Source organism: Patagioenas fasciata, chromosome 29 (genome assembly GCF_037038585.1).
Source record: "Patagioenas fasciata isolate bPatFas1 chromosome 29, bPatFas1.hap1, whole genome shotgun sequence".
NCBI classification, from domain to species: domain Eukaryota; kingdom Metazoa; phylum Chordata; class Aves; order Columbiformes; family Columbidae; genus Patagioenas; species Patagioenas fasciata.
Window position 1 is genome coordinate 1711326 of NC_092548.1, and position 141765 is coordinate 1853090.

Below are 141765 nucleotides of genomic sequence, written 5' to 3' on the forward strand. Positions count from 1 at the left end.
TAACCCTTATCACTAACCACATCCCTACCCATAAACCCTAAACCTAATCCTGATCAAACCCTAATAATAACCCTAACCCTAACCCTAACACCTATCCCTTCATCTAAACTTCTAATATTAGTCCAATCACTTACTGTAATCCTAAAGCAAGGCAGGAGACCTCTCACACACACAAAAGGAAACCCACACTAACGTGGGAGCATGGAGCACCAGGGCAAAAAATGATCATCCATGTTTCTCCTAAATCAGAGCCTAAGCCTAAGCCCAACCCAGACGCCTAAGCCCAACCCAGACGCCTAAGCCAAACTCCTAACACTAAGCCTAACCCTAACGGAAACTCCTAACCCTAACCCAAACTCCTAGCCTTAAGACTAACCCTAAATCCTAACTCAAACTCCTAACCCTAAGTCTAAGCCTAAACCAAACTCCTAAGCTTAAGACTAAGCCTAACCCAAACTCCTAAGCCTAACCCTAACCCAAACTCCAAAACCTAAGCCTAACCCTAACCCAAACCCAAACTCAGTGGCCACTAAGCAGGCCTGGAGCTGTCAGGAGAAAGGACTCCCTGGAGCTCACCCAGCTCTAAACTCAGCCCCAACCTGCTGCTGCCTCGGCAGCCGGCACTGCGAGCGGCGCAGAGACGGAGCAGTTGGCAAAGAGCTTTGCAAGGCAGAGCCCTCTGGGGCACAGCACTGAGCTGGACCCACTTCCCCTCTGCGTGACCGAGCGTCAGCCAAGAAAGCAGCAAGCTAAATTTCACAGGAACGGAAAATTAACATGGAAACGCTCATTTGTTCCCAGGTCGTACCTGTGGGATGGCCCCGAGGCTCACGGACACACTCAGGTGAAGCAGTCAAGGAGCCGCTGCCTACAGGGACGGCTGGAATCGAGCAGAAAGGAAAAGCGTTTCCATTTCACGTTGTGAAATGACCTGCAGCGCCTGGACGGGGGTCAGGCAACAACACGGGACCCAGACGCATGCTGAAATTGCCAAAGCTGCAGAGGGGCTGCAGACCCCTTGTCTGGGACCTGGCAGCTTCCAAACTACTGTGTCCAGGCCACATGCAACACCCCTCAAGGACCAGATGGACCAACACGGGGCCTCTCAGGGCCTTCTGACCAGGAGACCTCTCACACACACAAAAGGAAACCCACACTAACGTGGGAGCATGGAGCACCAGGGCAAAAAATGATCATCCATGTTTCTCCTAAATCAGAGCCTGCTGGCTACTGCAAGGCTCAACTATTGCAAGAAAACGTTCACAAATAATAAACCAAATACTAACAAACGCAAAAGGCCAGTAACCAATGAACACTGAACACTTACCCCTGGGATTCCCCTCAGGCTCAGGAACAGGATTACACCAAGAGGCTTGATCAGCATGGACTGCAGGAACCAAACAGGGAGTCAAACACGGGTGGGAGCTTCCATGGCACGTTGTGATCTCCTGCTTCCTCAGTCACCTGCTGTGATGGGAGAGGGTGAGATAATGACACGAGACACATACAGAGGTGTGTGTTCCCACAGCTAGAAACAGAGCACGGGTGACCTTTTTGCTGAGACCTAGCAGGTTTTCAGGCAAATTGAACATTCATGACTGGTCTGTGTAATACCACCAAGGCACAAAAAGCTTTTGGAAAGCCTCTGAGAGGATCTTGGGTACAATCACACACGAATAACCTATTAAAACACGAGTGTTTATTCGCTCAAGCAGACAGACAGTGACAACTCACCTCTGGGACAGCCCAAGGCTCCTAACCAGGACCCAGCTGAGAAGCTCGATCAACTCTGCCAATGCCATGTCCTGGAGTCAAGCACAGATCAGAGAGGTTTCCAGGCTCACCGAGCAACACTCCTGCATTCCAGGTAAAAGAGGACATAGACAAGAGAGAAAAAACAAAACACAACACAACATATTTAGGACAACAGTGCCCATATCTTGCAGAAAAATAGCCGTATTTGGGGAAAAAACTGGCAAAACGACAAAATATTCCAAATATTTGGGGGCTAAATTGGTCAACACAGGCAAAACAATCTGAGTATTTGGGCAAAAAGTGGCCCAAAGAGGCAAAAACATCCACACTTGGGTGCAAAGCTGTCGGCAAACATGAAAACATCCCATATTTGGGATCACAGTGCCCATATCAGGGGAAAAAATGGGCAAAAGCACCTGAGTATATCGGGTCAAGAGAGGCAGAAAAACCAAAGCACCACTAGATTTGAGCAAAACTGGCCAAAAAGGGGTATAACATCCCCAGATTCAGGGTGAAACTGGACCAAAGAGTCGAAGTATGCCCAGATTTGGGTAAAAAAATGGCCAAAAATGGCCCAAACACCCCCAGATTTGGGTATAAACAAAACTGGAAAACCAAAGAACTCCCAGATATAGGCAGAAACGATCCCAAAGGGCACAAATGTGCCCAGGTTTAGCTCTAAAGTGGCCCAAAGTGCCAAAGCAATCCCAGCTTTGATTTGCAACGGGCCCAAAGGCTCAAAGCGCGCCCTGGGATGGGGCCGTGTGGCACGAGGCTGGGGGGCAGGGAGGGCCCCACAGGGACTCAGTGCTGGTTTCTGCCCTGTGCCAGCACTCCCAGCCCCTGCTTGCCCAGAACCTGCCCCTGAAGCAGCCGCAGCCCCTCTCCCCTCCCTGCGGGTGTCTGCCCCCTGCCCACACCCTGGTGCTGCCTGGCTCGCCCTGCCCGGCCCAGCCCGGCTGCTCTCCCGGCCCCAGCCCCAGCCCTGGCCCCACTGCTGCCCTGCTGAGCTGCTCGGGGCTGGGTGCTGCCCCTGCCCGCCCACCTGCTCCCTGCGCTCGGCTGGAGCAGCCTGGGCGTCCCGGGCTGGCAGGGACACCAGGAGGAGGAACAGGGTGAGGACCATGGCCCCCACGCTCGCCCCATGATGCTGCTGCTGCCAAGACACAGCACAGCACGTCACCGAGGGGCTCTGACCTCACAGTCACATTGGAATCACCACATCTGCACACTGCTGCATGGCCTTGTGCTACACCAGCATGGAAGGAACAGAAGTGGAGAAGGGGGCACCTATTTTGGGAGGCAGCTCTGCCTGTGGGAGTGCACAGGCTCTCACTTCTTGCTTCCCAGAAATCAATCAATCAATCAATCCCAAAAGCTACATATTAATAGTAAATTTAAATAAAAAAAGCCAACTTCAAGGGTCTTTACTTGTAGCTATATTTGTCAGGCAGCTCTCTGGGAAGAAACCAGCTTTTCCTGCTAGTTTGACCACAGCTTCAATGCCTTTAAAGCCACCACTTCTGAGCTCTGCTGCTCCAACACAGCCTCACAGCCCAGCAAAATCATAGTGCAGGCAGAAAGCTTCACCATACAGAGATGGAGACAGTCAGGAATACGTTCCTCTCAAAAGCAGACACTGCAAGCCACTCTTCCTCTTGCTTACCAAATTCAGACAGCGTTAGAAAACAACAACAACAAGGAAGCGAGATTCTTCTTTTATGCACCCCATTGTATGGACCATTCAACATCAAGTCCAACCGAAGTCTGAACCTCCGAATGAGAAATGCCATCTTCAAATTTCTAGGAAAATGAAGGGCTTTGAAGTGGCAAGACCATAAAATGTTCATTAAAGCACTGCCATGCAAGTCCGCACCCCTGATCACAGACCACCTGCCCTGGTACCAAAGGCAGTGATGTTCTCAGCTGACATCTGGAAAGCAGCACAAAGTCTCATGTTCTCCAGTGCCAAACATGTAGTTTGGAACTGAAACAGGGCAGTAAACCATCTCCAGTCAGTCTGTTTTCATTCGAGGACATCAGGACAAGTTCAGTTCACGTTCACCAGGAATCACAGCAGGTCCCACCCGTCCCTGCAGACCCCAACACCGCTCCTGTGCAGGGTCCCCAGGAGCAGTAAGCACAGAACAAGAAACCTCCCTTCCAAAGAAGGCCCACAGCTGCTCTTCCAACGAGCTGCATAAGCAGCAGCTGAGAACAACCTCTGCTGTAGCTGCACCAGGCTCTGCTGTCTGCAGAAGGAGAGCAGCTCCTAAATGATCCCCAGCCCTACAGACACAGCCCAGGGCAGTGATGAGGAACCACCAGAGTGCAGGGACACCTGGCCATTCAGTTGAAGCTGCTGGGGAGAAGGACAGAGGACTGGCAAGAGACAAATCAGACAAGAGAGAAGACAGAGGAGCTGAGAGAGAAACAAACACACAGGGAAAAGGACGGAGAGATGAAGGCAAAAAGGCACAATGAGCTGGGATGAGACAGGGAGGAAGAACCAGCAGGGCTGATGAGCAGGACAGAGGGATGGGGAGGGGGGAGGAGGAGAAGCAGGAAGGGGCTGGAGAAAGACAGGGAGGGGGATGCACAGATGGAGAGACAAAAAGAAAGACAGGGAACAGAACAAAGGGAGTGAGAAATAAAGCAAAGTTGGGATCCAAATGAAGAGACTGGAAAGGGGAAACATGCAGCAAGGAGCTGGAGAAAGAGGAAAAGAGGGCTGAGCAGCAGGAAAGAGGAAGAGAAGACAACGAAAAGGCAGAGCCAGCTGGACAGGGGTGATATAGTGAGAAGGGATGGCACTGGGAACAGGGATGGGAGACAGAAAGAAAACCAGGACAGAAAGACATCAAAAGGAAGAGGGGCAGTAATCTGGACAGAGCTGGAGAAAGAAGCAGCCGGGAAAGGGAAGACAGGCAGAAAGACAGAAGGGGAGCAGGAGAGAGAAAGAACAACAAGGGTTGGGGGCAGGACAGAGATTGGGGAAAAAATCCTGGGGCGGGCAGCAAGATGGAGAGGGAGTAAAAAAGAAGAGGGGCAGGAATAGGTGCAGGGAGCAGGACAGAGGGATACAGTGAGAAATGATGGGGCAGGGAGCAGGACACAGCAACAGAGCAGAATGTGACAAAGAGAAACGAGGGATGATGAGAAGCACAGAGCAGCGGAGACAGAGAGGGAGATACGAGAAACCCTGCACAGAGGTGGAGACGGGTGGAGGAAACGGTGAGGAAGAAGCAGAGAGGGGCAGAGAGAGAAGAGATGAAGAGGGAGAAGGACACGGTAGGAAAGAGGAGGGAGCAGGGAGGGAGGGAGGGGAGCACAAAACAGGACGAAATGAGCCCAAGGGCCCAGGACTCACCACAGTTCCTGCTCTCTGCACTGCCAGGCAAGCTGTGCAGTTCAGGCCCTTCTGTCTGCCTGTCTTTCCCTCCCCTCCTATTCTGTAGCTCCAGCCGTTTGTCCATCCCGCACCTAAGAGAACACATGGGTGTCTGACAGCTCTCACAGCACGAGGCTCCCCAGACGCACCCCACACACACACACACTATACGGCCGGACAGTGATTTTCCCCACTTACACAGACCCTGCGGTGCACGTTTGTGATCTGCTCTGCTGAGGCTGCTCACAGGGACTCTTCCTCACCCAGAGGGGCAGCTGTCTCTGGTGCAGCTGCAGCAGCAGCTGTGGGGATCCCCTGCACTTCACCCTCCAGCTGCTTCCCCTTCTCCTGCTCTCTCCAGCTCCAGCCCCAGCAGCTCCTCTCCAGAAAGTGCCCCCTGCCCCCTCCCCCGCCCAGGAGAACAAGGCCAGAGCAGCCCACACACACCTGGGCCAGAGGCAGCAAGACATCTCCAGGGCCCCAGAGGGAGGATAAAGGGCCCCAGGGCTGGGCCGGGCGCTGCTTGGCCTCCGGCAGCTCCACGGGCGCCATGGCAAAGCTCACGCTGGCCGCCTGCAGAGCAACCGCCTGCTCAGCCTGGGCTGCGCCACCATTGGTCGGGAGGGCTGTCAGTCTCCTCCCCTGAGCTGATCCTGCAGCTGATTGGCTGCCTGGGCAGTGATTCTGTCCTGCTTTGGGGCTCGCCCTGCCCTGAGGTGATACTCTCTCTGATTGGCGGCCTGAGGGGTTACTCCCCCCACAGTGTCCGCCTTCCCTGAGCCGCTCTTTTCTCTGATTGGCTGTCTGGGATTTCCCACTGGCTCCCCCCACCAAATAATTGGTCAGGTTATTTGTCAATCATCCCTCTGCTGCACTCCCACCAGGTGTGATTGGTGCAGCCAGCACAGCCCGCCCCTGAGCGCTGCCCAGTTTGTCCAACTGTCGCCAACTGTCCTGCAGGTCTCAAAGCTCGATTGGCTGCTTACATTTCAATCACATGACTTGCCCCGCCTCCTCAAATGTGATTGGCTGCATTTCATCCCCTGGCTGTCCACAGACTTCCGGGCGGTTGTTGCCAGGCAGCGGCTCCACCTGAAAATGAAGCTGCGGGCCCTGACCAAAGGCCGTGGGTGATGAAAGACGCGTTGGGACCCTAAACATGAGGATTTGGCCCCAAGAGGGAGGCTCTGGGCGCTCAGAAGGACGGGCAGATGCCACAGATGGCGCATTGGGCCCTGCACACGAGGGGACCCTCTTGGCTCCCACCCGAGCTGGGTTTGGTGCCCGTGACCCCACGTTCCAGCTCTGCTGTGCTTTCTGACCTCATGGGCCCTCTTGTCCTGCCCAACTTCTGCTGCCAAACCCTGCTGTGGGAAACAATCCCCTTGCCAAGAGAACAGCCCCGGGCAGGATCTCTCAGCAAAGCGTATTTTATAAACGATTTGGCAAGACCAGGTGTTCTACCCAAAGACAGCACAGGGAATGGGACAAAAAGCCCCCGCTTACACATCCACCAACCCCAGCTGCACATTCCCTGCCCTGCTCCCCAGCGCTTGGCACTGCAGGGGTTACAGACTCCCCAGGGCTGGCCTCAGTTTACCTGTCTCATTCATCTAATTAACAACCCTCTCACCTTATTGATTTATTTGAAATATGGATTCCTGGCTCTTTGGTTGCCCTTCCCCCTCGATTATCTTTTTAAACACAGTGATCAGTTTGGACTGTGAGCACCTCGGTGCCACCCTCGCCACCCTTGGCCACCGCCACCGCCACCCCAGTGACCCCCACGGCTCCACCAGTGAACTGGAATGATGGCACGGGGCGTGCGTGTGTCTCTGGGGTCCCTGTGGCCAGCTGTGTGTCCCACGGGTGTGTGTCTGTGCTGGGGCACGTATCCCATGGCTGGCATGGCCAGGACAAGCACGTCTGCAGGATGGAGCTGCCCCAGCCTCCCTGCTCCTGTGCTGGCTCTGACTCGTGCCCATGACCCAGCCCGTCTGCACATCCCAGCAGTCTCTGTGACCCAGGCCATCCATGTCCCAGCCTATCTCTATGTCCCAGCCCACCCCCGTGTCCCAGTCCATCTCCATGTCTCAGCAGCCTCTGCGCCCCCACCTGTCCTGGTTTTGGTAAAAACAAGTTTCTCTTTTAGTGAATTTTGCCTGTCAGCCAAAGCCTTCATGTCAGCTGCATTTTCCTGGAGAACCAGACACATGTTTTGGCAAACCCAGCAATGGAATGGAAACTTATTGACAAGCACAGATGGACATCTCGCGAGAGGGGCAACGAGAAACCGGTGACCAACTGTGTATAACATTCCGTTCACGTGAATACTTCATATAAAAGTGGGAGATCACGAGGATCTTGTCCCTTTTTCCCTTCCCTTTTGCCTTTTTCCTTCCCTTCTGCTCATGGCCGACATCAGGAGAGGACCTTGCTGGTCGTCCCTGCGAACGGAGGCCAGTGAGAGACTGAATCCAGCTCCGGTTGGCTGCAGAGTCTGATCCAGGACTTTGGGTGCTGGCTCTGCCGTTGCTCAGACTTACAAGATGGGTTTTGTATATTTGTATTATTTTCTCTGTTCTCATCAGTAGCATCAGTAAAACATCTTGAACTTTTCCAGCTCTCTTCCCTCTGTGCTTCTTCCCCTCCCGATCGCCTGTGCTGAGTGGGAAGGGGGGAGAGGGAGGGGCAAAAGGGGGAAGTGGGGGGAGAGGAGGTTGACAACACATCTGCCAGGGTTTGAGTGTCACCCCGCAATCCTAACCCTCGACAGGGACAAAGGGGGACCCAGGATGTCACAATGGGCCCTGGGGACACCGGGGGGTCCTGGGATGTCACAATGGCCCCTGGGGACAACGGGGGGTCCTGGGATGTCACAATGAGCCCCAGTGACAAAGGGGTTCACCATGGTGCCACAATGGGCCCTGGGGACAAAGGGGGTCCCCATGGTACAACAATGGGCCCTGGGGACAAACGAGGTCCCAAGGATGTCACAATCGGCCCTGGAGACAAAGAGAGGGTCCCCTGAATGTCACAATGGGCTCTGGGGACAAGGGGGGTCCCCAGGATGTCACAATGGCCCCTGGGGACAAAGGGGGTCCCCAGGATGTCACAATGGGCCCTGGGGACAAACGGGATCCCCAGGATGTCACAATGGGCCCTGGGGACAAAGGGGGGTCCCCATGATGTCACAATGGGCCTTGGAGACAAGGGGTGTCCCACCCTGTCACAATGGTCCCTGGGGACAAAGGGGTCCCCAGGATGTCACAATGGGCCCTGGGGACAAGGGGGGGTCATGGGATGTCACAATGGGTCCTGGGGACAAAGGGGTCCCCACGGTGTCACAATGGGCCCTGGGGACAAAGTGGAGTCCTGGTATGCCACAATGGGCCCCAGTGACAAAGGGGGTCCCCACGGTGTCACAATGGGCCCTTGTGACAACAGGGTCCCCAGGATGTCACAATGGGGTCTGGAGACAAGGGGGGTCCTTGAATGTCACAATGGGCCCTGGGGACAAAGGGGGCTGCCCAGGATGTCACAATGGACTCTGGGGACAATGGGGGTCCCCAGGATGTCACAAAGGGCCCTGGGGACAAGGGTGGGTCCTGGTACGTCACAATGGCCCCTGGGGACAAAGGGGGTCCCCAGGATGTCACAATGCGCCCTGGGGAAATTGGGGGGTCCTGGGACGTCACAATGGGCCCTGGGGACAAAGGGGGCTCCCCAGGATGTCACAATGGGCTCTGAGGACAAGAGGGGTCCCAAGGATGTCACAATTGGCACTGGAGAAAAAGGGGAGGGGCCCCACGGTGCCACGACGGGCCCTGGGGACAAGGGGGTTCCCAGGATGTCACAATGGGCCCTGGGGACAATGGGGAGTCCTGGGATGTCACAATGGGCCCTGGGGACAAAGGGAGTCCCCAGGATGTCACAATGGGCCCTGCGGACAAAGGGGGTTCCCCACGGTGTCACAATGAGCCCTGGGGACAATGGGGGATTCTGGGATGTCACAATATGCCCTGGGGACAAAGGGGGTCCCCAGGATGTCACAATGGGTCCTGGGGACAACGGGGGTCCCCACAGTGTCAGAATGGGGCCGGGGGATAAAGGGGGACCGCAGGATGTGCATAATGGGGCCTGGGGACAATGGGGGGTCCTGGGATGTCACAATGGGCCTTGGGGAAAAAGAGGGGGTCCCCAGGATTTCACAATGGGCCCGGGGAACAATAGGGGGTCCTGGGACGTCACAATGGGCCCTGGAGAAAAGGGGGGTCCCCAGGATGTCACAATAGGCCCTGAGAACAAAGAGGAGTCCCCTGAATGTCATAATGGGCCCTGAGGACAAGGAGGGTCTCCACGGTGTCACAATGGGCCCTGGGGACAAAGGGAGTCCCCAGGATATCACAATGGGCCCTGGGGACAATGGGGGGTCCTGGGATGTCACAATGGGCCCTGGGGACAATGGGGGGTCCTGGGATGTCACAACAGGCCCTGGGGATAAAGGGGCTCCCCATGATTTGACAATGGGCCCAGGGGACAATGGGGCATCCTGGGACGTCACAATGGGCCCTGGGGACAAAGTGGGTCCCCATGGTGTCACAATGGCCCTGGGGATAAAGGGGGACCCCAGGATGTGTATAATGGGGCCTGGGGACAATGGGGGGTCCTGGGATGTCACAATGGGCTCTGGGGACAATAGGGGGTCCTGGGACATCACAATGGGCCCTGGAGAAAAGGGGGGGTCCTGGGATGTCACAATAGGCCCTGGGGACAAAGGGGATCTTCAGGATGTCACAATGAGCCCGGGGGACAAAGGGGGTCCCCAGGATGTCACAATAGGCCCTGGGGAAAAAGAGGGGTCCACAGGATGTGCACAATGGGCCCTGGGGACAAAGGGGGCTCCCCAGGATATCACAATGGGCTCTGGTGACATAGGGGTCCCTAAGATGTCACAACGGGTCCTGGGGACAAGGGGGTCCCCAGGATGTAACAATGTGCCCTTGGGACAATGGGGGCTCCTGCGATGTCACAATGGGCCCTGGGGACAAAGGGAGGCCCCATGAAGTCACAATGGACCCTGGGGACAAAAGGGGTCCCCAGGATGTCACAATGGGCCCAGGGGACAACGAAGCATCCTGGGACGCCACAATGGGCCCGGGGAAAAAGGGGGGTCCCCAGGTTGTTCACAATGGGCCCTGGGGACAATGGGGGTCCTGGGATGTCACAATGAACCCTAGGGACAAAGGGGGTCCCCAGGATGTAACAATGGGCCCTGGGGATAAAGGGGACTCCCCAGGATGTCACAATAGGCCCTGGGGACAAAGGGGGTCCCCAGGATGTCACAATGGGCCCTGGGTACAAGGGGGGTCCCACCCTGTCACAATGAGCACTGGGTACAAAGGGGGTCCCCAGGATGTCACAATGGGCACTGGAGACAAAGGGGGGGTCTCCACGGTGCCACGATGGGCCCTGGGGACAAGAGGGTCCCCACGGTTTCACAATGGGCCCTGGGGACAACGGGGATCCCCAGGATGTCACAATGGACCCTGGGGACTGCGGGGGGTACTAGGATGTCACAATGGGTCTTGGGGACAAAGGGGGTACCCAGGATGTCACAATGGGCCCTGGGGACAATGGGGGGTCCCTTGAAGGTCACAATGGGCGCATGGGACAAAGACGGTGCCCACGGTGTCACAGTGGGCCCTGGCGACAAAGGGGGATCCCCAGGATGTCACAATGGGCCCTGGGGACAATGGGGGGTCCTGGGATGTCACAATAGGCCCTGGGGACAAAGGGGGTCCCCATGATTTCACAATGGGCCCAGGGGACAATGGGGCATCCTGGGACGTCACAATGGGCCCTGGGGACAAAGGGGGTCCCCATGGTGTCACAATGGCCCTGGGGATAAAGGGGGACCCCAGGATGTGTATAATGGGGCCTGGGGACAATGGGCGGTCCTGGGATGTCACAATGGGCTCTGGGGACCATAGGGGGTCCTGGGACGTCACAATGGGCCCTGGAGAAAAGGGGGGGTCCTGGCATGTCACAATAGGCCCTGGGGACAAAGGGGGTCTTCAGGATGTCACAATGGGCCCGGGGGACAAAGGGGGTCCCCAGGATGTCACAATAGGCCCTGGGGAAAAAGAGGGCTCCCCAGGATATCACAATGGGCCCTGGGGACAAAGAGGGGTCCACAGGATGTGCACAATGGGCCCTGGGGACAAAGGGGGCTCCCCAGGATATCACAATGGGCTCTGGTGACATAGGGGTCCCCAAGATGTCACAACGGGTCCTGGGGACAAGGGGGGTCCCAAGGATGTCACAATGGGCACTGGAGACAAAGGGGGGGTCCCCACGGTGCCACGATGGGCCCTGGGGACAAGGGGGTCCCCAGGATGTAACAATGTGCCCTTGGGACAATGGGGGCTCCTGCGATGTCACAATGGGCCCTGGGGACAAAGGGAGGCCCCAGGATGTCACAATGGACCCTGGGGACAAAAGGGGTCCCCGGGATGTCACAATGGGCCCAGGGGACAACGAAGCATCCTGGGACGCCACAATGGGCCCGGGGAAAAAGGGGGGTCCCCAGGTTGTTCACAATGGGCCCTGGGGACAATGGGGGTCCTGGGATGTCACAATGAACCCTAGGGACAAAGGGGGTCCCCAGGATGTCACAATGGGCCCTGGGGATAAAGGGGACTCCCCAGGATGTCACAATAGGCCCTGGGGACAAAGGGGGTACCCATGGTGTCACAATGGGCCCTGGGGACAACTTGGGGTCCTGGGATGTCACAATGGGCCCCAGTGACAAAGGGGGTCCCCGTGGTGCCACAATGTGCCCCTGGGACAAAGGGGGTCCCCAGAATGTCATAATGGGCACTGGGGACAAGGGGGGTCCCCAGGATGTCACAAGTGGCCCTGGGGATAAAGGGGGTCCCCATGGTGCCACAATGTGCCCCTGGGACAAAGGGGTCCCCAGGATGTCACAATAAGCCCTGGGGACAAGGGGGTTCCCCACGGTGTCACAATGGGCCCTGGGGACAAGGGGGTCCCCAGGATGTCACAATGGGCTCATGGGATAAAGGGGGTACCCACGGTGTGACTATAGGCCCTGGGGACAACGGGGGGTCCCCACGGTGCCACGATGGGTCGTGTGGACAAGGGGGTCCCCAGGATGTTCAGAACGGGCCCTGAGGACAAAGGGGGTCCCCACGGTGTCACAATGGTCCCTGGGGACAACTTGGGGTCCTGGGATGTCACAATGGGCCCTGGGGACAAAGGCGGTCCCCAGGATGTCACAATAAGCCCTGGGGACAAGGGGGGTCCCCAGGATGTCACAATGGGCACTGGGGACAAAGGGCGTACCCACGGTGTCACTATAGGCCCTGGGGACAACGGGGGGTCCCCACGGTGCCACGATGGGCCCTGGGGACAAGGGGGTCCCCAGGATGTTCACAATGGGCCCTGGAGACAATGGGGTGTCCCCAGGATGTCACAATGGGCCCTGGGGACAAAGAGGGTCCCCAGGATGTCACAATCGGCCCTGGGCACAAAGGGGGGTGCACATGGTGTCAAAATGGGCCCTGGGGACAAAGGGCGTCCCCAGGATGTCACAGTGGGCCCTGGGGACAAAGTGGTCCCCATGGTATCAGAATGGGCCCTGGGGACAAAGAGGGGTGCCCTGAATGTCACAATGGGCCCTGAGGACAAAGGGGGGTCCCCAGGATGTCGCAATGGGCCTTGGGGACAATGGGGGGTCCTAGGATGTCACAATGGGCCCGAGTGACAAATGGGGTCTCCATGGTGTCACAATGGGCCCTGAAGACAAAGGGGGTCCCCTGAATGTCACAATGGGCCCTGAGGACAATGGGGGTTCCTGGAACGTCACAATGGGCCCTGGGGAGAAAGGGAGGTCCCCAGGATGTCACAATGGGCCCTGGAGACAATTGGGGGTTTTGGGATGTCACGATGGGCTCTGACGACAAGGGGAGGTGCCCATGGTGTCACAATGGGTCCTCAGTGACAAGGGGGGTCCCTATAGTGTCACAATGGGCTCTGCAGACAATGGGGGGTCCTGGGATGTCACAATGGGCACCAGTGACAAAGGGGGTCCTCATGGTGCCACAATGGGCCCTGGGGAGTAAGTGGGGTCCTGGGATGTCACAATGGGTCCTGGGGACAAAGGGTGATCCTTTGATGTCACAAGGGGCCCTGGAGGCAAGGGGGTCCCCAGGATGTTACAATGGGCCCTGGGCACAAAGGGGGGTCCCCATAGTGTCACAATGGGTCCCCAGTGACAAGGGGGTCCCCACGGTGCCACGATGGGCCCTGGGGACAAGAGGGGGTCCCCATGGTGCCACAATGGACCCTGGGGTCAAAGGGGGTTCCCAGGACATCACAATGGGCTCTGGGGACAATGGGGATCCTGGGACATCACAATGAGCCCTGGGGACAATGGGGGTCCTGGGACGTCACAATGGGTCCTGGGGACAAAGGGATTCCCCAGGATGTCACAATGGGCCCTGGGGACAAAGGGGGTCCCCACAGTGTCACAATGGTCCCTGGGGACAAAGGAGATCCCCACAGTGTCACAATGGGCCCAGGGGACAAAAGGGGGACCCCAGGATGTCACAATGGGCCCAGGGGACAATGGGGGGTCCTGGGACGTTATAATGGGCCCTCGGGAAAAAGGGGGTCCACATGGTGCCACAATGGGCCCTGGGGACAACGGGGGTCCCAGGATGCCACAATGGACACTGGGGACAAGGGGGTCCCCAGGATGTCACAATGGGCCCTGGGGACAACGGTGGCTCCTGGGATGTCACAATGGGCCCTGCCGACACAGGTGGTCCCCAGGATGTCACAATGGGCCCTGGGGACAAAGTGGGGTCCTAAGATGTCACAATGGGCACTGGGGACAAAGGGGGTCCCCATGGTGCCACAATGGGCCTTGGGGACAATGGGGTCTCCCCAGGATGTCACAATGGGCCTTGGGGACAAAGGGGTGTCCCCTGAATGTGCATAATGGGCCCTGGGGACAAAGGGTGGTCGCCGGGATGTCTCAGTGGGCCCTGGGGACAATGGGGTGTCCTGGGATGTCACAATGGGCCCCAGTGACAAATGGGGTCTCCACGGTGTCACAATGGGCCCTGGAGTAAAGGGGGGTCCCCAGGATGTCACAATAGTCCCTGGGGACAAAGAGGAGTCCCCTGAATGTCATAATGGGCCCTGAGGACAAGGAGGGTCTCCACGGTGTCACAATGGGCCCTGGGGACAATGGGGGGTCCTGGGATGTCACAATAGGCCCTGGGGACAAAGGGGGTCCCCACGATATCACAATGGGCCCAGGGGACAATGGGGCATCCTGGGACGTCACAATGGGCCCTGGGGACAAAGGGGGTCCCCATGGTGTCACAATGGCCCTGGGGATAAAGGGGGACCCCAGGATGTGTATAATGGGGCCTGGGGACAATGGGGGGTCCTGGGATGTCACAATGGGCTCTGGGGACAATAGGGGGTCCTGGGACGTCACAATGGGCCCTGGAGAAAAGGGGGGGTCCTGGGATGTCACAATAGGCCCTGGGGACAAAGGGGGTCTTCAGGATGTCACAATGGGCCCGGGGGACAAAGGGGGTCCCAGGGTGTCACAATAAGCCATGGGGACAAGGGGGGTCCCCAGGATGTCACAATGGGCACTGGGGACAAAGGGGGGTCCCCACGGTGCCATGATGGGCCCTGGCGACAAGGGGGTCCCCAGGATGTCACAATGGGCCCATGGGACAAAGGGGGTACCCATGGTGTCACAATGGGCCCTGGGGACAACTTGGGGTCCTGGGATGTCACAATGGGCCCCGGTGACAAAGGGGGTCCCCGTGGTGCCACAATGTGCCCCTGGGACAAAGGGGGTCCCCAGAATGTTATAATGGGCACTGGGGACAAGGGGGGTCCCCAGGATGTCACAAGTGGCCCTGGGGATAAAGGGGGTCCCCATGGTGCCACAATGTGCCCCTGGGACAAAGGGGTCCCCAGGATGTCACAATAAGCCCTGGGGACAAAGGGGGTCCCCAGGATGTCAGAATGGGCCCTGGGGACAACGCGGGGTCCTGGGATGTCACAATGGGCCACGGGGACAAAGGCGATCCCCATGGTGTCACAATGGGCCCTGGGGACAAGGGGGTCCCCAGGATGTCACAATGGGCTCATGGGATAAAGGGGGTACCCACGGTGTCACTATAGGCCCTGGGGACAACGGGGGGTCCCCACGGTGCCACAATGGGTCGTGTGGACAAGGGGGTCCCCAGGATGTTCACAACGGGCCCTGAGGACAAAGGGGGTCCCCACGGTGTCACAATGGTCCCTGGGGACAACTTGGGGTCCTGGGATGTCACAATGGGCCCTGGGGACAAAGGCGGTCCCCAGGATGTCACAATAAGCCCTGGGGACAAGGGGGGTCCCCAGGATGTCACAATGGGCACTGGGGACAAAGGGGGTACCCACGGTGTCACTATAGGCCCTGGGGACAACGGGGGGTCCCCACGGTGCCACGATGGGCCCTGGGGACAAGGGGGTCCCCAGGATGTTCACAATGGGCCCTGGAGACAATGGGGTGTCCCCAGGATGTCACAATGGGCCCTGGGGACAAAGAGGGTCCCCAGGATGTCACAATCGGCCCTGGGCACAAAGGGGGGTGCACATGGTGTCAAAATGGGCCCTGGGGACAAAGGGCGTCCCCAGGATGTCACAGTGGGCCCTGGGGACAAAGTGGTCCCCATGGTATCAGAATGGGCCCTGGGGACAAAGAGGGGTGCCCTGAATGTCACAATGGGCCCTGAGGACAAAGGGGGGTCCCCAGGATGTCGCAATGGGCCTTGGGGACAATGGGGGGTCCTAGGATGTCACAATGGGCCCGAGTGACAAATGGGGTCTCCATGGTGTCACAATGGGCCCTGAAGACAAAGGGGGTCCCCTGAATGTCACAATGGGCCCTGAGGACAATGGGGGTTCCTGGAACGTCACAATGGGCCCTGGGGAGAAAGGGAGGTCCCCAGGATGTCACAATGGGCCCTGGAGACAATTGGGGGTTTTGGGATGTCACGATGGGCTCTGACGACAAGGGGAGGTGCCCATGGTGTCACAATGGGTCCTCAGTGACAAGGGGGGTCCCTATAGTGTCACAATGGGCTCTGCAGACAATGGGGGGTCCTGGGATGTCACAATGGGTCCTGGGGACAAAGGGTGATCCTTTGATGTCACAAGGGGCCCTGGAGGCAAGGGGGTCCCCAGGATGTTACAATGGGCCCTGGGCACAAAGGGGGGTCCCCATAGTGTCACAATGGGTCCCCAGTGACAAGGGGGTCCCCACGGTGCCACGATGGGCCCTGGGGACAAGAGGGGGTCCCCATGGTGTCACAATGGACCCTGGGGTCAAAGGGGGTTCCCAGGACATCACAATGGGCTCTGGGGACAATGGGGATCCTGGGACATCACAATGAGCCCTGGGGACAAGGGGGGGTCCTGGGACGTCACAATGGGTCCTGGGGACAAAGCGGTTCCCCAGGATGTCACAATGGGCCCCGGGGACAAAGCAGGGTCCTGGGACGTCACAATGGGCCCTGGAGACAAAGGGATTCCCCAGGATGTCACAATGGGCCCTGGGGACAAAGGGGGTCCCCACAGTGTCACAATGGTCCCTGGGGACAAAGGAGATCCCCACAGTGTCACAATGGGCCCAGGGGACAAAAGGGGGACCCCAGGATGTCACAATGGGCCCAGGGGACAATGGGGGGTCCTGGGACGTTATAATGGGCCCTCGGGAAAAAGGGGGTCCACATGGTGCCACAATGGGCCCTGGGGACAACGGGGGTCCCAGGATGCCACAATGGACACTGGGGACAAGGGGGTCCCCAGGATGTCACAATGGGCCCTGGGGACAAAGTGGGGTCCTAAGATGTCACAATGGGCACTGGGGACAAAGGGGGTCCCCATGGTGCCACAATGGGCCTTGGGGACAATGGGGTCTCCCCAGGATGTCACAATGGGCCTTGGGGACAAAGGGGTGTCCCCTGAATGTGCATAATGGGCCCTGGGGACAAAGGGTGGTCGCCGGGATGTCTCAGTGGGCCCTGGGGACAATGGGGTGTCCTGGGATGTCACAATGGGCCCCAGTGACAAATGGGGTCTCCACGGTGTCACAATGGGCCCTGGAGTAAAGGGGGGTCCCCAGGATGTCACAATAGTCCCTGGGGACAAAGAGGAGTCCCCTGAATGTCATAATGGGCCCTGAGGACAAGGAGGGTCTCCACGGTGTCACAATGGGCCCTGGGGACAATGGGGGGTCCTGGGATGTCACAATAGGCCCTGGGGACAAAGGGGGTCCCCATGATTTCACAATGGGCCCAGGGGACAATGGGGCATCCTGGGACGTCACAACGGACCCTGGGGACAAAGGGGGTCCCCATGGTGTCACAATGGCCCTGGGGATAAAGGGGGACCCCAGGATGTGTATAATGGGGCCTGGGGACAATGGGGGGTCCTGGGATGTCACAATGGGCTCTGGGGACAATAGGGGGTCCTGGGACGTCGCAATGGGCCCTGGAGAAAAGGGGGGGGTCCTGGGATGTCACAATAGGCCCTGGGGACAAAGGGGGTCTTCAGGATGTCACAATGGGCCCGGGGGACAAAGGGGGTCCCCAGGATGTCACAATAGGCCCTGGGGAAAAAGAGGGCTCCCCAGGATATCACAATGGGCCCTGGGGACAAAGAGGGGTCCACAGGATGTGCACAATGGGCCCTGGGGACAAAGGGGGCTCCCCAGGATATCACAATGGGCTCTGGTGACATAGGGGTCCCCAAGATGTCACAACGGGTCCTGGGGACAAGGGGGGTCCCAAGGATGTCACAATGGGCACTGGAGACAAAGGGGGGGTCCCCACGGTGCCACGATGGGCCCTGGGGACAAGGGGGTCCCCAGGATGTAACAATGTGCCCTTGGGACAATGGGGGCTCCTGCGATGTCACAATGGGCCCTGGGGACAAAGGGAGGCCCCAGGATGTCACAATGGACCCTGGGGACAAAAGGGGTCCCCGGGATGTCACAATGGGCCCAGGGGACAACGAAGCATCCTGGGACGCCACAATGGGCCCGGGGAAAAAGGGGGGTCCCCAGGTTGTTCACAATGGGCCCTGGGGACAATGGGGGTCCTGGGATGTCACAATGAACCCTAGGGACAAAGGGGGTCCCCATGGTGTCACAATGGGCCCTGGGGATAAAGGGGACTCCCCAGGATGTCACAATAGGCCCTGGGGACAAAGGGGGTCCCCAGGATGTCACAACGGGCCCTGGGTACAAGGGGGGTCCCACCCTGTCACAATGAGCACTGGGGACAAAGGGGGTCCCCAGGATGTCACAATGGGCACTGGAGACAAAGGGGGGGTCTCCACGGTGCCACAATGGGCCCTGGGGACAAGAGGGTCCCCACGGTTTCACAATGGGCCCTGGGGACAAGGGGGATCCCCGCCCTGTCACAATGGGCCCTGGGGACAAGAGGGTCCCCACGGTTTCACAATGGGCCCTGGGGACAAGGGGGATCCCCGCCCTGTCACAATGGGCCCTGGGGCCAAAGGGATCCCCAGGATGTCACAATGGGCCCTGGGGACTGCGGGGGGTACTAGGATGTCACAATGGGTCTTGGGGACAAAGGGGGTACCCAGGATGTCACAATGGGCCCTGGGGACAATGGGGGGTCCCTTGAAGGTCACAATGGGCCCATGGGACAAAGAGGGTGCCCACGGTGTCACAGTGGGCCCTGGCGACAAAGGGGGATCCCCAGGATGTCACAATGGGCCCCGGGGACAAAGTAAAATCCTGGAATGTCACAATGGTCCCCAGTGACAAAGGCGCTCCCCATGGTGCCACAATGGGCCCTGGGGACAAAGTGGGTCCCCAGGATTTCACAATGAGCACTGGGGATAAAGGGGGGTCCCAGGATGTCACAATGGGCCCTGGGGACAAGGGGGGGTTCCCATGGAGTCACAATGGGTCCTGGGGACAACGAGGCGTCCTGGGACGTCACAATGGGACTTGGGGACAAAGGGGGTCTTCCACAGTCTCACAATGGGCCCTAGAGACAAGGGGAGATCCCCAGGATGACACAATAGGCCCTGGGGACAAAGAGGAGTCCCCCTGAATGTCACAATGGGCCCTGGGGACAAGGGGGGTCCCCATGGTATCACAATAAGCCCTGGGGACAACAATGGGGGGTCCTGGGATGTCACAATGGGCCCTGGGGACAAAGGCGGTCCCCAGGATGTCACAATGGGCACTGGGGACAAAGGGGGTACCCACGGTGTCACTATAGGCCCTGGGGACAACGGGGGGTCCCCACGGTGCCACGATGGGCCCTGGGGACAAGGGGGTCCCCAGGATGTTCACAATGGGCCCTGGAGACAATGGGGTGTCCCCAGGATGTCACAATGGGCCCTGGGGACAAGGGGGTCCCCAGGATGTTCACAATGGGCCCTGGAGACAATGGGGTGTCCCCAGGATATCACAATGGGCCCTGGGGACAAAGAGGGTCCCCAGGATGTCACAATCGGCCCTGGGCACAAAGGGGGGTGCACATGGTGTCAAAATGGGCCCTGGGGACAAAGGGCGTCCCCAGGATGTCACAGTGGGCCCTGGGGACAAAGTGGTCCCCATGGTATCAGAATGGGCCCTGGGGACAAAGAGGGGTGCCCTGAATGTCACAATGGGCCCTGAGGACAAAGGGGGGTCCCCAGGATGTCGCAATGGGCCTTGGGGACAATGGGGGGTCCTAGGATGTCACAATGGGCCCGAGTGACAAATGGGGTCTCCATGGTGTCACAATGGGCCCTGAAGACAAAGGGGGTCCCCTGAATGTCACAATGGGCCCTGAGGACAATGGGGGTTCCTGGAACGTCACAATGGGCCCTGGGGAGAAAGGGAGGTCCCCAGGATGTCACAATGGGCCCTGGAGACAATTGGGGGTTTTGGGATGTCACGATGGGCTCTGACGACAAGGGGAGGTGCCCATGGTGTCACAATGGGTCCTCAGTGACAAGGGGGGTCCCTATAGTGTCACAATGGGCTCTGCAGACAATGGGGGGTCCTGGGATGTCACAATGGGCACCAGTGACAAAGGGGGTCCTCATGGTGCCACAATGGGCCCTGGGGAGTAAGTGGGGTCCTGGGATGTCACAATGGGTCCTGGGGACAAAGGGTGATCCTTTGATGTCACAAGGGGCCCTGGAGGCAAGGGGGTCCCCAGGATGTTACAATGGGCCCTGGGCACAAAGGGGGGTCCCCATAGTGTCACAATGGGTCCCCAGTGACAAGGGGGTCCCCACGGTACCACGATGGGCCCTGGGGACAAGAGGGGGTCCCCATGGTGTCACAATGGACCCTGGGGTCAAAGGGGGTTCCCAGGACATCACAATGGGCTCTGGGGACAATGGGGATCCTGGGACATCACAATGAGCCCTGGGGACAAGGGGGGGTCCTGGGACGTCACAATGGGTCCTGGGGACAAAGAGGTTCCCCAGGATGTCACAATGGGCCCCGGGGACAAAGCAGGGTCCTGGGACGTCACAATGGGCCCTGGAGACAAAGGGATTCCCCAGGATGTCACAATGGGCCCTGGGGACAAAGGGGGTCCCCACAGTGTCACAATGGTCCCTGGGGACAAAGGAGATCCCCACAGTGTCACAATGGGCCCAGGGGACAAAAGGGGGACCCCAGGATGTCACAATGGGCCCAGGGGACAATGGGGGGTCCTGGGACGTTATAATGGGCCCTCAGGAAAAAGGGGGTCCACATGGTGCCACAATGGGCCCTGGGGACAACGGGGGTCCCAGGATGCCACAATGGACACTGGGGACAAGGGGGTCCCCAGGATGTCACAATGGGCCCTGGGGACAACGGTGGCTCCTGGGATGTCACAATGGGCCCTGGGGACACAGGTGGTCCCCAGGATGTCACAATGGGCCCTGGGGACAAAGTGGGGTCCTAAGATGTCACAATGGGCACTGGGGACAAAGGGGGTCCCCATGGTGCCACAATGGGCCTTGGGGACAATGGGGTCTCCCCAGGATGTCACAATGGGCCTTGGGGACAAAGGGGTGTCCCCTGAATGTGCATAATGGGCCCTGGGGACAAAGGGTGGTCGCCGGGATGTCTCAGTGGGCCCTGGGGACAATGGGGTGTCCTGGGATGTCACAATGGGCCCCAGTGACAAATGGGGTCTCCACGGTGTCACAATGGGCCCTGGAGTAAAGGGGGGTCTCCAGGATGTCACAATAGTCCCTGGGGACAAAGAGGAGTCCCCTGAATGTCATAATGGGCCCTGAGGACAAGGAGGGTCTCCACGGTGTCACAATGGGCCCTGGGGACAAAGGGGGGTCCTGGGACGTCACAATAGGCCCTGGGGACAAAGGGGGTCCCCATGATTTCACAATGGGCCCAGGGGACAATGGGGCATCCTGGGACGTCACAATGGGCCCTGGGGACAAAGGGGGTCCCCATGGTGTCACAATGGCCCTGGGGATAAAGGGGGACCCCAGGATGTGTATAATGGGGCCTGGGGACAATGGGGGGTCCTGGGATGTCACAATGGGCTCTGGGGACAATAGGGGGTCCTGGGACGTCACAATGGGCCCTGGAGAAAAGGGGGGGTCCTGGGATGTCACAATAGGCCCTGGGGACAAAGGGGATCTTCAGGATGTCACAATGGGCCCTGGGGACAAAGGGGGTCCCCAGGATGTCACAATGGACCCTGGGGACAAAAGGGGTCCCCGGGATGTCACAATGGGCCCAGGGGACAACGAAGCATCCTGGGACGCCACAATGGGCCCGGGGAAAAAGGGGGGTCCCCAGGTTGTTCACAATGGGCCCTGGGGACAATGGGGGTCCTGGGATGTCACAATGAACCCTAGGGACAAAGGGGGTCCCCAGGATGTCACAATGGGCCCTTGAGACAACAGGGTCCCCAGGATGTCACAATGGGCCTGGGGACAAAGGGGGCTGCCCAGGATGTCACAATGGACTCTGGGGACAAGGGTGGGTCCTGGTATGTCACAATGGCCCCTGGGGACAAAAGGGGTCCCCAGGATGTCACAATGCGCCCTGGGGAAAATGGGGGGTCCTGGGATGTCACAATGGGCCCTGGGGACTAAGGGGGCTCCCCAGGATGTCACAATGGGCTCTGAAGACAAGAGGGGTCCCAAGGATGTCACAATTGGCACTGGAGAAAAAGGGGAGGGTCCCCACGGTGCCACGATGGGCCCTGGGGACAAGGGGGTTCCCAGGATGTCACAATGGGCCCTGGGTACAATGGGGGGTCCTGGGATGTCACAATGGGCCCTGGGGACAAAGTGAGTCCCCAGGATGTCACAATGGGCCCTGGGGACAAAGGGGGTTCCCCTGAACGTCACAATGGGCCCTGGAGACAAAGGGGGGTCCCCAGGATGTCACAATAGGCAATGGAGAAAAAGGGGGGGTCCCCACGGTGTCACAATGAGCCCTGGGGACAATGTGGGATTCTGGGATGTCACAATAGGCCCTGGGGACAAAGGGGGTCCCCAGGATGTCACAATGGGCCCTGGGGACAAAGGGGGTTCCCCACGGTGTCACAATGAGCCCTGGGGACAACGGGGATTCTGGGATGTCACAATAGGCCCTGGGGACAAAGGGGGTCCCCAGGATGTCACAATGGGTCCTGGGGACAACGGGGGTCCCCACAGTGTCAGAATGGGGCCGGGGCATAAAGGGGGACCGCAGGAAGTGCATAATGGGGCCTGGGGACAATGGGGGGTCGTGGGATGTCACAATGGGCCTTGGGGAAAAAGAGGGGGTCTCCAGGATTTCACAATGGGCCGGGGGAACAACAGGGGGTCCTGGGACGTCACAATGGGCCCTGGAGAAAAGGGGGGTGCCCAGGATGTCACAATAGGCCCTGGGGACAAAGAGGAGTCCCCTGAATGTCAGAATGGGCCCTGAGGACAAAGGGGGTCCCCATGGTGTCAGAATGGGCCTCTGGGGACAAAGGGGGGTCCCCAGGATGTCACAATGGGCCCTGGGGACAATGGGGGGTCCTGGGATGTCACAATGGGCCCTGGGGACAAAGGGGGTCCCCATGGTGTGACAATGGTCCCTGGGGACAAAGGAGATCCCCACAGTGTCACAATGGGCCCAGGGGACAAAAGGGGGACCCCAGGATGTCACAATGGGCCCAGGGGACAATGGGGGGTCCTGGGACGTTATAATGGGCCCTCAGGAAAAAGGGGGTCCACATGGTGCCACAATGGGCCCTGGGGACAACGGGGGTCCCAGGATGCCACAATGGACACTGGGGACAAGGGGGTCCCCAGGATGTCACAATGGGCCCTGGGGACAACGGTGGCTCCTGGGATGTCACAATGGGCCCTGGGGACACAGGTGGTCCCCAGGATGTCACAATGGGCCCTGGGGACAAAGTGGGGTCCTAAGATGTCACAATGGGCACTGGGGACAAAGGGGGTCCCCATGGTGCCACAATGGGCCTTGGGGACAATGGGGTCTCCCCAGGATGTCACAATGGGCCTTGGGGACAAAGGGGTGTCCCCTGAATGTGCATAATGGGCCCTGGGGACAAAGGGTGGTCGCCGGGATGTCTCAGTGGGCCCTGGGGACAATGGGGTGTCCTGGGATGTCACAATGGGCCCCAGTGACAAATGGGGTCTCCACGGTGTCACAATGGGCCCTGGAGTAAAGGGGGGTCCCCAGGATGTCACAATAGTCCCTGGGGACAAAGAGGAGTCCCCTGAATGTCATAATGGGCCCTGAGGACAAGGAGGGTCTCCACGGTGTCACAATGGGCCCTGGGGACAATGGGGGGTCCTGGGATGTCACAATAGGCCCTGGGGACAAAGGGGGTCCCCATGATTTCACAATGGGCCCAGGGGACAATGGGGCATCCTGGGACGTCACAATGGGCCCTGGGGACAAAGGGGGTCCCCATGGTGTCACAATGGCCCTGGGGATAAAGGGGGACCCCAGGATGTGTATAATGGGGCCTGGGGACAATGGGGGGTCCTGGGATGTCACAATAGGCCCTGGGGACAAAGGGGGTCTTCAGGATGTCACAATGGGCCCGGGAGACAAAGGGGGTCCCCAGGATGTCACAATAGGCCCTGGGGAAAAAGAGGGCTCCCCAGGATATCACAATGGGCCCTGGGGACAAAGAGGGGTCCACAGGATGTGCACAATGGGCCCTGGGGATAAAGGGGGCTCCCCAGGATATCACAATGGGCTCTGGTGACATAGGGGTCCCCAAGATGTCACAACGGGTCCTGGGGACAAGGGGGGTCCCAAGGATGTCACAATGGGCACTGGAGACAAAGGGGGGGTCCCCACGGTGCCACGATGGGCCCTGGGGACAAGGGGGTCCCGAGGATGTAACAATGTGCCCTTGGGACAATGGGGGCTCCTGCGATGTCACAATGGGCCCTGGGGACAAAGGGAGGCCCCAGGATGTCACAATGGACCCTGGGGACAAAAGGGGTCCCCGGGATGTCACAATGGGCCCAGGGGACAACGAAGCATCCTGGGACGCCACAATGGGCCCGGGGAAAAAGGGGGGTCCCCAGGTTGTTCACAATGGGCCCTGGGGACAATGGGGGTCCTGGGATGTCACAATGAACCCTAGGGACAAAGGGGGTCCCCAGGATGTCACAATGGGCCCTGGGCACAAACGGGATCCCCATGATGTCACAATGGGCCTTGGAGACAAGGGGTGTCCCACCCTGTCACAATGGTGCCTGGGGACAAAGGGGTCCCCAGGATGTCACAATGGGCCCTGGGGACAAGGGGGGTCATGGGATGTCACAATGGGTCCTGGGGAGAAAGGGGTCCCCACCCTGTCACAATGGGCCCTGGGGACAAAGTGGAGTCCTGGTATGCCACAATGGGCCCCAGTGACAAAGGGGGTCCCCACGGTGTCACAATGGGCCCTTGAGACAACAGGGTCCCCAGGATGTCACAATGGACTCTGGGGACAAGGGTGGGTCCTGGTATGTCACAATGGCCCCTGGGGACAAAGGGGGTCCCCAGGATGTTACAATGCGCCCTGGGGAAAATGGGGGGTCCTGGGATGTCACAATGGGCCCTGGGGACTAAGGGGGCTCCCCAGGATGTCACAATGGGCTCTGAGGACAAGAGGGGTCCCAAGGATGTCACAATTGGCACTGGAGAAAAAGGGGAGGGGCCCCACGGTGCCACGATGGGCCCTGGGGACAAGGGGGTTCCCAGGATGTCACAATGGGCCCTGGGTACAATGGGGGGTCCTGGGATGTCACAATGGGCCCTGGGGACAAAGTGAGTCCCCAGGATGTCACAATGAGCCCTGGGGACAAAGGGGGTTCCCCTGAACGTCACAATGGGCCCTGGAGACAAAGGGGGGTCCCCAGGATGTCACAATGGGCACTGGAGAAAAAGGGGGGGTCTCCACGGTGTCACAATGAGCCCTGGGGACAATGGGGGATTCTGGGATGTCACAATAGGCCCTGGGGACAAAGGGGGTCCCCAGGATGTCACAATGGGTCCTGGGGACAACGGGGGTCCCCACAGTGTCAGAATGGGGCCGGGGGATAAAGGGGGACCGCAGGATGTGCATAATGGGGCCTGGGGACAATGGGGGGTCGTGGGATGTCACAATGGGCCTTGGGGAAAAAGAGGGTGTCTCCAGGATTTCACAATGGGCCGGGGGAACAACAGGGGGTCCTGGAACGTCACAATGGGCCCTGGAGAAAAGGGGGGTCCCCAGGATGTCACAATAGGCCCTGGGGACAAAGAGGAGTCCCCTGAATGTCATAATGGGCCCTGAGGACAAGGAGGGTCTCCACGGTGTCACAATGGGCTCTGGGGACAATAGGGGGTCCTGGGACGTCACAATGGGCCCTGGAGAAAAGGGGGGGTCCTGGGATGTCACAATAGGCCCTGGGGACAAAGGGGGTCTTCAGGATGTCACAATGGGCCCGGGGGACAAAGGGGGTCCCCAGGATGTCACAATAGGCCCTGGGGAAAAAGAGGGCTCCCCAGGATATCACAATGGGCCCTGGGGACAAAGAGGGGTCCACAGGATGTGCATTGGGGAGATATCAGGGGGTTTTGAAGAGATATCGAGGGGTTTTGGGGAGATATCAGGGGGTTTTGGGGTGATATCAAGGTGTTTTGGGGAGATATCGGGGGGTTTTGGGGAGATATCGAGGGGTTTTGGGGAGATATCAGGGGGGTTTGGGGAGATATCGGGGGTTTTGGGGAGATATCGGGGGCATGGGGGTGATATTGGGGCTTTTGGGGGTGATATCGGGTGGCTTGGGGGTGATATGGGGGGGTTCTGGGGTGATAACAAGGGGTTTTGGGGTGATATCGGGGGCTTTGGGGTGATATCAGGGGGTTTGGGGAGATATCGGGAGGTTTTGGGGTGATATCGGGGGGTTTGGGGTGATATCGGGAGATTTTGAGGTGATATCGGGGGGTTTTGGGGAGATATCATAGGGTTTTGGGGTGATATCAAGGGGTTCTGGGGTGATGTCAAGGGGATTTGGGCAGATACCAGGGTGTTTTGGGGAGATATCGGGTGTTTTGGGGAGATATCAGCGGGATTTGGGGTGATATCGGGGGGTTTTGGGGTAATATCGGGGGGCTTTGGGGAGATATCGGGGGGTTTTGGGGTGATATCAATGGGATTTGGGGAGATATCAGGGGGTTTTGGGGTGATATCTGGGGGTTCTGGGGAGATATCAGGGGGTTTTGGGGTGATATCGGGGGGTTTGGGGTGATATCGGGGGCATGGGGGTGATACTGGGGCTTTTGGGGATGATATCGGTGGGTTTGGGGGTGATATTAGGGGGTTCTGGGCTGGTATCAAGGGGTTTTGGGGAGATATCAGGAGGTTTTGGGGTGATATCAGGGGGGTTTGGGGAGATATCGGGGGTTTTGGGGAGATATCAGGGGATTTTGGGGTGATATCAGGGGGTTTTGGGGTGACATCGGGGGGTTTGGGGAGATACCGGGGGGTTTTGGGGTGATATCAGGGGGTTCTGGAGAGTTATCAAGGGGTTTTGGGGAGATATCAAGGGGGTTTGGGGTGATATCGGGGGAGTTTTGGGTGATATCGGGAGATTTTGAGGTGATATCGGGGGGTTTGGGGAGATATCGGGGGCATGGGGGTGATATTGGGGCTTTTGGGGTGATATCGGGGGGTTCTGGGGTGATATCAGGGGGTTTTGGGGAGATATCAGGGGGTTTTAGGGTGATATCGGGGGGCTTGGGGGAGATATTGGGGGGTTTGGGGTGATATCGGGGGTTTTGGAGTGATATCGAGGGCATGGGGGTGATACTGTGGCTTTTGGGGGTGATATCAGGGGGCTTTGGGGTGATATCGGGGGGTTTTGGGGTGGTATCATGGGGATTTGGGGTCATATCGGGGGGTTTGGGGTGATATCGGGAGGGTTTGGGGTGATATAGGGGGGTTTTGGGGAGATATCGGGGGGTTTTGGGGTAATATCAGGGGGTTCTGGGGAGATATCAAGGGGTTTTGGGGAGATATCAAGGGGGTTTGGGGTGATATCGGGAGATTTTGAGGTGATATCGGGGGGTTTTGGGGAGATATCGGGGCTTTTGGGGAGATATCGGGGGTTTGGGGGAGATATCGGGGGGTTTTGGAGTGATATCGGGGGCATGGGGGTGATATCAGGGGGTTTTGGGGAGATATCGGGGGGTTTGGGGAGATATCAGGGGGTTTTGGGGAGATACCGGGGTGGTTTGGGATGATATCAGCGGGTTCTGGGGAGATATCAAGGGGTTCTGGGGAGGTATCAAGGGGGTTTGGGGTGATATCAGGGGGTTTTGGGGTGATATCGGGGGGTTTGGGGAGATACCGGAGGGGTTTGGGGTGATATCAGCGGGTTCTGGGGAGATATCAAGGGGGTTTGGGGTGATATCAGGGGGGTTTTGAGGTGATATTGGGGGGTTTTGGGGAGATATCGGGGCTTTTGGGGAGATATCGGGGGTTTGGGGGAGATATCGGGGGGTTTTGGAGTGATATCGGGGGCATGGGGGTGATATCAGGGGGTTTTGGGGAGATATCGGGGGGTTTGGGGAGATATCAGGGGGTTTTGGGGAGATACCGGGGTGGTTTGGGATGATATCAGCGGGTTCTGGGGAGATATCAAGGGGTTCTGGGGAGGTATCAAGGGGGTTTGGGGTGATATCAGGGGGTTTTGGGGTGATATCGGGGGGTTTGGGGAGATACCGGAGGGGTTTGGGGTGATATCAGCGGGTTCTGGGGAGATATCAAGGGGGTTTGGGGTGATATCAGGGGGGTTTTGAGGTGATATTGGGGGGTTTTGGGGAGATATCGGGGATTTTGGGGTGATATCGGGGGGTTCTGGGGTGATATCAAGGGGTTTTGGGGAGATATCAGGGGGGTTTGGGGTGATATCGGGGGGGTTGGGGTGATATCGGGGGCTTTTGGGGTGATATCAAGGGGTTTTGGGAGATATCGGGGGTTTTGGGGAGATACCAGGGGCTTTTGGGGGTGATATCGGGGTGTTTTGGGGAGATATCGGGGTTTTGGGGTGATATCGGGGGGTTTTGGGGAGATATCAGGGGTTTTGGGGTGATACCGAGAGGTTTTGGGGTGATATCGAGAGGTTTTGGGGTGATATCGGGGGGTTTGGGGAGATATCGGGGATTTGGGGAAATACCAGGGTGTTTTGGGGAAATATCAGCGGTTTTGGGGTGATATCGGGGCTTTTGGAGTGATATCGGGGGCATGGGGGTGATATTGGGGCTTTTGGGGGTGATATCAGGGGGTTTTGGGGTGATATCGGGGGGTCTGGGGTGATATCGGGGGGTTTGGGGTGATATCGGGGGGGTTGGGGTGATATTGGGGGTTTTGGGGTCACTCACCATCAGGTCGCCGCGCGCTGCGTGCAGGCAGTGCAGGGCCAGCTCCAGGTTAAGGACGGCGCCGGGGACAGCGCTGGAGCTCCCAGGGACGGCACTGGAGCTCCCAGGGATGGCGCTGGAGTTTCCAGGGATGGCACTGGAGCTCCCAGGGATGGCACTGGAGCTCCCAGGGATGGCACTGGAGCTCCCGGGGACAGCACTGGAGCTCCCGGGGACAGCACTGGAGCTCCCAGGGATGGCGCTGGAGCTCCTGGGGATGGCACTGGAGCTCCCAGGGATGGCACTGGAGCTCCCAGGGATGGCACTGGAGCTCCCGGGGACAGCACTGGAGCTCCCGGGGACAGCACTGGAGCTCCCGGGGACAGCACTGGAGCTCCCAGGGATGGCGCTGGAGCTCCTGGGGACGGCACTGGAGCTCCCGGGGACGGCACTGGAGCTCCCGGGGATGGTGCTGGAGCTCCCGGGGATGGTGCTGGAGTTCCCGGGGACGGCGCTGGAGCTCCCGGGGACGGCGCTGGAGCTTCCGGGGACGGTGCTGGAGCTCCCGGGGATGGTGCTGGAGCTCGCCATGGACAGCAGGGTCAACACTGCAACCGACACGGGGTGGGGGAAACGGGCTGATGGGACATGGGGATGTTGGGGTTCGGGGGGGAAATGGGGTGATATGAGGTGGGGATGTTGGGGTTTGGGGGGGAAAGGGGGATGTGACATGGGGGTGTTGGGGGAAAGGGGGATGTGACATGGGGGTGTTGGGGTTTGGGGAAAGGGGGATGTGACATGGGGGTGTTGGGGGAAAGGGGGATGTGACATGGGGGTGTTGGGGTTTGGGGAAAGGGGGATGTGACATGGGGGTGTTGGGGGAAAGGGGGATGTGACATGGGGGTGTTGGGGTTTGGGGGTGGAAATATGGGATCCAACAAGGAAAAGCTGGGGTTTTTCAAGGAAAAGTGTGATACGACAATGGGTACGATTCAAGGAAAAGTTGGAGTTGGTCAAGAAAAGATGCGATATGATAAAGGAAATGTTGGGGTTTGTCAAGAAAAGGTGCAATAGGACAAGGAAAAGTTGGGTTTTGTTGAGAAAAGACGTGATAGGACAATGGAAACGTTGGGTTTTGTCAAGAAAAGACACGATAGGACAAGGAAAAGTTGGGTTTATGTCAAGAAAAGACACGATAGGACAAGGAAAAGTTGGGTTTGTCAAGAAAAGGTGCAATAGGACAAGGAAAAGTTGGGTTTTGTTGAGAAAAGACGTGATAGGACAATGGAAACGTTGGGTTTATGTCAAGAAAAGACAATAGGACAAGGAAAAGTTGGGTTTTGTCAAGAAAAGACGCGATAGGACAAGGAAAAGTTGGGTTTATGTCAAGAAAAGACAATAGGACAAGGAAAAGTTGGCTTTTATCAAGAAAAGACACGATAGGTCAAGGAAAAGTTGGAGTTGGTCAAGATAAGACGCAATAGGACAAGGAAAAGTTGGGTGTATGTCAAGAAAAGATGCAATAGGACAACAGAAACGTTGGGTTCTGTCAAGAAAAGATGTGAGAAGACAAGGAAAAGTTGGGTTTTGTTGAGAAAAGATGCGATAGGACAATGGAAACGTCAGGTTTCGTCAAGAAAAGGTGCGATACAACAATGGGTACGATACGAGAAGGAAAAGTTGGGTTTATGTCAAGAAAAGACGCGCTACAACAAGGAAAAGTTGGGTTTTGTCAAGAAAAGGTGCGATAGGACAATGGAAACGTCGGGGTTGGTCAAGAAAAGGTGCGACATGATAATGGGTACGATACGAGAAGGAAAAGTTGGGTTTTGGGGACAAAAGGCGCGATACGGGACAGCGGAAAACGAGCCAACCAGGTGGAGCGGAGAGCAAGAAAGACACGGAGAAACGTCACTATTTCTACCCAAAAGGCAGCGTTGGGAGCCCCAAGAGCAGCGACAACCCCCCCGGGGCCCAGGTGGGGTGGGCCAGGCACCCAATGCGTGCGATACCTGGGTCGGGCGCCTGCGGGTCGGTGTCCATGTCCCCCCAGGGCTTCCAGACCAGCTCCGCGCGCTCCTCGTCCTGCTGCGCCTGCGCTGGGTCGCGCAGGGCCGGCAGCTCCGCCTGGAAGCCGCTCCCCACGTTGATCTGCCTGGAGAGGGGACGGGAGGCGGTGATGGGGACCGCGGCGGCGCGGCGGGGGGGACGGGGGCGTTCTGAGCGCTCACGGCATCATCGTGCTCCGATCGGCACCGAAACCGCGCGGTTCGGCCGAAAACCACAGGGATTCGCTCCGAGACGCGGCAGAGTGGGAGAGACGCCCTGCGAGGGCTCGGAACAACAAAGCGTTGCCGGGGTTCCGCCGCGACATCAGCGCCGCCGGTGACATCAGCGCCTCGTGTTCCGTTCGGAATGGACGTCAATGGGTCCTGGTGGGCCAAACGAGGGGCAGGAAAAGCGCGACGCACCCGTTTTGCGCCCGTTTTTGGTGGTTTGGGGACTCACGGCCGGACGCTGATTTTGGGGGCGTCCTTCACCAGGCACAATCCCAAGTCGCCGTCCATTCTGCCTGCGGGATATTGAGAAATAGAGGGGAAAAGCAACGCTCAGGATCAAAATCATCGTGCCGAGACCGTTCCTCGGCGTCACAACCACAAATTGTCCCAATTCCCATCGTTTTGGTGAAATCGGTCGCTGATGGATCATCCCAATGGGGTTTTGCAGTCGATCGCAGCACTCGGGTGGTTTTTACACCCGATATCACAGCGAAACCCTGGGGGGTTGTTTCCATCCCATATTCCACAAAATCACCCATTTTGGGGGTTTTGGGGGAGCACAAGCTCTGCGTTTGCCACCACAAACCAGCGAGGGGACGCCGAACCCAAACCGGGTTCACCGGGCGGTTTTACACCGGGATCGCTCGGCCCGGGTTGAGATAAACCCCCCGTAAACCACAACCATAAAGCGGGGTGTTCCCCCCAAAGCGCTACGTGGGGACATCCGCATCGCACCGAATTAACCCCGCGGGGCGGCCGAAAGCGCTTCAATCCCGGTGTCGGGATCACGAGGGGTTTCGGCCTCCGTCGCCTTTTTGCTGCGAGATCTTCCCATCCGGAGACTCATTTTCGGTGACCTGGGCAACATCGAACGAGAAAAGGGTTAAAGGTGGAAAACGCACAAAATCACACGGGCTCTGCTTTTCCTCCTTTTTTGGCTCAAAAGCAAGCGGCGAACCCCAAAATGAGGGGTCTGGGGACCCTCCGGTCCTGCTGATGCTTCCTCCCTTCCACCCAACTCGAGGCGATCGCCGGGTTCCGTATTTCGGATCAATAACCCAGCGGGAGCCTGGAGCCTCCCAGAGCCCGTCCCTGGGGTAGCGGCCGCCGAGCGCGTCCCCATAGCGTTATTTGGGTGTAATTTGGGGGGTTCTGGGGCACGTAGCACCCTTGGTTCAGCCAGGGACACACACACGGGTGCTCCGGCGAGCAACTCCGGCGCCGCCGGTTGCCGAATCATCGCACAACCATCCAAGTACTCCTCACCCACCTTGTTTCTTGTCACCGGAACCAACACCGGGATCACCAGGGGGGTTTTCGGACAGCGTCGGGGGTTCGGAGGCGCCGTTTCCATCTCCCAACGATGGTTTCGCGGTGTTTGCATCGCCCGCGTCGCGCACCTGAGCACAAACGGAACCGGGAGCGTCGGTGGCGCTGGAGGATATCAAAGCGCTTTGCAAACTGCTCTTCCCAATTATTTCTCCGTTATATAACGAGGATAATAAAACCCGCTGCGCTAAACACGACCCAAACCGGGCGGGAGCGCGCAACGCGAATCTTTACACCGCAGCGATTCCCTGTTTCTCGTTTTCTCACCCCGTCATCTCCACTCAATCGGCAGCGACTTTCACAAATCATCCAGTTACGCACAATTTGGTAACGACCCCCGCAAAGGGCTTCGACGGCACCGCCGTCCCCCCCGCCGCCTTCGCTCAGATCCCCGCTCAATGAGCAGCACCCATGGGTGCCCGTTACCTGCCCCCTCTCGGCGTCCACCGACCACCCGTGGTTCCGGCACATGGAGACGCCGCCATCCTCAACCGGAGCAGCCGCCAAGTGGCTAAAGTGACAAAAATCAGGATAAATAGGTAAAAAAATCAACATGATAAAGCCGCGGCGCTTTTAGAACAGATGGCGTAGTCGGCACTGAAGCTCCAGGCAGGTGGAGCTTGCCCGGTGGAATCAATCGGCGTTCGGTCTCAAAGGTTTCAAGCCAAAAGGGTTAAATAACAAGGATTTAAGGCAAACGTGCCCTCGAGCTCCCACGGGTTCACTCACCGCCCGGCGCAGGCGTTTTCCTCCCAGCCGCGGTCGGCAGGCGGTAGATGTTCCCACCCTGCACGAGAGAAGCAACGGTGGCGGGCAGGGGTTGCTCTGCCGTTAATAAATGCTCATCATTAATAGATAGCGACCGTTAATCAATACCGATTGTTGATAAATACCAGCCACCGTTAATAAATACTGACCGTCATTAGTAAATACTGATCATCCTTAATAAATACTGATCGCCGTTAATAAATACTGACCATCATTAATAAATACTGATCATCCTTAATAAATGCTGATCACCATTAATAAATATTGGTCTTTATTAATAATGCTGATTGTCATTAATAAATACTGATCATCATTAATGAATACTGATCATCATTAATACTGATCGTTATTAATAAATACTGATCGCCATTAATAAATACTGACCATCATTAATAAATACTGGTTATCATTAATACTGATCGTTATTAATACATACTGATCATTATTAATAAATGCTGATCACCATTAATAAATATTGATCCTTATTCATATTGCTGATCATCATTAATAAATACTGACCATCATTAATAAATACTGATCATCATTAATAAATACCAATCGTTATTAATAAATACTGACTGTCATTAATAAATACTGATTGTCATTAATAAATACTGATCGCTATTAATAAATACTGACCATCATTAATAAATACTGATCGCCATTAATAAATACTGACCATCACTAATAAATACTGATCGTTATTAATAAATGATCACCATTAATAAATATTGATCCTTATTAATAATGCCAATTGTCATTAATAAATACTGACCATCATTAATAAATACTGATCATCATTAATACTGATCCTTATTAATAAATACTGATCACCATTAATAAAAACTGACCATCATTAATAAATACTGATTGTCCTTAATAAATACTGACTATCATTAATAAATACTGACTGTCCTTAATAAATACTAACCACCATTCATAAATACTGACTGTCCTTAATAAATGCTGACTGTCACTAATAAATACTGATTGTTATTAATAAATACTGATCATCATTAATAAATAATGATCATCATTAATAATACTGATCGTCATTAATAAATACTGACCATCATTAATAAATAGTGATCATCCTTAATAAATACTGACCATCATTAATAAATACTGATCACCATTAATAAATACTGACCATCACTAATAAACACTGGTCGTTATTAATAAATACTGATCACCATTAATAAATATTGATCCTTATTAATAATGCTGATCGTCATTAATAAATACTGACCATCATTAATCAATGCTGATTGTCCCTAATAAATACTGACCATCATTAATAAATACTGATCGTCATTAATAAATACCGTTATTAATAATTACTGATCACCACTAATACTGATCGTCATTAATAAATACTGACCATCATTAATAAATACTGAGCGTCATTAATAAATACTAGCCGTTATTAATAATTACTGATCACCATTAATAAATACTGATCATCATTAATAAATACTGACCATCATTACTAAATACTGATCAGTAGTAAATACTGAGCTCAAGGCTCAGGTTGGGCTCCAGGCTCAGGTTGGGCTCCAGGCTCAGGTCGGGCTCCAGGCTCAGGTCCAGCGCTTCCCCGCAGAGCAGCCCGGGGCTCTGGGCAAAGCCACGCAGCTCGTCGCCCAAGGGAAACAGGTCCATGGTCACCGGGCTCCAAACACCCCGGAGCAAAAACCAGAGCGGCCCCAGGACACCCGGGCTCCCAAAGAGCCTGGAAAAGGGACACAAAGAGTTAAATTGGGGGGAGTGAAGTGGCTGCTGATGCTGAGAAACCCCCGGGGGTTCGGGGCTGGGGGGAAAGGGGGGATCTGTATGAAAACTGCTCTGGGGAAAAGGGGGGAAGGGGTTGGGCTGCACGGGAATGGGAGGAGGGACGGGAAAACGGGAGAGGGAAACGGGGGAAGAGGGAAAAGGGGGGAAAGGGGGAAAGGGGGAAAGAGGGAAAAGGGGGAAAAAGGGAGGAAAGAGGGGAAGAGGGGGAAAGGGGGGAAAGAGGGAAAAAGGGGGGAAAAGGGGAAGAGGGGGGAAAGGGGGAAAGAGGAAAAAGAGGGGGAAAGGGGGGAAAGAGGGGAAGAGGGAAAAGGAGGGAAAGAAGGAAAAAAGGGGGAAAAGGGAGAAGAGGGAAAAAGGGGGGGAAAGGGGGGAAGAGGAAAAAGAGGGAAAAGGGGGGGAAAGGGGGGGAAGAGGAAAAAGAGGGAAAAGGGGGGAAAGAGGGGAAGAGGGAAAAAGGGAGGAAAGAGGGAAAATGGGGGAAGAGGGGAAGAGGGGGGAAAAGAGGAAAAAGAGGGAAAAGGGGGGAAAGAGGGGAAGAAGGAAAAAAGGGGGAAAGAGGGAAAAAGGGGGAAACAGGGATAAAGGGGGAAAGAGGAAAAATATGGAAAAAGGGAGGAAAGAGGGAAAAGGGGGGAAGAGGGGAAGAGGGGGGAAAAGGGGGGAAAGAGGAAAAAGAGGGAAAAGGGGGGAAAGAGGGGAAGAAGGAAAAAAGGGGGAAAGAGGGAAAAAGGGGGAAACAGGGATAAAGGGGGAAAGAGGAAAAATATGGAAAAAGGGGGGAAAGAGGGAAAAGGGGGAAAAGACGGAAAAGGGGGTGAAAGGGGGGGAAGGGAAAAAGAGGGGAAAGAGGGATAAAGGGGGGAAAAGAGGGGAAAGAGGGAAAAAGGGAAAGAGGGGAAAGAGGAAAAAGGGGGGAAAAGAGGGGAAAGAGGGAAAAAGAGGGGAAGAGGGATAAAGGGGGAAGAGAGAAAAGGGGGGCAAGAGGGGAAAGAGGAGAAAGGGGGGAAAGAGGAAAAAGAGGGAAAAAGGGGGGGAAAGGGAAAAAGGGGGGAAAGAGGGATAAAGGGGGAAAAGGGGGCAAAAGAGGGAAGAGGGGGAGGAAAGAGGGAAAAAGTCTGTGGGGGGATTGATGGCGGATCTGCCCCAGCCCCGGGGTCTCTCCTGGAGGGGAGGGACGGGCGGGCTCCAGCGGGGGTGCTGAGGAGATGAGGGGACACGAGGGGACCCGAGGGACACGAGGGGACGATGAAGGGACCCGAGGGACGCGAGGGGACACGATGGGACATGAAGGGACACGAGGGACCCGAGGGGACACGATGGGACATGAAGGGACACGAGGGACCCGAGGGGACGCGATGGGACATGAAGAGACACGAGGGACCCGAGGGGACGCGATCTCCTCACCCGGCGTTTCCCGCCCCGGCGCTTCCCGCCCGCCGGCGCCGCGGCCACGCCCCCTCGCCGCCGGCCACGCCCCCTCGCCGGCGTCACGTGCCGGGGGTGTGTGGCGGGAAAAGGCGGGAGGGAGGAGAGGGAGGCGCCGCCGTTTTGGTGGAGGTTGTGAGGGGAACTGGGGGTCGGCGGGAGGGGCATTGGGGGTCGGTGTGGGGGGAGGAATTGGGGTCGGTGTGAGGGGCATTGGGGGGCCGGGGGGGGACATTGGGGGTCGGTGTGAGGGGGGGATTTGGGGGGCAGTGTGGGGGTGGGGATTTGGGGTCGGTGTGAGGGGGGAATTGGGGGGCGGTGTGGGGGAGGAACTGGGGGTCGGTGTGAGCGGGACATTGGGGGTCGGTGTGGGGAGGAATTGGGGATCGGTGGGGGGGGCTTGGGGGGTCGGTGTGAGGGGGAATTGGGGGTCGGTGGGGGGGGAAGTTGGGGGTTGGTGTGGGGAGGATTTGAGGGGTCAGTGTGGGGAGGATTTGGGGGTCGATGTGAGGGGCATTAGGGGTTGGTGTGGGGGGCAGGAACTGGGGGTCGGTGTGTGGGGGGCGTTGGGGGTCGGTGCGAGGGGGAATTAGGGTCCAGTGGGGGGGCACTGGGGGTCGGTGTTTGAGGGGGGAATTGGGGGGTCGGTGTGGGGGGGTCAGTGCAGGGGGGGCCTTGGGGGTCGGTGTGAGGGGGCATTGGGGGTCAGTCTGGGGAGGAATTGGGGGTCGGTGTGGGGGGGGGCATTGGGGATCAGTGTGGGGGGAATTGGGGGTCGGTGTGGGGGGGAATTGGGGTCTGGCGTGGGGGGGGGACATTGGGGGTCGGTGTGAGGGGGAATTGGGGGTCGGTGTGGGGGGGAAGTTGGGGGTTGGTCTGGGGAGGATTTGAGGGGTCAGTGTGGGGAGGATTTGGGGGTCGATGTGAGGGGCATTAGGGGTTGGTGTGGGGGGCGTTGGGGGTCAGTGCGAGGGGGAATTAGGGTCCGGGGGGGGATTGGGGGTCGGTGTTTGAGGGGGGAACTGGGGGGTTGGTGTGCGGGGGCGGCCTTGGGGGTCGGTGTGAGGGGGCATTGGGGGTCAGTCTGGGGAGGAATTGGGGGTCGGGGGGGCATTTGGGGGTCGGTGGGGGGGAGCTGGGGGTCGGGGTTTGGGGGGAGCTGGGGGTCGGGTGGGGGGTGGATTGAGGGTCGGTGTGAAGGGAATGGGGGGGCCATGAGGGGAACGGAGGCGCAGAAACAACTTTACAGCCTCCGGAGCCATGAACCTCCACACCCCGCAGGGCTCCAGAGCAGCTGCGTTCGTTTCGCCGTCGGGCGCAAGGGGAGCGATGGTTCCACCCCTCGTGCGCCGCTCCGAGCGGCAGGAGCTGCGTTTAAATACAGCGAGGTGCTCGTGTCCCAACGACCCCGGAGCGCCCGCACACATCCAGAACCTTTCCCGCTCATCACTGCCGTAGTCTCCGCCTGGACGCCCCCTGTTCGCCTGCGCGGCGCCACCTGGTGCTCTGGAGGAGGGGTCTTTGGATGAAGGCTCCTTCAGCTTCCTCAGGTTTGGCTCCTTGTGTTGAATGGACTGGGACCCAAGCTCCAGGTCGGTTGAACCCAGCCTGGCGCCCCCTTTTTGCTGTAAATCTCGGTTCTCTCGTCCCCTCGAGTTCACAGCTGGTGCCGTAAAACTCCTGATCCTGGCACTGCTGGGTTCTGGTTTCCTTACCATGAGTTCACCTAAAGCTCTGAACTAAGGGCTCGTGTGGCTCAGCCCTAAAGTGTTGGCTCGTTAGTGGGCACCCAATTATGTTTTGTTAACCCTTAAAATGTTCATGCCCTCTATCAGACCCAGGAGTTCGGGCGGGGATTCAGTTCAGGAGGGACCCGGGAGTAACCCTAAGGACCCAGTAGTTGGGGGGTGTCAAGGGTTAAGATCGTGAAACCGTGGGGACCCCTAATGTCCCCAGGGGCCATTGTGACACCATGAGGACCCCCTTTGTCCCCAGGGCCCATTGTGACGTCCCAGGATGCCCCATTGTCCCCTGGGCCCATTGTGAAATCATGGGGACCCCCTTTGTCCCCAGGGCCTATTGTGACATCCCAGGACCCCCCATTGTCCCCAGGGCCCATTGTGACACCGTGGAGACCCTCCTTGTTCTCAGGGCCCATTATGACATTCAGGGGACTCCTCTTTGTCCCCAGGGCCTATTGTGACATCCTGGGGACCCCCCTTTACTCCAGGGCCCATTGTGACGTCCCAGGACCCCCTATTGTTCCCAGGGCCCATTGTGACATTCTGGGGACCCCAAATGTCCCCAGGGCCCGTTGTGACATCCTGGGGACCCCCTTTGTCCCCAGGGCCCATTGTGACATCCTGGGGAGTACCCTTTATCCCCAGGGCCCATTGTGACATCCTGGGGACCCCCTTTGTCCCTAGGGTTCATTGTAACATCCCAGGACCCCTCGTTGTCCCCAGTGCCCATTGTGACATCCTGGGGACCCCCCTTGTCCCCAGGGCCCATTGTGAAATCCGGGGAACCCACTGGTCTCCAGGGCCCATAGTGGTACCGTGGGGACTCGTCCTGTCACTTGGGTCCATTGTGACACCATGGGGACCCCGCCTTTGTCCCCAGTACCCATTGTGACATCCTGGGGACCCCTTTGTCCCCGGGGCCCATTGTGACACCGTGGGGACCCCACTTCTTTCCAGGACCCATTGTGGCATTCTGGGGACTTCCTTTGTCCCCAGGGCCCATTGTGACATCCTGGAGACCCCCTTTATCCCCAGAGCTCGTTGTCGCACCATGGGGACCCCCTTTGTCACTGGGGCCCATTGTGACATCCCAGGACCCCCCATTGTCCCCAGGGCCCATTGTGACACCGTGGGGACCCCGCCTTTTCCCCAGGGCCCATTGTGACGTCTCAGGACCCCCTTTGTCCCCAGGGCCCACTGTGGCACCATGGGGACCCCCTTTGTCCTCTGGGCCCATTGTGACATTCCAGGACCCCACTTTGTCCCCAGGGCCCATTGTGACAATTAAGGGACCCCCCTTGTCCCCAGGGCCCATTGTGACAATTAAGGGACCCCCTTTGTCCCCAGGGCCCATTTTGACATCCCAGGACCCCACTTTGTCCCCAGTGCTCATTGTGAAATTCTGGGGACCCCCCTTGTCCTCAGGGCTCATTGTGACAGCCGAGGACCTTACTTTGTCCCCAGGGCCCATTGTGACATCCCAGGACCCCCCACTATCTCCAGTGCCCATTGTGACATCATGGGGACCACCCTTTTTCCCCAGGGCTCATTGTGACGTCCCAGGACCCCTCGTTGTCCCCAGGCCCCATCGTGACATTCTGGGGACCCCCCTTGTCTCCAGGGCCCATAGTGGCACTGTGGGGACTCATCACTTGGGCCCATTGTGACATCCTGGAGACCCCCCTTTATCCCCAGGGCCCATTGTGACACCGTGGAGACCCCATTTGTCACTGGGGCCCATTGTGACATCCCAGGACACCCCATTGTCCCCAGGGCCCACTGAGACATCCCGGCGACCACCCTTTGTCCCCAGGGCCCATTATGCACATTCAGGGGACACCCCTTTGTCCCCAAGGCCCATTGTGACATCCTGGGGAGACCCCATTGTCCCCAAGGCCCATTGTGGCACCATGAGGACCCCTTTGTCTCCAGTGCCCATTGTGACATCTTAGGACCCCACTTTGTCCCCAGGGCCCATTGTGACATCCTGGGGACCACCTGTGTCCCCAGGGCCCATTGTGACATCCTGGGGACCCCCTTGTCCTCAGTGTCCATTGTGGCATCCTGGGACCCCCGTTGTCCCCAGGGCCCATTGTGGCACCATGTGGACCCCCTTTTTCCCGAGGGCCCATTATAACGTCCCAGGACCCCCCATTGTCCCCTGGGCCCATTGTGACATCCTGGGGTCCCCCTTTTGTCCCCTGGGCCCATTGTGACACTGTGGGGATCTCCTTTGTCCCCAGGGACCATTGTGACACTGTGGGGACCCCCTTTGTCCCCAGGGCCCATTGTGACATCCTGGGGAATCCCTTTGTCTCCAGGGCCCATTGTGACGTCCCAGGACCCTGCTTTGTCCCCGGGGCCCATTGTGACATCCTGGGGAACCGCTTTGTCCCCAGGACCCATTGTGACGTCCCAGGACCCCCCCTTGTCCCCAGGGCTCATTGTGATGTCCCAGGATCCCCATTGTCCCCAGAGCCCATTGTGATGTCCTGGGAACCCCCTTTGACCCCAGGGTCCATTGTGACACCATGGGGACCCCCTCTTGTCCCCAGGGCCCATCGTGGCACCGTGGGGACCCCCTTGTCACTGGGGACCCATTGTGACACTATGGGGACCCCCCTTTGTGCCCAGGGCCCATTGTAACATCCTGGGGACCCCCTTGCCTCCAGGGCCCCTTGTGACATCAAAGGATCACCCTTTGTCCCCAGGACCCATTGTGACATCCCAGGACCCCACTTACTCCCCAGGGCCCATTGTGGCACCATGAGGACCCCCTTTGTCACTGGTGCCCATTGTGACATCCCAGGACCCCCCATTGTCTGCAGAGCCCATTGTGACACTATAGGGACCCCCCTTGTCACTGAGGACCCATTGTGACACCATGGGCACCTCCCCTTGTCGTCAGAGCCCATCGTGACATCCCAAAACCCCCAATTGTCTCCAGGGCCCATTGTGACATCCTGGGGACCTCCCTTTCTCCCCAGGGCCCATTGTGACGTTCCAGGAACCCCCATTGTCCTCAGGGCCCATTGTGACATTCAGGGGACCCCCTTTGTCTTCAGGGCCCATTGTGACACCATGGAGACCCCATTTGTCACTCGGGCCCATTGTGACATCCTAGGACCCCCCATTGTCCCCAAGGCCCATTGCGACATCCTGGGGACCCCCCTTTGTCCTCAGGGCCCATTGTGACATTCAGGGCACCCCTCTTTGTCCCCAGGGCCCATTCTGATACCATGGGGACCACTTTGTCCCCAGGGCCCACTGTGACATCCTGGGGATGCCCTTTGTCCCCAGGGCCCATTTTGACACCATGAGCACCCCCCTTTGTGCCCAGGGCCGATTGTGACATCCTGGGGACCCTCTTTGTCCCCAGGGCCCATTGTGACATCCTGGGGACACCCCATTGTCTCCAGGGCCCATTGTGAACATCCTGGGGACCCCCTTGTCCCCAGGGCCCATTGTGGCACCATGAGGACCCCCTTTGTCACTGGTGCCCATTGTGACATCCCAGGACCCCCCATTGTCTGCAGAGCCCATTGTGACACTATAGGGACCCCCCTTGTCACTGAGGACCCATTGTGACACCATGGGCACCTCCCCTTGTCGTCAGAGCCCATCGTGACATCCCAAAACCCCCAATTGTCTCCAGGGCCCATTGTGACATCCTCGGGACCTCCCTTTCTCCCCAGGGCCCATTGTGACGTTCCAGGAACCCCCATTGTCCTCAGGGCCCATTGTGACATTCAGGGGACCCCCTTTGTCTTCAGGGCCCATTGTGACACCATGGAGACCCCATTTGTCACTCGGGCCCATTGTGACATCCTAGGACCCCCCATTGTCCCCAAGGCCCATTGCGACATCCTGGGGACCCCCCTTTGTCCTCAGGGCCCATTGTGACATTCAGGGCACCCCTCTTTGTCCCCAGGGCCCATTCTGATACCATGGGGACCACTTTGTCCCCAGGGCCCACTGTGACATCCTGGGGACGCCCTTTGTCCCCAGGGCCCATTTTGACACCATGAGCACCTCCCTTTGTGCCCAGGGCCGATTGTGACATCCTGGGGACCCTCTTTGTCCCCAGGGCCCATTGTGACATCCTGGGGACACCCCATTGTCTCCAGGGCCCATTGTGAACATCCTGGGGACCCCCTTGTCCCCAGGGCCCATCGTGGCACCGTGGGGACCCCCCGTTGTCCCCAGGGCCTATAGTGACACCGTGGGTACCCCCTTTGTCCCCAGTGCCCATTGTGACATCCTGGGGACCCCCCTTGTCCCCAGGGCTTATTGTGACATCCTGGGGACCGCCTTTGTCCCCAGGGCCCATTGTGACATCCCAGGACCCCAAGTTGTCCCCAGGGCCCATTGTGACACCATGGGTACCCCCTTTGTCCCATGGGCCCATTGTGACATCCTGGGGACCCCCTTGTCGTCAGGGCCCATCATGGCACCGTGGGGACCCCCCTTTGTCCCCAGTGCCCATTGTGTTATCCTGGGGACCCCCCTTTTCCCAAGACCCCATTGTGACATCCTGGGGACCCCGCCTTGTCCCCAAAGCCCATTGTGACATCCTGGGGACCCTCTTTGTCCCCAAGGCCCATTGTGGCACCATGGGGACACCCTTTGTCACTGGGGCCAGTTGTGACATCCCAGGACCCCACTTTGTCCCCAGGGCTTATTGTGATACCATGGGGACCCCCCTTGTACCCAGGGCCCATTGTGACATTCAGGGGGACTCCTCTTTGTCCCCAGGGCCTATTGTGTCATCCTGGGGATCTCCCCTTGTCTCTAGGGCCCATTGTGAGACTGTGGAAGAGCCCCTTTGTCACTGGGGCCAGTTGTGACATCCCAGGACCCCACTTTGTCCCCAGGGCTTATTGTGATACCATGGGGACCCCCCTTGTCCCCAGGGCCCATTGTGACATTCAGGGGGACTCCTCTTTGTCCCCAGGGCCTATTGTGTCATCCTGGGGATCTCCCCTTGTCTCTAGGGCCCATTGTGGCACCATGGGGAGCGCCTTTGTCACTGGGGACCATTGTGACATTCCAGGATTTGACTTTGTCCCCGGGGCCCATTGTGACATCCTGGGGATCCCCCTTTGTCGCCAGGGCCCACTGTGACACCGTGGGCACCCTCTTTATCCCATGGGCCCATTGTGACCTTCAAGGGACCCCCCATTGTCCCCAGGGCCCATTGTGACATCCTGGGTACCCCCTTTGTCCCCAAGACCCATTGTGCCATCCTAGTACCCCCCGCAGTCCCCAGGGCCCATTGTGACATCCTGGGGATCCCTTTGGCCCCAGGGCCCATTGTGACAGGGCGGGGATCCCCCTTGTCCCCAGGGCCCATTGTGAAACCGTGGGGACCCTCTTGTCCCCAGGGCCCATCGTGGCACCGTGGAGACCCCCCCTTTGTCTCCAGTGCCCATTGTGACATCCTGGGGACCCCCTTTGTCCCCAGTGCTCATTGTGACAGGGTGGGACCCCCCTTGTACCCAGGGCCCGTTGTGACATCCTGGGGACCCCCTTTGTCCCCAGGGCCTATTGTGACATCCTGGGGAGTACCCTTTATCCCCAGGGCCCATTGTGACATCCTGGGGACCCCCTTTGTCCCTAGGGTTCATTGTGACATCCCAGGACCCCCATTGTCCCCAGGGCCCATTGTGAACAACTTGGGGACCCCCCTTTTTCCCCGAGCCCATTGTGGCGTCCCAGGATGCTTCGTTGTCCCCTGGGCCCATTGTGACATCCCGGGGACCCCTTTTGTCCCCAGGGTCCATTGTGACATCCTGGGGCCTCCCTTTGTCCCCAGGGCCCATTGTGACATCGCAGGAGCCCCCATTGTCCCAAGGGCACATTGTTACATCCTGGGGACCCCCTTGTCCCCAGGGCCCATCGTGGCACCGTGGGGACCCCCCCTTTGTCTCCAGTGCCCATTGTGACATCCTTGGGACCCGCCTTGTCCCCAGGACCCGTTGTGACATCTTGGGGACCCCTATGTCACCAGAGCCCATTGTGATATCCTGGGGAGCCCCCTTTGTCCCCAGGGCCCATTGTGCACATCCTGTGGACCCCTCTTTGTCCCCAGGGCCCATTGTGATATCCTGGGGAGCCCTCTTTTTCCCCAGGGCCTATTGTGACATCCTGGGGACCCCCTTTGTCCCCCGGGCCCATTGTGACATCCTGAAGACCCCCTTTGTCCCCAGGGCCTATTGTGACATGCCAGGACCCCCCCTTTTCTCCAGGGCCCATTGTGATGTCCCAGGACCCCCTATTGTCCCCAGAGCCCATTGTGACATCCCAGGACCCCCCATTGTCCCCAGGCCCCATTATACACATCCTGGGGTCCCCCTTTATCCCCAGGGCCATTGTGACACCTTGGGGACCCCCTTTGTCCCCAGGGCCCATTGTGACGTCCCAGGATGCCCCATTGTCCCCTGGGCCCATTGTGAAATCATGGGGACCCCCTTTGTCCCCAGGGCCTATTGTGACATCCCAGGACCCCCCATTGTCCCCAGGGCCCATTGTGACAGGGTGGGACCCCCCTTGTACCCAGGGCCCGTTGTGACATCCTGGGGACCCCCTTTGTCCCCAGGGCCTATTGTGACATCCTGTGGAGTACCCTTTATCCCCAGGGCCCATTGTGACATCCTGGGGACCCCCTTTGTCCCTAGGGTTCATTGTGACATCCCAGGACCCCCATTGTCCCCAGGGCCCATTGTGAACAACTTGGGGACCCCCCTTTTTCCCCGAGCCCATTGTGGCGTCCCAGGATGCTTCGTTGTCCCCTGGGCCCATTGTGACATCCCGGGGACCCCTTTTGTCCCCAGGGTCCATTGTGACATCCTGGGGCCTCCCTTTGTCCCCAGGGCCCATTGTGACATCGCAGGAGCCCCCATTGTCCCAAGGGCACATTGTTACATCCTGGGGACCCCCTTGTCCCCAGGGCCCATTGTGACGTCCCAGGATGCCCCATTGTCCCCTGGGCCCATTGTGAAATCATGGGGACCCCCTTTGTCCCCAGGGCCTATTGTGACATCCCAGGACCCCCCATTGTCCCCAGGGCCCATTGTGACACCGTGGAGACCCTCCTTGTCCTCAGGGCCCATTATGACATTCAGGGGACTCCTCTTTGTCCCCAGGGCCTATTGTGACATCCTGGGGACCCCCCTTTACTCCAGGGCCCATTGTGACGTCCCAGGACCCCCTATTGTTCCCAGGGCCCATTGTGACATTCTGGGGACCCCAAATGTCCTCAGGGCCCATTGTGACATTCTGGGGACCCCTCTTTGTCCCCAGGGCCCATTGTGGCACCATGGGGACCCCCTTTGTCCCCAGGGCCCATTGTGACATCCCAGAACCCCAATTTGTCCTCAGGGCCCATTGTGACATCCTGGGGACCCCCTTGTCCCCAGGGCCCATCGTGGCACCGAGGGGACCCCCCCCCCCCCCTAGTCCCCAGGGCCCATTGTGGCACCATGGACACCCCCTTTGTCCCCAGGGCCCATTGTGACATCCCAGGACCCCACTTACTCCCCAGGGCCCATTGTGGCACCATGAGGACCCCCTTTGTCACTGGTGCCCATTGTGACATCCCAGGACCCCCCATTGTCTGCAGAGCCCATTGTGACACTATAGGGACCCCCCTTGTCACTGAGGACCCATTGTGACACCATGGGCACCTCCCCTTGTCGTCAGAGCCCATCGTGACATCCCAAAACCCCCAATTGTCTCCAGGGCCCATTGTGACATCCTGGGGACCTCCCTTTCTCCCCAGGGCCCATTGTGACGTTCCAGGAACCCCCATTGTCCTCAGGGCCCATTGTGACATTCAGGGGACCCCCTTTGTCTTCAGGGCCCATTGTGACACCATGGAGACCCCATTTGTCACTCGGGCCCATTGTGACATCCTAGGACCCCCCATTGTCCCCAAGGCCCATTGCGACATCCTGGGGACCCCCCTTTGTCCTCAGGGCCCATTTTGACACCATGTGCACCCCCCTTTGTGCCCAGGGCCGATTGTGACATCCTGGGGACCCTCTTTGTCCCCAGGGCCCATTGTGACATCCTGGGGACACCCCATTGTCTCCAGGGCCCATTGTGAACATCCTGGGGACCCCCTTGTCCCCAGGGCCCATCGTGGCACCGTGGGGACCCCCCGTTGTCCCCAGGGCCTATAGTGACACCGTGGGTACCCCCTTTGTCCCCAGTGCCCATTGTGACATCCTGGGGACCCCCCTTGTCCCCAGGGCTTATTGTGACATCCTGGGGACCGCCTTTGTCCCCAGGGCCCATTGTGACATCCCAGGACCCCAAGATGTCCCCAGGGACCATTGTGACACCGTGGGGACCCCCTTTGTCCTCAGGGCCCGTTGTGAACATCCTGGGGACCCCCTTGTCCACACGACCCATCGTGGCACCGTGGGGACCCCCCGTTGTCCCCAGGGCCTATAGTGACACCGTGGGTACCCCCTTTATCCCATGAGCCCATTGTGACATCCTGGGGACCCCCTTGTCCCCAGGGCCCATTGTGACACCATGGGGATCGCCTTTGTCCCCGTGGCCCATTGTGACATCCCAGGACCCCGTGTTGTCCCCAGGGCCCATTCTGACATCCTGGGGACCCCCCTTGTCCCCAGGGCTTATTGTGACATCCTGGGGACCCCTTTGTCCCAGGGGCACATTGTGGCACCATGGGGACCCCCTTTATCCCCAGGGCCACTTGTGACATCCTGGGGACCCCCCTTGTCCCCAGTGCCCATTATGACATTCTGGGGACCCCCTTTGTCCCAGGGGCACATTGTGGCACCACGGGGACCCCGTTTGTCACCGGGGCCCATTGTGACATCCCAGGACCCCAAGTTGTCCCCAGGGCCCATTGTGACACCATGGGTACCCCCTTTGTCCCATGGGCCCATTGTGACATCCTGGGGACCCCCTTGTCGCCAGGGCCCATCATGGCACCGTGGGGACCCCCCTTTGTCCCCAGTGCCCATTGTGACATCCTGGGGACCCCCCTTGTCCCCATGGCTTATTGTGACACCCTGGGACCGCCTTTGTCCCCAGGGCCCATTGTGATGTCCCAGGACCCCCCATTGTCCCCAGGGACCATTGTGACATCCTGGGGACCCCCTTTGTCCCAAGACCCCATTGTGAAATCTTGGGGACCCCGCCTTGTCCCCAAAGCCCATTGTGACATCCTGGGGACCCTCTTTGTCCCCAGGGCCCATTGTGGCACCATGGGGACACCCTTTGTCACTGGGGCCAGTTGTGACATCCCAGGACCCCACTTTGTCCCCAGGGCTTATTGTGATACCATGGGGACCCCCCTTGTCCCCAGGGCCCATTGTGACATTCAGGGGGACTCCTCTTTGTCCCCAGGGCCTATTGTGTCATCCTGGGGATCTCCCCTTGTCTCTAGGGCCCATTGTGGCACCATGGGGAGCGCCTTTGTCACTGGGGACCATTGTGACATTCCAGGATTTGACTTTGTCCCCGGGGCCCATTGTGACATCCTGGGGATCCCCCTTTGTCGCCAGGGCCCACTGTGTCACCGTGGGCACCCTCTTTGTCCCATGGGCCCATTGTGACTTTCAAGGGACCCCCCATTGTCCCCAGGGCCCATTGTGACATCCTGGGACCCCCCTTTGTCCCCAGTGCTCATTGTGAAATCCTGGGGACCCACTTTGTCCCCAGGGCCCATTGTGGCACCATGGGGAGCGCCTTTGTCACTGGGGACCATTGTGACATTCCAGGATTTTACTTTGTCCCCGGGGCCCATTGTGACATCCTGGGGATCCCCCTTTGTCGCCAGGGCCCACTGTGACACCGTGGGCACCCTCTTTGTCCCATGGGCCCATTGTGACCTTCAAGGGACCCCCCATTGTCCCCAGGGCCCATTGTGACATCCTGGGTACCCCCTTTGTCCCCAAGACCCATTGTGACATCCTAGTACCCCCCGCAGTCCCCAGGGCCCATTGTGACATCCTGGGGATCCTTTTGGCCCCAGGGCCCATTGTGACAGGGCGGGGATCCCCCTTGTCCCCAGGGCCCATTGTGAAACCGTGGGGACCCTCTTGTCCCCAGGGCCCATTGTGGCACCTTGGAGACCCCCCCTTTGTCTCCAGTGCCCATTGTGACATCCTGGGGACCCCCTTTGTCCCCAGTGCTCATTGTGACAGGGTGGGACCCCCCTTGTACCCAGGGCCCGTTGTGACATCCTGGGGACCCCCTTTGTCCCCAGGGCCTATTGTGACATCCTGGGGAGTACCCTTTATCCCCAGGGCCCATTGTGACATCCTGGGGACCCCCTTTGTCCCTAGGGTTCATTGTGACATCCCAGGACCCCCATTGTCCCCAGGGCCCATTGTGAACAACCTGGGGACCCCCCTTTTTCCCCGGGCCCATTGTGGCGTCCCAGGATGCTTCGTTGTCCCCTGGGCCCATTGTGACATCCTGGGGACCCCTTTTGTCCCCAGGGTCCATTGTGACTTCCTGGGGCCTCCCTTTGTCCCCAGGGCCCATTGTGACATCGCAGGAGCCCCCATTGTCCCAAGGGCACATTGTTACATCCTGGGGACCCCCTTGTCCCCAGGACCCGTTGTGACATCTTGGGGACCCCTATGTCACCAGAGCCCATTGTGATATCCTGGGGAGCCCCCTTTGTCCCCAGGGCCCATTGTGCACATCCTGTGGACCCCTCTTTTTCCCCAGGGCCTATTGTGACATCCTGGGGACCGCCTTTGTCCCCCGGGCTCATTGTGACATCCTGAAGATCCCCTTTGTCCCCAGGGCCTATTGTGACATCCCAGGACCCCCCCTTTTCTCCAGGGCCCATTGTGATGTCCCAGGACCCCCTATTGTCCCCAGAGCCCATTGTGACATCCCAGGACCCCCCATTGTCCCCAGGCCCCATTATACACATCCTGGGGTCCCCCTTTATCCCCAGGGCCATTGTGACACCATGGGGACCCCCTTTGTCCCCAGGGCCCATTGTGACGTCCCAGGATGCCCCATTGTCCCCTGGGCCCATTGTCAAATCATGGGGACCCCCTTTATCCCCAGGGCCTGTTGTGACATCCCAGGACCCCCCATTGTCCCCAGGGCCCATTGTGACATCCCAGGACCCCCTATTGTCCCCAGGGCCCATTCTGACACCATGGGGACCCTCTTTGTCCCCAGGGCCCATTGTGATATCCTGGGGACTCCCTTTGTCCCCAGGGCCCATTGTGACACCGTGGAGACCCTCCTTGTCCTCAGGGCCCATTATGACATTCAGGGGACTCCTCTTTGTCCCCAGGGCCTATTGTGACATCCTGGGGACCCCCCTTTTCTCCAGGGCCCATTGTGACATCCCACGACCCCCCATTGTCCCCAGGCCCCATTATGCACATCCTGCGGTCCCCCTTTATCCCCCGGCCCCATTCTGACACTGTGGGGACCCCCGTTGTCCCCAGGACCCATTGTGACATCCTGGGGACCCCCTTTGTCCCCAGGGCCTATTGTGACATCCCAGAATCCCCCATTGTCCCCAGGGCTCATTGTGACACCGTGGGGAACCCCCTTTGTCCCCAGGGCCCATTGTGACATCCTGGGGACTCCCTTTGTCCCCAGGGCCCATTGTGACATCCCAGGACCCCCTTTGTCCCCAGGGCCCATTGTGACATCCTGGGAACCCCCTTGTCCCCAGGGCCCGTCGTGGCACCGTGGGGACCCTCCCCTTTTTCTCCAGTGCCAATTGTGACATCCTTGGGACCCCTCTTGTCCTCAGAGTCCATTGTGACATCCTGGGCAGCCCCCTTTGTCCCCAGGGCCCATTGTGACATCCCAGGACCCCCCTTGTCTCCAGACCCCATTGTGACATCCTGGGGACCCTGTTGTCACAAGGGCCCATTGTGACACCGTGGGGACCCCCTTTGTCACTGGGGCCCATTGTGGCATACCAGGACTCCACTTTGTCCCCAGGGCCCATTGTGACACCGTGGGGACCCCTTTGTCCCCAGGACCCATTGTGACATCTCATGACCCCCCCTTGTCCCCAGGGCCCATTGTGACATCCTGGGGACCCCTTTGTCCCCAGGGACCATTGTGACAGGGTGGGACACCCCTTGTCTCCAAGGCCCATTGTGACATCATGGGGACCCCCCTTTGTCCCCAGGGCCCATTGTGACATCCTGGGGATCCCGTTTGTCCCCAGGGCCCATTGTTACATCCTGGGGACCCCCTTTGTCCCCAGGGGCCATTGTGACATCCTGGGGACCCCCCTTGTCCCCAGAGCCCATTGTGACATTCAGGGGACCCTCTCTTTGTCTCCAGGGCCGATTGTGACATCCCTGGGACCTCGTTTGTCCCCAGGGCCCATTGTTGTACCATGGGGACCCCCTTTGTCCCCAGGGCCCATTGTGGCACCATGGTGAACCCCTTTGTCACTGGGGCTCATTGTGACATCCCAGGACCCCCCGTTGTCCCCAGGGGCCATTGTGACATCCCAGGACCCCCGGTGTCCCCAGGGCCCATTGTGACATCCTGGGTCCCCCTTTGTCCCTGTCGAGGGTTAAGATTGCGGGGTGACAATCAAACCCTGGCAGATGTGTTGTCAACCTCCTCTGCCCCCCACTTCCCCCTTCTGCCCCTCCCTCTCCCCCCTTCCCACTCAGCACAGGCGATCGGGAGGGGAAGAAGCACAGAGGGGAGAGAGCTGGAAAAGTTAAAGATGTTTTACTGATGCTACTGATAAGAACAGAGAAAATAATACAAATATACAAAACCCATCTTGTAAGTCTGAGCAACTGCAGAGCCAGCACCCAAAGTCCTGGATCAGACTCTGCAGCCAACCGGAGCTGGATTCAGTCTCTCACTGGCCTCCGTTCGCAGGGACGACCAGCAAGGTCCTCTCCTGATGTCGGCCATGAGCAGAAGGGAAGGAAAAAGGCAAAAGGGAAGGGAAAAAGGGACGAGATCCTCGTGATCTCCCACTTTTATATGAAGTATTCACGTGAATGGAATGTTATACACAGTTGCTCACCGGTTTCTCGTTGCCCCTCTCGCGAGATGTCCATCTGTGCTTGTCAATAAGTTTCCATTCCATTGCTGGGTTTGCCAAAACATGTGTCTGGTTCTCCAGGAAAATGCAGCTGACATGAAGGCTTTGGCTGACAGGCAAAATTCACTAAAAGAGAAACTTGTTTTTAACAAAACCAGGACAGGTGGGGCGCAGAGGCTGCTGAGACATGGAGATGGACTGGGACACGGGGGTGGGCTGGGACATAGAGATAGGCTGGGACATGGATGGCCTGGGTCACAGAGACTGCTGGGATGTGCAGACGGGCTGGGTCATGGGCACGAGTCAGAGCCAGCACAGGAGCAGGGAGGCTGGGGCAGCTCCATCCTGCAGACGTGCTTGTCCTGGCCATGCCAGCCATGGGATACGTGCCCCAGCACAGACACACACCCGTGGGACACACAGCTGGCCACAGGGACCCCAGAGACACACGCACGCCCCGTGCCATCATTCCAGTTCGTTGGTGGAGCCGTGGGGGTCACTGGGGTGGCGGTGGCGGTGGCCAAGGGTGGCAAGGGTGGCACCGAGGTGCTCACAGTCCAAACTGATCACTGTGTTTAAAAAGATAATCGAGGGGGAAGGGCAACCAAAGAGCCAGGAATCCATATTTCAAATAAATCAATAAGGTGAGAGGGTTGTTAATTAGATGAATGAGACAGGTAAACTGAGGCCAGCCCTGGGGAGTCTGTAACCCCTGCAGTGCCAAGCGCTGGGGAGCAGGGCAGGGAATGTGCAGCTGGGGTTGGTGGATGTGTAAGCGGGGGCTTTTTGTCCCATTCCCTGTGCTGTCTTTGGGTAGAACACCTGGTCTTGCCAAATCGTTTATAAAATACGCTTTGCTGAGAGATCCTGCCCGGGGCTGTTCTCTTGGCAAGGGGATTGTTTCCCACAGCAGGGTTTGGCAGCAGAAGTTGGGCAGGACAAGAGGGCCCATGAGGTCAGAAAGCACAGCAGAGCTGGAACGTGGGGTCACGGGCACCAAACCCAGCTCGGGTGGAGCCAAGAGGGTGCCCTCGTGTGCAGGGCCCAAAGCGCCATCTGTAGCATCTGCCCGTCCTTCTGAGTGCCCAGAGCCTCCCTCTTGGGGCCAAATCCTCATGTTTAGGGTCCCAACACGTCTTTCATCACCCACGGCCTTTGGTCAGGGCCCGCAGCTTCATTTTCAGGTGGAGCTCGCTGCCTGGCAACAACTGCCCGGAAGTCTGTGGACAGCCAGGGGATGAAATGCAGCCAATCACATTTGAGGAGGCGGGGTAAGTCATGTGATTGAAACGTAAGCAGCCAATCGAGATTTGAGACCTGCATGACAGTTGGCGACAGTTGAACAAACTGGGCAGCCCTCAGGGGCGGGCTGTGCTGGCTGCACCAATCACACCTGGTGGGAGTGCAGCACAGGGATGATTGACAAATAGTCTGACCAATCATTTGGTGGGGGGAGCCAGTGGGGAAATCCCAGACAGCCAATCAGAGGAAACAGCAGCTCAGGGAAGGCGGACACTGTGGGGGGAGTAACCCCTCAGGCAGCCAATCAGAGAGAGTATCACCTCAGGGCAGGGCGAGCCCCAAAGCAGGACAGAATCACTGCCCAGGCAGCCAATGAGCTGCAGGATCAGCTCAGGGGAGGAGACTGACAGCCCTCCCGACCAATGGTGGCGCAGCCCAGGCTGAGCAGGCGGTTGCTCTGCAGGCGGCCAGCGTGAGCTTTGCCATGGCGCCCGTGGAGCTGCCCGAGGCCGAGCAGCGCCCGGCCCAGCCCTGGGGCCCTTTTTCCTCCCTCTGGGGCCCTGGAGATGTCTTGCTGCCTCTGGCCCAGGTGTGTGTGGGCTGCTCTGGCCTTGTTCTCCTGGGCGGGGGAGGGGGCAGGGGGCACTTGCTGGAGAGGAGCTGCTGGGGCTGGAGCTGGAGAGAGCAGGAGAAGGGGAAGCAGCTGGAGGGTGAAGTGCAGGGGATCCCCACAGCTGCTGCTGCAGCTGCACCAGAGACAGCTGCCCCTCTGGGTGAGGAAGAGTCCCTGTGAGCAGCCTCAGCAGAGCAGATCACAAACGTGCACCGCAGGGTCTGTGTAAGTGGGGAAAATCACTGTCCGGCCGTATAGTGTGTGTGTGTGTGGGGTGCGTCTGGGGAGCCTCGTGCTGTGAGAGCTGTCAGACACCCATGTGTTCTCTTAGGTGCAGGATGGACAAACGACTGGAGCTACAGGGGGAGGGAAAGGCAGGCAGACAGAAGGGCCTGAACTGCACAGCTTGCCTGGCAGTGCAGAGAGCAGGAACTGTGGTGAGTGCTGGGCCCTTGGGGTCATTTCATCCTGTTTTGTGCTCCAGTCCCTCCCTGCTCCCTCCTCTTTCCTACTCTGTCCTTCTTCCTCTTCATCTCTTCTGTCTCTGCCCCTCTCTGCTTCTTCCTCACCGTTTCCTCCACCCTTCTCCAACTCTGTGCAGGGTTTCTCGTGGTTTACAGTGTCTGCTTTTGAGAGGAACGTATTCCTGACTGTCTCCATCTCTGTATGGTGAAGCTTTCTGCCTGCACTATGATTTTGCTGGGCTGTGAGGCTGTGTTGGAGCAGCAGAGCTCAGAAGTGGTGGCTTTAAAGGCATTGAAGCTGTGGTCAAACTAGCAGGAAAAGCTGGTTTCTTCCCAGAGAGCTGCCTGACAAAAACAGCTACAAGTAAAGACCCTTGAAGTTGGCTTTTTTTTTTTTTTTTAAATTTACTATTAATATGTAGCTTTTGGTATTGATTGATTGATTGATTGATTGATTTCTGGGAAGCAAGAAGTGAGAGCCTGTGCACTCCCACAGGCAGAGCTGCCTCCCAAAATAGGTGCCCCCTTCTCCACCTCGGTTCCTTCCATGCTGGTGTAGCACAAGGCCATGCAGCAGTGTGCAGATGTGGTGATTCCAATGTGACTGTGAGGTCAGAGCCCCACGGTGACGTGCTGTGCTGTGTCTTGGCAGCAGCAGCATCATGGGGCGAGCGTGGGGGCTGTGGTCACAGTATCACAGTATCACAGTATGTTTGGGATTGGAAGGGACCTCGAAAGATCATCCAGTCCAATCCCCCCATGGAGCAGGAACGCCTAGGTGAGGTCGCACAGGAAGGTGTCCAGGCGGGCTTTGAATGTCTCCAGGGAAGGAGACTCCACAACCTCCCTGGGCAGCCTGTTCCAGTGCTCTGTTACCCTCACTGAGAAGAAGTTCTTTCTCAAATTTAAGTGGAACCTCTTGTGTTCCAGCTTGATCCCATTGCCCCTTGTCCTATCATTGTTTGCCACCGAGAAGAGCCCGGCTCCATCCTCGTGCCACTCACCCTTTATATATTTATAAACATTAATAAGGTCACCCCTCAGTCTCCTCTTCTCCAAACTAAAGAGCCCCAGCTCCCTCAGCCTTTCTTCATAAGGGAGGTGCTCCACTCCCTTAATCATCTTTGTTGCCCTACGCTGGACCCTCTCCAGCAGTTCCCTGTCCTTCTGGAACTGAGGGGCCCAGAACTGGACACAATATTCCAGATGGGGTCTCACCAGGGTGGAGTAGAGGGGAAGGAGGACCTCTCTCGATCTACTGACCACCCCCCTTGTAATACACCCAAGGATGCCATTGGCCTTCCTGGCCACAAGGGCACAGTGCTGGCTCATGGGCATCCTGTTGTCCACCAGGACCCCCAGGTCCCTTTCCCCTACACTGCTCTCTAATAGGTCCATTCCCCAACCTATACTGGAACTTGGGGTTGTTCCTGCCCAGATGCAGGACTCTACACTTTCCCTTGTTAAATTCCATCAGGTTATCCCCCGCCCAACTCTCCAGCCTGTCCAGGTCCCGCTGGATGGCAGCACAGCTTCCAGTGTCAGCCACTCCTCCCAGCTTAGTGTCATCAGCAAACTTGCTGATCGTACACTCAATTCCCTCGTCTAAATCGTTAATGAATATATTGAATAATATTGGCCCCAGTACTGACCCCTGAGGCACTCCACTAGATACTGGCCTCCAACTGGACTCCGCACCATTGACCACCACTCTCTGGCTTCTCTCTTTAAGCCAGTTTGCAACCCACCTCACTACTCTATTGTCCAGACCACACCTCCTCAATTTAGCTGTGAGGATGCTGTGAGGGACTGTGTCAAAGGCTTTACTGAAGTCAAGGTAGACCACATCCACCGCTCTGCCATCATCCATCCACCTTGGTACATTCTCATAAAAAGCTATGAGGTTGGTCAAGCATGACTTACCCTTGGTAAAGCCGTGCTGACTGCCCCCAATGACCCTCTTATCCCTGATGTGCCTTGAGATGGCACCAAGGATAAGCTGTTCCATTACTTTCCCAGGGACAGAGGTGAGGCTGACCGGTCTATAATTACCCGGGTCCTCCTTCTTGCCCTTTTTGAAGCCTGCAGTGACATTTGCTTTCCTCCAATCCTCGGGCACCTCTCCCATTTCCCAAGACTTGGCAAAAATGATGGAGAGCGGTCCAGCAATGACTTCAGCCAGCTCCCTCAGCACCCGCGGATGCATCCCATCTGGACCCATGGATTTATGGACGTCCAGACTACTTAATTGTTCCCTAACCCAGTCCTCATCGACTAAAGCAAACTCCTCCATTGACCTGGCTTCATCCGGGGTCTCAGGGGTACAGGGTTCCCCAGGACAGCCTCCAGCAGAGTAGACAGAGACAAAGGCAGCATTCAGCAATTCTGCCTTCTCTGTGTCTTCTGCCACCAGGGCACCCACCTCATTCATCAGTGGGCCTACATTGCCTCTGGTATTAGTTTTATCTGCTGTGTATTTGAAAAAGTTCTTCTTGCTGTCCTTGACCCCTCTCGCCAGCTGTAATTCTAAGGAGGCCTTGGCTATCCTGGCTGCCCTCCTGCATCCTCTAACAGCAGCCTTATATTCCTCCCAAGTGGCCAGTCCCTGCTTCCATGACCTGTAAACTCGCCTCTTCTGCTTGAGCATACCCAACAGACCCCTATTCAACCACGCAGGCCTCCTGGCTCCCTTCCTCGACTTCCTACGTGTGGGGATGCTCTGATCCTGAGCATGGAAGAAGCAATCTCTGAATGCAATCCAGCTCTCTTGGGCCCCTTTTCCTTCAAGCAGTCTTGCCCATGGGATTTCCCCCAGCAATTGCTTGGAAAGGCCGAAATTAGCCCTGCCAAAGTCCAGGGTTGCAATTCTACTTGCTATTCTGTTCCTGCCACACGAGATGCTGAACTCCACCATCTCGTGGTCACTGCACCCCAGGCAGCCCTCGACCTTTACTGCTTCGACCAGACCCTCTTTGTTAGTGAGGATGAGATCCAGCAGGGCACCTCTCCTGGTGGGCTCCTCCACCATCTGCATGAGGAAGTTATCATCAAGGCGCTGGAGGAACCTCCTGGACTGTGGCTGGCTGGCTGAATGGTCCTTCCAGCAAACATCAGGGAAGTTAAAATCACCCACAACAACCAGGGCCTGTGACTGCGAGGCCACTCTCAGCTGCGCAGAGAAGGCCTCATCAACCTCCTCAGCCTGATCTGGTGGCCTGTAATAGACACCTACAATATCACCCCTGCCAGCCTGTCCCTTGATCCTGACCCATACACTCTCGACTCGTTCCTCATCCGCTCCTGGGCAGAATTTACTACATTGCAGTTGCTCTCTCACATAGAGAGCAGCTCCACCACCACTCCTGGCTGACCTGTGTTTCCTGCTGGCAGAATGTCTCACAGCCCCCACTGAGGAGGGCAGGGGGTGGGAGATGGGAGCGCGTTTCAGTTTCCAGATCCCAGCACAGAGCCCAAACCATCCTGCCCTTGAACTCTGGCATCCCAGTTCCTGAGATGCACAGCTGGTGGGCCTTCTGTGGACAATCATGTTAAAAGGCATCCTTCAAGTGTTTGTGTAATACGTCTAGGAATGTCAGTTTTTAAAGAAAAATGAAAGTTTACCAGGCTAATATTTAAATATCTGTAAAATAGCACTCTGCATCAGTGGTAGTCCCTCTGGCAATGATACCTAAATAGGTATTTGGACTATAAGGCTTCGTACCTCATCCACAAGCACACATCTAAGGGGTTCAGACGAAGGGTGGTCTGGCAAACGTCACCTTTGTGTCCCCAGGTGCACGGACACTGCTCATGTGCCTCTGCAGAGAGTGGCAGGAGCTGGGTCCCCTTCTCGGGACAGACTCCTTCCAGGAGAGACACAGACACAGGGGGAACTCATCAGGGCTTTACGGCATTTCACTCGGCATCAGTTTTGACACATTGGGTGCTGTCCTGTGACTGCCCTTTCTGCACAAATGATCATACAAAGACAACCATTTAGTAAGACATGGCCATAAAGGGGCTGTTATGGACAAGAAAGCTCACCATGAACTCTGGAGAGAGCGAGGAAGTTTATAACAAGCACCAGGAAGAACCAAGAAGCTCAAGGCCTCTTCTGAAGAGCGGGAGGCCTGAGCAGCTGTGATTGTCCATGTGTGGGTGTGGGAGAGGGTCAGGGCCTGTCAGGGAGAAGCAGTGAGATGGCCGATGGCTTCAGTGAACCCTTCCAGCCATGTCTGAGCCCAGAAATGGAAAGCAGTTGATGTCTGCAGGTGGAGGAGGAACAGGAGGAAGATTTTCCTGGGAATGTGGAAGGAAGAAAGGCCTCTCTTGGGCTGATCATGTATGGCAGTGCCATTTGCATGCTGTGGGCATGGCTGTGCCTGGGAGATGGGGAATGGCTGCTGCTGGGGTGTTTGTGCTCAGCCATGGCCCATGAGCTGACCCTGCTCTGCTCCTCTCTTACACTGCCCACACTTGGATGGGCCTCAGGAATCATCCATGAGCCTGGTGGATCCATGAACCTCCTGGAGTGATGGGTATGGATCCAAATAGAGGATTCAAGCAAGTGTGGGACTGGGACATTGAGGTGATTGGTGACCATTGCCAGGTGTATGAAAGAAGCTGGGTGAGTTGTGAAGAACTCACAGGCATTTGCAGCTCCACAGAAAACCAGAGCCTTGCAGTTAAAACAACAGCACAGAAAACCCACCCCAAAACACAAAACACTCACAGTGACCACAGGAAAAGCCTTGAAAAACATTGGAGAAAAATCTACCAGGTCCCAGGGGTCAGGGCTCAGCCATTCTGGAGATGAACAAGCATCAAGGGCTGACATGGCATCAGAGCCACCTCCACATGGCCCTCACCGCCTTTAACCAGTGTCTCCAAGTCTTTCCTTCACCGGCCCTCACGGACAGGGACCTGCACTGGTTGTTTCCTTCACAGCTGTGTCACTGATGGCCCTTCGTGGGGTCCCACACACCCTCAGAAACTTGGGGTTTGCTTCTGCCTTTCACTTCATGAGAGGTTTGTTCGTTGTTTCAGTAGCTGCAGTTCAGGATCATGGCAGCAGAGGGCTCATTAACATTGAAAATACTCTTACAAGGCAAGGCTTTGTGCATCATTTTCCTAAAGGCTTCAAGTCTGGTGTGGATGATTAGGGGGATTTCAGGAACAGCCAAGCAGAGAGCATTTCCACAAGAAACAGCAATAAAGCCAAATTTCTTCTGTTTCCTTCCCTGCTCTCCCTTCCCTCCCTTTCCAGAACAGGTGGCATCGACAGCCTCCTGTTCATATTGATGTGGAGCGTCTCAGGATAAGACTGAATGTATTGGAAACGTGGGTGCCTAAATCACCATGTGAGTGAGGAGATAGGCCAGGACACCTCAAGAGGAATCACACAACTCTGGACCAATACGTGGAAGTTCTTGGGAATCTCAGGTGCCACAGCACAGTGACACTTGTGTTCAGGGAGCTGGTCAAGTGACCCATCTCCTGTTCTGTAACGGTGTCTGAGTTTGCTCAGGTCACCCCTGACTTGAGCCCCATGCACTGCTGGGTGTTCTCCAGACTCCTGCCTTCAGGTACAAAGTCCCAAGAGACCTTGGTGGTGAAGATGGAGGCAAAGAAGCCATGAAGAACCTCAGTCCTATTTGATTCTACTCTTAGGAAGTTCAGCGGCAGTTCCACATTCACCCTGTCTGTTCTTTTACTGGAAATGAAGCAGTGTCAGCTCATCTTGCTGCCCTCAGCCTCCCCTTCTGGGATCAAGTCCGAGGCAGCTTTGTCATCATCCCCACATCCATGGAAAATGTTTCTAAATTCCTCCTTTGCAGCTTCCCCTGCTTCCACCTCCTGTGTGCTGCCTTTTTGCCCTGAAGCTCCATCAGTTCAGACAAGCAGCCTCATGAGATAAATGCTTCTTTTCATGGGTACTTGGAGAGATCATTCCTGTGCTTGGAGCAGCCTGTCCTGTAAGGCTTCTCACATTTCCTGAGCTCCTTCACCCTTCAGACCGACTTCCATGTCACCACGTCGCCCACCAGCCCCCAGTACGTCAAAGTCTTCTCCTCTGGAGCCCACCAGGCTGTGCTCCGCTGCTGGCCTCCCTCCCTCCCCTCTGCTGCCTGGGACCCCACTGTTTCCTGGTCACAACAGCCAAGGTGGACACTGACGTTCACATCCCTCACCAGTTCTTCCTTGTTTCCCAGTTCCCAATCCAGGTGAGCATCACTGTTCTTGCCCCAACAGGCAGGCATGTTAATAAGTTGGCTCAACATCCTCTGGGCTGTTGGCACCTGCAGCTTTGCATGGCCAGCAAATGTCAGGGCAATTACAGTTCCCCATAGGAACCTGGTCGTTGCCTGGTGACTTCCTCAGGTTACTGACAGCAGATCTTTTCCATTTCTTCTCCATGAACAAGTTGTTTGTAACACCCAACATGTTATCACCCTGTACTGGGTTTACATGGCAAAGTCCTGGAACTGGGGATGAGTGTGAGTGTGCTACAGTTGTCACCTCTCTGAGAAGACAACAGGAGTCTGACCAACGTCAGACAGAGACAATTTCAGCTGCTCCAAGATGGACCCACTCCTTCCAAATCTGACCCACTCAGTGATGCCGGCAGCACCTCTGGGATATTGTATTTGAGAAAGGGTGAAAAACGCTGCACAACAGCAGGTGGGAGAGAGGAGGGAGGAAATGTGAGAGAAAAGCACTGCAGACACCAAGGTCATGTCCCATAGGACCCAAGCAGGGCCCTCAGCAGGCCAGAGCTTGCTCTCCTGAAATCCTGCTCTTGGCCTTGTGATCATCTCCCAGGAGCCTCAGCTCCACTGTCCCATCCCTGGCTGTTCCATCCTGACCAACTCTTTCTGGTTTGTAAGTGTGAAGTCCCACAGGGCACCTCATCCCACTGACTCCTCAGTCACCTGTGTCAGGAAGATGTTGTCAATGAGCTCCAACCCCTCCTGGATGGCTGGTACCTGGCAGATATTGGGATACCTTACATCTGCCTGAATGGTATGGCATGCAAACATGACACTTATTTCATTTGTCTGAAGGAGGCCTCATCTAATTCCTCTTCCTCATCAGTGAGCCAGTGGTGTCCACTCACAACATTGCCCATGTTGTTCTGCCCTCTCATGCTCACTCAACCTTAAGCTGATATTGTCTGTCCCCAGGCAGAGCTCCATGCAGCCCTACTGCTCTCCCACACAAAGGGAAACTTGAGAAACTCCAGACCACTGGCATTATGAGTACCAGACCTCCAAGACCCCACAGTTTCTCCAGGAGATGGTGTTTATACTGTCCCCTAACACCTCATGCTGTTATCTTGGGAGGTACATTGTAATCAGGATAAGCCAGCCACTTGCAAACATTAACAGCTGATCAAATGGAGCTTCATTCAAGGGAGAGTCCAGACCTGGAAAAACTTTTGGGGTCACCTCTCAGAAAGCTCTGAGAGACCTGGAGGTTGGGGCCCCTTATATTTTGTGGCAGGAGGGCCTCCCAAGGTGAGCGCTCTCTACCCTGCTAACAAGTGGAGGGGCTGTGGCACGAGCACACAAGGGAGAGGCCAGACCTTGAGAAAATTTGGGGTTCGATCATCGGAAAGATCTGAAGTTTCACAAGATGAAGTGTCCATTTTTTTATCAGGGCAGGAAAACAACGTCCTGCACCAGGACAGAGCAGGACCTGACACGCTGAGCAGTGACCCTGAGGAGAAGGGCCTGGGCACTCCAAGGTCCCCACACCAGCCCGTGGTGCACGCTCTCCATGAACAAGGCAGCTGCACACGGGGCTGCATGAGGAGGAGCGTGGGGACCCAGACACCTGGAGTTCTCATCCCATTCGGTTCAGCACTGGTGTGACCCCACACACACGGGGGTGTGCCAGTGTGCGGCTTCCCAGTTTGGAGAAGCAGGGAGAAACTGGAGAGTGCAGGGCTCTGCCAAGGCAGGTTCAGGACCTTGTGCACATGGTGTGGGATGCTGAGGGACCTGGGCTGCTTTGGCCCAGCAGCGCTGGGGAGGCTGCAGCAGTGCAGGAGTAGCCTGAGAGTGCTTGAAGGGTGGTTTCATAGATATTGGAGGTTTTCTTCATAGCGGGAAAGAGCATGAGAAAGAAATAATGGCCCAAAGTGCAGCTGGGGAGGTCCAGGCTGGACATGAGCAGAAAGGAATGTGACTGGAAGGGCAGTGCTGTGGTAGAGCAGGTCAGCAGAGGGAGTCTGCATCAGCCCAAGGCTTTGTGCTCCAAGGAACAGCTGGGGAGGATGGAGAGATCTCAGCAAAGGGAGGAAGATGCTCAGACAAGAGCAAGGTGGGGCAGCAGGGGGGATGTCTGCAGCCTGCAGGGAAAGAGGTGCAGGGGATGCCACAGCACAGGACAGGCTGTGGTGGAGATGAGCAAGGGATGTAAAGGCCGAAAGCCCCACCAGACATGAGCTCCTTCTCCCCTTGGCTATGGCTGCTGTCTGCACCTCTGATGCCTGTGAGGAGACACCTTGTCCTTCCAGCACAGGGGCCTCATGCCCTCCTTGTCCCCAGCCAGGAGCCTGGGAGGTGTGGGACCATAGTCCTGCCCTTGGCCTTGCACAGCCCCACATCACACTGTCCAGGAAGGGCCCTGAGCAACGTGGGAGGGACAGGATCTGCCTTCCCAGGGCTGGGGGTCAGGGCTTGGCCCTTTGGTTAATGAAACACATCCAGGTTTACTCAGCATCAGAGAGACCTTTACTTTGCTTTTCCTGAACTGTCATCACTGCCTCCGGTTTTCTACTCTAACCAGATCCTGGAGACCGTTGCTCAGTAGTGTCCCTCAGTGAGACCCATTAACAATACCAGAAACTATGGAGTTTGAATCTGACTTTGATTTCTTGAGAAGTTTCTTCTTCTTCCCCTCAAGGTCTGATGTTCATGGACTCAGCACCAAAGCCACCAGAGGGGTCATTAAAGCGCCTTGGGCTGCTCCTGTGCTGCTGAGCTGGGCTGGGCTCCTGGGACACAGGGAGCTCCTGGCAAGCGGCAGCGCTGCAGAGAGACAGCTCTGCCCAGGAGCAGCTCCTCTGCACACGCAGCAGGGCTGAGGGCTCTGCCTGGGGATCTCAGGGAGACGAGCAAGGCAGAGAGAGATTAAAGGTGGTCAGGATTGGGAGGATGACTGAGAGCTCACTGGAGGAGAAACCTTTGCAGCCCTTGCCATGGTAAGTCTCTGGGTGCAGGGCAATGCAGCTGTAGCTCCTGGAGGCATCTCCTAAAACTGGCACAGGCACAGCTGGTGGGATCTGTAAGGTGGGGGATCTTGTCAGGCAGTGTTGAACAGCTGTGAAACCGGGTGAGCACCCAGGGGTGCCCAGGGCTGTCCTGCAGAGCAGGGTCCCTGCACCCCAGGGCTGTGCCAGGGCAGGGACTCTGCCGCCTGCCAGGGTCAGCGCTCAGCCTGCCCGGGAGATCCCATGGCAGCAGCTGTGGGTGGAAGGAGCGACCCCCGGCAGGGCAGGCAGGGAGCTTGTGGGGTTGGAGGGTGCTGTGTGGGTCAGGGCTGCTCAGAGCTCCTGATCAACCCCACAGACATGGCAGAGGGTCCTTCTGAACAACGACATCAAGACAGGAACAGCTGCAAGGGAAGGAGTCTGTGCTTTCAGTTTTCCACTCTTGGTTGTCTGGGTGTGCAGTGGGAGATGAGGATTTATTTCTCTCTTTGGAGAAGACACTGAGACCCCAGTTCTCGTTAGGACTTGTCTGAGCTGCTCCTGAGCCCCTGCACACACAGAGCTGCCCCTGGGCAGTGCCAGGAGGTGTGAGCAGGGCAGAGCTGAGCACACAGCGGGTGGGACGGGGTCTGTGACACGGACAGGGAGCAGACCCAGGGACAGAGACACAACTACAGGCCACATAGACATGGGCAGGAGGAGTTAACTGCTACCAGAAATGCTGGGGATGGGATTTCGGAACCTCTCTCACATCCCCTGCAGTGCAGACACATTTCCCAGTGCAACCCCTGGTCTCCTCTCCTCCCCAGCAGAGCCTCTGCCCCGAAGCCATGGGGTCCAGGTCCTGAGTCTCCACCTCAGCAGCTGGATCTCCAGGGGAAGGGTTCCTGGAACGTGGTACACAAAAGAGGTGCTAAAAGTACTTGCTCTACAGTGTCATTAAGTGAGTGGCAGCAGCACAGCCGGGTAAGGAGAAGGTTCCACAGCATGCCCGTCTGCCTTTCTGTCCTTGCTTTATTTCTCAGAAGCACTGCAGTGTTCTTCCCTGTTTCTCCACCTGTTCCTGGAGCTCTTGCTCTCTGGGGTTGGGGTGGGACATGCAGCTGAAATATTCCCATGGTATGCATGGTCTTAGGAGCAAAGCACCGTGACTCAGCCTAAGGAGATCTGCCGCTTATTCTTTTGTACTGCCAGCAGATTGTGGAAGTAGAGTATAAAACCCATCCTTATGGAGAGATCTTTGCATTTTAGGCTTAGTCTAAGTAAGTGGGACCGGCAGGCAAGGACTGAACCGGAACGGCGGGGCGGTTGGTCCTACGCAGGGACAGGATCTGGACGCGACCGAGCGAGCCTCTCGCGGGTGGCTGCGGGACAGTGTACGCGACTCTACGAGTCGAGCTTTTCGACCCTCGCGATCCGTGCACACGCTCGGCGAGTCCGTGTCTGGAGTTTCGGGGCTCGCGCGTGGCGTGGGGATGCGGGTTTCGTGGCGGTGTTTTTTTTTTTTTTTGGTGGGGGTTTATTTCGGCAGGGGCGGCGGGGTCGTGGTGGTGTCGTCGTGCCCCCCACCCGCACCTGCCGCCGCCGCCGCCGCCGTATAATTTCACTTCGTGTTCCGGCTCAGACTGCACGGCGAGCACAAACACCCCCCCCCGCCCGCACCCCAAAGCGCGGTCTCTCCCGCCCTCGCCTTGCCCCCCGCCCCCTCCGGCCCAGCCGCGGGAAGGGCCGGAGGGGGTCGGCAACTGCGCGCGCCGCGCATGCGCGCTCTCCCCGCCGCCCGGCAACCGGCCCCCTGCCCCCCGCCAGGTGCCCAACGGTCAGTCGCTCGGAGTCAAGCCCGTCGGGCGGGCGGTCGCGGGGAGGCCAGCGCGGGAGCGTCTTGCCGATCGGCCGAGGAACCCCGCGCGCGGGTAGGCAGGGAGGCAGGCGGGCCGGGACGGGGAGACGGGGACGGGGACGCGGTGTCTCTATGCCTCCCCGGGGGGAGGCAAAGCCGCTGGCGGGGTCGGTTTCTTCTTCAGCCCGCGGCCGGGGCGGGCAGCGGGCCGAGGGACCGAGCGAGCGAGCCACCGAGGAAGAAGCGCGGGAGGCGGCAGCACGGGCAGGTGAGGGGGTTAGGCCTCCGACAGCGGGGCTGAGAAACCGCGGGACGCCCGCGTGCCCCCCCCCCCGCCCTCCGTCCACCCCCCCCCGCTGTCCACCCCCGTCCACCCCGGGCACGGAGCCGGCAGGGACGCCCCGGCTTCCCGGGGGGGAGGCGAACTCGCTGGCGAAAGGCCGGGCGGGGGGTGGGGAGGAACTCTGGGCGGGGATGGGCGGCCGGGCTCGCTGCGGCGGACTGGGGCGGGCAGGCGGTGGTTGGGGCCGGGGAAGGCCGCCGCCTGTGCTCTCATTGCCCCTCCTGGTACAGTGTTATTTGGAGCACAGAGTTTAGGGGATGGACAGTGAGCAATGAACGGTTATAGAGTTGAAAAGAAAAATGACCCTATCTACAGGACAGTCTCTCCCAGGGTGTGAGTCTCTGCAGTGCAACCCTTTGCTAATTGCAAGGCAGAGAGCAGATGATTCAGTAAGTGGGGTTTATGGATCACAAATAGACATTAGTAGAAAAGATGCCCTGGGAAGGTTCAAAATATATGGAGGTACAAATGCCTGGGTAGAATGGATCAAATATATGGTGCAAAGCCTGAACGAGCAATTGCTATGCCTGTGCGGCAGGAAGGCCTGTGGCCCAAGTGGTACCCTTCCCTCTGGGGTGGAGCGAAGATTGACAGGGGATGGAGTGCATCTTAGCCTTATGCCAAGACTCTACGGCATGGAGAAATAAGTCGTGTCATACTCTCTCCCTACTGTTTCCAGCTTTGCAGGGAAAAATATCAAAATTCCCCTGGCATTTTCAGGAATAATTGAAAATCATACTGCCTGTCTCTCACGACGCGGCAGGAATGATACCAAGTTCCTAGGAACATGAGTAGGTGTGCAGAGACACGGGAAGTTGGTCCTCATATGTCCTCAAATGCTTCTTGAGTGGATCTTTGGTGGTACTGTGGGAAGATGACACTTCATTCCATTTTATCCCCCACTGGGAAGGTACCTGTGACGTCGTACAATTGGAAATTCCTTTTACCCTGGCATTTGAACCCTGTGATCCATCAGGGCAACAGAAAAAGGAGTTGAGGGCTTTCCTCTGATGACAGGGTTTATTTCAATTAGATTGGGGTCCCCAGAGGAGTCCCCAAGGAACACAAAGCAAGAAGTCAAGTTAGCTGCGGGTTCTGAGTCCTTTTTGTTTTGGTAGGTAACTACAAACAAGAATGTAGACGGGATAAATAACATTTATTTATAAGTTATACTAGACAAGCAGTTAAATGAATCACCAAGCAATTAGATGCTACTAGTAGAATGGCATGGGAAAATAACATGGTCCCCGATACGATGTTGGCAGAAAAAGGTGATATATGTCTAACCACAGCTTCAGCAGAAGAATTGGCTGAGAATTCAGGTGTAGATAGTCCACTCACGGGATTGTTAGAATCTTGGTTTGGAATATTGAGAGAAATTACTTCTTTAATCGAAGTAACAGAAGCACTGATTTCTATAGCATGCTACATCATTGCGTGTCTGCGAGGACTTGTTCAACACCTTATTGGACAGCTCTATCAAAGCAAGTGCCTTTAGGGCCACTGCCATGCTCAGATAAAATGATCCTGCTAAAAGAAGGGGGGTGGTGCTGGCAGTGTGGGACAACAGCCTGTGTGCTTCAGGGTGGGGGCAGCGGCTGGTTCTGTAGTTAACAAAACAAGAAAAAGGCCCCTCCCATCATGGGGTTGGAGTTTCTTCTGTCCAGGTTTTCATTAGTGTTGCCCCCATATCTACCAGAAATTCTACTTGTTTGTTCTTTTGGGTTTCTTCTTCCCAATGCGGGAAGCACCACCCAGGCTGGTCCCCCAGAAGGACCAAAAGGTGACTGTGAAAAACAGAGTTTTCCAGGTTGCGCCCGGGTTACCCTCCGTGGTGTTTCGCAGGCTTTCTTCACTCTAGAATGGCGAATCCAGGCATTCTGTTCTCCGATATTGGTAGCAGTCAGGGGGTCTTGAAATGGACCTTCCTATTATGGTTTCAAAGTTTTCTGCAAAAGACTTCACATACTCGTCAGTAAAATGTGGCCCTCAATCAGAGGATCTAACAGCTGGGCCTCCAAGCCTTGGTATTATTTTGTGTATCAGTGTTGTAGTCACCTCCTAAGCTTTTGCTGTCCTGGTAGGGAACGCTTCTGGCCAACCTGAAAAAACATCAGTTAATACCAACAAATATCGGTACCCCCCTTTTCCTGGGAGTTCTGAACAATCAGTTTGCCATTGTGGTCCAGGCCCATTCCCTTTCCCCATTTGACCCATTTCTAGCTTGGGCATATTTTTGGGATTAGTCTGGAGGCAAAGATCACACCGCTGTCACCTCTTCCACAGTGACAGACAAATCTCTAGCTCCTGTCTCCCTAATCAAATGTTTGCGTAGTGGTTCTAGTCCCCAAGGCCCCTTCTTCTGCTCTTCCCTTCCTAAAGGCCAAACCAGGTGGGAGAAAGCCCCACTGTGTTTGCTTTTTCAGGAGAAAAATAAGTGCTAAAAAGCCACTTTGGGGGTGCCCAGGTGGATCCAGTGGTATCCAGACCCCCCCCAGAGGGAGCATCCCCCAGCACCCCCAAGTCCTTCGCAGGGCTGCTCTCAGGCCCTCCATCCCCAGCTTGTGTTGATAGCCGTGGTTGCCCGGGGCAGCTGCGTCTCCCAGGCGAGCTGGGTCCCGCCCCGGCCCGCCCCCGGCTCCTCGCAGTGTCCCTTCCCCCGGGCAACGCGGCTCTTCCCCGCAAACACCCGCCGGTGCCGGCCGGATGGAGCAGGCGGTGGAGCCGGTGCCCGGCGCCGAGCGGCTGTGCCGGTGCGCGGCGCGGGGGCTGGGGGTGCCGGCGGAGCGCTGGGAGCGCTGGGCAGGCGGGGAGGCGGCGGGGCCGCTGCTGCGGAGCTTCCTGGCGGGGCCGGCGGGGCCGGCGCTGCTGCTCTGGCGGGGCCCGGCCGGGGAGCTGGAGCTGGGGCCGCCCCCGCCGCCCCCCGCCGCCCGCCGCAAGGGGCTGTTCTTCCTGCGGGCCCCCGGCGCCGGCCCCGGGGAGCTGCTCTGCGGGGACCTGCCCGCCGATGCCCTGCGGCACTTTGCCGCCCTCGTGGAGGAGGTGAGGATGAGGGGCCACGGGGGCAGGCTCAACATGAGGAGAAATTTGTTTGCTGGGAGATGGCAGAGCCTGGCCCAGGCTGCCCAGGGCGGGTGTGGAGTCTCCTTCTCTGAGACATTGAAACCCGCCTGGACCCACCTGTGTGATCTGCTCTGTGACCCTGCGTGAGCAGGGCTTGGACTGGGGGATCTGCAGAGATCCCTTCAACCTAACCAGGCTGGGATCCTGTGAGGCCTGGGCAGCCCCGGAGGTGCAGAGGGAGCCCTGGCACCCATGAGTACCGGGTGCCCCTCGCACATGGCAGCGGGGAAGGTGTCCCCTCCTACAGACAGGCTCCTTGGCCTCCCTCCCTTCTCTGCTGATGCACTTGTACCCTTAACTCTGCCCTTTGCAGTACCATGGACGGCTTTAGAACTCATATAAACCACCTGAATGCTGATCCACATCAGCTCTGTCTATCAGTGGGGTCCTTGTGGGACTGATGTACCCACAGGTGCTGGAGGGGACATCTGCAGGTCACCTACTCCAAACCCCTGCTCAAGCAGGGCCATCCAGAGCCAGTTGCCCAGGGCCATGTCCAGGTAGCTCTTCATTATCTCTAAGGATGGAGACTTCACAACCTCTTTGAGCAACCTGGGCCAGTGCTCGATTACTCTCATAGTGAAAAAGTGTTTTGTGATGTTCAGGAGCCTCCTGTAGCTCAGTGTCGGGTTATCTCAGGTGGGCTGATGTTTTCTTAAAGAGATCGTCAAGAGGTTCGAGTGCTTTTGCTTTGCTGTGTTATTAGCCTGAACTAGACAATGTTGTTTCGGTTTATTCCTGATGGCTCCTCACCTGGAGAAGTCTCAGGAATGAGGCTGTAATGGGAAAGCAGAGGAGCTGCTGGATTTGAGAAGCTCTGATCATGATGTTTGGTATATTAAGATGGTGACTGATAGATTGGATTCCCAAGAGCAGGCTGCCAGACTGGTTATCCTGGTTTTGTGAGAAAACACATTATTTATACGGGGAGCTTTTGTTTTGATGAGCCCCGTGGTCTTGCGAAGTCTGCACAAACAGTGGTTTTGCATCACGGCTGGCCAATAGCATTGCAAGCACCGTCTGCTATGGGTAGATGGTGGGGTAGGAACACTTTGGCAGATCCTGTTAAATCCTGTTTTCTGAATGCCTTTGGGAGCCGGGATTGTGCGTCCCAGCTGCGTGTTTGCAGGCTTTGCTCTCCCCTGTGCAGACATGCAGTATTTCTGCAGGGAGCAGATTGTGCCTGGTTTTCATCCTATTTTCCTCTCAAGCTTCACTTGAAGGCAAAAGCAGCGGTGGTGCTGGGTCAGGCAGATGGGGTGGGTCTGCGTGAAGGTGAAAAAGGTCTTGAATTTCCTGGGGTTGGGGTCGTGTGTTCCTCTGCCCACACTTTGTCTTTATTCAGTGAGGGGTCACAGCTGGTGACCTTGTCCACTTGTTGCTTCACTCCTGCGGTGCCGAAGGGAACACACCTGCTCTGTGGGCTGGGGCTTCATCCTGAGTCCAGTTATCATTTTAACAGTCAGAAAGAAAATGAACGGCTATCATTTGCCTGGTTACAACATCACTGGCATTAGCAGTCCACATGCTTTAAGTAATAGAGACACATCTTGCTAATAATGCAGCTAAAACTGCTGAAGGTGAACTCGTCAGCACCTGCCCGTGTGTTCCCTGGGGTTGTGCTCCCCCTTCCCACGGCTCCCTGGGCACGAAGGTGGCTGGTCGGGTCTTCTTCGGGTCTACAGAGCCAGCCACAGTTCCAAAGAGTCTTCAGCATCCTGGGACAGCACCATGGAGGTGCTGAGCTGCTTTATTCCGTTTCAATTTTATGTCCATTTGCAGCTATTTTTATGCCTTTAGTCACCTCCCCCCCCTCCCCTACCCCCACCCTGAGTCCAGTAACACAAAGGGCTGTTGTTTGTCACTAGGGACAACCTGGCTTTGTTAGGCTGTTGCCACAGGCTGGTCCCAGTGCAGAGCCAGCCAGGATAGGTGACAGACACGGTGTTGCTGTCACAGCTCAAACAAGCCAAAAGCAGCTCAAATCTGGGCAAACCCCGACCAGCCCCACAACCCCATGCTGCCGGGTCAGTAAAAGTGCTGATAAAGGCAAAGCTCCTGTTTGGTGGGCTGCAGCTGGGACCTGGGGGACCCTCACCACCAGTGTATCCCAGGGGGTACCAGCAGACCTTCCCTTGCAGCACACTGAGCTCAGCCCAGCCCTGGCAGGCTCAAAGGGCAGCCTGACGGCTGTGCCCATGGGCAGGGACATGGGGACCAAGCACCGGGGACAGTTGTGAGGGCAAGGGACAGCAGCCCATGGGGCCATCTCCAGTTGCGGGCTTGAAAGGCTGGGAGAGCCTGGGGATGGGGCTGCTCACTTTGCCTACTGGCTTCCACCCTCCTTGGCTGCTTGGATTTGGGGAAAAGGGTGTTCTGCTGTATAAAGTGGGCCTGTAGAGATGCCCATTCATCATCAGCTGCCTCTATTTCACATGGGAACTGCTTGAGACAGCAATGAATATGGGTCTCCAGGCTTGGCCAAGCACAGACCTCAGAGCCTGGTGGCCTGTCCGTCTCCTGCTGCACTTTTTTCTCCATTGGTCTTCCGTGACTCCCGCTGTAGGTGATCGTGCCCATCCTAACGAACAAGAAGAACCATCAGGGCTGGCCACAAGTGGTGTCACAAGACATCGTGCGTCATGTCCACAACCTCAAAAGTACCATTTTCACAGTTGTTGGCCAAGTAGACGGCAAGACCTTGCTGCCTCTCCCAGCTGGCTCAGAGGGAATTGAGGACATTGATCTGGAAAATGAGAAATCGTGAGTACCACCCCAAAATAACAGGTTCTGGAAGGTCCAGAGAAGCAGATGCGTTTGTACATCAAGTTGTCATCGTGTCTGGGCTGCGTGCGTGCCCCTGTGGAACCCCAGGAGATGTGTGGGTGCAGTGGAATGAATCACTCCTCAGACAGGACGTGGTGCGGGTGGGATTTTGTGAGAAGTTACTGCTTCCAAGGCAGTGGGGTGACCTGTCCTCAGCTTCCCAGCCCACTTGGTGGTGTTTCTTGCTGAATTAAGTGAGTTAATGACTGCAGGGATGTAGAATATTTTGAGGGAGAATGGTATGGGGAGAGAGAATCTTGCTGGATGTGTGAGTCTCCAGGTCAGATCCTGAACCTGAATGGATCTGATGTGACAATGACTGGCTGTGCAGAGAGGTGGCGACTGGCTCTTCATTTCCACCATTCACTTTATGAACAGTGTTGTTGCCCACACTGCTGCAGACATTCAGCCATTTTCTCCAGAGTGTAATTCCTATATTAAACCAGTGACAAAATCTTATGGGGTTTGATTGTTTTGTGGTTTTGAAATGTGAAACCCTGTAAAATCCAGCTGCCCACACGGCCATTGGAAGTAGATCCAACTGAGCAATGCACATCAACAAAGTTAATCACGTACTCTGTTTACTACAGCATGGAACGGATAGATAAATCTCTGGTGTATGCCATGGAGTCGGCCATCATAGACTGGAGCCACCAGATCCAGGAGGCACTGAAGAAAGAGTCTTCAGAGCCTCTCCTGCAAGGCAGCAATCCGAACCCGAAGGTGGAGCTGGAGTTCTGGAAGAACAGGTACCCAGAGCAGCCTGGCCAGTGCACGGTGCCCTGTGGTGCTGGTTTTGTGTAGAGGGAGAGTGCTGGTGGTGGAGCTGCTAATTCCATGAGTTGAGAAGAACAGGCCACTTGAGGTTCATGTAGGCTTCAACTAAGGAAAATTGCTCCCGCACAGAAAATCATCATGATCTGCAAAGTGCCTGGGAGGTCACTGGGCAGCTGGCTGTGTTTTAACTTAGCCCCACCACAGGGGCTACACCTCAAGGGACTTTTTTCAGAAATGCCCTTTACAGGATCCCAGGCTGGTTGGGCTGAAGGGACCTCTGCAGATCCCCCAGTCCAAGCCCTGCTCACGCAGGGTCACAGAGCAGATCACACAGGTGGGTCCACGCGGGTTCGAATGTCTCAGAGAAGGAGACTCCACACCCGCTCTGGGCACTCTTTCGTCACTGTTCACTAGGAGCCATCCACAGGAGTAATTGCTGATGGACACCTGCTGGGGGCTGTCTGGAAATGGTGCATCTCAGCTGGCTGCTGTTCATCTGTCAGGGCCAGAGGGGCTTTAGATGCTCAGGAGCCTGGGAGTGGTATTTCCTCCTGCCCTTTGAAAACCTTTGTGCTGTACTGGTTCAGGCTGACTCGGGGCAAAGCCCTGCTGGCTGGAGAGCTGTTGCTAATGCCTGCAGAAACACGATGTTTTTTTCAGCGATGTTCTGTCAGTAGCAGAGCTGCTGTCATGCTGAACTCAGCACTTTCTGTCCTGTAGGGTTTGTCTGTGCCTCATGCAGCTTTCTCCCATTTCCACAGTCCATGTGTAGCTGGAGGAAGCCCTGAATCAGGCCCAGGGGAAACAGATGATGTTGGGGGACAGCTGATGGCCCAGTGTAGGTGGGTAACATGGCCACCAGCATCCTGGTGTGCATCAAGAACAGTGTGGCCAGCAGGCCCAGGGCAATGACTGTCCCACTGTACTCAGCGCTGGGGAAGCCAAACCTCAAATCAGTTTTGGGCCCCTCAGGCCAAGAAAGACCTTGAGGTAGTGGAGTGAGTTGAGAGAAGGGAATAGAGCTGGTGAGGGGCTGGAGCACAAGTGTGATGGGAGTGGCTGAGGGACCTGGGGGGTTCAGCTGGAGAACAGGAGCTGAGGGGAGACCTTCTGATCTCTGCACTGCCTGAAAGGAGCTTGGAGCCAGGGGGGGTCGAGCTCTGCTCCCCAGGAACAAGCGCCAGGATGAGAGGAAACGGCCTCAAGTTGCGCCAGGGGAGGCTGAGGTTGGATATTAGGAAACATTTCTTCCCAGAAGGGGTTGTGAAGCATTGGAACAGGCTGCCCAGGGCAGTGGTGGAGTCACCATTCCTGGAGGGGTTGAACAGTCACAGAGATGACATTCTCAGGGACACGGGGCAGTGCCAGGGGTTAGGTTATGGTTGGACTCGATGATCTTGAGGGTCTCTTCCAACCAACTGATTCTGTGATTCTGTGTCTCGGTTGCTGTAGGTGTGATGACCTGGAATGCATTTACAACCAGCTGACAACGAGGAAGGTCAGGAACATGATGGAGCTGCTGGAGAGAGTTGAGAGCAGCTACATCCCAGCCTTCAAAACCATGCTAATGGATGTTGAGGCAGGTGAGATGCTGGGGCAACTTTACCACAGTGCTGGCTTCTGGCCTTTCTTCATGGCCTGGTGTGACTGATTTCAAGCCAAATCTTTCTAGTTTGTGAATTGAGACTGGGCTGCTTGTGCTTGAGTCTAGGCTTTTGTTTCCAGGCTGGGACAAGCTCCATCGCTGGTCTGTTGAGCCAGACTCTTGCCAAAGTTCAGGGTGAATGGGTTTGGGAATTTATTCTGCTGTAATAAAGTGTTTGCATTACTCTAACAGGACTCACCTCAACTTCCACCAGCTCCTCTGGTGTTATTATGCAGGAATGGGAGTTCAGACTAAGAGGACAGATCTTGTACCTAAGACTGCTTTGTTAGAGCGCTGCTTCTCAGGCTTTGGCCACTGCAGCCCGAATTTCCTTGCTTTGCTTTGCTTAGGGGAGTTGAGCGCAGCCCAAGGAAATATTGCAAATCCCTGTCTGTAGTGAAAAACAGTGTAGTCCTGCTGGTCTGTCCCTGCAGACCAACACAGCTGGACATCCATGTCCAACCCAGCTGCTCTCTGGCACAATGAAACCATCTAGACTGTGTTAGCTGTGCACGTGCTGGCAGAAAACACTGTTCTTCACCACTTCACGTGCAAACATTGAATCTCTTAAGGATCTGTGTCACACTCTGCATTGTGCAGTTTAAATGGGCTGGAGAAACACCCCTTATATAAGGAGCCAAGGGTTCATTGTTAAACTAATTAATACTTTAAGGGTTTAATCAAAATACAACAAATATTTGGTTTTAATCCGGCTACAGCGATACTAACCCTAATTGGATAATTTGGACTATAATTGTTAATTTCCATTACAGCGCAGTTCAGATTTGTGTGCACCTGCTTTTAAGTCTCTGCCCCTTTCCCTGGCATTGTACTGGTGAGGCTGCTGTTGGTGGATTTGCTGGGAGGGTGATGCTGATAGTGGGAGTCTCTTCTTCCTTGGTCTTGGGCCTTAGGGGTTATTTTTGCATGCATTCAAGCACTTCTGTCACTTCTTGTTGGTCCACAGGTTTAATTGCACAACGATCTGGTTTTATTAATGCTTGCGCTCTGGGGTAATTCTTCAGGGTAAAACCACACAGCTGTACAGAGCTAAGCTAAAGCTTTCGACGAGTCAGACATCAGTTGCTTTACTGTTGACAGGTTTTCTATTACAGTCAGGACTAGTGGGGCCGTCGTCATCTGCCCACTGGACAAGGAGTTGCTTGAGCCAAAACTGAGCTAAAAAGGGCTCAGGCCAAGGCTGTACAGCCTGTCGTGCTGTACAGCAAGGCCATGGCTCACAGCCATGGCAGCACTGTATTTTTGGTGCTGTTGGGCAAATTCCGTGTGACTTTTTAGCAGTTGTGGACTCAGGCTCTCCACGAAGCCCTGTCCCAGCTCCCTGTCCCCTGCCATCACATCAGCTTATTTCTGTTCTGGTTACTGCCGCAGGTGAGTGATGTTCACGAGTGAGTGACCTGCAGCACACAGGTGGCGGAGGGTGCTCAGTGCTTGTCAGGACAGTTTCTTTTCCCAGGCACTTTTCCATGTGGTGAGGCCAGCACCTAGCTGGGAACCCAGCACACCGCAGCTGGGTGGTTCTTACCGCTTCTCACGTCTCTCAACACAGCTTTGACTGAAGCTCAGGACGTTCACCTGCACCTGACACCCCTCAAGCGCCGCTTGGAAGACGTAGAGAGGGTTGAGTTCAGCGAGGTGAAGCCTTTCCTGCTCCCCCTGCTCCACGTGGTGTGTTTGATCTGGGTCACCTCCAAGCACTACAACATGCCCGTGCGGATAGTGGTGCTGCTCCAGGAGATCTGCAACCTTCTCATTGAGCAGGTCTGTGGCTGTGATGCCTGTGTTTGCAGTCCCCTGTGTCCCCTCTCCCCTTCTTCCTATTGTCCTTCCCTGGAAAAGTGATTCTTTAGGCAACATTTAACTTAATAAACAGGTTCAAATGTGTTCAACACAAGAAGTCCTTGTTTTCCATGATGGCAGAAGTGACCTCTCAGGTGTGATTTTGCTCTTCCAGGCTCTGGTGTACCTGTCTCCAGAAGACCTTCTGAAAGGGGACATGGAGGAGAGCCTGGGCAAGGTGCGAATGGTGCTCGGTATCCTGAACATGTTCAAAGAGGCATTTGAGGAGAGAAGGGAAAAACTGCACATGTATTATGAACCAGGCCAAGAAGTGAGGGAGTGGGACTTCAGCTCCACGATGGTGTTTGCGAGGCTGGACACCTTCCTGAAGAGACTGGAGATGGTGGAGGTGAGACTCTGGTCTTGAAAAACATTGCAAACCGTCAGGAGAACTCTGTAGCCAGGAGATCACTTGCTGGCATCTTTCCTTTCTATAGCTTCACCTGATACCAGGGAATGGGGCCACTCTTTTGCTGTTAGGTCTCCTGTTACAGCGAGTCTAAGACTGTGTTTTACTATGTCCTGCTCAGTGCATATGTAAGCTGGTCAGGTTGATAGGTGTGTTTTTTGCTCTCAGGAGTCCCGTTGGACTCCTTGCTCCTGTTGGGGCAAGAAAAGGAGGATTACTGGAGGTGTGGTTTGCACAGCTGTAAATAAAGCAATGTAATCTCCCAGGTCTCCTGGTGCCATCAGAGACAGATTTAGGTTATGGTTGGACTCAATGATCTTAAGGGTCTCTTCCAACTGAAATGGTTCTATGATTCTATGACACCCTAGAGCTGGGTCCTGCCTGTCTTGGAGAGGCCAGATGGCAGGATCCCCTTGGCTGTGCCACGTGGGCCTGGGGAGGAGCAGGGACACGTTCCTCACCAGGTTGTCCCTTCGCATCCTCATAGTCCATCAAACTGGGGTGCTGTGGCTCAGGGGTGTCCCTGTTTGCCAGATCTGTCACCTGAGGCAGGGACATTGGGGTGTCATCCCTGAGCTCCCAGTGTGGCCAAGGGCTCCTTGAGCCACAGGAGATGTTCTGCAGAGAGCAGGTCTGAGTGTGAATGTGGGAGCTCCCTATGCTCTCCTTACCACATGGCTGTGTCTGGAGACCACAGACATACAGACACCATATGTACCTGTTATACAGACACTGTATATACCTCTTATACAGATACTGTATGTACCTCTTGTACAGACCTTGCATGTACCTGTTATCTCTCACGTGGCTAACCACACACATTCATCTGCTCTCCACACACATCCCAAATGAATTTCTTTGTTGATTGTTGCTGCGTTCTCAGTGTGTAGGGTTGGATGGCCAGTGTACAGGTTGCTGGTGTTTGCAGTTTTACTGCTTTAAATGTGCCATATACTTTTATGTGTTCCTTAATTAACTATGTTGAAAACTGTCATGACTGGTGCCTATTTTAAAAGTATTCATAATGATGGTTTCCAGTAGGGTTTGATGTGAAATAAACCAAATTATGCTGGTCAGTGTAGAGAGGAATATAAATAGACACAGGAATAACTGCAGGTTATCATGAGGACAGTGTTGGTGACAGGTTTACTGGGACCCTGTAAAGGCTCTGGGGCACTGACTGCTGGGATTCCATGGATGCCATGGGCACACTGTGGATATGGGCTGCAGACAAAAGCCAGTGGGGAGGTTTTGAGCTGGGGCACTGTGCGTTTTGACCAGTGTCTGTTTCCTCCTTCCGTGGCTGTCCCACACTCCAGGGACAGTAGAAGCTGCAGTATCTGGAGTCAGAGGGAGAGCCTGCGGAGTGAGCTGTAAAACAATAATTAAAAGCATAGTGCACACCAGCCTGTTAATGAGGAAAACTGCTGCATCTCTCTCCGTCTCAATTTCCCCTCATCACTTCATTTCAAGCAACCTTGCAAGACAAAGCAAGGGACAACTGGTATTTCCACATTATTTTTTTGCCTTACTAGGTATTTGTTCAAGCGGATGTGCTGGTGTGTCGAAGTGAATATGAATGCATATGTGCATTTGTTTTCGAATTTTCATAAAAGCTGCAGTTACACTGGTGCATGGGTAGCCCATGAGCACGTGAAGAGGGAAGGATCCCTTTCCTTTGGTTCGTTGCACTGTTTCATATTACGTGTCTGTGGTAAAACCTGCTGCCCTGCTCGGGTGGCCCCAGGACAAGTGCAAGCAGAGAGTGGCCACCAGTACATTCCTGTGCACATTTCTCCTGGTCCTCTGAGACAATGGATGTTCAACCAGCCCTTACTTGGCCCTACCTAGGGAGACAGATGAGGTGGGATGGCAGCAGAGCTGCCCAGTGCTGCCACCACCACTGGGGGAGCGGGACATTTTCCCAAGAGGTGACACTGCCAGGCTGCAGAGGATGGGAAGGGAAGGGAAGGACCCGTGTGCCACCTCAGCAGAGAGGGCCAGCGGGGCAGGTGCTGCAGCACCCACTTGGACACGTGGAGGTTTGACTGCGCAGGAGCTTTGGACAGTTTGGGTACCTGTAAATATTAGAAATCTGTCCTTGGTTAATACCTATAAAATTGGGATTCTTAGCTATGCTGGATGACATAGAAGAGTCTCATATCCTGCTTTGGATCTGTCCTTTAAATACACTTAAAAGCGATTTTACAGTTGTCATGGTATTTCTAGTGGCTGCAGCAGGTCTCACTGGGCAGGGACGTGTTATGAGCAGCCACTGATGCTCAGGACAGGCAGATCAGGCTCCCCCCTTCCCATCCCTGCCACCCAGCCTGAGCACCAGCGCTGTGCTTGGGAAGGTCCCTCAGCAAGTGCAACTCTGTCGTGACAACTGTTGTCATCTTCTTTTGTCAACATCATGACCTGTGTCTCCCTCCGTTGACTTTGAAGGATCTCCTGGCAACTTCCTTGGACTTGATGAAGCTGGAGAAAATTGAATTCAGTGGGATTAAAGGGAAGACCCTGGGCCAGCAGGTCCTGGACATGTATGAGGAATTCCAGGAGGCATACAAGGTGTTTTCAGAGCGAACCTATGACTGTCTTGACCTGACCAACACGGTAGGTGGGACCAGTTTGCGGGAACATCAGGAACATGTGCATGTTTCCAAAGCAGCAGTTTCCTGCTATCTTCTTCCCAGCTCTTTCCTCCTTTCATTATGATCTGATCTGGTACTGGAGGGAACAGGGAGCCGCTGGCCTTTCCTGCAGAGATTTGGGACTTCTTGCACGTCTATATCTAACATATCTTGCTAGATCAGCACCTTAGATCAGTGCAGCTGGGAAACTGGGATTTCCATGAGTTATGCACAAGCTTTTGCTGTACATGGTGCTTGCTGAGGTATAAGAGCTATACCAACACCCACATCTCTTTGCTTTCCTGCTCTTGGTATTTACCATGTTTCCCCAAAAAAAAGACCTACCCCAAAAACAAGCTATAGCATGATTTTTCAGGATGCTTGAAATATGAACCCTATTCAAAAAATTAGCCCTAGTTACAGTTCATAAAAAAGTCAATTTAAATAGGGTCCAGGCAGCTATACATGTAAAAAAGTAAGCATCTTTTGCAGCAAAAATTAATATAAGACTCTGTCTTAGTTTTGGAAAAACAAGGTAGTTTGCCTGATGAGGGCCAACTCAGATCATCTCTGGGATGTGTTCGCTCCTGCCTAGATGAACACATGGCATCTGGGGCTCTCAGAATTCAAGGATGCTCTATTTTATTATCAGTAGTGCTTTAATTAAAGGAATATTCCCAGCCCTCTGGGACCTGCCTGGTGTGGGGATGGGTGGCTCGTGCTTTGCTTCCTGCAGCTCCCAGTACATCTCTGCAGGGGGTGGCACGTCCCCAGTGTTTCTTGCTGGAAAGCTGCTTGCTCCATAGCACCCCTCCTTCAGCAGGGCAGGCACAGAGGAGAGGTGACAGTGGCTCTGCAGGAGGTGGCTTGGGTTTGGTGACCCCATGGCCATTTGTGTGACTCTGAGTCATGTTTGTTCTTTCAGTGCTCTAGTTTTGCACCCTCTGCCACTGCTGGAGCCGTTTTTTTTAGCTAAAACATGGCATCTGGATCTGCTGGAGCTCAGCAGTAGCAATAGTAAAAGCTATTTCCTTGCACTTTGTCCTTTGGAAAAGAGACACATGACCTCATTTTTAGTGGTTTTGTCCAAGCTAGAACAGAAGGACTGTCACGGACTGTCAAGTTCAGTCTTTGATTTGGACTCTTTTACGTGTAGGAAAACAAATATAGATGTTACTCTTGAAGTTCAAAGGATTTATTACAGTTGAAGCAAGAAAAGCAGTGCAAGAAGATGATGGAAATTACAGAAACCCAGTACTGTTGAGTTTGAAAAGGACCTCTGGAGATCACCCAGTCCACCTTCCCTGCTCAAAGCAGGCTCAGCTAGAGCAGGACTGTGACTGGTCAGGTGAAATATCTCCAAGATTACCTATGTCCAAGTGTGGAGACTCCACAGCCTCTCTGGGCAACCTGTGCGAGTGTTTTGAAACTGCCTCACTCACAACCAGCTCACCATGGAACCACAGGCTTGTTTTGACTTGAAAGTAGGTTGGATTTGGGACTCAGCAGGTGCATCCGTGGGTTTTCTGGATGATGGTGTGGTCTTCAGGCCAAGTGGTGGGGGAGAGGGTGTGGAAATAGTCCATCTTGCCTGTAGGCTGAAGATAGTGCCATGTGGGCTGTGGAAAGCCCTCAGGACCAAAGGGTCCCTCCCAGAGAAAGGGCCAACATCTCAGCCATGGGACAGCACAGAAATGTTCTCAAGCTTCGTGAGGACTTTGCCACGTTGCGATGGCTGAAGATTGGCCAGAGGCGTGGCTTAGTTCACGGTGAATAAGAGAGGGCATCTCTGGATCGAGGAGTTACAGGTACCTTCCTAGTGCCATCTTGCAGCCTCACAGCTTGTGTTTTGCCTTTGTGCAGGACTTTGAGCAGGATGCCTTTGGTTTCCAGCAGAAAGTAGAAGACATGGACCGTCGGCTGGGCACCATTTTCATCCAGGCTTTTGATGACGCCTCCAACTTGGACCACGCCTTCAAGGTTTGTTTATCGCTCCCTTGCTCTTCCCTAAAAGGGAAATCAGGGCACCCGGCTCGGTGAGAATCCCGCTGAGGAGACCAGGCAGTGCTGGAGCCACAGGCACATGGGGCTGGTGTTTGCTGGTGGGACAGTGGGACTTGTAGCTTTTGGGCTGCTCTTGGTTTGGGATGCTCAGGCTGGTGGGTCCCTCACAAAGCTTTTGGATGCCAGGAGATATATTTGTGTCTCTCTCTGCAAGTTGGGGGAAATCATGCTTTTTCTAGGATTTCCTGGTGAGAATTGATATTGTTAGTATCAATTTGTTAATATTATTAATACATGGATCTGTTTCAGTTTTGGAAACAGGTTTTCTAGAAACAAAGCTGGTTTATTTATCAATTAATCTATCTTGCAGAAATAATAAATGGTATTTTTTTAAAAAAATCAATATAAGCATTTGTAGAAAAGACTTTAGCAAGTGACAGTGTTTATCTTTGTAAGTTTTTTGAAAAAAATAGAAAATCTTGAAGCATTTGAAGAACAACAGTTGGAATGTGGTCCAACCCCAGAGAAAGTCTGAGAGGCCCCGTAACAAAGGGAGCAAATTTCCTTTTTCCAAAGTGCCCATCGGTGCGGACAGTATTGAAGCCTCTGGGCTGGGGAGGAAGGTCCCAGCTGATCTCTCTGCAGGAGTCGGGGTTGTAAATTTTTCCCCTCTTCTTTTCCTGCGTGTTCACCCCAACAGCTGCTGGACATGTTCGGGAGCCTTTTGGAGCGACCGGTAGTCGCTGCAGATGCTGCTGGCAAATACTCCGTCCTCATCAGCATGTTCAGCAGGGCCCTGGACCACGCCAGGCTGATCTACTCCCGGCACATCCAGGCAGAGCTGAAGCTCGGTAGGTAGAACGTGCTGAGTAAAATGGGTTTTACAGGGAGTTTGATTGAGATTAATTTGGGGGGGAAATGATTTATTTTTCTAAGGAACCCAAAACTTTACAAATTGCAGATGTTTTCAGCCTCTGTAGCTCCTAGTGGCAATGGAAATGCCTGGGAAAGCTCTGTTCTTAGTATTAAAGCAAATAATTGGTTAGGAGTAAAAATACCCTTTTTCAAATGTGTATGCATGATATGTGACTGGGAATGGAGACACATGCTGAGCTTTTCTCCCAGCGAGGCTGTGACAGGAGGTTTCTCTCCACATTTGTGTGCTGCCTCCAACACCCCATGGGACCTGCAAACCCACTCATGTGCTCCTCAGAATGAATTTATTTTGTTTCCCTTACAATGCTTAAAATGCAAAGTATGCGAGTGGGACTTCGTAACCAAGGGTCTAATCAGCCTTTTCCAAGTTTATTATTCCCCGTGACTGTTGGCACAGGGGGGAATGGGTGGATTTCTATCAGATTATGAGGATTCAAGTGTGTCATTTTGAACAATAACCTATTTACTTGCCTCAGAAAGATCATACTGGAACGAGACAAGTCCTGGACTGGAGAGAATCATGGAGAGAATCATTTGCTGTGAATTTGTGGTTATTGTTCTGTGGCTGTTAGATAAGACGGACAGAAGTAACTCCTGGTCAGAAATCCCTATGTCAGTGTTTGTGAGGGGCGGGGAATGTGTCCCAGGCAAGGGACACCTCACATCAGCTCAGGTTTGGACATAGTCTGGGCTTCTCGTTCGATCTCAGCTCCTTATTCAAGATCCAGAGGCACTTGCCTTGGTCACAGACCTACATCAGTGTGGCAGATGTTGGATTTAAGGAAGGAAGCTGGGAAATCAGAGCAGTTTTCTGCAAATGAGGTTCTGTTGTTGCATCTTTGGGGTTACAAGTGCAGTGTTCAGTCAAATGCTGTTCCAATGTGCCCTCCCCAGGATCCCCCCCTGTGCACAAGAACATGCCGCCGGTGGCTGGAGCGCTGCGCTGGGCGCAGGAGCTGCGAGCGCGAATCCAGGTGCCGTTTGATCACTTCAGGCACATCCCACATCTGTGCGTGTCTGTTCCAGCTAAGTTGCTTTATGACCACCTTGCTATCTTCTCTGTAATCAATCTGATTTTCTTTCTGTGGTGAACATTATCCCATGGTTATAGCTGAAATAATTCTTAGTCAAAGAGGTGTGAAGTGGTTGCACTGGTGCTTTTCAGCTTCCTTGTGATCATTATTTTTTTTAAGAAACTCATTAACTGGATTTGTTTTGAAGCGATTAAGAGGCACAGTGGGCTATTCAGCTTTCAGACATAGTTCCCGGGTTGCAATTGAAAGAGGTATCAGAACCTTTCCTGCTGCAATCCCACTCAGCATGTTCTCCAGGACCTCCTCAGCTGCAAGTCCTGGTTCTGGCATCATCCAAACTGTGAATAGCAGAGAAGTGCTGGGCTGGACTCAGCTGAGATGGGTCGATGGAGCTGGGTTTGCATGTTGGGGAGCAGACGAGCATTTTGTTGGGCAGAAGAAAACTTTCTCAGCGTTAAACAAAGGAGCCATCTCCCAAGATCAAGGAAAGAAACCAATGCTGGTATATTTATCACCCAAATGCTTGTTATAACGGATGGTGTCAGGGAAGCATGGCCTCATACTCACAGCTGGCACCACATGAGACAACATTTAAGAGCTCTGTAAGCAAGGCGGTGTTGGACTTATGACAACTGAGGGTGTTCCAGGGACTGCACCTGGTAGCTCACAGGAATGGCTTCACGTGTGCTGGTCAGGATTCTGTGTAAATGGATCCACTTTTTTAATGTACTTGACCAAAATAACTTGACCGTCACTGTACCATGTTTGTAACCTTCTCTCACTGTATCTTGCCATTAAGTGTCTTTAAGTGCACAGTTATTCTGCAGCAGCAAAGGCATTGGTGCAATGAAACAAACTCTTGGGCTGTTCCCAGCACAGAGCCCAAGTTATCATGTCTGATTTGAACCTAAATGGCAATTTTTTGTCCACCATGAAGGACCCAGATCTGCATTTCACACTGATTTTCTGTCCTCTGTTTAGAGTAGTTAATAACATGCTCTGCAACGGTGGTGACATGATGCTGTTGAAAGGGAAAAAGGATTAAAAAGGAGAAACAAAAGTGGTTTTGCTGGGATTTACTTGGATTTGCTCAGAGGACTTGTTTACTTCCAGCAGGTTTCTCAGCACTTGCCCAGCGGTGACTGCTCAGGCGCTCCTTTTTTCCAGCTTTTGGTTAAGTTAATTCAGGTTTTGTCAATATGTCCTCCAAAATCAACAACCATCTTGAGGAAAACTTGGATATTGTAGATGAAACAGTGGGGAAAAGACAGCATGATAAGAATTCCTCTGGCCTGCTGTTCCCTGGGCTGTACAGCCCTGGCAGCGTGGCCAGGGCTCTGCCTCCCGCACTCTGGGACACCTTTGCTCTTCGGTTTGAGGGGCATGAATTGGGCACCGCCAAGAGCTTCATCTGCCGGGAGCCACACTCTGCTTCTTTCTGTGCCTCTTTGACCTCAGAAAGTGGTGGCTGGTGAGCAGAGGTTGCCCTGCTCTGTGCAAACACCGGAGCATTGAGTATGTTACGGAGACCAGTGTTCCCAGCAGCTCTGGGCCCTTGTTCTTCCCCCAGGACGTGGTTCTCATTTGCCAGTTGCCATGCAAACACCCGCAAAAGGGCGCACTGGGGCTTGGAGAGCTTTTGTGCAGTGAAATGGTTTTGGGCGATATGGTGGGGTTGGAATGTAAGATCCCCAGCCAGGCTCTGCCTGCAAGGTGGTGGGTGGTTTTGGGAAGGGGTAAATAGAGACTGCAGCCTCACAGGGCTAAATGTAACGCTGAGCTTGTCTGTTGTGCCACCAGCTGCTTGGACTCTGCTGAAGGAAGAAGGGTGGTAGAGAAGTATGAAGAAATGATCCAGCTGCTCGACAGGTAAGTGGTGGCTCAGGCATGACTGTAACTATATGAAAAAAAGCCAAACCTTATAGAATCATAGAATTGTTTTGGTTGGAAGAGACCCTCATGTCCATCCATAACACAACCCTGGCACTGCCCCGTGTCCCTGAGAACCTCGTCTCCACGTCTGTCCACCCCTCCAGGGATGATGACTCCAGCACTGCCCTCGCAGCCTGTTCCAATGCCCGACAGCCCTTTGGGGAAGAAATGTTTCCTAATATCCAGTCTGAACCTCCCCTGGTGCAACTTGAGGCCATTTCCTTCTCCTTCTCTAAACCACCTTTCAGCACATTTGCAAGCCCAGGACCTGAGAATGTCTCTTTCTAAGCCAGAAGGAATTTTGTGAGGAGAGAGGAGGAGGAATCCTTTGCTACACACCACAGTCTTTCTGTGATATCTTGAAATGAGAAGTTTGCATGGGAGGGACAGGGGCTGTGCAGCCCAGCAGAAATGTTGGAACGAGATTCTTTTGGATGTAGGAGATGCTGTGGTAGAAAACCTGAGCTGACCAGAAGTCTCAATCCACTTGTGCCCATTCACAGTGTACTTACCGTGGCTGTAATGTGTGTATTCCACAAGTGGGAGTGGGATTCGTTGCACCTCACTTAATATCTTAATGTTTGATGCTAAAACTGAACTGATTGCTCTGAGCTTTTGAATGTTTGTCCCCAAATTTGAATCCTCTGCTAAGAATGGTACTTGGGGGATCTTTGTTTTCCTGACTTGATGCTGTCACTGGTTTTCAGGTGTTTGTCTTTGAAGCCAAGATCTTTATGGAGGTGGTGTGGGTGGGTTTTAAATATTCCTTGATGTTCTTCAGCCCTCAGAAGTGGACTTGGCTTTTATTTGGTTCTATGTCTTGGTGTGCGGGCTTGGCAGCTACGTGGTGGATGTTTTAATTGGTTTGTTTGTTTTTCGGCAGGTATCAGGAGAAGCTCTATGCAGACTGGTCCCAGACAGTCTCTGGAAAATCACAGTACAACCTTACTCAACCGCTTATCCGGCGAGATCCAGAAACCAAACTGATCACGGTTAATTTTGATCCCCAGGTAAGAACTAGCTTTCCTGTCTGCCGGAGGGCACGTCTCCAAGCTGTGCCCCACCGTGCATGGCAAGTCTGGTGGGATCGCTACTAGATCTGTTCTGCTGAGGTCCCTGGAGCATCTGTTATGGGTGACATGAATTAACCATCCCCTTTGTGGGCTCTGTCTCCTGGTAAAATATCAGGATTACAGTTTAAGCAGCGCAGATTGTAATTAAAGCCAGAAAGTCTGTGAGTAGCCAGATGTTAACTGGTGTCAACATCTCCAGAGCAGGTTGGTTTGACGCTGGTGTGGGGAGCGTAGGAGCATCATCCTACAGACGTGGGTTCGTGTTATGTTTACCTGAAATCTGAGCTTCCTGAAAGGGTATAAAAATCCCAGGAAAGGTTTGTTTTGTTACTTCAGTGTTGTGGCTGTTGGATTTCCTTAATTGTGGTGCAGGAGGCTTCCAGTAGGTCTCTGTTCCCTAGGGCTGCCCTCTCCAGCACAGGGAGGCCTGACCATCCCCCTGCCCAAAGCAGAGGCAGGGTCCAAGCCAGCAGAGTGCAGAGGTGGATTCAAAGGTGCTGGGGCCTGATGAGAGCTGGGGCCTCTCAAATGTGAAATGCCATTTGCTGCGGAGGTGCTGAATCTCAGGGGCCTGGGAAAACATCAAACACTTCCCCCTTTCCCTGGGACTTGCTGCTGTTAGAGAAAAGTGTTGAGGTTCCAGAGCTCATTCCAGCTTGGCTCTCAGACAAAGGATTTGTCCAGCTCCTTGGAATCTCCTTGCTAAGGTGGGAAGCAAATGGCCCCAGGGGATGTTTTCCACCCTTCACCCTGGTGCCAGGGTTTGGAGCCTGTGACGTGCTGAGCATGTTCTCAGCTCCAGTCTCTGAGTGCTTCTGCGCTGCTCTCAGCTTTCCGTACTGAGGACTGCCTCATGTCCTCAGGTGCCTGCTTAGCAGCCCCTTCATGCCCTTCAGAGCAGATAGGAGCACCTCATTTTGCCTAAAGGGAGGATGTATTTGCAACCCTTCAACATTAAAGAATCTTCCAGAGCTCACCTTCCATGGAGGAGAGGGAAAGAGGGTAAGACATCCTTGACACCATGGTGGGGATGTCTCAGACATTCCAGTGCATAAAAGGGAGGGGAGTTTGGTTCTATCTCACTTGGCCTCCTGCTCCCTCAATCCCCTGCTTTTCCCTTCCTCCCATCCCATCCTCTTCCATCCACCTCCTCAAACTGCTCCCTTCACCCTTCTGCGCTCCGTCTTTCTTTCCTCTTCTTGTCATTGTGGACATAGTCACTTTAGTATTGTAGATACTCCTCACCCCTGCCATTGCCCATACAATATACTGAATTTCTGTCACCCAGCCAAAATGTGCCGTTTCAGGAGCATTTTCCCTCTCACAAGCCACTAAACTGAGCAAAGATTTTTTTTTTTTGTCTTAGAAGTGATATATTGCGTTGGAAGACCTTGCTGCTCCGTTTGTTGCAGGGACTCACTTCTACTTGGGTTTATAGTTTAATAACCCACTCAATCCCGTTCCATCACAACTCAAAGATGCTTTTGGTTGTGCCTCCTCCTGCAGGCACAGTATTGCTGAAAGACTGTATTGATGAGGATAGCTGAGAAGACCAGAGATCATCATGGCTTTTAGAGGCTGCACAGGGTTTGCTGGCTGGGTAGTTAACAGAGCTATATGTCTTTGATTGGGAAGCAAATCAGAGGCAAAGATCAATGGGAGGGAGATGGTCTGGACTAGGAGGTGTCCAGGCCCTTCTCAGAGCGTACTGCTTTGTGAATAAAACAGCAGGAACCCCCTAAGATCCCCAGAATTGGCGGGAGGGTGTCTACCAGGTGAATGGGGAGGATTGTCTCACATTCAGCTCTCTGCCTTGTTTCTGCAGCTGGTGTCGGTGCTGAGGGAGCTGAGCTACCTGTCTGGCAGCCGGCTGGGAGCCATCCCACCCACGGCAGCAGAAATCTATTCCTCCAAGGAGTCATACCGGCAGCTGGCGGCCAACTTGGAGCTGATGGTGAACAGATACAGCAAGGTCCTGAAGACAGTCCTGGAGGTCGAATACCCTCTCATACAGGAGCAGCTGTGGGATATTAACTTGAAGCTGAAGAAGGCAGAAGAAACACTCAACTGGAAGATGGAGGGTGAGCTAGCTCTGTGTTAGGGCAAAAGAGGCCGTACAGGATTTCACAGAATCCCAGACTGGTGAGGGCTGAAGAGACCTCTGGAGATCCCCCAGTCCAACCCCCCTGCTCACGCAGGGTCACAGAGCAGATCACACAGGTGGGTCCAGGCGGGTTTCAATGTCTCACAGAAGGAGACTCCACACCCGTTCTGGGCAGCCTGGGCCAGACTCTGGCACCTCCCAGCAAACAAGTTTCTGCTCATGTTCAGATGGAGCCTCCTGTGTTTCAGTCTGTGCCCGTTGCCCCTCACCCTGGTGCTGGGCACCACTGAACAGAGTCTGGTCCATCCTCTGACAGCCACCCTGAGATATTGATCCCATTGATCAGATCCCTCTCAGCTTCTCTTCTCCAGCTCAACAGCCCCAGCTCTCTCAGCCTTTCCTCAGAAGAAAAATGCTCTAGACCCCTCAGCATCTTGGTAGCCACCGCTGGGCTCTCCCCAGTAATTCCTTGTCCTTCTTAAACTGGGGTGCCCAGAACTGGACACACCACTCAGATGGGGCCTCACGAGTGCAAAGCAGAGGGGGAGGATTCACCTCCCTCGACCTGCTGGCCACACTCCTACTCACGCAGCCCAGGTACCATCAACCTTCTTGGCCACAGGGCACATTGCTCATGGTTAACCTGCTCACTTGGGTCTCATCAGATTCCTCCCATGTAAGAAAAAGCATTCAAGCTTTGTTCTTTGTAGCGTCCTTTGTCTGGTGTGGGGCCACAGGGACTTATGTGGGACTCCCTTCTCCTGCAACACCTCTCCCACACTACTCCCCTGTCCCTGACACCATGCCAAGTGTTTAGCCTTGCAGGTGGGTGGGAAGATGCCCTGAATGTATTGGGTTGTGGCTCTTCCCTCATCTGTGTCATCTCAGAGGCAGCCAGGCTGCTCACAGGGTTTCTGTCTTCAAGGCTCAGCTGGGCTCAGTGGTGCCTCGGTCCAGCCTGGGGTGAAGTGATGCATCTGGACCTGCCTGCTGGTTGTGCAGAGAGCGCTGGCCATGCCTGTCTTTGTCCACCTGTCCCCAGTCTGTTTCCTTGGTGCTGTCTGCAACCTCTTCCTTGTCTAGATGGCCTCTGCTCCTTCTCTCACTCTGGTTGCGTTATGAGACCTTCTTCATGACTTGCTGCTTCTTAAATCTATTCAGGAGTCTTTTTGTAAGGCTCTTTCTCTTGGCCATTAATTTTTTCCTCTCCCACCAATGTGGTCACTAAGTTGGTTCCTCCCCTTTACTGATGGGAGATGGGGAGGTGACATTTCTCACCGCGTTGCAAGGAGGCGGCCTTCCTCACCACACCTGCCTTGCAGTGAGGACCAGTCATCCCCCATGAAAATTTTATAGCAGTCGCTATTTTGGCCCCCGAGCTGCATGTGTCTGGCATCCCCGGCCTTCCTGTGATGGTGTTTGTGGGTGTGTTGCAGGTGGACAATGCCCAGGCCTTCATTTGGCTGTCACAGCTCCGGCACAGATGGTCAGATGAGGAACAGCACTGCTTTGCCAACATCTGTGACGCCCAGTTCCTGTACTCCTATGAATACCTTGGCAATACCCCTCGGCTTGTGATCACTCCGCTGACCGACAGGTAAGTCCCTGGGACACAATGTCATAGCTGGGCTTTGCCACACAGGTAGAGAGAGAGATGCCAACCAAAGATGGATTTAGTTCAGACACCTGTATCCCTCTTGTTCTGTCTCCATGTCCCAGCACTCCAGTGGTCGAGCTCTAACTCTTATCTGGTTTTTGGTGGTACCCTCTGGGGAATTTGTACATCAGATCCCTGGGTGGGATTCAGCTCACACATTAAAACACTTGTGGGTGTCTTCCTGTGCACAAGATGTCCACAGTCCATAAAGCTGGTGAGTCTAGAGAGCTTTCATCCCATCTTGAAGCAGACATCTACCTGGTTGCCTCAGTGGGGACACCTAGGGTTACTTGAGATACTCTGTGTTGTCCCACCTGGCTTCCAGCTGCCAATCCAGAAGTGTAAAAGTCTCCTATGGACCCCTTGTCATATCTCTCCACCCTATGTGACATTTCAGCAACCAAGAGCATCTCAGGTGGCTCTAGTCACCTGTGTTAGTCAGCTGCGTCAAGCCCCCAGGTATCATCAGGTTTTGTTGGCTATATTGACTACACCTCTGTGGCTTATACAGGTAGTATAGATACTCACATGTGGACACCACCCCAGTGTCCATCATCAACATGATGGAGAAACTTTGGGACTTGCTGCAGCTTTGAGTTGGGTTCACTCATAGGCCACCTGAGCAGGTTTCTGTCAGTGACAGGTCTTCCAGAAAAGCTGTCCTTTTCTCATACTGCCTGAGATGTGCCCAATATCCATGAGTTGTATGAGGATCCAGAGAGAACACAAGCTGGACATGAAGAGGTTTGGGCAGACCTTGGTGGAAGATGAGTATCTCTTGGAGAAAACAGAGCTGAGCAGAGGTGGTAATTAATGCCAAGAAGGCTTTCAGCTCAGACATGACCCCTGCTCACGTACAGCTTTTCAGAGGAGAGGCTCTGCTGAGTGCAATGCTCTAGTGCTATTGCCCTGCAGCCCACAGTTGACCTATTGGACATATTTCCTTTTTTCATTCATCATTCACTGTGAAAGATGTTACATCACCCTGACCCAGTCACTGCACCTGACCATGAGCGGAGCACCTGCAGGCCCTGCGGGCACTGGCAAGACGGAGACTACGAAAGATTTGGGGCGAGCCCTGGGCATCATGGTGTACGTGTTTAACTGCTCCGAGCAGATGGACTACAAGGTATGGCTCCCACCTCGGCTGCAGTGCGGTCACATGGGGCTGGGGATGCTCAGGGCCCGAGCAAACCTGAAGGATGAGAGTAATCCAATGGTACCTGGGGTGCATTAGGAGAGGTATGACCAGCAGGTCAAGGGAGGTTGTTCCTTCCGCTCTGCTCTGCCCTGGTGATGCCACATCTGGAGTTGTGTCCAGTTCTGGGCTCCCCAGTTTAAGAAGGAATAACTGCACAGAGTCCAGCAGTGGGCTACAAAGATGCTGAGGGGTCTGGAGCTTCTTTCTTGTGAGGAGAGACTGAGAGAGCTGGAGCTGTTGAGCTGGAGAAGAGAAGCTGAGAGGGATCTGATCAATGGGATCAATATCTCAGGGTGGGTGTCAGAGGATGGACCAGAGTCTGTTCAGTGGTGCCCAACGCCAGGGTGAGGGACAACGGGCACAGACTGAAACACAGGAGGCTCCATCTGAACATGAGCAGAAACTTGTTTGCTGGGAGGTGCCAGAGCCTGGCCCAGGCTGCCCAGAGCGGGTGTGGAGTCTCCTTCTCTGAGCCATTCAAACCCGCCTGGACCCACCTGTGTGATCTGCTCTGTGACCCTGCGTGAGCAGGGCTTGGACTGGGGGATCTGCAGAGGTCCCTTCAGCCCCACCAGGCTGGGATTCTGTGATCACCTCTCTCCAAATCCCTGCTACACTCCTTTAAGCTGAATGCCTTTTCCTTCTCCTCCCGTTCCTTCTCTAAGATTTGCACAAGGTTCTTCAGGAGGCAGAGACCCGAACTATCTTCTCTGCCTCATTATGCATTTCCCTTCCTTTCTGGAGTTAGATTTCATGTGTAATTCTTCAAAAATGTTGGTCTGTTCAGTTGAGACCAAGGCTGTGCTGATAGTTGGACCCTGGTCGTTTCTTCTCGGCGTGCTCGCGGCCTGGCAGCCCCTGGCACGGGGAGGGACCTGTCCTGGTTTTCTCAGGATCCTCTCCCAGAATAAACCCAAAACATAGTGAACCTTCAGCCGCTACAGAGCACTGAATCATTAGGCTGAGTCTTGCTCTCTGCCAGTCTGGCACGGTACAGTGATTTTGGTAGCCTCGGATCATATTTCATTTAGCTTATGGGCTCTCCCAGGAAACGGGACCATCAGTAATTCAGCACAAGTGACCTTTAAATGAAACTGGTGCACAGATATATCGAGAAAGTGCAATTAGCAGATAAAGTGGCAAGCTGCGCAGAGCTATAAATATTATAATTGAGTTGTGCCTGCTGTTTCCATGCACTTTTCTGAATACCCACAATAGACTGTAAATTGCTATAAATAAACAGGCTGGGAAATAAAATCAATTTTTTGCTGGAGTTGATTCCATTTATGATTTCACTCCTGTAATCTTTGTTTTTGTTCTGTTTTTCCAGTCTTGTGGGAATATTTACAAAGGCCTTTCCCAGACGGGAGCCTGGGGCTGTTTTGATGAATTTAACAGGATCTCAGTTGAGGTCCTTTCTGTGGTTGCTGTACAGGTGAGTGGAGAAACACTCATAAATAAATACACACAGAGCAGAGCCATTCTGCAGTCTTTGGAGCAAGGGTAAAAATGGCAATTGCATATTGCCGGTTTCAGTTCTGTGTATAGGCAGGTGTGGGATTAGATCTCAAGATTAATCACATGAATATCACAGCACTGCCAAGATGTCGCAGTTACGTGCTGCAAAGATATTTGTCGCTTTTCTTGCCCCAGTTACAGCATTTGTGCCAAGACAATTCTTTGTAGCATCTTTTCCCAGACCACTACGCACCATGGCTCTGTACCTGTTCCTCCTCAGGAAAGCACTCGTGTCATTAATCTGCTGTGAGATAATTGCAGCACATCGTTTCAAGACAGAGAAGCTGCCTTGACTTGCGGCTGCTCAGTCTGCAATGTAGGGAATAATTTTCACAGAGGGGAAGAGGGGTGTTTGGGGCAGATCCGCTGGACTTCTGGGGGTTCCTTATCACCCCTGGTCAGGCACAGGTTGTGTGTCATACTCAGGAAATGGGAATACATTCAGGATTAATTTTCTTAACCTGTCTCCAAAACTATATGGCTGTGGATTTAGTTCTGGTGTCTGTAACGACAGCTCTGCCAAGTGGCTTTGGAAGGTATTCCTGGCCAACTGGCACCATTCCTTGGAGGAATGTGTGCAGCCCCGTGGTGCTCCCAAAAGCCGGTGTCAGCTGGTGACACTCGGGAGCTGGAATCTGGGGCAGATCTGCGGCCCTTGCTGACGCGCTTGCCCAGGGTACCCTGACACCGTGGGATTAAACCTGGGACAGAGCTATTGGAGCGGTGCCCAGCTGGGCATGGGTGTTTCCCCTGGCGAATGGTTTCTCATCTCCTCTGTAGTTCAGCTGCTCAGTGCATTGTGTTGGTGAGTCTCGTGTGAAGCGCAGCAGCATCCCTGGAGAAGGGCTGGAAGGGAGACTGGCCTCCCCATCGTGCCAGAAAGTCCTGTGCTCTCGTGCTTATATATATAATCTGTCACTTTGCGTCCTCCTTCCCCTCCTCTTACCAGCCCATGAGGAAACCTGGCATTATTTTATACAGGGGAAGCCTTGGGGGGCTTCAGTGCAGAAAACTGAGGTGCCAAAGTGCCCAAGTTCTTCAGGATCCAACTGTCAGCTGAGTGCGTGTTTTAGGATCCTAATATCTGATTGAGGTGCTGAATTGTTCCTGGACTCCCTTTTGGGCTCAGTGTTATAGAAAGATATAAAGCTCAGAAGTTTCTACACTTCTGTAAATGTTTCGGTCAAAGACATTGTTCTTAACCCCTCCATGAACTCCTCATTCTTCTCATCTGTTTCACTCATAATTGGTACCTTATGTGGCATCCCAGAGAAGCCCCAGGCAGGTACAAGAGTTTATGTATCATTCCCTCTCAATTTCTCTTCCGTCAGGTCCTAGTTTAAAGTTGTCATTGAAAAAAAGTCTTTGAGGATCTTGAAATAAAAAGGGAAGCTGAACAAAAGAAGCCCAGGAATGACTCAACTGCTCATGGTTCCCTCGCTCCTGGCTGGAGCGTGGCAGCTGAAGAAAGCGGCAGGGCCGTCATTCCATCATGGTGTCTCCTGGCTGCTGTTAGGAGTGTTACCATGGCGATGTTTAATTGGCTGTCTTACTCATGCAGCTGATGTCGATATGGTTCCTTACAGGGAAAAATTCGATTAATTGCTTTACTTTGAGATGGCAAACAGTAGTGAGGTTAGAGCGGTGAATAGAGAGAGATTTGCCCCTCGCTGAGGTGCTGTTTGCAGAGAGGTGAACTCTTCGGAAGGAGAGGAATGAGCAGAACAAAGCTGCAATCAGGCAAATATAAAAAACAATATAATATTAGTGAGTGAAGGTGTTAGGAGAGGTTTTACAGCTTCTGCCTTCTGGTTTTGGTTTTAAATCAAACATCTGATGTCCCAAAATCTTTAAAAGTGATATCAAGTGGTCAGTTTACAACTGAGCTGAGGCCAAGCTTATTGGGAGGTGCTACCCCTTCTCTGGGCCTGGTCAGGGAACGGAGCAGGCACAGGAGGGTTTTGGGATGTCCTGAAGAGCAACGCTGTGTGGGGAGAGGTGAGATGGGTAAAGGGAATAATGGGCCCATATTGTGATAGACTTTGGGGAGTGCGTTTGGGTGTTGGCTGTGTTGTGGATACCTGTACTGCCCTGTGTCTCTCTCACACATCAGACCTCTGCTGGGCTGGCTGGTTCAGAGATGGTGGAGCCTTTGGTGGTGTTTTTGCTGTGAGATGTGCTGAGCAGTGTCCCACAGGTGATGTCAAAAGCCAAGGTGAATGCAGGCAGTGCTGGGGACATTTCCCGCTCCTGAGTTGCTCTTCCTGACCCACGTTCATCATTGTCTCATGGAGCAAAGGTGTGAAGTCTTGCAACTCCTTTGCATTTTGACTTTCCACTCTCTTCAGCTCTTTTTTCTGCTTTGCCAGAGTTTGACTGAGATGGGAAATTGATATTGCCATGCTGATGTACTCCAAACAGTGTATAAAGCTTTATGCTGCCGGTAAAAAATAAAACAGTGATTAGCCCCATTTGTCACGAGGCCAAGAGTAACGAAGGAAGCACCGTTGTCTGATGTGTTTTTCATAAGTGAACGCTGATACTATAGTACTGTCTTGATTTCTAGGTGAAGAGCGTGCAGGATGCAATACGGGAGAAGAAGAAATCCTTCAATTTTCTTGGAGAAGACATCAACTTAGTACCATCAGTAGGCATTTTCATCACCATGAACCCTGGTTACGCAGGGCGAACAGAGCTACCTGAGAATTTAAAAGCTCTCTTCAGGTGAGTCCAGGTCAGGGTTTGTGACCTGGCAGAAACTGTCTTTTGGAACATCCAGGCTCGACCTCATGTCCTTGGGGAATTCACTCGCATAGGGCATTCGCAGGTAGTTTAAGCCTTGCACAACAGGCCTGGGTCTGGGCACGCACAGGCAGGGCAAAGGAGCTCTGTCCCTTGTCGTGGGGAAGGCAGAGGGTGACCTGGCTCATAAAAGAAGGCCTAGAAGATGAAGCTGCAAATGCGCTGCCTGTAAGACCTGTAGTCAAGAAATACTTGTTCTGCGATGCCTCCTCACCTGTCATTTTAGGCCGTGTGCGATGGTTGTGCCAGACTTTGAGCTGATCTGTGAAATTATGTTGGTGGCTGAGGGATTCATCGAGGCCCGGGTGTTAGCCAGGAAGTTCATTACTCTCTACCAACTCTGCAAAGAGCTCCTGTCCAAGCAGGTGAGCCTGATTCTGTGGCTGAGTGGTATGATGAATCTCCAAAATCAGCAGAAACATGGCACTGTGCTGCTCAGCTCCATGGCTAACGTTTCACAGCTTTTATTTAATGGCTGCATTTGCACTGGCTGCTGGGGGAGGAGAGGGTTGGTGATCATCGGAGCAATAAAATTTTCAGACTGCTTTACTGGAGCATCTGCAGGGACAAAAGCATTTGACCAGCTGCATTAATGGGAGACCTTTCAGTGAGTTTAAATGACACCATGTTTGGGGTAGTATTCAGTGACCTTTTGCTTTCCAGTCTCTTCCTGTTGATTCTCCTGCCTGCAAAGGGTTTATGGTGTCCCTCTCTGAGTTCAGCCTTAGGCTGGTTCCAGGTCTTGTTAGAGTTACTGTCAGTGCAAAGCAAATCAGATTTTTCCTTGTCATTATTTGTGTAGATCGAAGCTGGGTCCAGAGGAGACCTGAATCAGGATTCCTGATGATACAAACCTGATCTTGGCTGTGCCAGCATGAGGCTGGGTGGGATATGCTCTGTCGCAGAAACTTGGTGCTGTGCCTTGAGGGGCCTGGTGGAAGCCATGGCCTCCCACACAGAGCAGTCAGCTGTCGAGCTGTGCTCTGGAGGGTGTTAACAGGACAGAAATATGAACAGTTGTTTGTTGGCTTGAGAGTTCTTCTCATGCCGTTTTGTGGTACTTTTTCAGCAATGTCTTTACTGACCCCTTATTCCTGGACCTCCTCTGAGACCAAACAGGCTTGTCATCTTGTGATGGGCAGGGTGGAGAAACTTGGGTCTTTGGGGCCTCATAATGGACTCACAAGCCTTTCACCTTGGTGGCTCCTGCAGATGCAGGGGGCTGGCTGGCCTTGCTATAGGTGCTTTATGATTTAGGTGAAACAAATTGCTTTGGTCTCTGGAGTGCAAATCCTGCTGCTGTCTTACTGCCAACTGTGAGCCCATGTGATGGTCTGAACAGCTGAATTATTTGACTCTTTAATACTGTCCCTGACGGGAATCTCACCTACTGAGATGGAAACCAGGTCACTCAGGCTGGAGAAGGTCTCTGGCCACAATGCAAATAACAGATTTAGATGTATTTTCATTGCTTACTAGTCTGGCAGTTTGGGAATGGTGGTTCTTCACCCTACATGGTACTGTCTAAGCATAAACTCATGCCTCTTTTTTTTTCTCCCTCTGGTGTAGGATCACTACGACTGGGGCTTGCGTGCCATTAAGTCAGTGCTGGTTGTTGCTGGCTCCCTCAAGCGAGATGACCCAGAGCGACCCGAAGACCAGGTTCTGATGCGCTCTCTTCGTGACTTCAACATCCCCAAGATTGTGACGGATGATGTGCCGGTGTTTATGGGGCTGATTGGGGATCTATTCCCTGCACTGGATGTGCCTCGGAAGCGTGACCTGAATTTTGAGTCGTTTGTGAGGCAGGCTGTGCTGGACCTCCGGCTGCAGGCTGAGGACAACTTTGTGCTCAAAGTAAGACCAAGAGATCTTCCGCTACACCCACATCGCCATCAAATCATTTGGGTTTTCTCAAACAGCTTTGCTTCTACAAAGAGAGCTCTGCACAGCATTGTCCTTGCAGGCAGATCTCGCTGGAGGGCAGTCAGCTGTGCTGGGTCTGAGGCAGCTGCACCTGCTCCTGAAGTCAGCACTGGATCAGTCTCTGGGCTTCCAAAGGGGCCAACTTTTGTAGGCTCATGAAAGTGTAGCCCCTGGAGAGCAGGGCCTCATCAGGTGGTGGTTGTCAAGTATAAACAGCGCTGAAAGTTTATCTGCAGGCTGAGGATTTCACCCATTGTGATTAGAGTGGCTGGACCAAACTCAATTGTCAAATCTGCTTGTGTCTCAGGGTCACGTCTTTCTAAAGAGGTGGCCCAGTGGGACCTATTTTATAGACCTGAACTTCAGTTTGGCATCTTTGTCTAAAATTTGGGAGTGTTTTTCTCAGGTGGTGCAGCTGGAGGAGTTGCTGACGGTCCGGCACTCTGTCTTCGTGGTGGGTAACGCGGGCACGGGCAAGTCTCAGGTGATGAGATCCCTGAACAGGACTTACCAGATAATGAAGCGACGTCCTGTCTGGACAGACCTCAACCCCAAGGCAGTCACCAATGATGAGCTCTTTGGCATCATTAACCCAGCAACAAGAGAATGGAAAGACGGTAAATGTCATTTCATGTCTGAAATATGTAGATAAAGACGGGTATTTTTAATGAATTTCCCGAGCAGCAGCAGGGTGACTGGTTCTTCATGTGCAGGTCTGAGAGCCCAGGTGCTTGTCTGCTGCCTACAGCCACATGACAGTTTGTTGTTGAAAGGATACACAGGATGTTTTAGCTCTTTGATCTTCAAATGGGAAATATAGCATAAGCCTACTTGATCCTATTGCCCTAAGAATAATTTTAATGCCCATTAATACCAACACTTACCAGTTCCTAAGTGGGGCAGGCAGTTTTTGGGAGTTGGCTGGACCAGTGATGGAAGAGATGTCCCTCCTGCACTGTGGTGTGCACTGGGACCCCAAAAAATGTCCCATCCCCAGGTTTTCATTGCTGATAGCACGCACAGCAGCCTTAACGTCAGTTTTTCCACTCAGTATGGCTGCCCGATCTCTGTAGCACACCAGCGTTTGCCAAGCTGTTGATCCTGCTTACTCCTGAGGAACATTTCAAACTTGCTGGAAGATTACAGAAAATCTGGAGTGGAAATGTTGGGTTGTGACTGATACATAAAGGCAGCTTCGATTTACGTGTGCGGCGGGTTGGGGAGGTGTGGGGGAGGTGAGGGAAGACATTACCATGAATCATCCACAGCAGCAGATGAGCTGCCACCCACCTCCCCTGGCCCCGCCATGGACCCTTCCCGACCCCCTGCTTTGCTCCAATGCCCGGTTAATTTCTTTCTAATTGTAATTAGGGAGCCTAAATCAAAGTGGCAGAGGGACGTGCAGGGTACAGCCTGAACTGTGCAGACTGGCTGCAGCAGTGGCTGCAGATCGAGGGCAGCGGTGACACCGAACAGCAGGAGGGACATTTTACAGGTGACTGTCCAGTGGTTTCTGGCCTGCGATGGTTTAAATGAAATAGTGGCACTCCTCCCTGAGCTTTCAAGGCAGATATTTTCTGCAGTAACCATTCCTGAAAATGTTGTTTCATGTTGTCAAAGACCAGCAAGGCAATCTTCACCACAGCCTAGCAAGAGGTGACCTGTTCCCTTACAGATCAGCCCCTGCTTTTCCGCTCCCCAGTTTTATCCTGTCACATTATCAGAAGTTGAAAAGGTCCTACATGTTAGGTGGTAAAAGGTCCCATATGGGAATCCCAAAAGTGTTCTTTGCAGAACAAAACTCTTCTTTTAAACCCCAAGAGAGCCGTGTGCTGTGGATGCACAAGGTCAGGACAGAGGCGCTTTCCTCTCCCCGCTGCCGCGGTGTATCCGAGGGAAGCCCTGATGCCCTGAGACAGCAACTGTTTCTGATGCTAATAATGCCGGAGTGGTTCCCAAGGCGTGTGTCCAACACGTAAGGAACTGGCTGGAGGCAGAGGCGCTGAAGCGTTATTTTTGTTGACCCAGTCTCGGGATCACACACCTGTTCCAGGTGAGCCGTTCTGCATTTGCTGAGCACAAGCTTTGTCTTCAGTCAGATGGTGCCACCAGCTGTTCCTGATCTGGATCACAAAGAAATAGCTTGTCCTGGAGAAAAAAAGAAAAAAAAAAAGAGTTCTTGTCACAATTCACTGGAAGAGAGGCTTTTTTTTAATGTTTGCCTGATGTTTTTTCATGAAGACCAGCATCTCCCGAGGCATTTTCACATGTAGAGGAGAGCAATAGTTTTGTGGAGTTTTCATTTGCTCTGCAGTGCTGCTGCTCTATTCCCAGCCTTCGTGGTCTTCTTAACATTCATTATTTACTCCCCTTGAGACTCTGTATCCTCTCTCTCCTTGATTTTACCAACATTTTGTTCTGTCATTCAATGTCATTCTGTGCTTGTTCTCCCCTCAGTCTCACTAAAGCCATGACCCAGCGTTTAATGCATCTTGATTGCCCTGATATACTTTGAGCCACAAAAAAATATTTATAAGGATTTCCTAGGCATATTCAGGTGGTTTTCTCTGCATTGTATAACTCATGCCGCCTTTTGCCTTTGAGTAGCTACTCTACATTTTTCTTATCCCTTATGATTCTCGGTGGGAATGAAGCTCGTGCGTAGGTCTGCAATCATTTTCAGTAGTGATAACTGATAACCCTTTTTTCACTTTAAAGCAAACTAGAACCGTATTGTGATATAGTAATATTTACGTATAGGCACATAGAGTTTTGCATGTTTGAGAGGAAAGCATTAATTAGAGTAATTTTTACTGTGTTGCTGGAGAAAACCGTTAGAGCAGGTGTCAAGTTCAGTGTTCATCACCATCTTCCTGTCACCCTCCCAGGCCTGTTTTCATCAATCATGCGAGAGCTGGCCAACATCACGCATGACGGTCCCAAGTGGATGGTACTAGATGGAGATATTGATCCAATGTGGATTGAGTCTCTTAATACTGTGATGGATGATAATAAGGTAATGAATATAAGTTAAAGAAGGAGATATTCTTTGACTGCGTGGCATGGTTCAGCCTAAAAATGCAGATGCTGAAATAACACCTCCTAGAATAATGCGGTTGTGTTTCTTCAGATACACCAAACAATATCACATATAGAAAATGGTGCATGAGGGGAAATAGCTCAAATCATGGTTTCATTGTAATTTCCCTTCCTGGAACTGGGCTCATGGATAATCACAGATGTCCTGATTGTAACTCCAGGCCCTTCAAAAATAGGGTGGGGTCATAATTCCCCACCTTTTTCCGCCGCTCGAAGGGAGTGCTGTTCCTTTGAGTCATGGAAGACAGTTCTACTACCTGCTGGAAATCAGCTGCATTCCCTCAAGGAACTGTGCTGGCAGCAACCAAGCTTTTTAGTGCAAAGTGCTGAATGCTTTTCATTCCTGTTCCTGGGGAAGATGTCATTCTGTCTGTCTGTCTGCCCAATGCAGGTGCTGACCCTGGCGAGCAATGAGAGAATCCCTCTGAACCCAACGATGCGGTTGGTGTTTGAGATCAGCCACCTGCGCACAGCCACCCCAGCAACCGTGTCCCGAGCGGGTGAGTCCTGGCCTGAGCTCCGCACTGGGATTTGCCGTGAACCCAGGAGGATCTAGTGCCATTAACCAGTCTTCTGTTGGCCAACTTGACTCCTGTTGCAAGTACCCAACCTGAGATCACAGCGGCCGTGGGTGGACAGGGCAGGTTTCTGACAGACAGACTGAGGATCCTGACCCCAAATGCACATGTGGAGCTGTCATCATCCTGGAGATTTACCCAGAGCACTCTGACTGTTGGTGGGTGATCATGGCTTCAGCGTTGCTGAGTGCTCCTGTTGTGCAAAGCCCTTTGGATGGACTTTATGAGGAGAAGGACAGTATCTGTCTCAAAGAGTTCTTGATCTTCTGAAGAAGTGCATGAAGTATGGGAGAAGGGAATGGAGGTGTCCCCTAGTTTTACACATGGGGAAATGGGGCCCAGAGCAATGAAACTGCTCAGACAAGACAATGTTCTGAATTTAGGGCAAGGTCATGAAAAGCGCCGTGGTTTCAAGGGTGAAGTTTCTTCACTGTTCATGTTTCTACTCTGCAGTGGGGCAGGAAAAGGGGGCAGGTAATGGGACGTCCCGTCATATTTGATAGGGTTTTAGTTGTGTGAAAGTACCTGGTAAACTCTGCTGGAAGAAAGGAACAGTTTCTGCTATGTCTTTACTATATGTTCTCTCTTACCCTGGGCCTAAAGGGATCCTGTACATCAACCCGTCGGATCTGGGCTGGAATCTTCCAGTGAGCAGCTGGATCGACAGGCGAGAGATCCAGTCCGAAAGAGCCAACCTGACCATTTTGTTTGATAAGTACCTGCCCATTTGCCTGGACACCCTCAGAACAAGGTACCATCTGATGAGTGATTGTGTCACCCGTGGTGAGGGCATGGGGACACCTGCCACTGTCCAGCCCAGCTGTGCTGCGCTGGGTTGTGCTGCACATGATCCTCCTTGCCCCTGGAAGCCCTGAGCATCATTGGCTTAAGCTCAGAGAACCAGCAGGGCGAGGTGGGCAAAGTGACGCTCCTGCCTGTATCGTGTTGGTCAGATCTGGTTTTCATCTGATTTTGATTTGATTTTTATTGTATTTCCTGTATCAACTCTCTATCTCTTGGAAAATAATTCCGGCAGATCCCAAAGAGAAAGCTTTTCAGCCTCCTGATGTGTCAGGCTAGACCTGAGCCCACTCCACAAGTTATTTTTCATTAAGAACTTGGGTATTTGGAAGGGTCCTAGTGCTTCTTGGCTTGATTTGGCTTTAAAGCAGTGTCCACAGGGAAGTCATGTGGTTCTTGCTTATCATCATGTGAAACCATTCTCTTTCTCATACTGTGGTGAGGACTGGCCAAAGTAGAGTCCCAGAAAACTTAAGGGAGCATCTCCCATCCTCTACTTGCTTCCTATAGTTGCACTTTCCTTTAAAAACAAAAGAAAAATCAGTGAGCATGGGAGATGTCAGCCAAAAGGGGGATGTGTCAGAAGGGTCTGGAATCAGGACTTAAACATTGTGCTAGGGAACTTCTCTCTGTGGGACCAAGTTGGTTTTGACTGTTGGTAGCAAAGTCAATCGGACGTTTCCCATTCTGTTTGCTGAACATTGTCTCAGAGCGTGAAATCCACGGGATTAGCTGCGGGCAACCCTGAGCTGAGTGTTTTGGTAGCTTGCTTAATTCAGAAATCGTAGAACCAACCTTTCAAATAGCTATAATTACTTTATGGAGGACTTCAGTGCAGCTACAATATTAGTTTGGAATTCTGTAAGTGTAGCTTAAATGAATGTAAAATGGCAAGATGAAAGGGTTTATTTTATTACTCCTCTATTTGACCGCTTTTGAACTCATCGTGCTCGCAGGAAATCATTGCCTTTAGCAAGTCTTCCATTCTGCTTCTTTCAAGAAGATCAAAGTTTTAAAATGCTTGAAACTTCTGATTATTGTTATTACTTGTATATGTGCCGGTGCCAGCGGGTCTGAGCGTGAGAATGGGTGTTCTCTTTATTGTACCTGGGAATAGGACACGTACCGCTGACAAGCAGAATGCCAGTGTTCTGAAAGAGCATTTCTAGTCTTCCTGGGTTGTGATGGACGTATTGCTTTCTAATTTCCATCCCTTAGATTTAAGAAGATTATTCCCATTCCTGAACAGAGTATGGTTCAGATGTTGTGCTACCTCCTTGAATGTCTCCTGGCAGAGGAGCACACACCTCCTGACTGTCCCAAGGAGCTTTATGAACTTTACTTTGTCTTTGCTGCCGTCTGGGCCTTTGGTGGATCAATGTTTCGAGATCAGGTAAGACGGAAGATGCCTCTTCAGCATCTTTCACACAGTTTGTTTGTGTGGTTTTGTGTTGTTTTGATTTCTTCATACTTTCTGAAACATAGTGCTATGCCAGTAATGCTGTTTTCCTGGGGCTCTCATATAGGTGATAATAAACTAGAAACACAACAATTCCTTTTACGAAAGGCCTCGTTATCCAGGGTGTAACACCACCGGAGAACAGCTGAGGGGTCAGTGGTAAAGGTGGAGGGATGTTTGCTTATGCAGATGCATTTCACTGGGGAGAAACATAAGGTTAACTTATAGAAGCCTGTGGATGTGCATAATGTGATCAAATTAAGACTGATTTATCAGATGGATGTATCAGTGGAGCAGTCTTTCAGCCTTCTGACTGCACAGGTAGACGTGCTACATAACACAAACCAGCCGGTGTTTTGTCACCAGGGCAGAGCAGAGCCGGAGGAACAACCTCCCTTGACCTGCTGGTCATACTTTTCCTAACGCACCCCAGGTGCCATTGACTTTCGTGGCCACAGGGGCACACCTACTCTTGGGTGGTTGCATCCCCTAGTCAGAGGACGCCTTATCCTCAGATCTAAAGTGTGTAGTCCTGATGTCTGGGTCTGCCCACACTGCACTGCTGTCAAGGGCTTGGAGATCCACGTCTGATCTCCGCTGGGCTTGTGTCAAACTCTGTGTTGTCTGGACTATGCGGGAGGTCTCTCCACGAATGTAACACCAGACACCCCTCCCCAGCTCGGGTGGAGGCACTGCCGTTCTTGATGGCTGCTCAAGTGCTCCCAGGGGTCTCTCTGTGTGTTTTCATGTACCTTAACGCCAGACCTAGAGTGTCTGCTGGTCTCTTCAGATTTGCTCCATGCCAAGGATCAGATGCTTCAGGAAGTGCTGAACAACACAGCTCAAGCTCAGCTGGGTGCTCACTTGGTGCCATCACACCTTGTGACCATTGAATGACCTGTGCGAGACCAGCTTCCTTGGTCCTTGTGGAGCCTCCATTTCCCATGTGCCAGCTGGGAAATACTCAGCCTTAGTGTTGCCAGTCTAGGATGACTTAAAGAAACAAAACAAACCACAATAAAGCCTGGGAAGCACTACTTGTCTTTGCTTCAGCAGTACAAGCGCAAGTATGCTGGTGTGCGGTGCTGTGGCAGCTGGCCGCTGTGTTCCCCGTGCCGCACAGTCAGTCTCGGGTGCATCAGGCCGGGCTCCTGCCTGCGGTAGTGGCTCTGGGTGGGCTGCAGGAGCAGCTGCAGGCACAGCGACCCTCCGGGAGGCTCCGCCGGGAGCCTGGCTGTGCGTTACTGCCCGCGATGCTCTGTAAATGTCAGAGCTGAGAGTGCGAGGATACAGCAGTCCGAGCAATGGGGAGCCTGATGAAAAATGATCCAATATAAAATCTGTTTATTGCTTTCCACCGAAGGTGCCCTTCGCGCTGACCTTTCGCGGCCGAAATGTCAGGAGAAACAGTCTGGGAGGCTTCCCACTACTCGGTGCTTGTTGGTGGGTAGCGGGGCCCCTGTATAAAAACAGATGATAGATTTGCCATTTCCTGGCTCTGAAATTAGCGGTAATCCATATGGGGTTTTTATTAAGGAAGTGGTTTGAATTCCGCACCGTTCTGGCAATAGAGCTGGGGCTGGAGTGGCTCCATTTAACCGCGGGGTCAGGGAGGGCGGGCAGCGCGGCACAGCGCGCTTGCAGGCGGTCTGGCTGTGCGGGGTAAGGGCACCCTTGTGGGAAAGCTTTTAGCAGCCACGCACGTCCCGCTCCACTGCGGGCGACTCTGCTGCCGCTGCTGAGGAGTTAGAACAACAGGAGAACGGAGAATTACAGGGATTCTGCCTCTCTGAATAGCATGAGTCTGCAAAATCGTGGATACTATTAATGTGTTTTTCAAATCCACTGGTCTTTTGAGGGACTGTGGCTCAGGAGGCTTTATGGAGGACACTTGGTTCAGTTCAGCAACAAACCCAGGTTTCCTTATGGAGGCCGAGCAGCCTATGGACAATGTGTTGGTGACCCCACATTGTATGGCTATGGGGAGGAGAGACCCGCAGACACCCCAGGAACAAACTGTGCTGTTAAAACGGGCTAAATGATGCGTCCGGTATTTCACAAACATCTTTCTCACAGCAATTTTCCTCTCCTCCTCCCCTCCACCTCTCTCCAGTTCCCATTGTCCACATGGGAAGGTGTTTGGGCAGAATGGCTGGCCCAATGTCATACAGGAGACCTAGGGCAGAGGAGGGGACTAAGCACATTTTGTGAGTCCTGACCCAGCATCTAAAGCAAAACTGTCACCCCAGTTGAAAAAATTCAGATGCTCCAAAATCTCCATGTGTAGAAAGATACAATGGGGAAAAGCAAGGAAACGGGTGCTTTGAGGGGAATGTGGCAGCGCAGAATCACGGCGGGGTCAAAGGGGCAGACCCTCGCTGCTGCTTTGGTGCGCTGGTGTCTGCAGTCCTGCTTGTCTGAAACGTTGTGGCTTGAAAAGAAGCCAGAAGACAACAACTCACTCTGAATAGAGTGGTGTGATTGATGAGGAAAGGCTTTGGTATGCATGCTGTGACTGACCATGAGCACAGATGTAGACGGATGTTGTGTCCTTGTCTGTTGGAAGAAGTAGGCACCAAGAATCAATCAAGTGGTCTGTTTAGTCATAGGCACGTATTTCTCTTTTTCAAATTGATCCATCTATCTAGTCTCAGACATACCAAGAGTGATCAACGCAGAGGATGAATTATTTAGATGAATAAATAGGACTGATGAGCAGAAATGAAGAAAATGAAAAATTAGGCTTAATAGCAGGAAAAATGATAAGAACTTTATGCTGTGGAATATATTTTAAGGACTAATCCCGCTCTGGTGGACTGGGATAGATAACATTCTCCATTACTAATTAATTGATCCAGATTAGTGTATTTTCTCCACTTTTTGTCTTATAGCTTGTGGACTACAGAGTGGAGTTCAGCAAGTGGTGGGTGGCAGAATTCAAGACTATCAAGTTTCCCTCTCAGGGCACAGTCTTTGACTTCTACATTGATCCAGAAACGAAGAAGTTTGAACCTTGGTCTAAACTTATTCCTCAGTTTGAATTTGATCCAGAAATGCCCTTACAGGTATGTGAACCTTGCACGTGTTTTGTCTGGGAAGAGCACATGCATTTTAGTGACTGTATGCAGGCATTTCAATTGAAGTCTCATTCGAGGTCAAGCACTTCAGAATAAGAATGGCATTCCGTCCTGGTTTTGTTAAAAACAAGTTTCTCTTTTAGTGAATTTGCCTGTCAGGTAAAACCTTCATATCAGCTGCGTTTTCCTGGAGAACCAGATCCATGTTTTGGTAAACATAGCAATGGAATGTGAGGTTATTGATAAGGACAGATTCGCATCTCGCGAGAGGGGCAATGAGAAACAGGTGACCAAGAAACTGACAAACAGAGTATAACATCCCATTCACGTGAATACTTCATATAAAAGTGGGAGATCACGAGGATCTCGCCCCTTTTGCTTATGGCCGAGATGAGGAGAGGACCTTGCTGGTCGTCCCTGCGAACTGAGGCCTCATGACAGACTGAATCCAGCTCCGGTTGGCTGCACAGTCCAGTCCAGGACTTCAGGTGCCAGCTCTGCAGTTGCTGGGGCTTTCAAGATTGGTTTTGTATATTTTGTATTATTTTCTCTATTCTTATTAGTAGCATTAGTAAAACATTTTTAATTTTTCCAATTCTCTTCTATCTATCCTTCTTTCCCTCCCAATCACCTGTCCTGAGTGGGAATGGGGGAGAGAGAGGGGCTGAAGGTGGGGGAGAGGGGGCTAACAACACATCTGCCATGGTTGTATTGTCACCCCACAATCAAAACCCTTGACACATTCTTTATGAAGTACAACTCAATTACCCATCTTTCTTTACTGTACTTTGACTGTGAAGACTCATCCTCCATCCATCTTCCAGAGCTGAGTGATGTACATGAGGCGCAGGCTCAGAGACACCTATGAGCCAGGGCTGGTGTGCCCAGGGTGCGGGATGGAGGTGCGTTTGGCCTGCAGAGAGAAGCAGGATGTGGGACAACGTAGTGACAAAGTCCCTGAGACACCATCTCGTCATTCTGCGTGGCTGAAAATAGGGTTGTTTATATGATTTGGACGAAAAATGAGAGTTGCTGCAGGTAGTGAATTGCGTTTGCCAGCTATGCCTTTCTTTCCTTTTAGAGGTGCCACAGTGAGCAGATGACTTGTAAAAATTGTTACCATTTTAGCAAAATGTGTGTTTGCGGGGAGATCCAGATGTTGCTCTCAGCATCCCGCTGTCATTGTTTCGTCTGTACAGATAGTTTGACTTGAATGGTTGGTAGCAGTGTATTGTTCCCTTCCTAGCGCCATCTAGAAACTCAGGTCACCGCACTCATTCCTGGCTCTCCCAGTTTGATGTCTCCTCAGAACATGGCAGTGGGGTGGTGCCACAGATGGGTACACTTACCTGCTCGTTTTGCCCCTCTCAGGCTTGCCTGGTGCCCACCACCGAGACGGTCCGTGTGCGGTGCTTCATGGACAGGCTCCTGGAGCGCCGGCGCCCCGTGATGCTGGTGGGCAACGCCGGCACGGGGAAGTCTGTGCTGGTGGGGGACAAGCTCTGCTCACTGGATACAGACGCCTATGTGGTGAAGAAGGTCCCGTTTAACTACTACACCACCTCTGCCATGCTGCAAGGTAAGACAATGGCTGAGATGTGGGACTTCTGCCTGGCAGGTCACCAAATTCCTGGGGTGTCCGTCGGGGTTTGGAGCTGGGTGTGCACTGTGGGCACTGCACTGGCACCCACTGACTCTTAAATCCCACTGTGAAACTCACTGGTCCGCAGACTCCTGGTTTTATGGAAAATGGCATTTCCCAACATGAGGGATTGAATTCTGAACACCACGACTCTGGTTCAGGGCTGTGCAAAGCACACACTTAAATCTGCTGCTGTTCTCTACAGCACACAGCTCGTACTTGACTTGAGGTGTGTCTTTAATACGCTTGAATTTAAGCCCGTGCTGAATAGAATGGGTTGCTTGGCTGGGATCTAAGCTGTCCTCAGAGTGCAATGATGGGAATTGCATCCCAGTTGTCAGTGAGGACAGTGCTAATGGGGATGTGCAGGTGCTGCTGGTTCCTGGGCTGTCCCCCGCATCCTGATGCAGCCCCGTGTGCTCCCACGGAGCGGGTGCCACATCCCACCGCCCCAGGGGACACGGCTGCTGACCCTGGGAGGCTCTGACCTGGGGAAGCCCATGAGAATATCTTTGATGAGGATTTTGGCACATCAGTGAAAGATGAAGTTTGAGACCAGGATAAGGTCAGTTCTGCTGTGTAGTCTTTTCACAGATGAAGAGAAAGAGGGAATTGTTGAAAAGTGACTCATTTTGGAATGGTATTTTCACTTTCAGTTGACCTAAAGAGAGAGGATAATTTTCTACATGTATTTATTAATCAGGAATGAAACAACCTTGCTTGTTTTGAGTTGAACAACAGCTGTGGGTCACTGTAAACCAAAATAACTTCCTTTATGGAGTTTGGTCTGACCCAAGTGTCCTGAAATCCCTTTACTCCCTCTACAGGACCAGCACCAGTGAGACCAAGGTTTTAACCTTCACCATGTGGGTTTTTCCTGGCCAGGTGGCCCTGGGGCGAACACGCTCACGGCCATGAGCATCACAGCCCCTGTCTGTGCTCTGCTGGGCTCCCGACACTGCAGATGTTTTAAGGAAGGTGTCAGAGTTTAAAGTTGCCCTGTGGGACTGATCCACTCGCAGAGGTGACAGCACAGGCTCAGCCCACGCTGTGTCACCTGGGGCTGTGTCGTGGAGTCACGGCAGCTTTCTGGGGCAGGTCTGAAGGGTTTTGGGTCTTGCTAGTGTGTGATGGCTGCAGTCTCCCTCCTCCCTCCCAGGTGCCCCTTTGCTTTTTTCCCTGTGTTGGGGTCTCTGCAAAATGCCCTTGAGCTGCTAAATGGGCTGAGCTGTCTGGCTGGCTGTCTGTCTGTCTGTCTGGCTGGCTGTCTGTCTCTCTGTCTCTCTGTCCAGCTGCCTGGGTGGGGGACAAAGATGCTGAGGGACCTAGAGATTCTTTCTTATGGGGAGAGACTGAGAGCTCTGGGGCTGTTGAGCTGGAGAAGAGAAGCTGAGAGGGATCTGATCAATGGGATCAATATGTCAGGGTGGCTGTCAGAGGATGGACCAGAGTCTGTTCAGTGGTGCCCAACGCCAGGGTGAGGGGCAGCGGGCACAGACTGAAACACAGGAGGCTCCATCTGAACATGAGCAGAAACTTGTTTGCTGGGAGGTGCCAGAGCCTGGCCCAGGCTGCCCAGAGCGGGTGTGGAGTCTCCTTCTGTGAGACATTGAAACCCGCCTGGACCCGCCTGTGTGATCTGCTCTGTGACCCTGCGTGAGCAGGGCTTGGACTGGGGGATCTGCAGAGGTCCCTTCAGCCCAACCAGCCTGGGATCCTGTGATTCTGTGAATGTGCAGCCGTTTGTCTCCAGCTGGATGGGCGAGTGTGTGCAGGTGTTATTTGTACAGGCAGACCTGGCACCGTGTCCCTGGTCATGAGCTGTGGGCTGAGTCAGTGATTTTCTTCCCCTGCACAGAGGAGCAAGTTGTCTTGTGTGTGGATGAAGATGTGGTGGTGAGATTTGCATTGAGAAGCATGATTTATACTGCTTGGCCTGGATCCCTGCTGCTCATTTTTTAGAGTTAATTTGTCCCTTTTTGTGTAGTTTGTCACTTGGCTGCTTTATTCTTTTCCCCAGCAGGCACATCTTTAAATTTGTAAAACATGGGCACAAAGTAATTTTGGATTTTTTCTTACTTAAAAAAGATCCTAACCTGAGTTCCAGTAGTTCCTTAGACAAGGTGCCTGTTGCTGCAGAGATGTATAAGATGCAGCCCTTAGGGGAAGCAGAGTTGTTGTTCAACCCATCCCTGCATCCTGTGGCTTCCAGAAGCGCCGTGTGCACAGGGGTTAAAAGGAGCCCAACACTCTCTCTGCCTGAACCTGGGGCCAGTTTGGGGATTTTCTGGAGTTTATTGTGACTAAATACCACATTCTGTGGCATTTGCCCTGGGCCTCGCTCTGCTTCGTGCCCTCTTGGGCCTCTGCCCCTCCATCAGATGTAGCCCTGACTTCTGTCATTCAGAGAAATTGCAATAAATCTTGTGGTTTTTTTGTTTGGGTTCTTTTTTTCCCTCTCCCTTGCTCACCAACCAGAAGGTACGAGGTGTCCAGACTGTTTCTTTGAGGTGCTGGTTTGAGTATGTGTCAGGATCTCACACAGACACACCGCCCCTTATTATTATTGTGAGATACGGCTTTGAATTAAAATACCACTTCCACGAACATGTCACTTGATCCCCAGTAATTGCATTTCAGTGTGATGAATCTCTTGCATACTTGTTTAACCTCAAAAAGGGCTGATTTTATATGTTAATTAGGGACTAATTACATTTAAATTAAATGCTTATTTGAAACACTTAATTTAACTTGCTACCAGAAATTTCAAATATTGTGGTTTTATTGAACGGGGAGAGAGGCTCCGCTGAGGAAAGATTCATCATTTTTCGTAGCACAATCCATTCCTTTGTGCAGCAGCTGTCTGTGACAAGAAATCAGCTGCGTTTTGAGTGGTGAGCAAGGCGAGCTGTCTGCAGTGCACCCAAGCAGGAAAACCCAGCGTTTTGAAAGGTCTGTGATCTGAAACAAACCAACGGAATATAAATCTTCCTTAACAACTTTTGCACGTGATAATAAATGGCTTAAAAAAACTCCCAGTCCCGTTTACATTTGCCAGTCTTCCCTAATTACAAAGAATTGCTACTTACCGTGTGCTGCTTTATAGCACCTTATAGGTCTGTTGCCAACCCAAAACTGCTAATGAAACAAATTCTTCGAGTAAGCACAGGGCAGAAAACCCACCCGGGGTCTGGGCAGAGGAGCGTTGCTTCCGTTTGCTTTTCCACTTACTGAGACAGTAAAGGTTGCCTGGGCTGCAATCAGAGGAATCAATAACCTATAGAACATGATGTGCAGCGACGTGGGGTGATTTTTATTAAATATCAGCCCAGGATTATAAATATTCCCCACGTTTTATGAGCTAGAGCAACATATGACCCCAGCCTTCTGCTAAAACAAATTAAAGTCTTCCAAGGCTTTGAAATGCGAAACTGTTCTCTCCGTGCTTTCCTTTGCGTGTGCGTGACCCTACTTGAAACTAGGTGGTAATTTGACAGCTCGTGTTGGAATTAAGTCTTGTCACATTATCTGGAGGGTTGGGTAACGCTGGTGAGAAGATCAGGGAACTTATGATTATTTGATGCATTTAAATAAAAGTGTCATGTTGGTTGTTCTGAAGATGTCCAGGAATTTGGCCCTGAGATCGCCTATTTTTGTCTAACAGGGTAAAAGATGCATATATTCACAAAACCAGCAGCTTTGCTCGTGGGCTTCTGTGCCCACAGCATCCATCTCCCTTTCTCCATCGCAGCGCCCAGTGCCTGCTGCCCTGGCCACGCTGCAGTTGCCGCATCGCCGGGGCAGGCAGCAGGGGATGCTCACTGCTCTGGCACAGCCACCTCTGCAAGCAAGATTTCGTTTAAAAAATTATGCAGAAGAGATTCAAAAGGCTTTATCTTGCATGAAAAGCTCTTGTTTGCTCTGAGGTAGACATGTTTTGTAGCAGACGAAGTTTGTTGTATTTTTGTTTGGAAGGAAGAGTTGAGAGCTTTCTGATTTAAGTCAAACCAAAGTGCTGACCAAGGGTCCCTGCAGGGCTCTCAGCTGCACTGTAGAATCATAGAATCAGTTGGTTGGAAGAGACCTTCAGGATCATCGAGTCCAACCATAACCCAGCTCTAGCACTCTAGTCCCTGAGAACCTCATCTCCACGTCTGTCCAACCCTCCAGGGCTGGTGACTCCAGCACTGCCCTGGGCAGCCTGTTCCAATGCCCCACAGCCCTTTGGGGAAGAAATTGTTCCCCAGATCCAGCCTCAGCCTCCCCTGGTGCAACTTAAGACCATTTCCTCTGCTCCTGGCGCTTGTTCCTGGGGAGCAGAGCCCGACCCCCCTGGCTCCAAGCTCCTTTCAGGCAGTTCAGAGATCAGAAGGTCTCCCCTCAGCTCCTGTTCTCCAGCTGAACCCCCAGGCCCCTCAGCTGCTCCTCATACAGCTGCAGCTGGGGGACATCTCAGCTCCTTGAGGGGCCGCTGTAGCTACACACAGCACAGCATTGAGCTGGGCTGAGAAATCATTTTTATTTTGCAGCCGTTGCTCTCCCAGTAGATGAGCTTTGCACCTCTGCCTCCCTACAGGTATGCTTGAGAAACCTCTGGAGAAAAAGGCTGGTAGGAATTATGGCCCTCCAGGTACCAAGAAGCTCGTGTACTTCATTGATGATCTCAACATGCCCGAGGTGGACGCTTACGGGACAGTGCAGCCCCATACGCTGATCCGGCAGCACCTGGACTACGGCCACTGGTAGGAGCCTGCTTGGGCTTGGTTGTCGGAGACCTTTTTGTTCAGCTCCAGTGCTGGGGAGTGGGTTTGAGAGAATCTCAAAGCGTGGGTCCCTCTTCCCATTGCATACTGCTGGGCTAGGGCTGGTTGGGAGGCTCTGGGTGAACTGAGAGTTGAGCACCCTCAGGGCTTCCCCTGTCCCCAGCAAACAAATTCACTTAGAATCACAAAACGTCCTGAGCTGGAAGGGACCCGCAAGGATCATCGAGTCCAGCTCCTGTCCCTGCACAGGACAACCCCACAGTTCACACCGTGTGTCCGAGGACGTTGTCCATCGCTTCTTTAATACCGCTTGATTGCTTACTCATAGCTGGGTTGAGAGGAGCTTTGCTCTGCTCTTGCTGTGGCTTGTGACTGTGGTCCCAGTGCAAAGCCTGCGAGGGGAGCGCGATGCTCGGCCTTGCTGCCCCGCGACGCTGAGAGCAGAGGCGGCTGTGGATTTGGCCTCAGCTGGGGTGAACCCCCCTGCTGTGAGCACCTAACATTGTCTTCTGTCAGGCAGCAGCAAACAACCATTATCTAGGCAGAGGTGATTTGAAGGAAAAGCAGTGACTGTTTTGGAAGGAGATTGGTGTGTTTTACACTTTAGCCAGCAGCTCTGTGTGGGACATGAATATTTGCATCTCTCCACAGGGAATACAGGGCAGGGACGCATTGCAATTTCCACTCTCCTCAGCTGTGTGCATGCCTGAGCTCTGCCAAAAGCTTCCGAGGAACAGAGACAGTGGAGCGGAGGCAGAAATCTTGGGCTGTGGGTGTCAGGGAAGTCAGGCAGATAGAGGGTGAGGGAGCTGCGAGGGAGCGTTGGAGGCACAAGGGGCTGCAGCGAGGAGTAGGGGGATGCAGTGAGGCGCAGAGGGATGCAGTGAGGTGTGGGGGATGGAGTGAGGCATAGGGGGATGCAGCGAGGTGCGGTGGGATGCAGCAACGTACAGGGGATGCAGCGAGGTGCGGGGGGATGCAGCAACGTACAGGGGATGCAGCGAGGTGCGGGGGGATGCAGCAACGTACAGGGGATGCAGCGAGGTGCGGGGGGATGCAGCAACGTACAGGGGATGCAGCGAGGTGCGGGCGGATGCAGCAACGTACAGGGGATGCAGCGAGGTGCGGGGGGATGCAGCAACGTACAGGGAAACACCCCCTGGGACTAACTGGGGGGACGGGGTGAGGGGGTAACCAGGGGGCTGTGCAAGAAGCCGGGCTGACTGTCGGCAGCCGGAGGAGGGGAGCGCTTTGCTCTGGGTCGGGGGACCCAGAACTGGGGGGACGCAGCAGCTCCGCGCCCCGCCGCGGGGGGCCCACAGCCCCATGTCGCAGCACTTTGCAGCCGCAGGAAAGCGCCCGGCACTTCCGGTTGATGGGCGCTCTGGTCACGCCCACAGCCCTCGGCTGACAGACGGCGCCCTCGTTTAGTGAAACGCCTGGGAGCGGAGAAGCTTCTGGAGCACTGACCGCATACGGGCCCAGCTCGGATTCCCTTGGGCTTGACAAGGAGGCTGTGGGACCTTCCGGCGGTTTCGGTGCGGGGCTGCGGGCGGAGCGTTGTCCTCAGACTGCGGACCCTGCGGGAGCTCCCCGGGCAGAGCGCCCCCCGCCCCGCCGGCCGGTGGTTGTGTCTGCTGGAGATCCTGCGGAGCCGCCAGCTTTCGTGAGTGGGGATGTGCCTTTGGAATTGTCATTCAAAGGGTAGATAAGCACAGCTCGGCTTCAGCCGGGACGCCTCTGTGCCTTTAGTTTTTGTTTTTCCCTCACCTTCCCTTTCGCGCGGAGCGGCCCGGCCCGGGACGGGGGGGTGTGGGTGTGTGTGCTGAGGGAACACCTCGTACCCAGCAGCCTGCTCCGTGCCGCTGCTCCTTGTCCCTGCATTTATATACGATACACAAATGTAAAGCAAACGGGGGGGGTGCGTGGGAGCAGGAGCGGCTGGGGGCTCCCGGGCCGGGCCTGACGCCTGCAGCGCCTCACGCTTTCCCGCTCCCGTCGCGCCGCCATCTTCGGCGCGGGCAGTGAAGCCGCCGCACTGAGGCCGTGCCCCGTGCCGCCGGGGAGGAGGGGAGCTGGTCGCTCTGGGAGCCGCTCTTGGGAAGCGGGCGGCGCACCCCGCCGAGGAGGGGGAGTTAACGTCCTTCGAGTCCTCCTCCTCGGGTACCGGCGCCGTTCGGGCGGTGGCTGATGAGGTGTCTGTGGCGGGGCGGGGAGAGCGCGGCCGCTGTGCCCTCACTAGAGATGGCGGCGGGGCGGTCTCTGGCGCGGACAGGACGGCGGCCGCGGGGAGCGGCGCTCCAGCCCTATCTGTGATAATAAGAATTAAAAGTGTGTGGGGAAGGAATATATTAGTGGAAGATTCCCCAGCTTATTTATTAGAGACAAACGTTTTACAGGCTCTGGGTGTGGAAGCACAGTTACTGCCTGGGGGGGTGATAAGGAGAAAATTTGAGAGCTATTCTATTACCTGGAAGTTTGTGTTGGTTTTGGCCAGGGTGGAGTTAATGTTCTTTGTGGTACCTAGTATGGGACTATGTTTTTTGATTCGTGCTAAAAGCAGTGTTGATAATAGAGAGATGTTTTTGGTACTGTTGAGCAATGCTTGCACAGGGTGGCCTGTTCTGCCTCCCACACTGCTCCACCAGCAAGTGGGCTGGGGGGAAGCGACAGCCAGTGGCACACTTATCTAAGCTCTTAGAGCCAGTGTCTTGAGTGTGTGCAAACTGCAGCAGTCACCGCTCTTCTGGTGAAAGAAAGCAGGAAATTAAACCCTGCTGCTTTCCTGAGGAGAGATGACAATGGGCTGCACCTCCTCATAGATGGGACTTCAGGGATAATTCAGGGGAAAAGACACAATGGGTGTGCCATCGTTGAAGGTGTGAGTGGTGAAATAAGAAACGGGCAGGTTACCTAAGAACTGGTCAGCTCAAACATGCCAGCTATACGCTGTCAATCAGGCACTGCAAATGTTAGATGGAAAAGAAGGTACCATCTGTAACGGTTCTAGATATGCATTTGGAGTAGTGCACACCTTTGGGAAAATCTGGGAAGAATGGGGTCTAATGAATAGCAAAGGGAAAGAATTGGTTTGTGAAGAACCAGTTGGACAAGTGTTACATAATCTGATGTCACCAATAGAAGTGGCTGTAGTACATGATGTCCATTGGGACATCAGAGGGGAAACTCCTTTTGTGTCAGGGGAGATTGGTTATCAGATGAAATGGCCTGAGAAGCAGCCTTAAAACCTGAAGTGATAACTGTAAGTTATCTCACGCTTGAGGTCCTGGCCTCACAGGAAATTCCAGTTTTTGATGAAAAATAAGAAGAAGTCCTCCAAGAATTAGGAGCCAGGGAACAGAGTGGGAAATGGGTACTCCCAGATGGTAGAGAAATGTTAAATAAGCAAATCATGAGGGAGGTATTAGCGATTCTACATCAGGAGAGTTATTGGGGAACACAAGCAATGTGTGACGTAATACGGGAATTTATACTATAGCCAAGCAAATTTGTGAAAGATGGGTGGTTTGTAAAGGAATAAATAAAAGGCACTTAAAAAGCAGCCTGCAGGAGGGCAGGGTCCAAGTTTACAACTCTCTCAAAATATTCAAGGTGATTTGCCTGTAGCTGGTCGAATTAAATACATACTAGTGTTGGTTGATCACCTTGCCAGCTGGGGAGAAGCTTTCCTCCTGAGCACTGCCACAGCAGCAGTGGTAGCAAAAGTTTAAGAACAGGTGGACCTCCACAGTTTGAAACTAAGGATTTATTTCTCAAAAACTGTATACTCGGGTTGTCTTGCCTATCTTCTCTCAGGCACAAGGCCTTCTGGCACAAACTCTGCCTTTAGAGTTTGCAGCTCACAAGTTTCAGCCTGAAAACTGGGTCCTGGTCAAATCCTGGAGAGAAACGGAAGCTTCAGCCAGATTGGGAAGGAGCATTTCAAGTTCTGCTGCTCACCGAGACAGTGGTACGACCAGCTGAGAAAGGGTGGACTCATTAGACACGGATTAAAGAGCCAATCGAACCTCCAAAGGACAATGACGAGTGGCAAGTATTGACAACTGATGACCCCCTTCGACTAAAGATACAGAGATGAAAATGAAATGAAACCTTTGGGGATTGTTAATCCTGTGTATGTAGAATTTACAAATGGGTTACTTAACAAACGTCACTGAAACTGAAGGTTCCCTAACAATTTGAGTAGATGATTGCCACATCCTTAACTGTGGGGATGTACAGAGCTAAAGAGAATGGAGTTATGAAAAGAAACGTGTCCAAGGGGCCTGAGTCTAAGGATGATTTAAATAAGTGCACAGTTTTTGTTACTGTCTCTCATTGCCCCTCCTGGTACAGTGTTATTTGGAGCACAGAGTTTAGGGGATGGACAGTGAGCAATGAACGGTTATAGAGTTGCAAAGAAAAATGACCCTGTCTAAAGGACAGTCTCTCCCAGGATGTGAGTCTCTGCAGTGCAACCCTTTGCTAATTGCAAGACAGAGAGCAGATGATTCAGTAAGTGGGGTTTATGGATCACAAATAGACATTAGTAGAAAAGATGCCCTGGGAAGGTTCAACATATATGGAGGTACAAATGCCTGGGTAGAATGGATCAAATATATGGTGCAAAGCCTAAACGAGCAATTGCTATGCCTGTGCGGCAGGAAGGCCTGTGGCCCAAGTGGTACCCTTCCCTCTGGGGTGGAGCGAAGATTGACAGGGGATGGAGTGCGTCTTAGCCTTATGCCAAGACTCTACGGCATGGAGAAATAAGTCGTGTCATACTCTCTCCCTACTGTTTCCAGCTTTGCAGGGAAAAATATCAAAATTCCCCTGGCATTTTCAGGAATAATTGGAAATCATACTGCCTGTCTCTCACGACGCGGCAGGAATGATACCAAGTTCCTAGGAACATGAGTAGGTGTGCAGAGACACGGGAAGTTGGTCCTCATATGTCCTCAGATGCTTCTTGAGTGGATCTTTGGTGGTACTGTGGGAAGATGACACTTCATTCCATTTTATCCCCCACTGGGAAGGTACCTGTGACGTCGTACAATTGGAAATTCCTTTTACCCTGGCATTTGAACACTGTGATCCATCAGGGCAACAGAAAAAGGAGTTGAGGGCTTTCCTCTGATGACAGGGTTTATTTCAATTAGATTGGGGTCCCCAGAGGAGTCCCCAAGGAACACAAAGCAAGAAGTCAAGTTAGCTGCGGGTTCTGAGTCCTTTTTGTTTTGGTAGGTAACTACAAACAAGAATGTAGACGGGATAAATAACATTTATTTATAAGTTATACTAGACAAGCAGTTAAATGAATCACCAAGCAATTAGATGCTACTAGTAGAATGGCATGGGAAAATAACATGGTCCCAGATACGATGTTGGCAGAAAAAGGTGATATATGTCTAACCACAGCTTCAGCAGAAGAATTGGCTGAGAATTCAGGTGTAGATAGTCCACTCATGGGATTGTTAGAATCTTGGTTTGGAATATTGAGAGAAATTACTTCTTTAATCGAAGTAACAGAAGCACTGATTTCTATAGCGTGCTACATCATTGCGTGTCTGCGAGGACTTGTTCAACACCTTATTGGACAGCTCTATCAAAGCAAGTGCCTTTAGGGCCACTGCCATGCTCAGATAAAATGATCCTGCTAAAAGAACAAGAAGAAAGAAAGAACAGCAAATGCATAACTCCAGAAGAAAAACGTGAAATCGTGTTGTCTAGGCTTGAAGCCACCTATACAACTGTATCATAAGAAAGTGCAAAACCTCCTCCATTTCAGTCCTGCAGCCCGGCACTAGATTTTCCTCTTCCCTCCCTTTGGCTTGCTCCCTTCGCTTTCTCCCTTTGTTCCATATCCTTCTTTCCGACTTGTCTCTTGGAGACTTTTGGCCACGCTGGACCCAAGTCTGGGGATGTTTTGGAAACTTTTCCGAGGCCTCGCTGCTGACAGGGGGGACAGCAGGCAGTGACAGGCCCGGGGCTGACAGGCTCCCCCTCCCCTAGGGGGCGCTCGGCTGCCACACCCAGCTGACATAGAACCTTTGTCACAATGCCCGCTACCGTGGGGAGGATGCGGGCACTCTGCGGGTGACAGGGACACAGCAGGACTTGGTGTCAGCTCAGCAAGTTCTCAGTTCCCCAAAGAAGCTGAATGAGGTGTGTTTAATACAGTAAGGTGCTACGTATTCATAATGACCCCAGGAACGCCTCTACATATTCATAACCTTTCCCGCTTCTTCTTAAAATGAGTCCCAGGTGATCATTTCCGTAGTCTCCTCCTTGACCCCTCCCTGTTGCACCTGCGCAGTGCCATCTGGTGGTCTTGAGGAGGGTCTTTGGATGAAGGCTCCTTCAGCCTCGTCACAGTGACCTCTTTACCTTTGGCTCATTATGTTGAGTGGACTGGAACCCAAGCTGCCAAGTCGATTGAAATCAGACTGGTTCCCCCCTTTTGCTGTAAATCTTCGTTATCTCGTCTTCTCAAGTTTACATCTAGGTGCTGTAAAACCTCTTACCTTGGCATTCGACGAGGTTCTGTTTTTTCTTAACATAATGGGTTAGTTAGTTAGTTAGTTCCCTCTGTCAGTTCCCCCCTTTTCGGGAAGGTTAGTAAATTCTTGTACTAACGTGATGATTCCCTATTTAACCTTTTCTCAGACCACAAGTAAGAAGGCTGCTTCGACAGGAGAAGACTTATCTTTCTCCCTCAAAGAACAAACAAATTCTCATGTTGAACAAAACATTCGTGTTGCTCTTCTGGGGCAGCTGATGACCGGGTGGCTGGTGCCCCGGCAGCAATGGCATCTGTTGGGCTGCAGCGGGAGCTCGCGCTCTTTGGCGTGGTGACCCCGCTCACTGCAGTTCCTAGCGCTTTCCTTTTGGGTTTCTTCTTCCCAGTGCGATGGCCAGGTCCAGTTTGGTGTTATCTTTTAAAATCATTAGTTTATACCCCGTTCCTTTTGCTGCCATTTCAGGATCTATAGGCGTGCCTGAGATTTGCATGGCTTGGACTACTGAATGTATTAACCGAACAAAGCACGGGGTCATACGTGGCACAAACAGTAAACCCAGAAATGCACATACTATCATGAAGCCTATTTTCTTCCACCAGGCTCCCCCAAATAAGTTACCCCACCAATGGCTAGTAAGTATAGAATTCCATTTCTGTACTGGTACATGTGCAACGCGTTTTATCTCCTCTGCTATTTTCATTATGGCTTCCCCATCGTTATCTCTTTCCAAACAACACTCCGAAGTATTCAGTTTCCCACAGACGCCCCCCTCTCTTCAGCTAAAAGCCAATCTCACGCTCCCTGATTTTGGTACACTGCAGCTCTGGTCTGAGACAATTGTCTCGCTATGAGATTCGGTGCCTCAGCCGTCTGGTTGCTTATTATTTCAACCACTGCTTGCAACCGAATAATTTGGTTTAGCATATATATAGGGGTACGGGATCCCCAGTTTCCATCTTGGGCCCATGTGGCTGGATCATAGTATTCAGATATTCTTTGTGCAGGCCATTCACCATCTTTCCAAGTTTGCATTCCTCCTATGGGGCATTTATTAAACTCCTCTCTGTTTCAAGTTTTGTCTTGCACTCCCCCTCCATCTGAATAGCCCCACTCACCACCTTGTGTAAAACAGATGCTCTGTTGTCCCCTAGGGCAGGAGGCAGAGCCTACAGCGAGTCCACCTTTCTCTAGGTTAGTTGCTACCCATAATTTCTGCCCTTGGATTTCACACTTCTCCAATTTTGTTCTATCATAACATCCAGAATTAATACGAGTGTGATAATGTAGAACATACTGGGTTAGTCTTCCTATTCTCACACGCTTGTAGCATTTGGTACAGTGAGAGAGTGAGAGAAAATGGAATGCTCTTATTGTGGAAATGTGGGATATTTACCCCGAGGACGGCAACTGTTAGAAATGACTAAAGGAGGAAAACTCAATACACTTTGGAAAATCAGAGGGGCTGAAAATATTTGTGGTGTTTCTTTTTTGTGGGGCAACTTGTTTAAATGGCAAAGGGGCATGTAATTGGTAAAGTAGGAGGTAATGAGGTCTAGTTTTTAGTAAAAACAGAAGCTACCCTATCCCTTCTAAATTCTACCCTAAAAAGATCTAAAACTGAAGAAAGAGTTGTAATAAATGGGGTAGCAGGGAGGAAGGAGAGACAATTATGAATAAATTCCTATCTGTGATAATAAGAATTAAAAGTGTATGGGGAAGGAATATATTAGTGGAAGATTCCCCAGCTTATTTATTAGAGACAAACGTTTTACAGGCTCTGGGTGTGGAAGCACAGTTACTGCCTGGGGGGGTGATAAGGAGAAAATTTGAGAGCTATTCTATTACCTGGAAGTTTGTGTTGGTTTTGGCCAGGGTGGAGTTAATGTTCTTTGTGGTACCTAGTATGGGACTATGTTTTTTGATTCGTGCTAAAACCAGTGTTGATAATACAGAGATGTTTTTGGTACTGTTGAGCAATGCTTGCACAGGGTGGCCTGTTCTGCCTCCCACACTGCTCCACCAGCAAGTGGGCTGGGGGGAAGCGACAGCCAGTGGCACACTTATCTAAGCTCTTAGAGCCAGTGTCTTGAGTGTGTGCAAACTGCAGCAGGCACCGCTCTTCTGGTGAAAGAAAGCAGGAAATTAAACCCTGCTGCTTTCCTGAGGAGAGATGACAATGGGCTGCACCTCCTCATAGATGGGACTTCAGGGATAATTCAGGGGAAAAGACACAATGGGTGTGCCATCGTTGAAGGTGTGAGTGGTGAAATAAGAAACGGGCAGGTTACCTAAGAACTGGTCAGCTCAAACATGCCAGCTATACGCTGTCAATCAGGCACTGCAAATGTTAGATGGAAAAGAAGGTACCATCTGTAACGGTTCTAGATATGCATTTGGAGTAGTGCACACCTTTGGGAAAATCTGGGAAGAATGGCGTCTAATGAATAGCAAAGGGAAAGAATTGGTTTGTGAAGAACCAGTTGGACAAGTGTTACATAATCTGATGTCACCAATAGAAGTGGCTGTAGTACATGATGTCCATTGGGACATCAGAGGGGAAACTCCTTTTGTGTCAGGGGAAATTGGTTATCAGATGAAATGGCCTGAGAAGCAGCCTTAAAACCTGAAGTGATAACTGTAAGTTATCTCACGCTTGAGGTCCTGGCCTCACAGGAAATTCCAGTTTTTGATGAAAAATAAGAAGAAGTCCTCCAAGAATTAGGAGCCAGGGAACAGAGTGGGAAATGGGTACTCCCAGATGGTAGAGAAATGTTAAATAAGCAAATCATGAGGGAGGTATCAGCGATTCTACATCAGGAGAGTTATTGGGGAACACAAGCAATGTGTGACGTAATACGGGAATTTATACTATAGCCAAGCAAATTTGTGAAAGATGGGTGGTTTGTAAAGGAATAAATAAAAGGCACTTAAAAAGCAGCCTGCAGGAGGGCAGGGTCCAAGTTTACAACTCTCTCAAAATATTCAAGGTGATTTGCCTGTAGCTGGTCGAATTAAATACATACTAGTGTTGGTTGATCACCTTGCCAGCTGGGGAGAAGCTTTCCTCCTGAGCACTGCCGCAGCAGCAGTGGTAGCAAAAGTTTAATAACAGGTGGACCTCCACAGTTTGAAACTAAGGATTTATTTCTCAAAAACTGTATACTCGGGTTGTCTTGCCTATCTTCTCTCAGGCACAAGGCCTTCTGGCACAAACTCTGCCTTTAGAGTTTGCAGCTCACAAGTTTCAGCCTGAAAACTGGGTCCTGGTCAAATCCTGGAGAGAAACGGAAGCTTCAGCCAGGTTGGGAAGGAGCATTTCAAGTTCTGCTGCTCACCGAGACAGTGGTACGACCAGCTGAGAAAGGGTGGACTCATTAGACACGGATTAAAGAGCCAATCGAACCTCCAAAGGACAATGACGAGTGGCAAGTATTGACAACTGATGACCCCCTTCGACTAAAGATACAGAGATGAAAATGAAATGAAACCTTTGGGGATTGTTAATCCTGTGTATGTAGAATTTACAAATGGGTTACTTAACAAACGTCACTGAAACTGAAGGTTCCCTAACAATTTGAGTAGATGATTGCCACATCCTTAACTGTGGGGATGTACAGAGCTAAAGAGAATGGAGTTATGAAAAGAAACGTGTCCAAGGGGCCTGAGTCTAAGGATGATTTAAATAAGTGCACAGTTTTTGTTACTGTCTCTCATTGCCCCTCCTGGTACAGTGTTATTTGGAGCACAGAGTTTAGGGGATGGACAGTGAGCAATGAACGGTTATAGAGTTGAAAAGAAAAATGACCCTATCTAAAGGACAGTCTCTCCCAGGATGTGAGTGTCTGCAGTGCAACCCTTTGCTAATTGCAAGGCAGAGAGCAGATGATTCAGTAAGTGGGGTTTATGGATCACAAATAGACATTAGTAGAAAAGATGCCCTGGGAAGGTTCAACATATATGGAGGTACAAATGCCTGGGTAGAATGGATCAAATATATGGTGCAAAGCCTAAACGAGCAATTGCTATGCCTGTGCAGCAGGAAGGCCTGTGGCCCAAGTGGTACCCTTCCCTCTGGGGTGGAGCGAAGATTGACAGGGGATGGAGTGCGTCTTAGCCTTATGCCAAGACTCTACGGCATGGAGAAATAAATCGTGTCATACTCTCTCCCTACTGTTTCCAGCTTTGCAGGGGAAAATATCAAAATTCCCCTGGCATTTTCAGGAATAATTGGAAATCATACTGCCTGTCTCTCACGACCGGCAGGAATGATACCAAGTTCCTAGGAACATGAGTAGGTGTGCAGAGACACGGGAAGTTGGTCCTCATATGTCCTCAAATGCTTCTTGAGTGGATCTTTGGTGGTACTGTGGGAAGATGACACTTCATTCCATTTTATCCCCCACTGGGAAGGTACCTGTGACGTCGTACAATTGGAAATTCCTTTTACCCTGGCATTTGAACACTGTGATCCATCAGGGCAACAGAAAAAGGAGTTGAGGGCTTTCCTCTGATGACAGGGTTTATTTCAATTAGATTGGGGTCCCCAGAGGAGTCCCCAAGGAACACAAAGCAAGAAGTCAAGTTAGCTGCGGGTTCTGAGTCCTTTTTGTTTTGGTAGGTAACTACAAACAAGAATGTAGACGGGATAAATAACATTTATTTATAAGTTATACTAGACAAGCAGTTAAATGAATCACCAAGCAATTAGATGCTACTAGTAGAATGGCATGGGAAAATAACATGGTCCCAGATACGATGTTGGCAGAAAAAGGTGATATATGTCTAACCACAGCTTCAGCAGAAGAATTGGCTGAGAATTCAGGCGTAGATAGTCCACTCATGGGATTGTTAGAATCTTGGTTTGGAATATTGAGAGAAATTACTTCTTTAATCGAAGTAACAGAAGCACTGATTTCTATAGCGTGCTACATCATTGCGTGTCTGCGAGGACTTGTTCAACACCTTATTGGACAGCTCTATCAAAGCAAGTGCCTTTAGGGCCACTGCCATGCTCAGATAAAATGATCCTGCTAAAAGAACAAGAAGAAAGAAAGAACAGCAAATGCATAACTCCAGAAGAAAAACGTGAAATCGTGTTGTCTAGGCTTGAAGCCACCTATACAACTGTATCATAAGAAAATGCAAAACCTCCTCCATTTCAGTCCTGCAGCTCAGCACTAGTTTTTCCTCTTCCCTCCCTTTGTCCTGCTCCCTTTGCTTTCTCCCTTTGTTCCATATCCTTCTGCACAAAACCACCGTGACTCAGCCTAAGTAGATCTGCCGCTTATTCTTTTGTACTGCCAGCAGATTGTGGAAGTAGAGTATAAAACCCATCCTTATGGAGAGATCTTTGCATTTTAGGCTTAGTCTAAGTGTCTCAAGTAGCCGGGGTTTTTGATTGGGCCTAATCCATCAGGTCTGATGGCTTCCCTGCTCGTCTCCAGATGTATGTGGTAAAAAATACAAAGCAAGGAAACGTCCTTTGGCCCAGCCTTGCCTTATTTCCTTCTCATCCTGTTCTCTGTGCCAGCCTCTCTCACTAACCCCTCGTCTGGCTGCATGTCTCTTCTTTCCTCTCTCCTTTTCTCAAACTCTCCTGCTTCCTGGCTTTTGTCTTTCCATTCCTCCATTTCAGTCCTGCAGCCCGGCACTAGATTTTCCTCTTCCCTCCCTTTGGCTTGCTCCCTTCGCTTTCTCCCTTTGTTCCATATCCTTCTTTCCGACTTGTCTCTTGGAGACTTTTGGCCACGCTGGACCCAAGTCTGGGGATGTTTTGGAAACTTTTCCGAGGCCGCGCTGCTGACAGGGGGGACAGCAGGCAGTGACAGGCCCGGGGCTGACAGGCTCCCCCTCCCCTAGGGGGCGCTCGGCTGCCACACCCAGCTGACATAGAACCTTTGTCACAATGCCCGCTACCGTGGGGAGGATGCGGGCACTCTGCGGGTGACAGGGACACAGCAGGACTTGGTGTCAGCTCAGCAAGTTCTCAGTTCCCCAAAGAAGCTGAATGAGGTGTGTTTAATACAGTAAGGTGCTACGTATTCATAATGACCCCAGGAACGCCTCTACATATTCATAACCTTTCCCGCTTCTTAAAATGAGTCCCAGGTGATCATTTCCATAGTCTCCTCCTTGACCCCTCCCTGTTGCACCTGCGCAGTGCCATCTGGTGGTCTTGAGGAGGGTCTTTGGATGAAGGCTCCTTCAGCCTCGTCACAGTGACCTCTTTACCTTTGGCTCATTATGTTGAGTGGACTGGAACCCAAGCTGCCAAGTCGATTGAAATCAGACTGGTTCCCCCCTTTTGCTGTAAATCTTCGTTATCTCGTCTTCTCAAGTTTACATCTAGGTGCTGTAAAACCTCTTACCTTGGCATTCGACGAGGTTCTGTTTTTTCTTAACATAATGGGTTAGTTAGTTAGTTAGTTCCCTCTGTCAGTTCCCCCCTTTTCGGGAAGGTTAGTAAATTCTTGTACTAACGTGATGATTCCCTATTTAACCTTTTCTCAGACCACAAGTAAGAAGGCTGCTTCGACAGGAGAAGACTTATCTTTCTCCCTCAAAGAACAAACAAATTCTCATGTTGAACAAAACATTCGTGTTGCTCTTCTGGGGCAGCTGATGACCGGGTGGCTGGTGCCCCGGCAGCAATGGCATCTGTTGGGCTGCAGCGGGAGCTCGTGCTCTTTGGCGTGGTGACCCCGCTCACTGCAGTTCCTAGCGCTTTCCTTTTGGGTTTCTTCTTCCCAGTGCGATGGCCAGGTCCAGTTTGGTGTTATCTTTTAAAATCATTAGTTTATACCCCGTTCCTTTTGCTGCCATTTCAGGATCTATAGGCATGCCTGAGATTTGCATGGCTTGGACTACTGAATGTATTAACTGAACAAAGCACGGGGTCATACGTGGCAGAAACAGTAAACCCAGAAATGCACATACTATCATGAAGCCTATTTTCTTCTACCAGGCTCCCCCAAATAAGTTACCCCACCAATGGCTAGTAAGTATAGAATTCCATTTCTGTACTGGTACATGTGCAACGCGTTTTATCTCCTCTGCTATTTTCATTATGGCTTCCCCATCGTTATCTCTTTCCAAACAACACTCCGAAGTATTCAGTTTCCCACAGACGCCCCCCTCTCTTCAGCTAAAAGCCAATCTCACGCTCCCTGATTTTGGTACACTGCAGCTCTGGTCTGAGACAATTGTCTCGCTATGAGATTCGGTGCCTCAGCCGTCTGGCTGCTTATTATTTCAACCACTGCTTGCAACCGAATAATTTGGTTTAGCATATATGTATAGGGGTACGGGATCCCCAGTTTCCATCTTGGGCCCATGTGGCTGGATCATAGTATTCAAATATTCTTTGTGCAGGCCATTCACCATCTTTCCAAGTTTGCATTCCTCCTATGGGGCATTTATTAAACTCCTCTCTGTTTCAAGTTTTGTCTTGCACTCCCCCTCCATCTGAATAGCCCCTCCTACCAGCTTGTGTAAAACAGATGCTCTGTTGTCCCCTAGGGCAGGAGGCAGAGCCTACAGCGAGTCCACCTTTCTCTAGGTTAGTTGCTACCCATAATTTCTGCCCTTGGATTTCACACTTCTCCAATTTTGTTCTATCATAACATCCAGAATTAATACGAGTGTGATAATGTAGAACATACTGGGTTAGTCTTCCTATTCTCACACGCTCGTAGCATTTGGTACAGTGAGAGAGTGAGAGAAAATGGAATGCTATTATTGTGGAAATGTGGGATATTTACCCCGAGGACGGCAACTGTTAGAAATGACTAAAGGAGGAAAACTCAATACACTTTGGAAAATCAGAGGGGCTGAAAATATTTGTGGTGTTTCTTTTTTGTGGGGCAACTTGTTTAAATGGCAAAGGGGCATGTAATTGGTAAAGTAGGAGGTAATGAGGTCTAGTTTTTAGTAAAAACAGAAGCTACCCTATCCCTTCTAAATTCTACCCTAAAAAGATCTAAAACTGAAGAAAGAGTTGTAATAAATGGGGTAGCAGGGAGGAAGGAGAGACAATTATGAATAAATTCCTATCTGTGATAATAAGAATTAAAAGTGTGTGGGGAAGGAATATATTAGTGGAAGATTCCCCAGCTTATTTATTAGAGACAAACGTTTTACAGGCTCTGGGTGTGGAAGCACAGTTACTGCCTGGGGGGGTGATAAGGAGAAAATTTGAGAGCTATTCTATTACCTGGAAGTTTGTGTTGGTTTTGGCCAGGGTGGAGTTAATGTTCTTTGTGGTACCTAGTATGGGACTATGTTTTTTGATTCGTGCTAAAACCAGTGTTGATAATACAGAGATGTTTTTGGTACTGTTGAGCAATGCTTGCACAGGGTGGCCTGCTCTGCCTCCCACACTGCTCCACCAGCAAGTGGGCTGGGGGGAAGCGACAGCCAGTGGCACACTTATCTAAGCTCTTAGAGCCAGTGTCTTGAGTGTGTGCAAACTGCAGCAGTCACCGCTCTTCTGGTGAAAGAAAGCAGGAAATTAAACCCTGCTGCTTTCCTGAGGAGAGATGACAATGGGCTGCACCTCCTCATAGATGGGACTTCAGGGATAATTCAGGGGAAAAGACACAATGGGTGTGCCATCGTTGAAGGTGTGAGTGGTGAAATAAGAAACGGGCAGGTTACCTAAGAACTGGTCAGCTCAAACATGCCAGCTATACGCTGTCAATCAGGCACTGCAAATGTTAGATGGAAAAGAAGGTACCATCTGTAACGGTTCTAGATATGCATTTGGAGTAGTGCACACCTTTGGGAAAATCTGGGAAGAATGGGGTCTAATTAATAGCAAAGGGAAAGAATTGGTTTGTGAAGAACCAGTTGGACAAGTGTTACATAATCTGATGTCACCAATAGAAGTGGCTGTAGTACATGATGTCCATTGGGACATCAGAGGGGAAACTCCTTTTGTGTCAGGGGAGATTGGTTATCAGATGAAATGGCCTGAGAAGCAGCCTTAAAACCTGAAGTGATAACTGTAAGTTATCTCACGCTTGAGGTCCTGGCCTCACAGGAAATTCCAGTTTTTGATGAAAAATAAGAAGAAGTCCTCCAAGAATTAGGAGCCAGGGAACAGAGTGGGAAATGGGTACTCCCAGATGGTAGAGAAATGTTAAATAAGCAAATCATGAGGGAGGTATCAGCGATTCTACATCAGGAGAGTTATTGGGGAACACAAGCAATGTGTGACGTAATACGGGAATTTATACTATAGCCAAGCAAATTTGTGAAAGATGGGTGGTTTGTAAAAGAAGAAATAAAAAGGCACTTAAAAAGCAGCCTGCAGGAGGGCAGGGTCCAAGTTTACAACTCTCTCAAAATATTCAAGGTGATTTGCCTGTAGCTGGTGGAATTAAATACATACTAGTGTTGGTTGATCACCTTGCCAGCTGGGGAGAAGCTTTCCTCCTGAGCACTGCCGCAGCAGCAGTGGTAGCAAAAGTTTAAGAACAGGTGGACCTCCACAGTTTGAAACTAAGGATTTATTTCTCAAAAACTGTATACTCGGGTTGTCTTACCTATCTTCTCTCAGGCACAAGGCCTTCTGGCACAAACTCTGCCTTTAGAGTTTGCAGCTCACAAGTTTCAGCCTGAAAACTGGGTCCTGGTCAAATCCTGGAAAGAAACGGAAGCTTCAGCCAGGTTGGGAAGGAGCATTTCAAGTTCTGCTGCTCACCAAGACAGTGGTACGACCAGCTGAGAAAGGGTGGACTCATTAGACACGGATTAAAGAGCCAATGGAACCTCCAAAGGACAATGACGAGTGGCAAGTATTGACAACTGATGACCCCCTTCGACTAAAGATACAGAGATGAAAATGAAATGAAACCTTTGGGGATTGTTAATCCTGTGTATGTAGAATTTACAAATGGGTTACTTAACAAACGTCACTGAAACTGAAGGTTCCCTAACAATTTGAGTAGATGATTGCCACATCCTTAACTGTGGGGATGTACAGAGCTAAAGAGAATGGAGTTATGAAAAGAAACGTGTCCAAGGGGACTGAGTCTAAGGATGATTTAAATAAGTGCACAGTTTTTGTTGCTGTCTCTCATTGCCCCTCCTGGTACAGTGTTATTTGGACCACAGAGTTTAGGGGATGGACAGTGAGCAATGAACGGTTATAGAGTTGCAAAGAAAAATGACCCTATCTAAAGGACAGTCTCTCCCAGGATGTGAGTCTCTGCAGTGCAACCCTTTGCTAATTGCAAGGCAGAGAGCAGATGATTCAGTAAGTGGGGTTTATGGATCACAAATAGACATTAGTAGAAAAGATGCCCTGGGAAGGTTCAACATATATGGAGGTACAAATGCCTGGGTAGAATGGATCAAATATATGGTGCAAAGCCTAAACGAGCAATTGCTATGCCTGTGCAGCAGGAAGGCCTGTGGCCCAAGTGGTACCCTTCCCTCTGGGGTGGAGCGAAGATTGACAGGGGATGGAGTGCGTCTTAGCCTTATGCCAAGACTCTACGGCATGGAGAAATAAATCGTGTCATACTCTCTCCCTACTGTTTCCAGCTTTGCAGGGAAAAATATCAAAATCCCCCTGGCATTTTCAGGAATAATTGGAAATCATACTGCCTGTCTCTCACGACGCGGCAGGAATGATACCAAGTTCCTAGGAACATGAGTAGGTGTGCAGAGACACAGGAAGTTGGTCCTCATATGTCCTCAAATGCTTCTTGAGTGGATCTTTGGTGGTACTGTGGGAAGATGACACTTCATTCCATTTTATCCCCCACTGGGAAGGTACCTGTGACGTCGTACAATTGGAAATTCCTTTTACCCTGGCATTTGAACACTGTGATCCATCAGGGCAACAGAAAAAGGAGTTGAGGGCTTTCCTCTGATGACAGGGTTTATTTCAATTAGATTGGGGTCCCCAGAGGAGTCCCCAAGGAACACAAAGCAAGAAGTCAAGTTAGCTGCGGGTTCTGAGTCCTTTTTGTTTTGGTAGGTAACTACAAACAAGAATGTAGACGGGATAAATAACATTTATTTATAAGTTATACTAGACAAGCAGTTAAATGAATCACCAAGCAATTAGATGCTACTAGTAGAATGGCATGGGAAAATAACATGGTCCCAGATACGATGTTGGCAGAAAAAGGTGATATATGTCTAACCACAGCTTCAGCAGAAGAATTGGCTGAGAATTCAGGTGTAGATAGTCCACTCATGGGATTGTTAGAATCTTGGTTTGGAATATTGAGAGAAATTACTTCTTTAATCGAAGTAACAGAAGCACTGATTTCTATAGCATGCTACATCATTGCGTGTCTGCGAGGACTTGTTCAACACCTTATTGGACAGCTCTATCAAAGCAAGTGCCTTTAGGGCCACTGCCATGCTCAGATAAAATGATCCTGCTAAAAGAACAAGAAGAAAGAAAGAACAGCAAATGCATAACTCCAGAAGAAAAACGTGAAATCGTGTTGTCTAGGCTTGAAGCCACCTATACAACTGTATCATAAGAAAGTGCAAAACCTCCTCCATTTCAGTCCTGCAGCTCAGCACTGGTTTTTCCTCTTCCCTCCCTTTGTCCTGCTCCCTTTGCTTTCTCCCTTTGTTCCATATCCTTCTGCACAAAACCACCGTGACTCAGCCTAAGTAGGTCTGCCGCTTATTCTTTTGTACTGCCAGCAGATTGTGGAAGTAGAGTATAAAACCCATCCTTATGGAGAGATCTTTGCATTTTAGGCTTAGTCTAAGTGTCTCAAGTAGCCGGGGTTTTTGTTTGGGCCTAATCCATCAGGTCTGATGGCTTCCCTGCTCGTCTCCAGATATATGTGGTAGAAAATATAAAGCAAGGAAACGTCCTTTGGCCCAGCCTTGCCTTATTTCCTTCTCATCCTGTTCTCTGTGCCAGCCTCTCTCACTAAGCCCTCGTCTGGCTGCATGTCTCTTCTTTCCTCTCTCCTTTTCTCAAACTCTCCTGCTTCCTGGCTTTTGTCTTTCCATTCCTCCATTTCAGTCCTGCAGCCCGGCACTAGATTTTCCTCTTCCCTCCCTTTGGCTTGCTCCCTTCGCTTTCTCCCTTTGTTCCATATCCTTCTTTCCGACTTGTCTCTTGGAGACTTTTGGCCACGCTGGACCCAAGTCTGGGGATGTTTTGGAAACTTTTCCGAGGCCTCGCTGCTGACAGGGGGGACAGCAGGCAGTGACAGGCCCGGGGCTGACAGGCTCCCCCTCCCCTAGGGGGCGCTCGGCTGCCACACCCAGCTGACATAGAACCTTTGTCACAATGCCCGCTACCGTGGGGAGGATGCGGGCACTCTGCGGGTGACAGGGACACAGCAGGACTTGGTGTCAGCTCAGCAAGTTCTCAGTTCCCCAAAGAAGCTGAATGAGGTGTGTTTAATACAGTAAGGTGCTACGTATTCATAATGACCCCAGGAACGCCTCTACATATTCATAACCTTTCCCGCTTCTTAAAATGAGTCCCAGGTGATCATTTCCGTAGTCTCCTCCTTGACCCCTCCCTGTTGCACCTGCGCAGTGCCATCTGGTGGTCTTGAGGAGGGTCTTTGGATGAAGGCTCCTTCAGCCTCGTCACAGTGACCTCTTTACCTTTGGCTCATTATGTTGAGTGGACTGGAACCCAAGCTGCCAAGTCGATTGAAATCAGACTGGTTCCCCCCTTTTGCTGTAAATCTTCGTTATCTCGTCTTCTCAAGTTTACATCTAGGTGCTGTAAAACCTCTTACCTTGGCATTCGACGAGGTTCTGTTTTTTCTTAACATAATGGGTTAGTTAGTTAGTTAGTTCCCTCTGTCAGTTCCCCCCTTTTCGGGAAGGTTAGTAAATTCTTGTACTAACGTGATGATTCCCTATTTAACCTTTTCTCAGACCACAAGTAAGAAGGCTGCTTCGACAGGAGAAGACTTATCTTTCTCCCTCAAAGAACAAACAAATTCTCATGTTGAACAAAACATTCGTGTTGCTCTTCTGGGGCAGCTGATGACCGGGTGGCTGGTGCCCCGGCAGCAATGGCATCTGTTGGGCTGCAGCGGGAGCTCGTGCTCTTTGGCGTGGTGACCCCGCTCACTGCAGTTCCTAGCGCTTTCCTTTTGGGTTTCTTCTTCCCAGTGCGATGGCCAGGTCCAGTTTGGTGTTATCTTTTAAAATCATTAGTTTATACCCCGTTCCTTTTGCTGCCATTTCAGGATCTATAGGCATGCCTGAGATTTGCATGGCTTGGACTACTGAATGTATTAACTGAACAAAGCACGGGGTCATACGTGGCAGAAACAGTAAACCCAGAAATGCACATACTATCATGAAGCCTATTTTCTTCTACCAGGCTCCCCCAAATAAGTTACCCCACCAATGGCTAGTAAGTATAGAATTCCATTTCTGTACTGGTACATGTGCAACGCGTTTTATCTCCTCTGCTATTTTCATTATGGCTTCCCCATCGTTATCTCTTTCCAAACAACACTCCGAAGTATTCAGTTTCCCACAGACGCCCCCCTCTCTTCAGCTAAAAGCCAATCTCACGCTCCCTGATTTTGGTACACTGCAGCTCTGGTCTGAGACAATTGTCTCGCTATGAGATTCGGTGCCTCAGCCGTCTGGCTGCTTATTATTTCAACCACTGCTTGCAACCGAATAATTTGGTTTAGCATATATGTATAGGGGTACGGGATCCCCAGTTTCCATCTTGGGCCCATGTGGCTGGATCATAGTATTCAAATATTCTTTGTGCAGGCCATTCACCATCTTTCCAAGTTTGCATTCCTCCTATGGGGCATTTATTAAACTCCTCTCTGTTTCAAGTTTTGTCTTGCACTCCCCCTCCATCTGAATAGCCCCTCCTACCAGCTTGTGTAAAACAGATGCTCTGTTGTCCCCTAGGGCAGGAGGCAGAGCCTACAGCGAGTCCACCTTTCTCTAGGTTAGTTGCTACCCATAATTTCTGCCCTTGGATTTCACACTTCTCCAATTTTGTTCTATCATAACATCCAGAATTAATACGAGTGTGATAATGTAGAACATACTGGGTTAGTCTTCCTATTCTCACACGCTCGTAGCATTTGGTACAGTGAGAGAGTGAGAGAAAATGGAATGCTATTATTGTGGAAATGTGGGATATTTACCCCGAGGACGGCAACTGTTAGAAATGACTAAAGGAGGAAAACTCAATACACTTTGGAAAATCAGAGGGGCTGAAAATATTTGTGGTGTTTCTTTTTTGTGGGGCAACTTGTTTAAATGGCAAAGGGGCATGTAATTGGTAAAGTAGGAGGTAATGAGGTCTAGTTTTTAGTAAAAACAGAAGCTACCCTATCCCTTCTAAATTCTACCCTAAAAAGATCTAAAACTGAAGAAAGAGTTGTAATAAATGGGGTAGCAGGGAGGAAGGAGAGACAATTATGAATAAATTCCTATCTGTGATAATAAGAATTAAAAGTGTGTGGGGAAGGAATATATTAGTGGAAGATTCCCCAGCTTATTTATTAGAGACAAACGTTTTACAGGCTCTGGGTGTGGAAGCACAGTTACTGCCTGGGGGGGTGATAAGGAGAAAATTTGAGAGCTATTCTATTACCTGGAAGTTTGTGTTGGTTTTGGCCAGGGTGGAGTTAATGTTCTTTGTGGTACCTAGTATGGGACTATGTTTTTTGATTCGTGCTAAAAGCAGTGTTGATAATACAGAGATGTTTTTGGTACTGTTGAGCAATGCTTGCACAGGGTGGCCTGTTCTGCCTCCCACACTGCTCCACCAGCAAGTGGGCTGGGGGGAAGCGACAGCCAGTGGCACACTTATCTAAGCTCTTAGAGCCAGTGTCTTGAGTGTGTGCAAACTGCAGCAGTCACCGCTCTTCTGGTGAAAGAAAGCAGGAAATTAAACCCTGCTGCTTTCCTGAGGAGAGATGACAATGGGCTGCACCTCCTCATAGATGGGACTTCAGGGATAATTCAGGGGAAAAGACACAATGGGTGTGCCATCGTTGAAGGTGTGAGTGGTGAAATAAGAAACGGGCAGGTTACCTAAGAACTGGTCAGCTCAAACATGCCAGCTATACGCTGTCAATCAGGCACTGCAAATGTTAGATGGAAAAGAAGGTACCATCTGTAACGGTTCTAGATATGCATTTGGAGTAGTGCACACCTTTGGGAAAATCTGGGAAGAATGGGGTCTAATTAATAGCAAAGGGAAAGAATTGGTTTGTGAAGAACCAGTTGGACAAGTGTTACATAATCTGATGTCACCAATAGAAGTGGCTGTAGTGCATGATGTCCATTGGGACATCAGAGGGGAAACTCCTTTCGTGTCAGGGGAAATTGGTTATCAGATGAAATGGCCTGAGAAGCAGCCTTAAAACCTGAAGTGATAACTGTAAGTTATCTCACGCTTGAGGTCCTGGCCTCACAGGAAATTCCAGTTTTTGATGAAAAATAAGAAGAAGTCCTCCAAGAATTAGGAGCCAGGGAACAGAGTGGGAAATGGGTACTCCCAGATGGTAGAGAAATGTTAAATAAGCAAATCATGAGGGAGGTATCAGCGATTCTACATCAGGAGAGTTATTGGGGAACACAAGCAATGTGTGACGTAATACGGGAATTTATACTATAGCCAAGCAAATTTGTGAAAGATGGGTGGTTTGTAAAAGAAGAAATAAAAAGGCACTTAAAAAGCAGCCTGCAGGAGGGCAGGGTCCAAGTTTACAACTCTCTCAAAATATTCAAGGTGATTTGCCTGTAGCTGGTGGAATTAAATACATACTAGTGTTGGTTGATCACCTTGCCAGCTGGGGAGAAGCTTTCCTCCTGAGCACTGCCGCAGCAGCAGTGGTAGCAAAAGTTTAAGAACAGGTGGACCTCCACAGTTTGAAACTAAGGATTTATTTCTCAAAAACTGTATACTCGGGTTGTCTTACCTATCTTCTCTCAGGCACAAGGCCTTCTGGCACAAACTCTGCCTTTAGAGTTTGCAGCTCACAAGTTTCAGCCTGAAAACTGGGTCCTGGTCAAATCCTGGAAAGAAACGGAAGCTTCAGCCAGGTTGGGAAGGAGCATTTCAAGTTCTGCTGCTCACCAAGACAGTGGTACGACCAGCTGAGAAAGGGTGGACTCATTAGACACGGATTAAAGAGCCAATGGAACCTCCAAAGGACAATGACGAGTGGCAAGTATTGACAACTGATGACCCCCTTCGACTAAAGATACAGAGATGAAAATGAAATGAAACCTTTGGGGATTGTTAATCCTGTGTATGTAGAATTTACAAATGGGTTACTTAACAAACGTCACTGAAACTGAAGGTTCCCTAACAATTTGAGTAGATGATTGCCACATCCTTAACTGTGGGGATGTACAGAGCTAAAGAGAATGGAGTTATGAAAAGAAACGTGTCCAAGGGGACTGAGTCTAAGGATGATTTAAATAAGTGCACAGTTTTTGTTGCTGTCTCTCATTGCCCCTCCTGGTACAGTGTTATTTGGACCACAGAGTTTAGGGGATGGACAGTGAGCAATGAACGGTTATAGAGTTGCAAAGAAAAATGACCCTATCTAAAGGACAGTCTCTCCCAGGATGTGAGTCTCTGCAGTGCAACCCTTTGCTAATTGCAAGACAGAGAGCAGATGATTCAGTAAGTGGGGTTTATGGATCACAAATAGACATTAGTAGAAAAGATGCCCTGGGAAGGTTCAACATATATGGAGGTACAAATGCCTGGGTAGAATGGATCAAATATATGGTGCAAAGCCTAAACGAGCAATTGCTATGCCTGTGCAGCAGGAAGGCCTGTGGCCCAAGTGGTACCCTTCCCTCTGGGGTGGAGCGAAGATTGACAGGGGATGGAGTGCGTCTTAGCCTTATGCCAAGACTCTACGGCATGGAGAAATAAATCGTGTCATACTCTCTCCCTACTGTTTCCAGCTTTGCAGGGAAAAATATCAAAATCCCCCTGGCATTTTCAGGAATAATTGGAAATCATACTGCCTGTCTCTCACGACGCGGCAGGAATGATACCAAGTTCCTAGGAACATGAGTAGGTGTGCAGAGACACAGGAAGTTGGTCCTCATATGTCCTCAAATGCTTCTTGAGTGGATCTTTGGTGGTACTGTGGGAAGATGACACTTCATTCCATTTTATCCCCCACTGGGAAGGTACCTGTGACGTCGTACAATTGGAAATTCCTTTTACCCTGGCATTTGAACACTGTGATCCATCAGGGCAACAGAAAAAGGAGTTGAGGGCTTTCCTCTGATGACAGGGTTTATTTCAATTAGATTGGGGTCCCCAGAGGAGTCCCCAAGGAACACAAAGCAAGAAGTCAAGTTAGCTGCGGGTTCTGAGTCCTTTTTGTTTTGGTAGGTAACTACAAACAAGAATGTAGACGGGATAAATAACATTTATTTATAAGTTATACTAGACAAGCAGTTAAATGAATCACCAAGCAATTAGATGCTACTAGTAGAATGGCATGGGAAAATAACATGGTCCCAGATAGGATGTTGGCAGAAAAAGGTGATATATGTCTAACCACAGCTTCAGCAGAAGAATTGGCTGAGAATTCAGGTGTAGATAGTCCACTCATGGGATTGTTAGAATCTTGGTTTGGAATATTGAGAGAAATTACTTCTTTAATCGAAGTAACAGAAGCACTGATTTCTATAGCATGCTACATCATTGCGTGTCTGCGAGGACTTGTTCAACACCTTATTGGACAGCTCTATCAAAGCAAGTGCCTTTAGGGCCACTGCCATGCTCAGATAAAATGATCCTGCTAAAAGAACAAGAAGAAAGAAAGAACAGCAAATGCATAACTCCAGAAGAAAAACGTGAAATCGTGTTGTCTAGGCTTGAAGCCACCTATACAACTGTATCATAAGAAAGTGCAAAACCTCCTCCATTTCAGTCCTGCAGCTCAGCACTGGTTTTTCCTCTTCCCTCCCTTTGTCCTGCTCCCTTTGCTTTCTCCCTTTGTTCCATATCCTTCTGCACAAAACCACCGTGACTCAGCCTAAGTAGGTCTGCCGCTTATTCTTTTGTACTGCCAGCAGATTGTGGAAGTAGAGTATAAAACCCATCCTTATGGAGAGATCTTTGCATTTTAGGCTTAGTCTAAGTGTCTCAAGTAGCCGGGGTTTTTGTTTGGGCCTAATCCATCAGGTCTGATGGCTTCCCTGCTCGTCTCCAGATATATGTGGTAGAAAATATAAAGCAAGGAAACGTCCTTTGGCCCAGCCTTGCCTTATTTCCTTCTCATCCTGTTCTCTGTGCCAGCCTCTCTCACTAAGCCCTCGTCTGGCTGCATGTCTCTTCTTTCCTCTCTCCTTTTCTCAAACTCTCCTGCTTCCTGGCTTTTGTCTTTCCATTCCTCCATTTCAGTCCTGCAGCCCGGCACTAGATTTTCCTCTTCCCTCCCTTTGGCTTGCTCCCTTCGCTTTCTCCCTTTGTTCCATATCCTTCTTTCCGACTTGTCTCTTGGAGACTTTTGGCCACGCTGGACCCAAGTCTGGGGATGTTTTGGAAACTTTTCCGAGGCCTCGCTGCTGACAGGGGGGACAGCAGGCAGTGACAGGCCCGGGGCTGACAGGCTCCCCCTCCCCTAGGGGGCGCTCGGCTGCCACACCCAGCTGACATAGAACCTTTGTCACAATGCCCGCTACCGTGGGGAGGATGCGGGCACTCTGCGGGTGACAGGGACACAGCAGGACTTGGTGTCAGCTCAGCAAGTTCTCAGTTCCCCAAAGAAGCTGAATGAGGTGTGTTTAATACAGTAAGGTGCTACGTATTCATAATGACCCCAGGAACGCCTCTACATATTCATAACCTTTCCCGCTTCTTCTTAAAATGAGTCCCAGGTGATCATTTCCGTAGTCTCCTCCTTGACCCCTCCCTGTTGCACCTGCGCAGTGCCATCTGGTGGTCTTGAGGAGGGTCTTTGGATGAAGGCTCCTTCAGCCTCGTCACAGTGACCTCTTTACCTTTGGCTCATTATGTTGAGTGGACTGGAACCCAAGCTGCCAAGTCGATTGAAATCAGACTGGTTCCCCCCTTTTGCTGTAAATCTTCGTTATCTCGTCTTCTCAAGTTTACATCTAGGTGCTGTAAAACCTCTTACCTTGGCATTCGACGAGGTTCTGTTTTTTCTTAACATAATGGGTTAGTTAGTTAGTTAGTTCCCTCTGTCAGTTCCCCCCTTTTCGGGAAGGTTAGTAAATTCTTGTACTAACGTGATGATTCCCTATTTAACCTTTTCTCAGACCACAAGTAAGAAGGCTGCTTCGACAGGAGAAGACTTATCTTTCTCCCTCAAAGAACAAACAAATTCTCATGTTGAACAAAACATTCGTGTTGCTCTTCTGGGGCAGCTGATGACCGGGTGGCTGGTGCCCCGGCAGCAATGGCATCTGTTGGGCTGCAGCGGGAGCTCGCGCTCTTTGGCGTGGTGACCCCGCTCACTGCAGTTCCTAGCGCTTTCCTTTTGGGTTTCTTCTTCCCAGTGCGATGGCCAGGTCCAGTTTGGTGTTATCTTTTAAAATCATTAGTTTATACCCCGTTCCTTTTGCTGCCATTTCAGGATCTATAGGCGTGCCTGAGATTTGCATGGCTTGGACTACTGAATGTATTAACCGAACAAAGCACGGGGTCATACGTGGCACAAACAGTAAACCCAGAAATGCACATACTATCATGAAGCCTATTTTCTTCCACCAGGCTCCCCCAAATAAGTTACCCCACCAATGGCTAGTAAGTATAGAATTCCATTTCTGTACTGGTACATGTGCAACGCGTTTTATCTCCTCTGCTATTTTCATTATGGCTTCCCCATCGTTATCTCTTTCCAAACAACACTCCGAAGTATTCAGTTTCCCACAGACGCCCCCCTCTCTTCAGCTAAAAGCCAATCTCACGCTCCCTGATTTTGGTACACTGCAGCTCTGGTCTGAGACAATTGTCTCGCTATGAGATTCGGTGCCTCAGCCGTCTGGTTGCTTATTATTTCAACCACTGCTTGCAACCGAATAATTTGGTTTAGCATATATATAGGGGTACGGGATCCCCAGTTTCCATCTTGGGCCCATGTGGCTGGATCATAGTATTCAGATATTCTTTGTGCAGGCCATTCACCATCTTTCCAAGTTTGCATTCCTCCTATGGGGCATTTATTAAACTCCTCTCTGTTTCAAGTTTTGTCTTGCACTCCCCCTCCATCTGAATAGCCCCACTCACCACCTTGTGTAAAACAGATGCTCTGTTGTCCCCTAGGGCAGGAGGCAGAGCCTACAGCGAGTCCACCTTTCTCTAGGTTAGTTGCTACCCATAATTTCTGCCCTTGGATTTCACACTTCTCCAATTTTGTTCTATCATAACATCCAGAATTAATACGAGTGTGATAATGTAGAACATACTGGGTTAGTCTTCCTATTCTCACACGCTTGTAGCATTTGGTACAGTGAGAGAGTGAGAGAAAATGGAATGCTCTTATTGTGGAAATGTGGGATATTTACCCCGAGGACGGCAACTGTTAGAAATGACTAAAGGAGGAAAACTCAATACACTTTGGAAAATCAGAGGGGCTGAAAATATTTGTGGTGTTTCTTTTTTGTGGGGCAACTTGTTTAAATGGCAAAGGGGCATGTAATTCGTAAAGTAGGAGGTAATGAGGTCTAGTTTTTAGTAAAAACAGAAGCTACCCTATCCCTTCTAAATTCTACCCTAAAAAGATCTAAAACTGAAGAAAGAGTTGTAATAAATGGGGTAGCAGGGAGGAAGGAGAGACAATTATGAATAAATTCCTATCTGTGATAATAAGAATTAAAAGTGTATGGGGAAGGAATATATTAGTGGAAGATTCCCCAGCTTATTTATTAGAGACAAACGTTTTACAGGCTCTGGGTGTGGAAGCACAGTTACTGCCTGGGGGGGTGATAAGGAGAAAATTTGAGAGCTATTCTATTACCTGGAAGTTTGTGTTGGTTTTGGCCAGGGTGGAGTTAATGCTCTTTGTGGTACCTAGTATGGGACTATGTTTTTTGATTCGTGCTAAAAGCAGTGTTGATAATACAGAGATGTTTTTGGTACTGTTGAGCAATGCTTGCACAGGGTGGCCTGTTCTGCCTCCCACACTGCTCCACCAGCAAGTGGGCTGGGGGGAAGCGACAGCCAGTGGCACACTTATCTAAGCTCTTAGAGCCAGTGTCCTGAGTGTGTGCAAACTGCAGCAGTCACCGCTCTTCTGGTGAAAGAAAGCAGGAAATTAAACCCTGCTGCTTTCCTGTGGAGAGATGACAATGGGCTGCACCTCCTCATAGATGGGACTTCAGGGATAATTCAGGGGAAAAGACACAGTGGGTGTGCCATCGTTGAAGGTGTGAGTGGTGAAATAAGAAACGGGCAGGTTACCTAATAACTGGTCAGCTCAAACATGCCAGCTATACGCTGTCAATCAGGCACTGCAAATGTTAGATGGAAAAGAAGGTACCGTCTGTAATGGTTCTAGATATGCATGTGGAGTAGTGCACACCTTTGGGAAAATCTGGGAAGAATGGGGTCTAATGAATAGCAAAGGGAAAGAATTGGTTTGTGAAGAACCAGTTGGACAAGTGTTACATAATCTGATGTCACCAATAGAAGTGGCTGTAGTACATGATGTCCATTGGGACATCAGAGGGGAAACTCCTTTTGTGTCAGGGGAGATTGGTTATCAGATGAAATGGCCTGAGAAGCAGCCTTAAAACCTGAAGTGATAACTGTAAGTTATCTCACGCTTGAGGTCCTGGCCTCACAGGAAATTCCAGTTTTTGATGAAAAATAAGAAGAAGTCCTCCAAGAATTAGGAGCCAGGGAACAGAGTGGGAAATGGGTACTCCCAGATGGTAGAGAAATGTTAAATAAGCAAATCATGAGGGAGGTATTAGCAATTCTACATCAGGAGAGTTATTGGGGAACACAAGCAATGTGTGACGTAATACGGGAATTTATACTATAGCCAAGCAAATTTGTGAAAGATGGGTGGTTTGTAAAGGAATAAATAAAAAGGCACTTAAAAAGCAGCCTGCAGGAGGGCAGGGTCCAAGTTTACAACTCTCTCAAAATATTCAAGGTGATTTGCCTGTAGCTGGTCGAATTAAATACATACTAGTGTTGGTTGATCACCTTGCCAGCTGGGGAGAAGCTTTCCTCCTGAGCACTGCCGCAGCAGCAGTGGTAGCAAAAGTTTAAGAACAGGTGGACCTCCACAGTTTGAAACTAAGGATTTATTTCTCAAAAACTGTATACTCGGGTTGTCTTACCTATCTTCTCTCAGGCACAAGGCCTTCTGGCACAAACTCTGCCTTTAGAGTTTGCAGCTCACAAGTTTCAGCCTGAAAACTGGGTCCTGGTCAAATCCTGGAGAGAAACGGAAGCTTCAGCCAGATTGGGAAGGAGCATTTCAAGTTCTGCTGCTCACCGAGACAGTGGTACGACCAGCTGAGAAAGGGTGGACTCATTAGACACGGATTAAAGAGCCAATCGAACCTCCAAAGGACAATGACGAGTGGCAAGTATTGACAACTGATGACCCCCTTCGACTAAAGATACAGAGATGAAAATGAAATGAAACCTTTGGGGATTGTTAATCCTGTGTATGTAGAATTTACAAATGGGTTACTTAACAAACGTCACTGAAACTGAAGGTTCCCTAACAATTTGAGTAGATGATTGCCACATCCTTAACTGTGGGGATGTACAGAGCTAAAGAGAATGGAGTTATGAAAAGAAACGTGTCCAAGGGGCCTGAGTCTAAGGATGATTTAAATAAGTGCACAGTTTTTGTTACTGTCTCTCATTGCCCCTCCTGGTACAGTGTTATTTGGAGCACAGAGTTTAGGGGATGGACAGTGAGCAATGAACGGTTATAGAGTTGAAAAGAAAAATGACCCTATCTAAAGGACAGTCTCTCCCAGGATGTGAGTCTCTGCAGTGCAACCCTTTGCTAATTGCAAGACAGAGAGCAGATGATTCAGTAAGTGGGGTTTATGGATCACAAATAGACATTAGTAGAAAAGATGCCCTGGGAAGGTTCAACATATATGGAGGTACAAATGCCTGGGTAGAATGGATCAAATATATGGTGCAAAGCCTAAACGAGCAATTGCTATGCCTGTGCGGCAGGAAGGCCTGTGGCCCAAGTGGT

At 52.6% G+C, this 141765-nt stretch overlaps 3 protein-coding genes across 5 annotated transcripts; all 3 read left to right on the forward strand.

The window, feature by feature from the left end:
* The first annotated feature begins 61052 nt into the window (after window positions 1-61052).
* Window positions 61053-85386, forward strand: LOC139825806 (dynein axonemal heavy chain 9-like). The gene is made up of 12 exons (XM_071800101.1): window positions 61053-61056; window positions 64932-65122; window positions 70887-71083; window positions 71737-71895; window positions 73376-73506; window positions 75139-75350; window positions 75544-75777; window positions 78286-78453; window positions 80334-80450; window positions 81175-81325; window positions 84245-84313; window positions 85260-85386. The coding sequence occupies exons 1-11, from the start codon at window positions 61053-61055 to the stop codon at window positions 84277-84279; spliced, it is 1599 nt and encodes a 532-aa protein (XP_071656202.1). The 3' UTR covers window positions 84280-84313; window positions 85260-85386.
* Window positions 85387-88965: 3579 nt separating this feature from the next.
* Window positions 88966-99028, forward strand: LOC136113869 (dynein axonemal heavy chain 9-like). Its single transcript, XM_065859102.2, has 7 exons — window positions 88966-89150; window positions 90183-90339; window positions 91742-91846; window positions 94496-94653; window positions 94958-95096; window positions 96301-96588; window positions 97064-99028. The coding sequence occupies exons 1-7, from the start codon at window positions 88966-88968 to the stop codon at window positions 97307-97309; spliced, it is 1278 nt and encodes a 425-aa protein (XP_065715174.2). The 3' UTR covers window positions 97310-99028.
* A 517-nt stretch (window positions 99029-99545) lies between these two features.
* LOC136113865 (dynein axonemal heavy chain 9-like) lies at window positions 99546-116649 on the forward strand. 3 transcript variants are annotated; one of them, XR_011736012.1, is made up of 9 exons: window positions 99546-99673; window positions 100148-100256; window positions 100938-101085; window positions 102354-102528; window positions 105486-105659; window positions 107043-107250; window positions 111890-112055; window positions 113477-113742; window positions 115893-116649. XR_011736012.1 is itself a non-coding variant. In XM_071800158.1 (8 exons), exons 1-8 carry the CDS (start codon window positions 99563-99565, stop codon window positions 115924-115926), a joined length of 1125 nt encoding a protein of 374 aa, XP_071656259.1. In that variant the 5' UTR covers window positions 99546-99562; the 3' UTR covers window positions 115927-116646. The 3 variants fall into 3 exon arrangements, 2 of the variants coding, with proteins under 2 accessions (XP_071656259.1, XP_071656260.1); XM_071800158.1 differs by lacking the exon at window positions 113477-113742 and having other exon boundaries at window positions 115893-116646; XM_071800159.1 differs by having other exon boundaries at window positions 113477-116631.
* The last annotated feature ends 25116 nt before the right edge of the window (window positions 116650-141765 follow it).

Excerpts from the sequence above, each read along its gene's own strand:
- LOC139825806 (XM_071800101.1), top strand. Across the intron at positions 71,084-71,736 it reads GATCTGGAAAATGAGAAATC|CATGGAACGGATAGATAAAT; the intron begins GTGAGTACCACC and ends TGTTTACTACAG. Across the intron at positions 80,451-81,174 it reads ACTTGGACCACGCCTTCAAG|CTGCTGGACATGTTCGGGAG; the intron begins GTTTGTTTATCG and ends TCACCCCAACAG.
- LOC136113869 (XM_065859102.2), top strand. The coding sequence starts at position 88,966 with ATGGTGTTTGTGGGTGTGTTGCAGGTGGACAATGCCCAGGCCTTCATT. Across the intron at positions 91,847-94,495 it reads TTTCTGTGGTTGCTGTACAG|GTGAAGAGCGTGCAGGATGC; the intron begins GTGAGTGGAGAA and ends CTTGATTTCTAG. Across the intron at positions 96,589-97,063 it reads AGGACAACTTTGTGCTCAAA|GTGGTGCAGCTGGAGGAGTT; the intron begins GTAAGACCAAGA and ends TGTTTTTCTCAG.
- LOC136113865 (XM_071800158.1), top strand. The coding sequence starts at position 99,563 with ATGCGAGAGCTGGCCAACATCACGCATGACGGTCCCAAGTGGATGGTA. Across the intron at positions 102,529-105,485 it reads GATCAATGTTTCGAGATCAG|CTTGTGGACTACAGAGTGGA; the intron begins GTAAGACGGAAG and ends TTTGTCTTATAG. Across the intron at positions 112,056-115,892 it reads CACCTGGACTACGGCCACTG|GCACAAGGCCTTCTGGCACA; the intron begins GTAGGAGCCTGC and ends ATCTTCTCTCAG.